The sequence below is a fragment of the Cyprinodon tularosa genome, unplaced genomic scaffold (assembly GCF_016077235.1).
Source record: "Cyprinodon tularosa strain WSP-4 unplaced genomic scaffold, ASM1607723v1 ctg187, whole genome shotgun sequence".
NCBI classification, from domain to species: domain Eukaryota; kingdom Metazoa; phylum Chordata; class Actinopteri; order Cyprinodontiformes; family Cyprinodontidae; genus Cyprinodon; species Cyprinodon tularosa.
Window position 1 is genome coordinate 207,271 of NW_024038657.1, and position 143,450 is coordinate 350,720.

The 143,450-nt window shown below is 40.6% G+C and overlaps 6 protein-coding genes across 9 annotated transcripts in view; 2 read left to right on the forward strand and 4 right to left on the reverse strand.

Annotated features, from left to right (window-relative positions):
* The window catches only part of acvr1ba (activin A receptor type 1Ba), a 21,689-nt gene extending 1,099 nt beyond the window's left edge, over window positions 1-20,590 (forward strand). Inside the window, exons 2-9 of the mRNA XM_038282736.1 lie at window positions 17,199-17,423; window positions 17,506-17,766; window positions 17,845-18,075; window positions 18,211-18,378; window positions 18,464-18,620; window positions 18,889-19,013; window positions 19,091-19,221; window positions 20,342-20,590. Coding sequence (XP_038138664.1) covers window positions 17,199-17,423; window positions 17,506-17,766; window positions 17,845-18,075; window positions 18,211-18,378; window positions 18,464-18,620; window positions 18,889-19,013; window positions 19,091-19,221; window positions 20,342-20,467 — 1,424 coding nt within the window. The 3' untranslated portion in view covers window positions 20,468-20,590. The remainder of the gene's footprint in view (window positions 1-17,198; window positions 17,424-17,505; window positions 17,767-17,844; window positions 18,076-18,210; window positions 18,379-18,463; window positions 18,621-18,888; window positions 19,014-19,090; window positions 19,222-20,341) is intronic.
* A 5,756-nt stretch (window positions 20,591-26,346) lies between these two features.
* On the reverse strand, window positions 26,347-65,952 carry kmt2d (lysine (K)-specific methyltransferase 2D). 3 transcript variants are annotated; one of them, XM_038282658.1, is made up of 55 exons: window positions 65,201-65,950; window positions 63,060-63,139; window positions 62,438-62,549; window positions 62,127-62,329; window positions 61,884-61,993; window positions 61,609-61,771; window positions 60,348-60,519; window positions 60,095-60,209; window positions 59,545-59,723; window positions 58,795-59,060; window positions 58,607-58,708; window positions 57,440-58,158; window positions 57,226-57,339; window positions 55,509-55,622; window positions 55,311-55,415; window positions 55,056-55,237; window positions 54,611-54,775; window positions 54,308-54,417; window positions 54,142-54,183; window positions 52,293-52,466; window positions 52,022-52,195; window positions 50,897-51,019; window positions 50,309-50,430; window positions 50,079-50,214; window positions 49,908-49,994; window positions 49,741-49,815; window positions 46,982-47,140; window positions 46,276-46,345; window positions 45,914-46,149; window positions 45,730-45,803; window positions 44,507-44,557; window positions 42,810-44,411; window positions 42,539-42,718; window positions 42,198-42,340; window positions 39,164-40,899; window positions 38,961-39,087; window positions 38,595-38,676; window positions 38,448-38,511; window positions 38,134-38,366; window positions 35,231-38,029; window positions 35,004-35,153; window positions 34,761-34,925; window positions 34,525-34,672; window positions 34,370-34,451; window positions 34,117-34,289; window positions 33,875-33,999; window positions 33,643-33,778; window positions 32,521-32,642; window positions 31,079-32,435; window positions 30,827-30,963; window positions 30,603-30,733; window positions 30,070-30,355; window positions 29,463-29,536; window positions 29,259-29,367; window positions 26,347-29,169 (listed from the first exon to the last, which is right to left on the reverse strand). In XM_038282658.1, the coding sequence occupies exons 2-55, from the start codon at window positions 63,106-63,108 to the stop codon at window positions 29,077-29,079; spliced, it is 14,757 nt and encodes a 4,918-aa protein (XP_038138586.1). In that variant the 5' UTR covers window positions 63,109-63,139; window positions 65,201-65,950; the 3' UTR covers window positions 26,347-29,076. The 3 variants fall into 3 exon arrangements, with proteins under 3 accessions (XP_038138586.1, XP_038138588.1, XP_038138587.1); XM_038282660.1 differs by having other exon boundaries at window positions 29,077-29,169; window positions 54,142-54,180; window positions 65,201-65,952; XM_038282659.1 differs by lacking the exon at window positions 65,201-65,950 and adding an exon at window positions 63,575-63,726 and having other exon boundaries at window positions 29,077-29,169.
* A 7,796-nt stretch (window positions 65,953-73,748) lies between these two features.
* Window positions 73,749-81,726, reverse strand: dhh (desert hedgehog signaling molecule). The gene is made up of 3 exons (XM_038282661.1): window positions 80,867-81,726; window positions 77,159-77,420; window positions 73,749-76,182 (listed from the first exon to the last, which is right to left on the reverse strand). Exons 1-3 carry the CDS (start codon window positions 81,173-81,175, stop codon window positions 75,410-75,412), a joined length of 1,344 nt encoding a protein of 447 aa, XP_038138589.1. The 5' UTR covers window positions 81,176-81,726; the 3' UTR covers window positions 73,749-75,409.
* Window positions 81,727-93,516: 11,790 nt separating this feature from the next.
* On the reverse strand, window positions 93,517-118,237 carry lmbr1l (limb development membrane protein 1-like). Its single transcript, XM_038282756.1, has 17 exons — window positions 118,049-118,237; window positions 106,277-106,361; window positions 101,832-101,865; window positions 101,394-101,533; window positions 100,449-100,552; window positions 99,544-99,667; window positions 99,393-99,461; window positions 99,245-99,309; window positions 97,962-98,034; window positions 97,783-97,869; window positions 97,612-97,688; window positions 97,450-97,527; window positions 97,290-97,363; window positions 96,890-96,980; window positions 96,744-96,810; window positions 95,896-96,057; window positions 93,517-94,973 (listed from the first exon to the last, which is right to left on the reverse strand). The coding sequence occupies exons 1-17, from the start codon at window positions 118,109-118,111 to the stop codon at window positions 94,888-94,890; spliced, it is 1,479 nt and encodes a 492-aa protein (XP_038138684.1). The 5' UTR covers window positions 118,112-118,237; the 3' UTR covers window positions 93,517-94,887.
* Window positions 118,238-123,595: 5,358 nt separating this feature from the next.
* Window positions 123,596-131,972, forward strand: wdr13 (WD repeat domain 13). The gene is made up of 10 exons (XM_038282775.1): window positions 123,596-123,739; window positions 125,862-125,949; window positions 126,061-126,292; window positions 126,600-126,709; window positions 126,873-127,003; window positions 127,089-127,396; window positions 129,816-129,996; window positions 130,137-130,278; window positions 130,400-130,518; window positions 131,201-131,972. Exons 2-10 carry the CDS (start codon window positions 125,909-125,911, stop codon window positions 131,383-131,385), a joined length of 1,449 nt encoding a protein of 482 aa, XP_038138703.1. The 5' UTR covers window positions 123,596-123,739; window positions 125,862-125,908; the 3' UTR covers window positions 131,386-131,972.
* Window positions 131,973-140,368: 8,396 nt separating this feature from the next.
* The window catches only part of gpr173 (G protein-coupled receptor 173), a 5,436-nt gene continuing 2,354 nt past the window's right edge, over window positions 140,369-143,450 (reverse strand). For both annotated transcript variants that reach the window (XM_038282816.1, XM_038282817.1), the window contains exon 2: window positions 140,369-143,450. This exon is cut by the window's right edge and continues 91 nt beyond it. In XM_038282816.1, the coding sequence (XP_038138744.1) occupies window positions 142,168-143,376 (1,209 nt within the window). In that variant the 5' untranslated portion in view covers window positions 143,377-143,450 and the 3' untranslated portion in view covers window positions 140,369-142,167.

A 143,450-nucleotide genomic window follows, 5' to 3' on the forward strand; every position in this document is an offset into this window, starting at 1 on the left:
TGCCTTGTTTGTTGGCCTATGCTGCAAAAAAGGCATATGTTTTTTATTTTTATTTTGTTAAGCTGATAAGGACAACAATTCAGCCATTTGGATTTTCATAACTACTTTATCTAATTCTGAAATAAACTGTGTTTTGCATTGGGTTTAAAGTAAGCAGGTTTATTGGCTGAATCTGGTGTATGTTTTTGCCATTTTTATGAGGATAGAAATTATTTAACAATGACAAAAACATTGATGTGAAAAATAGCCAATTTTTCACAAGATTACATTAGGCTTAAAAAATAACTATTACTTCGTCATTATTATTATCATTATATATATTATCTTTCAGCTAAAATTTAATTCTTGACTCAAAAATGGGGATTTGATCTTTTATAAATTTGGATATAAACCTTCTCTTTGCACCAAGCTGAGCTTCAGCTTGAAACCTTTTTCAGTGTTAAAACTGTTGCTTAGTTTTGAAAGCGAGATAAGAAAGCTATTTAAGTTTTTATATGGAAACTGACGTTTTCTCTGGCTATTTCAGCAATTGTGCACACCAAAAAAATTTAAGAGCATTTGTTTATGTGTTAATATAATATTAGAAATTCTCAACACTAACTTGGAAAAGCAAATAGCGACCTGGTAGGTGGTGCACACAGTAGCAATTGTAGCACTGTCTAGTTAGAAAGCATGCTACTTTTATACAAGTCTGGCTTAATTACTGCCTTACGAAAGTTTTGCTCTGTTAGTTTATGCTGCTTTAGTATGCTTTTAGCTCAGAGAAGGATATTTTTAGCGGTATTTGTGGTTATGTTTCTTGTATTGGTTAATATGTGCATGTGTTAGCAGGTACAGCAGTGATGTATTGAGAACTCATACATTGCCGCTCCCTCCATGTGCTATCTATTGTTAATGTTTTCTTTAATTGGTTAATAAATGTTTATTTTATGATGCTTGTGTAACACTTATTTCTGGGACTTTTTTAAATCATGTAAATGGAAGAAGAGGAAGGCAATATCAGCAACACAAATTGGGAATCAATTAAATGAGCATAAATTTAATCAGTACCTGCTTTTGCCTCAACAACTCTGTAATGGTAGATCTCTACTTTAGTCGGTCGAAATTCATCTTTCATAGATTGGAAAAGTCTAGGAGCCTTTTTAAAGGCAACCGACCAGGAGTGTGCAGCAATTAGCAGAGAAGGGTTGGGGATGCTTTGCTATTCTGAATATTTGAACTTTAAATGATTTATCTCCCATGTAAGCACTTTAAAAATGAAGTATACCTAAACAGATGCCTATGAAGTGCGGGTGTGGTAGCAGCCTTTTCTAGCCGTGGTATGTCTTGACCAGCACATGCTTCGTTTCAGCTTGTCATTGAGTAGATTCATTTGGCAACAACACCAAAGAAAAAAAAACAACCTGTCAAAATCAGCCACGCTATGTTGTCACCTTTCAAAGCTAATGTTGGTTGAGTCATCCCAGCAAGAATCATAAAACTATTCCTCCCCCGCTCAGGTAGATAAGGGTGCAGCACAGGACGGTTTTGACTTAAAGGAAATTATCACACCTACGTGGCCTGCTTGGCCAGCCTCCCCCAGCCTTTCACAATACTGAGTGAGGGTAATTGTGTTGAGGTGAGTTAAAGAGAGAAAATCAGTCTGGTTGATGGTTAGGTTCTTCTTTGAAGGGATCTGCAAATTGCAATTTTCATACCTTGTAATGGATTCTTTCATGAAAAGGCTCCCAAAAAAATGTTATCACCGTAGAAGTTAATATTTTAGTCCTGGTAAAGTGATTCTACCCAACACATTTGGTTTCTCTCACAGGTTAGGTAAATTTGTTAAGTGTTGTTGACTTCGTACGGATTAGCAACCTCTGGTGTTGTGTGAATACGCGTCTGCGTGACACAGTCAAGTCTGTGTGAACTGAACACAGAGGCAATGTGATATGTGCCGTCAGCTGCAGTGCTGTGAGGCAGGGTGGGTCCCTCCTTTTCTCTCTGTTTTCTGGCTCATACAAAAAAAGGAGGTCCTGTCCTTTGTCTGGTTTTCATATGCACTTTAACTTGAAGATTTCTGTTTCCTTCAGTGTGCTGGGTAACACAAACCCTCCATGTCGAAAGGTTCTCTGCTATCTGTTGAACTCTGCACTCATAGTTAGCCCTACTATTCCAGAGTCGTGTAATTCATTAGTGCGTTTCTCTGTAAATCATTGTGGGTTAGCTCACAAACAGGTGCTATTTCAGGCTGAATGTAATGTTTAGGAGCCTGTGTTGGATTAGTTGTAAAATATAACGTGTGCATGCCTGCCCATGAGGTCACTGCTAAGAGAATTAGTTTTTGGTTTTATAGGTGAGCATCTGTTTAGAAAACAAAGAAAAAGAAAGCTAAGATTGGTCTCCTCTCGCTCAAACATCTTACCCATAATGTTCTGTGTTTACCAACATTTCTTTAGAATGTGGCCCAGAGCCAGTCAGGGTCAGTTCCAGTATTGGGGTGGTTTGGTTTTCACTTGATAATCACCAGTATTGTTAATGACCTTGACCGGCCTGGAGGCAGAGAGGCCTAATTGCTAAAGCAGACAGCATAGCCTCTTTCTGACCCAGCTCTGCCATTATTGATGTTCAACCACAAGGGATTTACCACCAATCTGAGAACACCCACTTTGGACCTTTAGTTTTTACATGCAAAGGACGTAAAACAGAGGGATCCAACATATAAAAGTGATATTTGGCTGTCGGTTCAGGTTCTTATGGATTTGCTAGCTGTTAATGTTGGTGTTGGTGCAGTTGGTATGCCAAACCTAAAACCTGTTTTTTGTAATGTGTCTGCTTGTTGAGGTGTTTGATCTGTTTTTCCTACATGCTGTTGGCATTAAGATTAGATGTGCCTTTGCTGTATAATTTTTTTCTCGGAATGTGTGCAGTCTGGTCTTTAAAGTCTTTTTTTTTTTTTTCCCAACACTTTCCTGTGAAGGACCCCCTGTTTATTGCTGTGACTGAAGCTATCAGAAAAGTTATGCTCAAGATTTAGGTATATTTGATAGTTTATACAGTTTATATAGTTGAGCATTTTTTTTGTCTTTATAAAGTATTTCCTTTTTTTATTAATGTTGAATTTATTTCAATCATCTTCCATTGCCAATGTTTTGGAACATTTATGTAAGTGAAACGGAAATTAATTTTAGCCATGAAGACCTGATGGGTGTGTCTCAGTTTATTGTGAGTCTCTGTTTGTTGCTTAGACTATAAAACTATCTAGGGGTCTAAAGTTCATGCTAAACCTCCTAGTTAAATGTAGGTGTGGTTAGTGATGAACTGATAAATTGAGCAGAGATAGAAATTTGACCAATATTTTGATTGATCGGGTTGGTGAATTTGGGGTCCAGAGATGTAACTGTCAACTAATTTAGTTATAGATTCCTCGTTAACTGGAGTGTCGAGACTCTAAAAGGTGCCCTTAGCTTTCAAAGCAACCCACCTTGAGCAGCAGTTATTTCAAAACAGAAATAGAAAAAAAAAGGGTGAGCACTTTGCATTTCAGATAAAAATCTTTTTCATCTGTCAAATATGTTATATCCAGCACTTCTCAAGTGGAAAAGCTTTATTTTCACTTGGTTTAATTTCACAAAAGTCTTCTTTAAGAACCATCAGCATTTACCATCCGCGTTGTACCGTATTTTGTTTGATTAAAAATCAGGTAGAGCATCAAATACATAAATTGGGATATCTATTGGGATATTTAATTCTTTCACTTTCTGTGTGATTACATGGCTCCTACATACATGCAAGAACCTGCCATCTGTTCTTGCTCCTATCCATTATTGTGCCCCAAAGAAAAATCTGTTTGGTCCGTTTCTGATTTATTAGTTCCAATCTCTTTGAATCTCATAAAGTATCTGGAGTTGGTTTCCATGCAACTATAATCATGTTACTTTTGAGCAATATTTTTTTATGATGTAACGAAGCAGCTTCAAGTTAGATTTTTTCTTTTCGTTAAATGCATTGATTCAATGTGCTGTGGCATTATAAATGTAACTTTGATCAATGTAAGTGCCTCCAGACGGTCCAGAAGCACTCTTTGATCCCATCCAGGAGGACAGACACACAGGATGGGACGTAGCCTGCAGGGTGTGGGTTGGTAGGGAGGGTAGGAGCAGCTTCAGCCCTAGAGAATTCACTTTAGAATCAGATCGGTAATCTGACCCTGAGATGCAGACAAAGGTAATGACTTTCCTCCTTCCCCTTGCATTGATTAGGGCACAGTTGCGGTGTGCGAGGCTGTGTGTTTTACTGTGTGTATGTTGCACTCACACTGTCTGGTGGCGTCTGCATGTCTTGATCAGCTCTCAGTCTGGTATCTGTATGGATCTAATTTCAGCCAGTGCATTTTGGTAATGGTGCTCTCCTCCCCGTACACAAGCACGTGCTTTCTGCCTCAGACTGTGTGTTTGTGTAACCTGCTGCCAGTCGCCGAGGGAAGTTCTGTGCATCCTCACCAGAGTCTGATGTTCCCTTTCTCCCAAAACCTCTGGTGTTTTGTCAGGAATGTTCTGCGTGAGTAAACTCTGGACAGCAGAGAAACGCCATCCCTGAGGTGAATGAGTGAAACTGCTCAGAACGGGTCTCTGCTCTGGATTTATTTTCTCTGTGTCAGAAACAAGAATGATGTTTATGTAATGTTTTATTAATCCTTTTCTTGTCACGTCTGCCGTTTCCTGCCTCAACACGAACGGAATGATAGGAACTCCACACTAGCAGCTCAAAGGAATGGGGGTTGTGCTCTGATCTCCTTGTTTTCCTCCATGGTCCCCTTTTCCTGCTCTCTCCTGTAAGTCAAAGTCTAGACTGGGTTTTAATGACAGTCGCAGCTGGTCATTTGGGCAGACCTCAATAGTAGCTGGAGGGGGGGTCCAGACCGTTCCCCCTTTTCTCCCTCCTACTATGTATTATCCTGCCCAAATGGAGACCAGCCCCCCCATCCTGTCTGTCTGGCTCAGAGCAACCCCCAAACAGCAGGGTTTGTTGCTGGTAACCCCAGTCTGTCCGCTGCGTCCCCCCTCAGCGTTACACCACCCTCCCACTCTTGGTTTTTGTTCCTGCCGGGCCAGTCCAATCCCTCCTCTTGTCGCCTTAATCTCCACACAAAGGACCAGTGTAAAAGACCACCAGTTATGTGAATATGAGAGCAGGGTTCACCGAAGCCACACGTACCTGATGTCTGCTCAGATCTAAGTTTTAGTCCAAAGAAAGGGGGCTTTCCACTGAAAGTTCGTAACACTCCTGTGCTCAATCTGGTGAAATATGCAGAGCATTGTGCAAACAGTGTGCCACAGTCATGGATGCTGGAGCTCCACCAGTTCTTTTTATGATTTGTTTATGACACACAGTCTTAACTATTTTGACATTTCAAATTGACCCAAATATGATCCATTGGTTTTAAAAAAACATGTTTATATCTTAATATTTGATAAGAGAAGCTTTTAACTTCCTGCTCTGTGCTAAATATTTAATTCATTATTTAATTGTAGCTTAATGCAGAGACTTTTAGAAGCTTCTCTCCAAGTGTCATTGTTTTATTATGACCAGAGGCAACGGCACACGGTGTGGGTCTGAGAGAGCGCTCTGTTTCACATCTCTGTAGTTAATTATGATTTCAGGATCGTTTTAAAATGGATAATGGCAAACCCGTAAAAGAATAAACATTCATTAGCATCCTTTTTTAGACATAAATCGATGTGCAGGCCCTGTAGAGCAGGCCCCTATTATAAACCTAGATTTCCAAATCAAGGCTCGGAGCAGTTTGACATGCATTTAGTTCGCGCCTGACAAAAAAATAAAGAAAACTCACTGAACCTGAGAGCATTTTTGGAACTAAAGAGACACCTTTACTGTAGACAATTTCTGCTCTTTTCGTGTTTATTATTGCTGGACTTGATCAACTTCGATATGGCCTGCCATTTCAGTTGAAGAAAAATAGCACAAAAAAGTTGTCTGCTAAAAATATATCATCTCCATTGCAAACAATGGAATTGGTGATGTTCGTTTTTGTGTGTCCTCTCTCGACATTTCAGGCATACCGTGTGGAGAACCTGACTGGGCAGTTTAGTTTTTTACAAAGATGCCTCGAGACTAGAGATAGACACATACAATAGCAGATGTTCACCCTTTTGCTTTGTATGAGGCTGATATGTGTTTAACTTGGTTAAATCTGGAATGTGTCTTGAGGGAGATGGGCCACAGCAAGGAAATTTATGGCAACAGCCTTATACTTGTTCCTTTTTTAGTGCTTCCTCATAGTTAATTTTATAAGAATCCTCTCATATGGAAAATGTCTGACATTGACTCATCTTCCTGCAGTAACAGCTTCCACACTGAAGGAAGTTCTTACCTGTGTAGGGTGGCCATTTAGTAGGATGGAGAGAAATGGAAATTATCACATTTTTAGTTTCTGGCCAGCTGATCCATCAGATTTGTTCACTCTGTCCAGCTTGTGAAACTTTTTTATTTTTTTTAAGTTAGTTCAATTTGTCAGAAACCTAACAGTATTTCCATCCCCAAACAGACATCAGGTGTTTTTTTTTTTTTTTTTTTTTTTTTTTTTTTTGTTTCCAGAAAGGCCAACTATGGTATTGCCGGTGTGATTTTTAGTTTGGATGTAGACTACTATGGTTTAATCACACCAAAGGTCTTATAGGAAGAGAGAAGGGGAAGAGAAAAAAACGGTTTTCCACAAACCCAAATCTTGGTAAACCACAAGCCATCCATGGTCTGTTCAGGAAGTAAATGTGCATGTTTTAGCCACTTTTGGTTTTCTTTCTGAGCTTCTGTCTACATGCCTGGGAACAATTTGTCTCACCACAATGTCTCTGCGTGATAGACGTGCGGACCGTTTGGATTAGAGCTTGTTGCTCCCCTGAGATCCATGCAGATAATTTATAGCTGTATATGGGTGCCATGTGTTTCAGATGAGCTGCATGCAGTGAAACTGACAGCTGTTTGCTTTAATGAGTCTTTTAAAGAGAAATGTTTACTCACAAAGCCAAGTTTCTTTTTCTTTTTAATATAATGCTCTGGGGGATTGATTGATCAAATGCTTTGTATGTGAATGCAGTTGTAAATGATTAATGTATCGCACAGAAAACCAGTGAAAGAGAAAGAAGACTGCCAAGTCCTTTTATAATAAACATGCACTGCTGTGATAGGTTCTGTTTAAACGGTTTTGGGAATTACAGTGACATGACTTGTTTTTCAGCTATTATCAGCTGCAGCCTGCCCTCCTACGTAATCTGCAGGAAATTCCATCCACATGCAAACTTCACCTACTCTGGTCCCACTAAGGTGGGAGCTACTGCACGTTTCCCACTTAACTGCCTAAATAATAAGATTCACTCTCATAAACACAAACTATTGCTCAGCACAGGAGAAATATTACGAAACCTTTCTCCCATGGTTCACGTTTCCAGGCACTATCAGCGAACAAGCATGGGCACATCAGCAAACGCACTGCATCAGACGGGTCACATTCTCCTCTGAGAGGTTACCATAGAGGAAACCACTCCTCTGCCGGTTTAGTTATTGGATGATGACACAATCGGGTTTGGTTAAAAAAATGTTCAACCTCAGGAATATGTGCAAGTTTTTGCCAGAGGCTAAAAGCTACAAGGCTTCATGCTTTTCGTTAAGTTCCTCAAAATCTAAGCTAAGGGTGTGTGATGGTATTTAAGGTATCAATCACTCCTTCTGCAGCTACAATCATACAACATGTTAGATTTAGTTGTAGTTCAAGGCCTTAATTGGGAGAATTTTGCTCCTTATAGAGCGAGGCATTTCTAGTAAATAGATATTAGCTGGTTTACTAGTCAGTCTATCTGCAGTCAGCTACTGAAATGCCACTCATTGTTTGCTAAATTCATGTTTTAAAGACACTTAATGGGAGGCTTAAGGCTACATTGTGACTGGAAATACTTTAGGTTGTGAAAAACCCAAACAGGTGGCCTGCATTGGCAGCAACGGGTGGGGAAGGGGCAGTGCTGTGTTGTTCTATGGTCCAATAATGAATTTCTGGATTTCAGATACAATTGATCAAAACCATATATTTTAAGCCCCATTTACACTAGCCTTTTTGAATCTGTGCCGAAAAGCAGTCTGAGCACGCTAACCGTTATGACTGTTGAGTGTAAATGGAAAGCAATTGAACTGGACCGTGCCAGACACAACCGAACCGCTCCTAATTACAACAGTAGACTCAGCATATTTCAGTTGTAGCTCGGATCTCTGATAACAAAGAGCGCATGAGCAAACCGCATCATCTTTTGTTTACAATCAGCTGAATAATTTCTCAGGTTTTCTGGGGTGTCCAGCTTTGCAATTCACAGATCTCTTCATCTGTTCACAAAACGTATTTCTTCTCAGCCCATTAACAATAAATGGCATCAAAAGAGCGTGGTGCGACCTGGGATGATCCAGAGACCAAGGCTGTCATTGAAATTTGGGTGGAGGATGCTTTCCAAGCACATAAGTTCCTGAATGTTGTGGGCTCCGCCATTTTCTTTTGCGTTATTCATGCCTTGAGAGCTACAGTAGGAGGCGAGGAACCATGCTAGATTGATGTATAAATGGTCGTAAGAACCAAGTTCGGCATGGTTACCTGATCCAAGCTTGGTCCGAACTCTGCACGAATCGGTTTCAGAGGGGTAGTGTAAGTGAGGCATATTTTAGTGTAATCTCAGATGGAACAGTTAAACTTCGTATGGTATTTTTTTGGAGCTATAATTTTAAAACCATACTACATCTTGATACTAGAAACCAGTCCATACCTGCCTAATTATGTTCCTAAAGGCTAATAACATCTACCAACACCTTTTTGTACAGACAAAGTTGGTTCAAAGGGAACATCAATGAGCTCATCTAGCCAAAGATATAAACACAGGATTAGTGGTGTCTTGCTGCTCTTGAACCCTGGTTCTATTTCATCCCTACTGACCGCCAGAGGCGGTGCTTCAAGCACTGAATGATCATTCTTGCGCATGCGCAGGTCGAGTATTAATGACAACAAAGTCAGCTGTGACCTGCCGGGGACCCACGTGACTCTATATAGTCACGTGGCACCCGGCAATCAATCCCTTTTGTTCTTCTCGCGCGCAGGTGTGTTGAGTACCGGAGTGTGGTCGTGTGAAGCTGGTTGCTTCTGTGTATACCACTAGTTTCCTGGCTGCTTGTTGCTGGTAGCCCCGTGACCGGGTTTGGTCGGAGCTGCGGGTAAGTCTCGCCCTCCAGGGGCTGCACAAGCTGCTTTCACCTTACCAGATCTGCGGTGACTGGTAAGTTTTCGTTCTTTTCTCAGCAGTAGTTTACTGTTCGCTTTGATTTGCCACGTTAATTTTGTGGCTCTTTTGACTCACGGTAGCGTTTCTGCTCGCGCTGAGTTGTTTTCAGTTTGTTTGCCTAAGCCCACCAGTAGCGTTTCTGCTCGCGTTGGGTTCTTCTATAGTTTGTTTATCTACACTCACCAGTGGCGTTTCTGCTCGCGCTGAGTTGTTTTCAGTTTGTTTGCCTGAGCCCACCAGTAGCGTTTCTGCCCGCGTTGGGTTCTTCTATAGTTTGTTTATCTACACTCACCAGTGGCGTTTCTGCTCGCGCTGAGTTGTTTTCAGTTTGTTTGCCTAAGCCCACCAGTAGCGTTTCTGCTCGCGTTGGGTTCTTCTATAGTTTGTTTGCCTAAACTCACCAGTGGCGTCTCTGCTCGTGCTGAGTTCATCTTTAGTTAATAATCGATTTGCTAGTGGCGTTTCTGCTCACGCTGAGTTTGGAATCTCTGCGGGGGTTTTCCTACAACGAGTCGCCAGTAGCGTTTCCTGCTCGTGTTGACTTGTCCTTGGTAGCAGGCTGATCACGCCTTTCAGCAGTATGATGCTGGATAATTTATGTTGCTCGACCTGTCTGGCTCCACTTCAGCCGGATGACGGGCATGACTTGTGTCCCTCCTGCCTCGGTGTGGAACATCTCCGGGAGGCGCTGTCAGATGACGCTTGCCCCAACTGTCGCGTCATGCCCCGGTCGGTCAGACTGGATCGGTTGGCTGCACTGGAGCAGCCTACCGACTGGGCGAGCGCTTCGCCGCGTGCTCGTTTGCCGATGGAGAAAGCGGTGTGCAAACGATCTACTGTGGCTGCACCTTCGGTACCAACGAAGCGTGCTAGACGGACCGATGCAGGGAGGTTGTCCACCAGAGTGGATCATCTCACTACTGAGCTGGCCCAAATGAAAGCCCTCCTCCAGTCCTTTCAGACTGCTGGTGATCGCGGCACGGCTCTCCCTACCGAGCAGGATGAAACGTCAGTCAATGACGACGATGCTGTTTCTGTGGCGGCCTCTGGCACCCATTTCTGTGAGGACCTTCCGGAGCTGGGCTCCGGGGCCTCTGGGTCGGACTCCATTGCCTCCCAGGAGGATACGGGGGAGTCTGTGACATCCGCTATTCGAACGGCTCTTGCCCGTTTACAGATTAGTGTTCCTCAGGCCCAGCCTGCGGCTTCCAGCGCCTTCTTTAGGCGCAGTAGGTCAGAGACTGCCTTTGTGGTTCCTCCCTCGGCGGAGTATGTGCGGGAACTGCATGCTTGCTGGTCAGACACCAAGGCGTTTTCACGTCTGACGACGGATGGCAGGGTCCTGGCAGCTATGCAGGAGGCACCCAAGGTTGGCTTGGGGCAGATGCCAGCGGTGGAACCGGGCATTGCCTCTCTTATAATCCCGCCTGATGAGGCCTTGCGGCCCAATGCCCGTTGTCCGCGTCCTCAGTGCCGTATTACCGACGACCTTCTCTGTAAGGCCTATGACTCTGGGGCCCGCATGGGCCGGATTGGGAACTCTCTCTCCCATCTTATGCTGGCCCTGTCTTCCTCCTTGGAATCTGTTCCGCTGGATCATGCCACGCAAGGCCTGGTTGATGCATCTCTGCAGGCCTTTGCTCTTATGACGAGGGAACTTGGACGCACACTCTCCACACTGGTTCATGCTCGCCGCCAGGTCTGGTTGGCGCAGTCACCACTAACTGAGCCTTGTAGGAGGACCCTCCGGGCCCTGCCTGTGGTCCCGGGGGAGCTTTTTGGTTCAGCGGCACTGGACGCCTTGGACCGTACGGCTCAGGCCTCTAGAACGAGGCAACAGCTGGCAGGGCTTCACAGACGTGATCGCCAGCCAGTAAGCACCTGGGCAGCTGCGGGTCCTTCACGGAGGTCCTTAGTGCCTTCTCCTTCTCCCACTGAGCCCCAGGGTCTGTTACCAGGTCAGAGATCGGTCCGGGGACCTGCTCTAGATCGGAGGAACAGAGCTCGAGACCAGGCTGGGACGAGGTCCTTTCATCCCTTTCGAGCCGCGCAGTCTGGCCGGCGTCCTCCCGGGCCTTCGAAGGGCCGGGGGACCCGCAGATGATGCCTTAGGGCCGGCGGTCGGTTATTTTTCCCCGGGACAGCTCAGCTTCTGGGCTGCCCACACCCCGGACTTGTGGGTGTTGTCCACCCTGTCCCGGGGGTACCGTTTTCAATTCCGCCGCCGGCCACCTATCCCTGGCCGGGTCAGGATGACTGTGATCCACGACCCGGTGAAGGCACAGGCACTGAACCAAGAAATCTGCACCTTGCTGGCCAAGGGTGCTATAGTGCCTGTGGACCCCCTGCTGGATCCAGGGGGCTTTTATTCCACGTATTTTCTGGTTCCGAAGAAGACCGGGGGCCTGCGTCCAGTCTTGGACCTCAGAGGCCTGAATGTGTACTTGAAGGCCATGCCCTTTCATATGCTGACCACCAAGGAAGTGTTGCAGGCGATTTCCCCGGGCGATTGGTTCACTTCCATAGATCTCAGGGATGCTTATTTTCACGTTCCGATCGCTCCGCCCCATTGGCGGTTTCTTCGTTTTGCTTTTCAAGGGAGGCATTTCCAGTTCAGGGTCCTCCCGTTCGGACTTTCACTGTCCCCCAGGGTGTTCACCCGATGTGTTGCAGCGGCCCTCTCTCCTCTGCAGGCACAGGGATTGAGGATCCTCCCATATCTGGACGACTGGCTCATTTGTGCCGCGACGTGGGACCAGGCGGTTCGAGATACTCGGTTAGTGCTCCATCATGTGGGATGCTTGGGCTTGCAGGTGAACATGGAGAAAAGCAGTCTGACCCCCTCACAGGAGACTGTCTTCCTGGGCATTGCCATGGATTCCATCTCAATGACTGCTTGCCCGTCACCCCAGCGGGTGGACAGTATATTGAGCGTGCTCCCGGAATTCAGGCGCGGCATGGCGCTGCCTCTTGTGCGGTATCTTCGACTCTTGGGCATGCTTACAGCTGCGTCCGCCGTAGTGCCCTTGGGGCTGCTGTCATTGCGGCCCCTCCAGATGTGGTTGAACAGCTTGAATCTGGATCCCACACGGAACACTCATCGTCTCCGAAGACTTCGGGTGGGGCCTCAGTGTCTTCAGTCTCTGTCCCAATGGAGGGTGAGGTTGTTTATGACCACGGGGGTCCCGCTCGGTTCCCTCCCGTGTCGTCGGGAAGTTGTGTTTACAGATGCATCCTCCACGGGCTGGGGTGCAACCTGGCGGGGTCAAATGGCACAGGGGACATGGTCCCAGCGGCAGGGCAGGGAACACATCAATGTCCTGGAGTTACAGGCTGTGCTTCTGGCTCTTCAGAGCTTTCTTCCAGGCTTGTGGGGGAAGCACGTGCTGGTGAGGTCAGACAACACCACAGTGGTCTTTCACATCAACCACCAGGGGGGCACGAGGTCAAGGAAACTGTTGTGCTTGACTCAACGGCTTCTGACCTGGGCAGCTCCACGCATAGCCAGCCTCAGAGCAGCCTACATCCCAGGGCCGGAGAACGTGCCAGCAGATTTTCTATCCCGTCAGAAGCCGCTTCCAGGGGAGTGGAAGCTTCACCAAGAGGTGGTGGAGTGCATCTGGAAGGTCTTTGGCAGGGCGGACGTGGACCTCTTTGCCTCAAGGGACGCATTTCACTGTCCCCTTTGGTTCTCGTTGGACAACAGCAGCCCTCTGGGCCACGATGCTCTGGCACACGACTGGCCCAGGACCCTCCTTTATGCCTTTCCGCCATTCAGCCTACTTTTTCAGACTCTCCTCAGGGTACGTCAGGAGGGGCACAGGGTCCTGCTGGTGGCCCCCTACTGGCCAGCGAGGACTTGGTTTCCTCTACTGTGCGAGCTCAGCTCCGGCTCGCCAATGCGTCTCCCCTCCAGGAGAGACCTTCTTTCCCAGATGGGGGGTCAGATCTTGCACCCCGAACCGGACCGGCTCCAGCTCTGGATTTGGCCCCTGCAAGGCCGGGGTCCACCTTCTCAAGATACACTGGGTCCATAGGGCATACAATGGCTAATGCATGGGCGCCGTCCACGCGAGCTGTCTATGCTAACAAGTGGACGGTCTTTGCGACCTGGTGCCGTGATAGAGGGCAGGACCCGGTGCAGTGCTCAGTTTCTGACATACTGACCTTCCTGCAGGCATTGCTGGATCAAGGACGGTCCCCATCTACCTTAAAGGTGTATGTGGCTGCCATTTCCTGTTGGCATGTTGGGCTGAATGGTTGTTCTGTGGGCCGAGACAAGGATGTTGTACTGTTTTTAGGAGGTGCTCGGCGTTTGCACCCACCCAACCGCCCTGTGGCACCGGCGTGGGACCTTTCTCTTGTGCTTGAGGCTCTTCGGTCCCTCCCATTTGAGCCCCTGGCGTCGGCGGACCTCAAATGGCTCTCACTGAAGACTGCGTTCCTTTTAGCTATGGTTTCCGCAAAACGTGTAGGGGAGTTACAGGCTCTCTCGATAGCCGAACCCTGCTGCCGGTGGAATCCTGATGGCTCAGGCGTTACACTGTGGGCTGATGTAGCATTTATTCCTAAGGTATCACTGCCAGCAGGCAGCACCCAGCCTCTCCATCTTGCCCGGTTTGACTCCGGAAGTCCCTCTGAACCACTGTGTCCTGTCCGTGCCCTTGAGACATACATCAATGCCACGGCATCCTTCCGAAAGACAAATAGCCTTTTTGTTTGCTACGCTGGCTCACGGAAAGGTCAGGCACTTTCTAAGCAGCGACTTGCACACTGGGTTGTGGATTTGATCTCCAAGGCTTATGCCTTGCAGGACCGGCCACTGCCGGCGGGAGTGAAATGCCACTCTACAAGGGGCATGTCGACATCGTTTGCTGCTATGACTGGGGTGCCATTGGATGTTATATGTCGTGCGGCCTCCTGGAAGTCACCTAGTACCTTTACTCGGTTCTACAGGGTGAATGTGGCTGCGCCCCATCCGCTTCAGGGAATCCTCGAGCAGCATGCCTCTACATCACATTAGGTGGGTGGTGTAGTCGTTGTTCCTTGAATGTTGCTGATTCCTCGTGACCTTGTTGATATGAGTCATCCAGTGCTTGAAGCACCGCCTCTGGCGGTCAGTAGGGATGAAATAGAACGAAAGTTACTACCGTAACTACGGTTCTATGAATCCCGGATGACCGCCAGAGTGCTTGGTCCCTCGGAATCTCTGCTTTCGCAAGAAGATTGAGGGATTGATTGCCGGGTGCCACGTGACTATATAGAGTCACGTGGGTCCCCGGCAGGTCACAGCTGACTTTGTTGTCATTAATACTCGACCTGCGCATGCGCAAGAATGATCATTCAGTGCTTGAAGCACCGCCTCTGGCGGCATCCGGGATTCATAGAACCGTAGTTACGGTAGTAACTTTCGTTATTCCCTCTAGGCCAGATATTGTGAGCCATCACACCAACTGAGTCCTGTTTTTGTTGGAGAATAAAGATTGAAATTCCTCTCCTCTTTTTGGATTGTCCTGTGTTGTTTTGGGGATTGTTTAAAATGCAGTGACTTAAGGCATGCCTTTACTTCTACCAAGTATCTCTCTGGGCCTGTAATTGTGTTTTACCATGTTTTAAGAGAAAAGGTTACTCATACCTTCCCGTTAGTGGGCTTTTCTTTGCAGTGAAGTAGCAAATTTATTTGGAGGAAGCCCTTTGTGTTGACCTTACAGAAATGAGAAGCATGTGTGCCATGATTCAGAATCACATTGCTCTCCAAATCTAATCAGTTTGTGGCTGTTAGCCGCCTGGGAACCTCAGAAAACAGTTTTTCTGCCTTAGATGTTGCAGACTCTCTAGCAGTGATTTCACAGTGTGTGCATGGACCACCTTAGGTTTACCGTGGCAATAGATCCACTGTGTCCCTGTTCACTGGTACCTCTGCAGGGGAATTTTGCATTTACCTGAACTCTTCTGTTCAGTTTCAACAGTCGGCTTTATGTTCCACAGTAAAGACCTTCTGCTGCGTCTGGGATTTGGCCGAGGTGCTCTCTCTCCCCTTGTTGGGTTTCACTTTGTGTCCCTCTGGGCGGGTGTGTCTCCACTCTGTGTGTTTGGGTTCATCTGCAGTGAGAGATCTGATTTCAGGGCCGCTGGGGCCGTCTGGCTGCTGCTGCTGCTGATGATGATGATGATGATGATGATGATTATGATCTACACATCATAAAATGCCCACAAGTGAACATCCCCACTAGGTAACATGTATTCTCATGGTGGGGTGACTTGGCCCCCTGCTGGTAAAAGTGTGTACATATACTTGATAAATGATTATACCTCCTACCTTTTTCACATTTTATGCTTCAAACTCTAATAATTCATATTTATTGTAATTAATTTTGTGAGATGTTATGTCTCGAATAAAGAATAATTGTAAAGTGATACATGGTTTTCATTTTTTCATCCCTTGTATTGTAACGCTCCTAAATAAATAAATAAAATCAGGAATTAAATTGTCTTGAGCTGCAAAACCTGCATTACATTTTAGGCTTAAGGACCACTTCCTTATTTTTTTTTTTTTGCGGTTTAAATATCTATAACTTCTTAGTTGCTTACTAAACTTGCTAAAGATGTAATTACAGTTTATAATTATTTTCTTCATTACACAAAAAGTGAGAAGTTTTCTATGAAAACATCTGTTTTTAGGCAATTTTTATCTAACATATTCAGACACAGCATAGTTTAGTTTCCATTTTTTTCCCCATCCATTTCATCCTGCATGACTTTTATGTTGGTTGATCTCAATATGAGCAGTTTAGGCATTATGAAAGTTGAGAAAGGTCTTAAGAAGTATGAGTATGCCTTTTGTTTGGAAAATAGCCCAGTGAGCTTTAGAAGTCAAGTAGCAGTCAAGATATGAAACCTACTATCAGTCATCATGCCGGGACATCGTTTGTGGTGTTCCACAGGGGTCTGTATTGGGACCTACACTGTTTCTCTACGTGGATGGCATATTTAAAGTTTGAAAAGTATTTAAGTTTGTTTTGTTTGAGGATCATACAAGTATTTTCTGGATCTTAGAGCAGCTTCTCAGTGATAATATAGCAGAAGTGAACCAGCTAAAAATAAAAAAAAGTTTTACCGAAACATAATTTATTTGTTGCTGTTAGTGATTTATAAACATGTATTTTAAAATATCCTTTTTGATATACAAGGAGCAAATGTCAGGGCTTAAAAACTGGGGTTGAGGTGCTGCATTAGATTTAGTGAGGACAGGTGCAGCAGCATTCAGGATCAACCACAGCCATCTAATACACCTGGGAAGACACTGTTGAAGTAATTAATTCGGTTGAAGTTGAACTCAGCGATGAGTTAAAAAAAAAAAATTATGATTCTGCTGAGATAGTAGTCTTTTACTGTTCTTCCGGTTTATAGAAGCCCAGCTTAAGAATTGTCTTTATGTGCATTTGAAGGTTCAGGTCTGAGTCCACCACTACACTCACTTTTAGGCCTCATCAGGGGTTTCTAGCTGCATAAAGTCATGGCTCATCCATGCAGTGATTCCTTCCATTTATCCAGAGCTTGAATGGATTCATATTGATCTTGTGACATTCTAATACGTCTGTTTTCTGCAGAGTTATGGTAACTTCTGTTGTTTAAATCTAAGCTAGATTTGCCAAGCTGGCAGAGACTTTCTCAAATGCAATGCAGCTTCTGCTGCAGCTAATCAATGTCTTACAGTGTCGACCGCTAGAAGATCAACACAAGAGCTCTCCACAAGTTTCAGATTTTCCATCTGAAAATTTTTGTTAGCTGCAGAATGACAGAATTATATCATGCTTACCGGTTAGAAATCTAGAATGTTGTTACTCTATCTAAAAAAATTTATGTATGTTTCTGCCTTTTCTGCAGCTGTACGTTGTAACTGCACAAACTGTGATGGTGGAGAGTGTGAGACAGATGGCGCCTGCGCTGTTTCAACGTTCAAAGATAAGATGGGGGTGGAAGGGCCCATGCGGCACTGCATCAACTCTGACCGAATGGCTCCCCCCATCTACTGTAAGAGTGCGGAAGGTCACCTCAACGTTCTCTGCTGCTATGAAGATTACTGCAACAGTGTTGACCTGAAAGCTCCAGGTGAGACCATATCCCAGTATAGATGACAGCTTTCCAGTTGGTGGGTTTTGATTAAAACATTCTCCTTTTCTGATCAATATAGCAACGACAAAGCCTGCGAACTGGTCGGCCTCGGGGAACTCCTGGGGGCCAGTGGAGCTGGTTGCTGTCATAGCGGGGCCCGTGTTCCTCCTCTGTGTGCTGCTGATGGTTGGGGTGTTCCTCTTCCAGTATCATCAGAGAGCCTACAGCCACAGACAGAGGCTGGAGGTGGAGGACCCCTCCTGTGACCACCTGTACTTGGCCAAGGACAAAACGCTGCAAGATCTCATCTATGATATGTCCACCTCAGGATCCGGTTCCGGTCAGTACACCCAGGACACACTGCCTTGTAGTTGCTTTCTACAATGTGTCTGATGTGTGTCTATGCTGCCCCCTGTAGGGCTGCCCCTGTTTGTGCAGCGGACAGTGGCCAGAACTATCGTGCTGCAGGAAATAATAGGAAAGGGGCGTTTTGGAGAGGTGTGGAGGGGGAAGTGGAGAGGAGGAGATGTTGCAGTGAAGATCTTCTCTTCCAGAGAGGAGCGCTCCTGGTTCAGAGAGGCTGAAATCTACCAGACAATCATGCTTCGGCACGAAAACATCCTGGGATTCATTGCAGCAGACAATAAAGGTGCTTTCATTTAAACTGTAATACAGTCTTGAGTAAAGTCTGAAAAAACAAAAGGACAATAGCTACTGTTTAAGGTTTGTTTTGCTCAGTTAATTTATCCGTTAATCTAATTTGTCCTGTTTTGGTTCATCTTAGACAACGGCACATGGACACAGCTGTGGCTGGTGTCGGACTATCACGAGCATGGCTCTCTTTTTGACTACTTGAACCGTTACTCTGTCACCATCGAGGGCATGATCAAGCTGGCCCTTTCAGCTGCAAGCGGCCTGGCACACCTTCACATGGAGATCCTCGGCACTCAGGGTGAGAATAACGTCCGCCTCAGCCCCTTTCAGATTAGTCCAAACAGAACAGCCTGAAGTTGACCTTTGCTATATTTCTACTGCAGGTAAGCCAGGCATTGCTCACCGGGACCTCAAGTCTAAAAATATCCTTGTTAAGAAGAACGGCACTTGTGCTATAGCTGACCTCGGGCTGGCAGTTCGCCACGAGTCCATCACAGACACAATCGATATAGCACCGAACCAGCGCGTGGGCACTAAGAGGTAACGCCTTCACTTTCAATGACTCACTGTTGATCTTTCAGGTTTTTCCCGAGTCTCTGTTCTATTCTTTATAGACTTGGATCAAAATAAGTTGGTGTATTTATACAACCTTCCATAAGTCCCACCACAGTAAAAGAAAAAGGTTGCCATCATTCATAATGGATGTATATATAATCTACTTATCTGATTCTTTGAAGGTTTTTAATTTTGAAAGAAAAACTGTGTAGGAACTATAATCATCCAAAATATTTCCCTTGGATCCATCCAGGTATATGGCTCCAGAGGTCTTGGATGAAACCATCAACATGAAACATTTTGATTCCTTTAAGTGTGCTGACATTTATGCGCTGGGCCTGGTGTACTGGGAGATCGCACGCCGCTGCAACACAGGAGGTAAGCCCTTTAACGGAGACATTAACAGAGCCTGAGCAGAAATAGAAAACAGCAGAACTCTTCACTCTGTGGTACAGGTATACATGAGGACTACCAGCTACCCTACTATGACCTGGTGCCCTCCGACCCGTCCATAGAGGAGATGAGGAAGGTGGTTTGTGACCAGAAACTGAGGCCCAACGTTCCCAACTGGTGGCAGAGCTACGAGGTATTTCAGTTTGCATCCTGACAGCTGAATGAAGGCTGTCTACATAGATAGAGGCTGTAAAGGAGAATAGTTGGTCTATGTTTTAATTAGTCTGTACGTAAGAGGGGTTAAGTTGTCTGATCTCCTTTAGATGAAAGCTCTTTGATCTATTAGTTACTAATGCTTATCACAGTAATGTTCACAGTGGCAAATATCTTATGATTACAATTAATTTGGCAAAACATCTGTATGTACTTTCATCTCAATATAAATACAGCACATAAGTAGTATGTTAATTTAGTTACCAGATTAGTTGACAATTCTTTCAATAACGGAATAGTTTAATAAGATTAATGAAACAGACCAAGGAACCGTATACAGGTCAGGGGTAAGGGGGGTTAGAAGTTTAAGCAGCAGTGTGTTGCTTTTAAATTTCTTTTTGGATGTGTGGCATGAAGAAAAGCTACAAAAAGTCCTGCTTATAGTTTTCTCTAAGACATTTGGAGCAGAGAGCAAACCTAAAAGAATGTCCTCCAGTCAGAAGAGACCAAAATATAACTTGCAAAAGGCTGTGCGATAAAACTCTTTATCTGTTTGAAAATAGGTGATGGCTCTGCTTCTTCTTAGCAACATGGGAAACTGATCATAGTCGATGAGAGAATGGATTTACCAAAACGCAGGAAAATTCCTGGAAGAAGCCGTTTAACTGCTGCTAAAGACTTCAGACTGGCAGAGTTTATGGGAAAAAAATGACTGGAAAATATTTACTTCTTAACATTTGACCATAAGTCCTGTGTCAGTGTGGCCTAGTCAAAGTCCAGAGCTACTTTAGACCTTGACTTTTTGGTCAGAGATAAAATTTAGAAATAATTTTTCTACATTTGTTTGAAGGTGAATTAAGAAATTAGCTAGAAAAGTGCAGACTGAGTGGCTTTCGATTAAAATGTTGAAGTAATTGGGTGCACAGGTGGAGCAGTGGTGCGCACGACCCGTTTATGGAGGCCTTAGTCCTGTGGTCCTTTGCCGCATGTTTTGCTGTTTTGTTGCGACCCCTAGAAGTAAATTAAAATGTTATTCCTAAATATGAAAAGTCAGATTAGGGATGAGATGTAAAGTGACCTGTGTGTCCTCTGCTGTGCAGTCGCTGCGTGTGATGGGGAAGATCATGCGGGAGTGCTGGTACGCCAACGGAGCGGCCCGACTGACAGCTCTGCGCATAAAGAAGACTCTGTCTCAGCTCAGTGTGGAGGAGGACGTCAAGATGTGAGCAAGAAATAAACGAGGCGCTAGAGACGCACAACCTGACCACACTCCCATAGGAAACAAACACTACAGACAGACAAATGCAAATGGAGAAAAAACAAGAAAACAACCCTGCCAGTTTTAATGCCACAATGTGACAAGGCCTACCTCACCTTTTTAGCCAGAACTACTGAAAGTCGCCCGTCCCTCTCCTTTCCCCACTCGTGTGTCTCTTCCCTGCTCCCCTCGACCTTCTAACCCACAGGCCACACTACAACACTATCACTGTTAATAACATCCACTCATCCTCCTTTCATTTACCCCGGCAGGAATCACTGTACAGTGACTTTTTTTTGTTTGTTTTATTTTTATTTTTTACCTCTGATCGGTTCAGCAGTCGACTGAAAGTTTTCCCAGAGGGGTTTCTGTTGTGGGTTTTTCAGAAATAACACTTTGGTTGTTTTGCAATATCTTACCGTCGTCGTGTGAGGGAGAGAACAGGGGCTGAAGTACTGTTTCTATTTATGCATTTGTGTGTAAAAATATGACTGGACTACAAGCATGTGTCTAAGGCGGTGTCTTCTAAAATACAACTTGGTTAAAAAAAAATCTGTCCTTTTGAAATGAAGCATGAACAGCATCAAAATTTCTTCATTTAACCCACTTGAATATGGTGAAAAAACAAAATTACAGATGAATCCAGGTGTTTGCATCTACTGTATGAAAAGACAGTTTGTTTTTTTTAATTCCAACTAAACTTTTTCCGTTTAAGGTTAGTTAACATTATTCAAAGTGTTTTAACTGGAATAATGAGGGATTAGTTGATGATAATGTTACGTTCCCCCAAGTTACATGGATGGAGTTTAACGCACCTTAAAAGCTCTGCTTCCTTGTGTGACATCATGAAACAACTAAGAGAAATCATGAACAGGACTGCTGTTCTCAAAAACTGTGTTTCATCCTTAGGTAGAATTTCTAGATGTCTGAAAGTGCCCCTTTTATCTGCTCCGACACTAGAAGAAAGTGATCAGGTAACGGTTCAGGAAGGAGACAGTTCAGTTTCTCAGAAATTTAAAGTTTAAAATGTGTAATTCAACCTCAGAACAATAATAAAATAGCACGTATAGATGCTGGTTGAAGATGAAAGCGTTTAATTCTGTTCTCTGCTACCTGTACCATGCTCAGAGGAAGAATCCATTGTTTCAGAATAAAGGAGAAGAGCTACTAGCACTCAGGTACAAAGTCCTTCCTGCAGGGTTTACTGCAGGAGGGGCTGGTGCACTTAACGAAACAAAGTCTTCCAGACAGACAACCACCCTATTATACCTCCCAATTAGAAACAGCCGTGTGTTTAGCATTAGACATCAGGAACCCCGTGATTTCAGTCCCATTTGTGAGAGAGAGTTTTAGTTCCAAAAGCAGGAATGAACCAAAGTCTCAGCAACTGAGAAACCTAAAAAAAAAAAAGAAATGTTTGATGGTTATTTTACCAAATACTGAAGAAATGTGTACATTTCATTATTCAGTGTTGCTAATAAGGTATGATTTTGCTAATGCTAACTAACCTAAATCAGAAAAACAAGGTTGTGTCTTCACACAGTGGACGTAAATATCTAGATGAAGCTGTAGTTACACTCCGCTGTAGCTTCCTGACGCCTGCAGGGTTTTCAGGATGTGGTCCAGTCCTGGATTTAGTTTGAAAAGAGGCAGGGATTGTGGTTGGGAGGGTTTTACTGTTTTTATTTATTTGTTAATAGTTTTGTTTTTCAAATTAATGAACACTGTGAGATGAGATGCGACAAATCAGAGTGGAAATGTAAACGTCGAGATGAAAGGGTTATTTCATTCATTTAGCGTGACGCTCAGTCTGAGTTTGAATGTAGCCATTAACCCAGTCGGTGACGGGCGCTGACTTTGTGCACTCTGAGCAAATGAGTCGTATGAAATGACAATGAAAAGAACTTTGAGTTTTGTTTTTTTTTTATTGCTTTTGTGTAAAGAGGTCATAATGGCTTTTGTTCTTTGACGCTAGACACTACTGATTATGGGTACATGTGATTTTATTTGTATATAAATCATGTTTTGTTTCTCCTTTATTTTGCCTCAGCTCCAGTGTCGCAGAAAGACGCTGAATTCTGATTGGACGGTACTTTCAGATATTTTGTTTTAGGCCTGCAGGGTTTATAACTGTGCTAACTGATGTTAATAATTGCTGGAGTTTGATTTTTTTTTTTTTTTCCCACTTCTCTCATTGGTGGTACTACTGATCTTTTAATCCTTGCATTTACCCATTTTGTACCCGGGGTGACATCTCAATCTCCCTCTCATTTCGACACTGGAATACATTCAGACATTGTGTTAGCCTCTGATACTGCCACTGGCTCTTTTACCAGGAAACTGCGGATGGATGAAATGCGTCCAACATGCTGGTAGATGTGGATCGTAGTAGGGCTGAAACGATTCATCGAGTAACTCGAGTAACTCGATTACAAAAAATCCTCGAGGAAATTTATCTGCCTCGAAGCTTCGCTAAATTTATTGTATTGTAATAAGCAATGCTGTTAAATACGCAGCACACTGGTCTAGCCGGAGGGTTTTTGTGTTGCACAACGCTACCACTTCCGTTAGCGCCTGGAGCGCTTGTGCTAAGTTTGTAGCTATGGAGGGAACCGGAGAATGCTCAGAAGGAGAACCCCGAAAGCGACAAAAAATGTCAAAAGTTTGGGAACATTTTAGGCTAAACAGAAAGGACAACACAGCGCAATGCATCCACTGCAAAGCAGAATTGGCGTAGCTACCACAACAGCACGACATCAATGTTGCAGCATCTGAAGAGAAAACACCCGCTACATGCATCCAACTCGTACACGGTTGCCAACAGGTAACGTTTATGTTCTCTTTGCTAACTACGTTGTGTGATAATCTGCCATGTTACAGATGTAAATTGAGGCACATTATTTTGCTAACGTTACATCTAAACATAGCGGTTACTTAACCGGGTGTAGTGTAAATTGTATGTGAGGGTGGAACTGAAAGAAATTATGCAGGACTTAATGTAAGTTTGTTAATAAAAATACGCAGCAACAGATTACAGGCATAAGCTGAAAAGCATTTATTTATTGGTGTCTTTCCATCCTGAAAAGTTGCAGTATTTTCTTCTCGCTACTGTTATGTATGAATTAGACATTTTTGATTAATATTTTTTGTAGTAATTCTATATTTGTTTATACCTAAGCAATCAAGAATAAATAATAACATCGTTTTAATAAAAATAGCAACATTTTTGCATTTTATCATGACTAGTTAAGGCTGCAGAACTCTGTACAAATTTGTGAGCCCGCCACTTTATTATTTGAATATAATTTAATATCTTATAACTTTTCTTCAGGTTAAAGCAAACTACTGTTACAAGTAAACTTTCTAAACTACAAAAATTTAACTGTTAGGGATGCTCAAAAAGGAGATATTGGACTGATCTGGACTAACTGGTGTTTTGCAGATTTGCCAATAGCTTATTTTGTAAATTTTTTTTATCCGATTACTCGATTAATCGTAAGAATAATCGATAGATTACTCGATTACTAAAATATTCGTTTACAACAGCCCTAGATCGTAGTGAAGAACCTCAGACTGACGTGCCGCAGCGTGAAACTGCATGTTTTCCTTCTACTTCTGCAGAAAAGACTATGAAAGTATTACACTGATGTTTGTCACCTATGGGCTCTGCACTGTTATGTCCACAAGGGCGTTAAGTTTGTTTGTCAAAGCCATCACCTGAACCACGTGTCATGTTCCATACCTGTTTTGCATGCCATCTCAAACACTGGGCCCTCTGCACTGAGGTAGAAGGTTTCCTCTCCTCCTGCAGGTTCATTTTCTTTGTTTTTTGTTTTTTTTTGTCTCTTCATTTTCATTGGCTCTGCACCCCAAAAATGTTGCTGCTACTGTTTAACATGGATAGAGGTGTAGCGGAAAATAGAAATGGGAGCTGAAGTGGGAGAAAAATGCCGATTATGTTGATGATGATGTCAAGTTGAACCAAAATTGTCTAAACACTCCTGTCCATGTTTGGTGTGTTGCCATGGATATCCGATCTTCATGTTCATAGGTGAAACTTCAAATTTCAGTGATGATGTTGTGCTGATATTTTCTGATTTAGTTCAAAAGTGTATATAGACAGTAAACAATAAATTCCTCCTTTTCTTACATGGTGTCAAGTGCTGCTTTTTTGTAGATGCTCTGGTTTTAGTGTGTGCATTTATTTTTATCTTGTTTTTTTTTTCATCCATCTATTGTCTGTTCTCAAAGTATGTTTTGATTTGCCAAAATGGGGATTAGGAGCAGGTGCTTGTTTTTGTTTTTTTCTCCACACGCTATATCAAGCAGTCCAGGTTTTAAATATCTGGGAAAGAATTTGATTTTGCTTTTATCATTTTCCAAAACTGTAAGAGGTATTAAGTATTCAACATTTTTTTATTTTGTGTCCAATACTTTTTAAGGACTAATTTACATTTCTTTAAAGCTTTAAGTTAATGATTAAGTATGGCAGCACCCTCCATTGTTGCCTAAATACTTTCCCCTTCTTCCTTTTTTAGATTTAAAGTTTTTAATGACCAAACGGTAAAAATATTCAAGTTCAGTTACATAACTTTTTTTTTTTTTTTTTTTTTAGCAGATACTTCCGGTCTTAAGGCCAACATTTATCTAGTTTTCCTAAATGGAATGTTTCCTTTCTTATCTTGGAACGATTAGGATCATCTTTTCTCATAATTACGCCTCATGTCAGGGATTTTTTTTTACACTGACAAAAGGGTCAAATATAACTACAGGTTTTAATATAACTAACGGTTGTTTCTTATCACAAGTAAAAAAATTTTTCATATTGTATTAATTTTACTAGGTTAAAGGGGGGAAAAAAACTAATTTAACAGGATGCCTGCAAAGGTTTTTAACGTACCCAAAATTTTCAACCCATGACCGCTAACATAATGCAACTGAATGGTGACCCCTTTAAAATACTTAAGTTAACTTAATTACTTTAAGCTATATTTAAATATATAGAAAGAAATGATCATATTTTTAACTACATTTTTTTTATTCTTTAATTCATCCTTTTTTTTATTATTTAATGGGAACTCTTATGAGACATTTTGGGATATAATGCTATATCTGAGTCACATATTAGAGCAATAGTGATTCTCTGGTGCATTTAGATCTGCAGAGGATGTGGGACATGATTCTTCCCACAGCCACATTCTATCTGCAGCACCATTACTTAGATGCTGTTTACATGACTTCATCTTCCTCACCAATCCGATTCTGTAGCTCCTGATTGTTTTCCTGGATAAGAGACTTTCTAACGCGCATTTAGTGGTGAAAATGGAGAAGCACACATCTTTTCAGGCTCTGCACACTGAGACACCCCATGCTTCTGCTCTGCAGCGCATTCCCTTACTACAGCAGTTGGTATCCTTTCCTCCCAGTTCTACAGAACATGGAATAACAGACGCTAAGACCGATTCTTGGAACTACTAAAGCAATCTTTGACTCTTTAGATTGCACTTTTAGCTCTACTTTATTGCACCAATTTTAACAAAACCGAAGTTTTCTGCTCTTACATGCTGTAAAATGAATGGCAACCCAAACTTTATGGTGTTGCATTGGATAAAGAATCTTTAGTCTTAGAACACTTTAAAAACTGCTCCATTTGGTTATTTATATCTTTCCAGTCTTCCAAATATTTGACAGTTGTAGGTATAAAGTCATCTTTTTATTTTTCTTAACTGGAGAACCATTTGCTTTAGAACAAAACATGAATTATAAAGGACGATGAACCTGAGCAGGGCTTCCTTATATAGATTCAATATATTAAATTGGACATATAGTTAGGAAAAAAAACAGGCACATATTTAAAATGCATTTTATTTTCCTTTCCAAGAAACAAAAGCAGACAAAGAAATAAAGATGAAGGGAAAAGGGAGAGTGGGGAAACCAGTATATAAAGAGATGCAACCTCTGGCGTCCTGAAAAAAATATGTACATTTCCAAAGAATATCCATACAAAACATGCCACATACAATAAAAATGATCATATTTATTCATATTCCCTTAAAGTATCTCTGCTGTACAGATGCATTATCTTTTTATTTCAAAAAGGTGAGGTTAAAGTAACCTTCGATTTGAGCAAACTTTAAATTAAAAGATCTGCAGAGAACTTAAATTAACTCAAAAGTTAAAAATCGTCTAAAATCCAGTGAGCATGTGTTGTCTCATCATGGTCTTCCCTTGAACTAGAAACATACCAAAAAATATATCCATATATATATATTTATATATATATCGCTGTTTGGGATACTTGATTAATATCTACCACTTTAGAGAAGTTCTGTTATACAATGAGAGTGCAATTCATTACCAGGTTAACTACGGGGTTAACTTTGAGTATTACAATAAACATACATGAGGCCAAGAAACCATTTCACAAGGTTTACCAACACATTCACTTCTATAGGGAAGATATTCAAAAAAGCAAACCACAAACAAGATTCTAGGGAGTTCAAGATTTTTCCATTCAAGACTATATAGATCCAATTCTGACCGTTTACTGGAAAGGTTTTGGTAGTCAACAAGCAGTAGCATAAATAAACACAAACCAGAAGGGGAAAAAAATACATAAATACAAATGCTATGCACCATTGTACTGCTTTATGTGGAAAAAAAAAAAAATCTTTTAGCACAGCTCAGTAATCGCCTAGTGAGCAGTTCTCTTTTTCCTCACTGCTCTCAGCAAACTCGTCTCCGGGGAGCTTATAGCAAAAAACCACTAATAGAAAATACAGGTAAATGCAAAAAAAAACAAAAAAAAAACACTCTGGTTCATATACATAAAGATATTAAGTTTGCAAATTTTACATATATTTATATTTATGTACAGTTCTGTTAAAATGATATCCAGTGGTTGATTTTTTTAATGTATTTTTTTTAAATCATTTTCAGCACTTTCGCTTTTATTGATTACAAAGGGGCTGGATAAAGAGTCACTCTACCCCCTAATGCATATACGATATATACAGTTTGTACAACTTTTGCATTTTATTTTTTTAAGATCATGAGGTCTTAGGTTGGGGGAGAAAAGAGGGATCAAAGTCATATAGGAAGGTGGAGTTTTAGTAAAGCTCCCTTTAAAGACTTTTTTAAAAATCTTATTTTAAGAAAAAGAAATGAAAGCAAATGCCCTTTTTCCCAATAAGTCTTTCCCTGCCACCAGTTCAGCCTTATAAGACAGTACCAGCACTGGGAGGAGGTTAGAAGTATTCACACTATAGCAAGGGGAACACTGCAGGCTGTACTCGGGCAGAGGAAGACTTACTTACAGTAAATTAAAAAAAAAAGACAACAGTCCATTAAACACCAAAGAGAGGAAGAGACATGATTCAAAGGTTCGTTTTCATTAAGGTTGAGGTGCAAAACGATTGTTATTGTAGGGGATTAAAAGCACTGAAATGGGACAGTAGTCATGCATCCACCAGCTTCCTTTAAAACAACCGGAGCTTCAACATGAAAACAAACAAATCTGAAAAGTTCTACTTGGTTAATATGGATCCAGTATGTATTTAACAGTTCATTTACATCATTTAACAAGTCAAAAAGGTGGATGTTATTGTGCTTGACGAAGCTAACAACATGATTTTGAGATGCATTTAGAAAAAAAAAGAAAAACAAAGATGGGTTGGTGGCGACGATGACACCTTTTAAGCTTTCGATGTAATCTCTTATCAAAACTGATAAACTCCTCTGTATAAATAATCCATGTTTAAAACAGCGTCGGCTCCTTATTGTAAATCAACATCAGCATAGAGTAGATAGAGCAAACCTGCTGCTTTTAGATTCCCTGCTTGTCCGAGAGGGCTAAGCCCCGTTAAAAACACCCCCCTCCCCCCACAGTAAATCCACAGTAGCCGCTAACAGTTATTTTTTTCTGTTTTTCTTTTTTTTTTTTTTACACAAAGCAGTCATTTCCCGCTAAATCAGTGAGGTAGACTGTGTCGAACCAACCCACCTTGGGCCACTTGGAGCCGCAGATAAACAGCATCTTTTTTATTTTCTTCTTCTAGCGATCGTGTACAGTTCTTACTTCAAGATTGTCTTGCGAGCCAATATCTGTGTTTTTAGGGGGAAAGTGCTGTTTCCTGGGAAAGGTGTGGAGATAGGTCCGACTACGAACATGAAAATGCATCCTTTAGTTAACGCTTAGTATTTGAACATGGCTTCTTGTCGAAGCTCGGCTTGAGCTCCAGTCTAAAGATGTCGGTGGGGGTCAGGATTGTTTTCCAGCCGCTGCGAGCTTATTGAGGGTAGAAGGGTGAAGGAAAAGGTGGGTCAGCAGTCCAGACATCAGAGTTAGACCCCCCCTTTCCATCAAACTGTTTGTTTGTAAAGTGATTGGTTGTTTGTTTTTTTAATGATTAATGCTCTTCAGACCTTTGGCTACAAGATGTCAACACTTATATCGTTTAATAGCGGAGGATAGACTTCCTCCGTGTCTTTCAGGACAGCTTATGCACTGGCGATGTAGGATTCAAAGCTTTGGCGCAGGAGTGTTGTGGTAGCAGTCTCCGTTTCGCTTTCTCCTGGCTAGTTCATCCACTTTCGGCAATTCCAGGCTCCACAATGGCAGGGGATCTTATGCTGATCGTCCTCGAAATCAAACTGGTAATCGTAGGTCAGCTGAAATGAAGATAAGGAGACCAGTTAAATGCTGCTGTTTATACACAAAGGACTGGCTAAGAGGGTTCAGCGAATGAATGGTCGTTCACCTCCTCTCCTTTTGGGATCCTGCGGCTGGAAATGATGATGATTTTATCTTCTTTGTCAAATGTCACAACCTCAGCAACACAGTTTGGGGCACAGGAATGGTTCACATAGCTAGGAGGCACCAAAACACAACATGGTTAGAAAACATTTAAGAAAGAAAATAAAAAAGGGGTCTGCCATGCAGGGGCCAGATGCGAAATACTCACCGAGCCGGGCCGCCTGTAAGAGTAGCATCGATCACCTGCTCGTTGTTGATCCGGAACATGTAAATCCCCCGGTTCTAAAGAAAAAACAAAAAAACAAAGCTTTACGGATCCAGTAGTCGGATAATTCAACACTCTCTCTCGCTCTTTCAAACACTTTCTAAAAATAAAACTTCATAAAAAAAGTAAATATGAATATATGAGATGCAACAAAGCATCGGTTGGTTTTCCTCTGGAGCATGCTGCATTTAGGATTACTGCAAACCTTTGGAAACGTCAGAGTTCAGGTCATAATAGAAATTCACATCAAGGCTTTTATTTCTTAATATTAAGTCTAACAATCGATTTCCACTCCAGGCTGCAAACGACAAGCTGTAGATCAGTTTGGCCCCATTTAAACAGCTATTGACCAAATGCTTCCTCAGCCACAGCGGCTGGGGCCTCCAAATATATCCGCTGGATGTGTAGCAATAAATATAAACTGCCTATTGATGCAGATTTTAGCAGTTTTTGCCATAATCAACAAAGATTTACAAAAGAAAAAAAAAAAGGCACATATTTGTCCAAGTATAACATTTTCATTCCATGAAGTAAAGAAACATCCAAGTACCTGAGACTCGTAGATCTTCTCTCGGCGGTTGGCCACCTCGTTGCGAATTACCGTCCCGATGTACTCGATGACCATGGTGTGCTTCTCCAGATCCTTCGCCGCATACAGCCCCAATCCCTGGATGCGAGATCTCGCCAGATACACGTTGTTCTTCCACTCCGTCTTCAGGCGCCGATACTGGGAGGACTTGGAGTGAACAAACTGCTTGCTGTAGGGTGTGTTGAGCTCCCCAGTGAAGGTGCTCTGATAGGCCTTGGAAACGCTGGTGCTATTGAGAGTATGAGGCCTTCAGACAGAAAAAACAATCAGTTATTAGTGAGATATATATATATGTATATATATGTGTGTGTGTCGCTTCACATAGCTGAAGTTCATCTTAAATCATAAATGTTCTGCAGCACCGACTGAAGGACCAACTTAATCGTACATACATTCATAAGTACATTTAAACCAGTGACGCTGGTAAGAAATGCAGCTGAAGCCTCATATCTGACTCAGATCTGTAATAAAAGGGCAGCTTGCGAAACTTTTACCTTTTGCACTGTGTGGAAACTTTGGGCTCAGAGCGAGCGCAGCCTGTGGGATTTATCATGAGTGGGAGCTCCATTAGAGGGTGCCGGCCGTATCGGAACTGGTAGTTCTGGCAGCTTTCAACTCCAGGCAGCTAAAACATGAACAAAGCAGCTCTTAGTGATGATCGGCTCACTGAAACATGGCTGCCTGCCAGTGGCTGTCACCCCATGGAGCAGATCCTTACCGACTCAGTGATTCGCATGACGGCGTGGACAGTGAGTCCGTACATCTCCTCCCCCTTCACATGTTCGGTGAACAGCTTCAACATGGACGAATCATCTCGGAGTTTAGCGACCTGCTGGACGATGCGTTCCCAGATTCCTGCAGAAAGAGGCAAGGGGATGTTTTTCTTAAAGGTTGTTACATGATAAAATGTGATGAAAAATCCGAGGGGTATGAATACTTTGGCTGAACACTAGAAGAATATGGTCCTTACCCTCTGCAGTAGTGTCACGATAGTGCAAATCCTCCAAGCCGTGCTCCAGAACCCGCACCTCAAACAGCGGCCGGCCGTCGTCCTCGCTGATGCGACAGCGGTAGCGGCATCGCTTGTTAGGCACACGAGTGCTCCAGTAGATGCGCGTGGCCTCATACCCGACGGGAAAGATGGCAGTGGGGGAGTGGAAGTTTGCCATTTGTGAGGGCAGCAGCTGGCCAATCGCGTGGAAGATAAGCCCACCAACACGAAACAGGTGGATGCGGTCGCTTCGCTGAAGTATGCTGGCGATCTGCTTCACCTCGTCTCTCTCGATGTAAACACGCCGCAGAACGGCAAAGGTGCTGAGTTCGTCCTCACTGGGGCCCTTCAGCTTGTGCTGGGTGCACAGCATGGTCTTGTCCTTGAAGAACATGCAGCGCGCTCTGATGGCGCAGGCAAAATGGTAGACGTTAGGGCAACGCAGTCTGTTGCAGCTGTTGGTGGCACCAGTCTTCTGGCAGTACGCACAAAGAGTCCGCAGCCCACGACGCAGGGCTACCTCCACGTTGATCAGGGCGCCCCCCTGGGTCTCGTACACCTCCGTGGACCACAGGGCACAGTTGAGGTGCACCCACAGGTCTACATCTATGTTGAGCAACCGCCCAGGCCCATCTGTGGCGCCGTCGCCTTCCTCATGGCAGAAGCAGCATTTGCGTTTGTCCCGAGGCAGCTTTTCAGGGCGAAGGGTGATGCGCAGGCGGTCCATCAGCTCCGACACCTCCCGGCTGGTCTCCTTCTTGGAGCCGCCCTTTCGTATAGTGATGACAATCTGAAGACGCTTCCAGCGAATGCCCTTCCATTTTTTCACTTTGGAGTGCGCCACCTCCTCATCGGGAGAGAGAGGCCTGCGTTGCTTCATAGCTTTAGGAGAAGAACCTATGAGGCTGGGAGAATCTTTAGACTCCATCACACAGTTCTCCTCCTCCTTGACAGCAGGACTTTTATGAACTTCAGCCGACTCCATGGGATCAGACGGCTCTGAGGTTGGTTCACTATTCAACACCGAAGCAGGAACTTCAGCTTCTGCAACATTAGCTGATTGTGGAACATCGGGCGTTGAACCTACATCCTGATCAGACTCTGTCTTGGTAGGAACATCCACAGGACTGCTGGAAGGAGGAGTTGGAGATGCAGATTTTTTAGGGGATTCAGCCTCATTAGTAGGGACTGGCAAAGCTGGAGGAGGCTGAGGAGGAGATGGTGAAAGAGGTGGGGATTCCTCCAACGGTATAACAGGGAGATGGCGTACGTCTAGATCACTGACATTGGTTGTATAACAGTGCTGTGGAGGTTTGTCCTCCGTCTCTTGGAATTCCTACAAGAAAAACACAAGGATTAAACCATGTTTTTGGAAAAATAATATCCAGCGGAAAGGTTAGAAGAGAACAAAGGTGGCAAACCTGCTTAATAAGGGACAAAATGTCCACTTGTTTCTTCAGGGTGCAGCCAGGGAGAGAAACATCAAACTGCCTCAGCCAATCTTCCTGACTGAGGGAGGTGCCGTCCTTTGTGCACAGCGCCCCTGGAAAACAGGACCACTTCAACATTAACGCCAAATATTGACCTCATAAACCAAAACGATTAAATGTGGAGAACTAAAGATCTAGAGTATGAGAACTGCAATCTACCATTATAAGTTGTGTCAGAGTCTATAAATCAGCCAGCTTCATCTTTAACTGAATCAATCTATCCATCTGAATGTAAACTGATAAAAAGAGAGAACATCAGACTGCTCCACTAACAATTATCAATCTAAAAGTTTGCCTCAAAGTCCCAGAAAGTCTTAAACTTGAAGCTCATTTAGCATTTTACTGAGCATTTTAGTCTCAGATTAAACCAGTTCTTAAAATGCAACAGGAGGCTGTCTCTGTTCACAACCTACCTAAGTTTTAGCAAATGCCCTCATTACTTTGCCTTGCAAGCAAAATCCATTGTTGCGAGACTTTTGAATTCACAAACTCCCAAAATACATCTTGCCAGGAGCAAGCAGATAACACAACTAACAGTACAGCTGATCTAAGAACAAGCACTGATCACTAAACCAGGAGCTACAAGACTTATTTTGCACCATAAAAGCACCATCTTGTTTAAAGTTTCTAAACCAAGATTTATTTGTGTATATTTACATAAACAGAATATGTTCATTCAAGTCCTCCAGTCCTCCAAATATAAAGAGAATTTTCCAAACTGATTGTAAATTGTTTGTTATTCTGGTCATGAAGATGGTCAAATGGATCCATGGTTTAATCCACATTTTCATCACTCTTATCTTTATCTCTGTTTCTAGCATCTTCAATACTAGATCCCTTTCATAAAGGCACTAAAAGATAATCCAACTGGTCAGATTTATTACCGGCAAGCAGATTTTCAATATAATGCTGTACTCCATCAGAGCTGTGCCAAATGTAGACTGTGATTCAATAAATGATGCAGCTCTGTTTGAAACTATGCTTTTATTTTCAATGTCATTGTCAAGCATGTTTAAACCTGGAAACAAAGACATAAATAAAAACAGTGCTCACCTGAGTGACCAGGTCCTTTCTCAGGCCCGTCCACTCCAGGCAGCTCAGGGTTTTGGGGAGAGTACGTGACCTCGTAGGTTCCTGGCATTTTAATGTGCAGCAGCTGAGCCATCGCCATCATTACATGATTTAGCTTCTGAAAATATAAAAAAGTCACACGTTTCAATTTAATTAAATTAGTTGGAATAAATCTAATAAGAATAAATCTTTATTTGTTCAGGTGTATTGTTACCTTGGCTGCAGCAGAAGACATCGTCAAGGTAACAGACACCTCATTGCTTTTGGTCTTGTCCCAGTGGTTGGGCATGCAAACAGTCTTCCCATCAGACGCCTCGAATGGTTTGTTTTCCGGGAATGCTGCAAAGTTAACGAGAATACAATTATTTTTTTTAAAAAAAGAAACAAAAAAGCCTGTAACAGAGAAGCTTACTTGAGCCCTCGTGAATAAATTCTGTTAATCTGAGGGCAGAATACCTGGAATGGCGGTGCGAGGTATGAGGGGTATGATGGGGGATATTGCCCTCTCCGTCTCCTCCTCCTTGGGCTCCAGCAAGTGAGGAAAACGAGGATTTACGTCTCCTAGGTTACTCTCGGGTGATGATGCAGGGATGATGGTTTCTGGAGTATCTTCATCATCACTTTCCATCCTGCCAGGAAGATAAACTCCACTTCATCAGCTCTTCTTGTTCGGGCTGAAGTAGAGCTCACAGCTAATGAATAATCATACCTGATATCCTCGTTCTGATTATGTGGTGGCGTGGGCAGGGCGGCAAGGATGTCTACACTCTTCACCTCCTGGGCTACAGAATCTGAGGATGATATTGTTGCACGTTTAGAATCCAGCATCATGACCACCTTGCTATGATGTGAACAAACTCTTACCCAATGGCTGTTCTGCTGCTTCGGAGTCCTTCTGGTTCTCAGGGAGCTCGTCGCCAGGAGTCACGCCATTCAGCAGCTTGTGCTGCACCGATGGAGGTGGAGTGGGTGGTAGCGAGGAAGGGGGTGTTGGGGGATTGCTGAGGTTACTCTGTAGGCATACAGACAGTTAGCTTCAAGGCTTCCTTCTTCACTCTGTAATTGTCACCACATGAACATGCTGTGCAGCTCTGTTATACCTTAGTAAGTAGCTGAGAATAGTAGTCTGGGATATTGTCCAGCACTGCATTTCCAAACGATCCTTTCAGCTGGGCCTTTCCATTGGCTGGACTACTTCCAAAGGGAGCAAAGAGATCCAAGCTGGCGCTGATCGAGGGCTCCATCAATGGAAGCAAAGATAAACCCTGGAAATGAAAAGTTCACTTAGCTTTTCCATATATTAGATTGAATTATTTAGGAAATACATTTGACGAAAAGTTTACCTGTTTGAGTTGTTTTATTAGGGTCTCTGTGCTTTTGCCAACTTCCTCCTTTTTGTTCTTCTTCCGTGAGTTGGGCCCCCTGTCTCCAGGTGGCTTATTGATGCGCTTTGGCTTCTGTACAGGAGGCCTTTTAGTGATGGACTGCAAATCCTGTGAAGTTCGACATTAGTTTATTTTTCTCCCTTTGAATTAAAAAATAAAACAAGTTGAAAAAAACTCAGTAATACCTCCATATTCCGTGGTGTCCCCTGGAGCTTCTGCTCCAGCATTGCCAGTTTGTCATTGATGTGACCGTTGATCTCGTTGTGAATGCCTTCAGAGGGCCTCTGAGCATTAAGCTGAAGGTTCTTGGTTTTCAGCAGCTTCTGCAGCAGCTGCTGTCCGGTCTCAGACCTCGGGCCTTGGCCCTCAAGATCTCTTGGCATGTTACCAGCATTAATAAAGCCTGTGTTGTTCCCGGACGTTACCGTTTCACCTGATGTTTCTCTCTTTATAGCTCCTGGATTCGCCTCTGAGGATCCGTCACACTGAACCTCCCTCGGTTCCTGTTTAATGTTTTGTATTGGGATCCGGCACTGCTCCCCTGGTTGCGTGCATGTTTCTGTAACTTGCTTCAACTCTTGCTGAACGTTCATGCATTTCTGAGGCCCATTAGGAGTCACCGGAGTTGTCTGTGTTGGTTCACTGCTCGATGTCTGAGTCTCTACTTTCAATCCAGGACAATCAAGCGGACTCCTGGCTCCAGGTGACCTGAGCGGAGATGACTTGACTTGGCTGAAAGGGCTGCCTCTGCCCGCTCTGTTATCAACCACAGAAGGAGAAGAGGCATGGGAGGAGTAGGGCGAGCCTGGGTGGGCTGGGCTCATCCCAAAGGGACCTCTAGGAGAATATGCATGCGATGGGGAGCCAGGGACTCTTCCTGCTGCAGCTGCCATTAATGCCTGCTGTTGGGTCTGATTGGGAGTGGGCGGGCGCAGGGGCTGATTGAAGACATGCCGCTGTGGATCTCCAGGGGAGCTGACGAGGGGCTGGCGTGGAGAGTTTGGCCTCAGCATACGGTTCTGCTCCATCGGGGAACGTGGCATCTGTAAATGTCCTCTCATCATATGCTGCTGTTGCTGCTGCATCATTTCTCCTGTTTGTGGCGGCTGCTGCTGACCAGGGATCATCATCCCTTGCTGCACCTGAGAGGCAATCGCAGGTTGCTGGCCAAACATGCCTGGTTGTTGCTGATTGGCTAGGGTGCCTGCTTTGCCGCCATAAGGCATCTGATGGCTTTCCATCCCCATCATTTGCTGCCCAACCTGTGGCCCCGGGGCCCTCATTTGACCTTGCTGACCCTGGCCTACGGACATCCTCAACAGCTGCCCCTGATGGAGCTGCCTCTGCGCGATCATAGCATGGATGTGTTGGATCTGCTGATTTTGGGGTAGATTGCGGAGCTGAGGATTCTGGGCGATAATGGCTTGGATGTTAATGGGGGTGCGGATCTGTCCAGGTGGAACACCGGGCCTCTGTGCCATCATTCCTTGATGTTGGGCTCTCATCATGCCCATCATGGCTTGCTGCTTCTGCTGCTGGGCCATGAGGGCTTGCTGTTGTGGATTCAGAGCCCCTGCAGCGGGCTGAGCCTGCCCAGGATTGTTCTGACCCATCATTTGCTGCATGCTGGGTTCCTGTGATTTCTGCGGGGTGTTTTGAATGACCTGTTGCTGCTGTTGAAGAAACTCAACAGATTTGCCCTCCTCTTTAACAGGCATCAAACTGGGTTTATCAGCACTAAGGGAGCCTTGTCTCTGAAGACCCACTGGATGCTGCTGCTGGGCGACACTGGTCGGCTGATTTACAGTCCCAGGTTGTTGTTCGTGGACAGCCTGAGAATTCAAATGGTGATGCTGAGTTAAGTAAATCTGCTGCTGCTGCCGCCCCTGGTCCAAGGGATTATTAAGCTGTGAGCTCTGATTGGGAGTAGAAGATCCACTCTGCTGTGGTGGAGTTCTGGATTCGGGGCTTAAGATTCCACCGTCTTTGACTCCTGCATTTTGGCTGTCAGTAGATCCCTGCGGCTGAGGTGTGTTACTTCCTGCTGAAGGCGAGGAGCCCATCTGCGGGGTGGACGGCTGAGAAGGCGCCCCCTGGTCTTGGCTGGGCTGATTGATCATTGGTGTCGCTTGCCTCATCTGTGCCATCTGCTGAGGAGATGCAAGCATACGCTGGGCCACAATGGTTTGCTGCTGCTGGGTCATCTGAGCCGTAGGTCCCCGGAGACCAGGGTGACCGGGGGATCCGACCACGCCCTGCTGGCCGATCATCAGCGGAGGCCTTGGCTGCTGTGATGCCTGATTCGCCATTAATCCCGGCTGAGCCGCCATCATGCCCTGAGGCTGGTTCATAGGCTGACCCGTTACCAGGTTCTGCTGTGGTGGAGCTGCCAACTGACCTCCAACCATTCCTTGTGGGACTTGCACCATGTTCTGTTGATTAGCCTGAGTGGCCATTATTCCCTGTTGACTTCCTGCTTGATGCTGAGCCATACGCTGACCTCCCATCAGGCCTTGCTGTGACTGAGGGATCAAAGCGGGCTGTTGATTTGCGTGCGGCATCGGCTGCTGACACATCATGGCTTGCTGTTGCTGCTGGAGCTTTGCCATCTGCATTCTGTGCTGAAGCTGCCTTTCTTGAATAAGCCTGGGGTCTGCGCTTTGGACTGGGGGGCCCTGGGGGAAAAATCCAGCTGGTGCACCAGAAGGACCCGGAACCCTTGGACCAGGTGGAAGCTGCTGCTGCTGCTGCCCCATAAAGGGCTGCCCTTGGGGCATCCGTAGGGGCATCATGCCAGGGCGCTGTCCCATTACTGTTGCCCCCTGCTGGCCAATCATCATCTGCCCAGGGATCTTTGGAAACATGGCGCCCCCTTGTGTGGGATGGCCTGGGTTAAGAAGACCCGAGCCCTGCTGCTGATGTTGCTGCTGTTTGCTTCTGTACTCAGCAATAAGGTTGGTGTGCTCTTTCTGCTGCTTGCGTACCTACAACAGATTATTTATGACATATTTATACACACTCCCAACAGTCTAGTCCAACAGTCAGTCTAGTCTGATGTGAAATCTAAAGGGTTAATAATTCTGCAAACCTGGTCCAACTGCTTCTGGATTTTGCTTTGCTCTTCAGTGACCAGCTTCAGTTTCTCAGCATCAGCCTCTGCAAACTCCCTGCCGGCTTTCTTCGCCGTGCGTTGCTTAGCGCAAAGGGCTTTGCGGGACTTTCGATGAACTCCGATCTGTTCCTCCAAAATCTTTAGCTGCATCTGGAGAAGTTGCTGGGTATGTAGAAGCCACTCCTCATACTGGTGCTGGTCTGCATCATCTGTTAGATACAAGGAAATGGCAATTCATCCTCAAGATAACTTCAAAATTCATAAAAACACATTTCTACGGGAAAACATACTAATGATTCCTTGCGCAAATTGTGGAGGATTAGGTCTTGATTGAGCAGGATTTGCTTCTCCTTCCTGAGAAGAAAAAAAAAATCATTAATAAGGATCTGGATGCAGGTGGATTAAGTTTAAATATACATCTCTGGAAAAACACGTACCTTGGGTGGTCCAGGTGCAACCTGAGCAGGATCTGCGCCGGGTACCGAGACCAACCGCTGGGCAAGCAGAGAAACCTGTTGCCTAAAATAAAATAAAATAAAAATAAGGTTGACCGGCTGTGTACATCACTGCTACCTCTGACCACAGGTGTCTTCAGAAAATAATGGACATATTTAAAATAAAATCATTGAGAGGTATTTTAGTGTCCCTCAGCAATAACTTCCAATGGATGGTTCCAGATCCTCAGCATACAACAACAAAAGCATTTTAAAAGAACTGTTAATCAAAAAGAAATAAAATCCACTAAAGTTGGAGCAGCTTCCATGTATTGACATTTCATAAAAACGTTTATTTAACAGAAGTACCTGTTGATCCCAGGAGGAGCAACCATTGTCGGATCTTGTGCCAACACTCGTTTAATCCCCTTCAGAGCCACCATCTTTGCTTTGGCAATAGGATCAATGATGTCATCAGGAGCAAATTTATCCAAATCTGCAACGACAGATTTCATGATCAACAAAAACACAAGGATGCACAAAGCGCAATCAATAACCTGCCATCTGCTTACCTTTATCTGGGAAGAAATTGTTAGCCATCTGTGATTGTTTAACAACCGGCTGTGGTTGATGAGCGAGGCCCGGGTGGATCCCCGGCTGCCCTGCCCTCATCAGGGCTTGCTGCTGAGCCATTGCCATGTGAGGCTGAGGCACCATGCCTGGTCCCATCATCCTCTGCTGTTGCTGCATCATGTGTGGAGCCCGTGGCACCATCCCCGACTGTCCCATCATGCCCTGGACCGGAGGACGTGGCTGATGTTGCAGAATCAGCTGGTCAGGTCCCTGGGGGTTAGGATGTTGACTGGGGAGACCAGGGAAATGAGGAGGGATGCCTCCCTGTTGAAGGGAACTCAACTGCTGCTGTTTCTGTTGCTCCTTCTTTTCATGCTCCAGGAGATCCTGTATGAGAAGAGGCAATTCGCCTTCTAAACGGCTCTCTACTTTTGCCAAATCTACCGCAGGTGAGTCCTGGCCCCCTACGTCAGGAAGCCCCAGTGGGTCATCACCCATGTCTCCATGTGGGGCGCCTGGAGAGAAAGGATCTCCCTGGCCAGACAGGGAGAACTGAAGTCTGCTGATCTGTAGGGAACTGAGTTGGTTTTCTTTTTGCTCCACCTTGACGGTTGATGTGCCCCCCCCTAAAAGCATCGACACAGCCTCTCTCATTTCATCTTTGACCACGGATTGTCCCGACTGCAGCTGAGGGGTCAGAACTTTGTCCTCTGCTTTGACTTTGGAGGGATCGGCATTTTCTGCAGCAGCTGGAAGTGAGGGAGCAGAATCCTTCTGAGAAACCGTCGCCGAAGACTTCTGTCCCGACTCATCTTTATTTTCAACTTTACAGTGAGCAGATCCAGCACCAGATGGAGTCTCGCTTTCTGCTTCTACTAGCCGCAGTTGGTCTGAGAAGACGTCTTTGGGATCACCCTGGTCCAGTTCAGGGTCGGTGTAAGCCAGGAGGTCAAACTCATCCCCGTTTAACAAGTCGTCCAGATGTGGATCGTTGGTCTCCAGGTTGTCCAGGTTACCCAAGTCGTCGTCTCCTTTATCTGGATCCAAGTCAAGAGCCAGATCGTTTTCATCATCCACACCACCATCCCCAGAAGCATCACCTAGACCCTCCAGGTCAGGCTCTGGCAGTTCCTCACAGGTCCCGACACCTGCTGCCTGGGGCTCCGTCACCAATCCTTGATGAGCAGCTCGATGCTGCTCAGTATTTTGTACATTCGGGTTGGAAGGTGCTTGAGGCTGTAAGCGGGGCTGTTGGGACACTGGTCCAGCGGACTGTGTGGGCATTAAACCCGGTACTGCCATGCCCTGCGGGAGCCCCAGCTGTGAGGTGCCACCTCCCTCTGCTTGAATACCTCCAGGTTGAGCTATGGGATGCTGCTGGAAGTAGGATCCAGCCATAACTGGCTGTTGAACAAAAAGACGTGGTCTCGGCTGCGGTCCTCTAGGCATAAACGGTGACCGTAGGGTCGCCCTTTGAGAGTTGTGCCTCAGTTCAATGAACTGGGGTGGGGGCCCTTGGCCCATCGCTTGCATGTTTTCCCCTCCATGTCCTGGCATCATGGTGTGGGGGCTTTCCACGCCTTGCATGTTAACACCAGGGTTAAGGTTCTGTCTAATGCCCATCGCTTCAAGGCCTGGCTGAGGTAATCTTCTCTGACCTGGACCTTGAGGTTGCCACTGAGGAGGGAACGGTGGACGGCCAAACATACCATGAGGTCTGATGGGCCCTGGGAGCCTGGGAGAAAAACAACAACAACTCAATTTAGGGGAAATGAAAAAAAAAAGTTATAAAAAGATCTGAAACGGTAAAATGTGGGACTGAAATTAATCAGCTAATTGACAGTTTATGAATATGGATAAGGGGCTGATTGCTGTTTTGCCTTTTTAGATGAGAGACAAAATTAAGAGCAAATAAAAATAAGGACCGGAGGGGGTCTGGTTTGGGGAACAGCGGATCTCGTCCCTGCTTTTTGCGGATGACGTAGTTCTGCTGGCTCCCTCCTGCCAAGACCTACAGCGTGCGCTGGGGCGGTTCGCAGCCGAGTGTGAAGCGGCCGGGATGAGAATCAGCTCCTCCAAGTCCGAGGCCATGGTTCTCGACCGGAAAAAGGTGGCATGTCCCCTTCGGGTTGGAGGGGAGTCCTTGCCTCAAGTGGAGGAGTTCAAGTATCTTGGGGTCCTGTTCACGAGTGAGGGAAGAATGGAGCGGGAGATCGATAGACGGATCGGTGCGGCTGCTGCAATAATGCGGACGCTGCACCGGTCTGTCCTGGTGAAGAGAGAGCTGAGCGAAAAGGCAAAGCTCTCAATTTACCGGTCGGTCTACGTTCCTACCCTCACCTATGGTCATGAAATTTGGATCATGACCGAAAGAACGAGATCCCGGATACAAGCGGCTGAAATGAGCTTTCTCCGCAGGGTGGCTGGGCTCTCCCTTAGAGATAGGGTGAGGAGCTCGGTCATTCGGGAGAGGCTCAGAGTAGAGCCGGTTCTCCTCCACATCGAGAGGAGTCAGTTGAGGTGGCTCGGACATCTTCTTCGGATGCCCCCTGGACGCCTCCCTCGGGAGGTGTTCCAGGCATGTCCCACCGGGAGGAGGCCCAGGGGACGACCCAGGACACGCTGGAGAGACTATGTCTCTCGGCTGGCCTGGGAGCGCCTAGGGCTTCCCCCAACAGAGCTGGAGGAGGTGTCTGCGGAGAGGGAAGTCTGGGAGTCTCTGCTTAGTCTGCTGCCCCCGCGACCCGGTTCCGGATAAAGCGGGAGACGACGAGTACGAGTACGAGTAAAAATAAGAAAAAAAACAAGTAATTGTTTTTAAAAATTCTCATCTATACAATAAAAATATAAAAAGCAGCACTTTGTGTAACAGGAATGTTTGTTTCAACTAATTTAATATTAACATTCACAGCTCTCTTCAGCCCACCTGTCAGATCAATACTCACCATTTGAAAGGTTACTTTTCAACTTCTCACAAATGTATACTCAATACCACTAACATTGCAGAGTACTCTACTTTCTAACAGTGCTTGCCTTATTCCACTTGTATCCATAACAGTAGCTGTCCCTGTAGGCGGTGGGCGAATAAGCTTATCTTCCATGCCTCCTCCGACCACAGGCATCTTCCCAGCCACAGAACCCTGAGCTTCTGTGGGAGCAGCAGCAGCAACACGGTCCTAAACAAAGCAGCAGTTAAATCAACCCAACATGTTCTTCTTTTATTCATTTGTACCATCAATTTTTACTTTTTAATAGGCCAACGTTTCATGTCATAACACTTTTTTTTCAAACGAAAGCAATCAGTTCCCGTTTCTATCCCAGCATTTAATATAGTAACCATCTGATAGTATCCAGCCTCACTGCTGCAGGTGTACCTGTGGATAAGGGGGCGGGGCTCTGAGAGTCTTGTCCTGTTGAAAAGCTCCCATTTCCCCCGCAGACCAGCCTGGGGATTCGTTTCCAGCAGCAGCTGCAGCAGCGGCGGCCTCCTTCTCTTGTTTGATTGTATTCTTCTGCCTCTGCTGCCTCATGATGAAGTCCCTTAGTTTTTGTCGCTGTTAAAGCAAAGTAAAAAGGAGACCAGCAGCAATGGTTAACAATAGAACAAAAGAAGTGCAACGTCTGAGCTTAAGGTCATCTAGATACCTGTTTGAATTTCTCCAGTTCAGATGGGCTAAGACCAACTAGTGAAGCTTCCTGTGCTGCGGAGATGTCGGGCATTTCTTGTGTGCTTTGTGCAGCCGGTGGATGAGGGAGCTCAGAAGACAGCTCTTGGGATTCAGAAGGAGGAGGCACCCTGGGACCCTGGTTGTCTGCCCCTTGACCCAACTGAGCCTGTGGCTGTTGAGGCTGACCTGCTACCACCTGACCCTGGTAAGATCCAGTGCTGGGACTGCGGCTAAAGGGGGGTTTACCACAGAGGGGATCCACTGCAGAACCACTGTTAGTGGGGCCTGGAGGGGTTTGGCTGGGATGGGGGGATGTTTTATAATTTCCAGTTCCATCTGAGGAATGAGAGGGAGGGCGAGGAGGTTTGTGGATAGCAGCAAAGGGGTCTCTGGACTGAGGTCGTGAAGGTGGCCTGGAAGAAGGATCAGGGGACTGGAAACGAGGAGTCGCTGGAGACTGGGCAGCGTAAGGATCGGAGGACATGCCCCCTGGAGTGTGGGGAGACTGGGCGCTACCCTGGGACTGGGGACTAGAGGGAACTCTGTGACCCTGCTCCTGCTGTGCAACAGCATGTCTCTGAGGTCCACAGTTGTCACCTAACTGTGGTCTGGGAGGAATCTGTGGGTGAGAATGAGGATCAGAGAAACTGTGGGAGGGAGACTGGCGGTAGCTCTCAGACGGGTGGTTAGGGGAAGCTCCAGGATGAGGTGGCCCGCTCTCTCCCTGATGCATTCGAGGTGTCATTGGTGCCTTGAATAAACCATCCCCAGCCTCCAGCATCCCAGATGGAGACCCAGAGGAAAGCTCCAGTCTTCCTGCAGAGGGACGTGGAGAAGGTGCACTGATGTCAGCCCTGTGCTGTCCTGTATTCACAGGTGAGGAAGCCACAGCAGACGGTGATGAGGATGAACCAAAATCTGGCCGTCCCATCCCTTGCTGGGCTCTGAAAGGGTCCCCATGCTGAGAATTGTGGAGTGGGGAGAAACACGGTGAATCTCCGAGGCCAGGACCTCTGGAATGGGGACTTCCAGAAGGTCCTAAGGCCTCCTGAGGTCCCTGATGTGAATGTAGAGGATGACCCTGTTGTTGCTGTTGTTGTTGCTGCTGCTGTAGCAGCTGCGATCTGAAGTAAGGGTCAACGTGTTGAGCTCGTCTAGGGGTTCCAGGAGTTCCTGGTTGCATGTCAAAAAGGCTGAGGCTGTCTGGCCGTCCCTGAGGAGGACCCTGTGGGCCGGAAGTGGGGTAACCTGAGGAAGAGGCCTGTAAAGGGCTGGTCACGCTGTGAGCAAAGGGTGTGCTTGAATGTGAGTGAGGAAGGGGTGACTGAGAAGGAAGTTTGGACAGAGGATCAGTCCGGCTCTCGGCTGATAGCGGGGTTTTCAGTGCACCGTCCGAGAAAAATACAGAGGATGAACCCGAGTCAGGAGGAAAAGAAAAGGGGCTGTCTGCAGAGCTTGGATGGGAAGAAACGGACGCTGAGCCTGAGGGGGGAGGGATCTGGAGGTGGAGAGTCGGTCGCTCGCTTTTAGGATGCACCGCCTCAGTCTTGACAGGCCGACACACCTGACTCTCTGCCTGCTATAAGACAAAAAGAGGAAACGGCACCAACACAAGGTTAAAGAACGCATACACACATCATCTTCATAAAAAGGGATAAAAGAGATGTTCCTCACCTTCTGTGCCTTGTTAATCCTCTGAGCTGCTCGGTTGTCTTTGGCCTTTTGCTACAATAGGATACAAGTACTCCAGTCATTTTCACAAATAGACTAAAACAGTAATAATCACAGTAATAATCACATTCATTCTTAGTGTGTAGCGAGAAAAAAAAAAGCTAAAAAGGATTTTCCTCCACTATTCTGACTTCATAATTCAACAGGAGCAAAATACCATCAATATATCATCATATATTTGGACGGATTGTTTGCTATGAGCTCTATGAACATGTTAATATATTTAGCCAGTTGGTCCCAACAACAGATGATCACAAACAACTCCTAAAATGCTTAAGGTGACTCAGATGTGAACAAGAGCATCATAAACAATACTGCAAAATGATCTAATAACATGCAGGCAGGGTCTGTTTACTACACCTGCAGTGAAACATGTTGGTACTTGTGATGATTTTTGATCCAATGAAAAGATTTAAACTTTCTCCCACAAAGTTATAAACAATTTGCATAAGTAATTGTGTTTATCTTTGATTAAAGAACTAAATCTTTTGGTTGTTTGTAATGACCTAGTATTGTCATGGACTTTACCAGAAACTACGGGCTGCACAATTATCTAAATAATATTCTACCCCAGTACATATTCTGGAAGATATTGTTCATATTTGAGACAGACTCTTTTCTCCATCAGAATATCCTCATCAATGTCTGGTTCAGGATCTAAGCCACGCCAAGAACACATCTAGTGTGAGCCCAAACAGACTACATTACTGGCATGAAGGATTTGCATATAAGCTGTTCTTTTATGGCAGTATGGTTTAAAAGTGTCTGTTTCAGTGAATACAGAGGTGGGATATATCATGCAGAAAATAATTAATCTTTGAGACCAATATCTCACAGCTGACGGAGAGGAAATCTATCATTGGGAGCAAAAAAAAAGAAAACTGGTCCCTTCCTACATTAAACGGAAATGTAATAATTATAACCAGCATGTTCTTTTTTCATGTCCCATTCTGAATGAGGAGCTAAATAAAAAGTCACTGTTTTATTCTAGATGTAAAACATTTAGCATTATTTTCTCTTTATCATTAAACCAAGGACCAGTGTCCTTAAAAAAAAATCTCTTTTTACTGGTTTGTACCCATCAGCACAAATAAGCCAATAGATAAAGGCAATATATAATTTTTTTTCTAATAAATTCAGCCCACTTTACACCACAGTGAACTCACCAAGTATGGAACCTTGTCAGCAGCAGAAACCTTCCTCCAGATCTTCATAATCTGCTTACAGCGACTTGCCCAGTCTGAAAAAACACAAAACATTTAGCAGCTGCACCACAAAAAGGAACAAAGTCTCACTTTGAGATGGGGCGGTAAAAAGGGGCCTATCTGAAGCATTTCTCTCTTTGCTAACCTGGGTAGTCCTGTTTAAGCGAAGGGAAATTGGTGTTGGCATAAAGAACTGGTGAAATGGTTGAGTTCTCTCCCAGCTCCTCGTCTTTCTCCCAGCGCTGGAGGCTGCGCTGGTTGTAGGACAGCCCGTCACCTTCTGCTTCTGTGGGAGTGGGTGGGGAGGACGGTGTCACAGGGGTGGAGGGTGTGGCCCACGGGCTCTCCTCACCCCCTTCTGGACTGAACAGCCCTCTCTCTCTGCAATTGACAAAGAAAAATCAACTTATGGGTCAACGTAATGACATTTAATGAGTTAAATACACATAAATAAACTTTTGATAAATTGCTGTTTATGAATAATAGACAAATTAGTGTTGGTCATACCTCATGTCAAAGAAGGGAGACTGAGAGAGGCCAGGAAAAGCTTCCATCATTTCAGCAGAGGGAAGGGGCCCTTCAAGAGAAACCACCTTTTAAGTCTTAATCACTAACTTAGACATTACATTAAAGAAATAACAGCTATAATATTGACAAAAACCACCAACAATAACATCCTGGTTTTTCAAGCAGTCATCAGTTTGAGAACAGAAATAAAGCTGCGCTTTTATGAGGTTGGTTTTATTACTCTTTTGTTCTTAAAATCAGAAATGAATACAGAGTTTTGCCCCTGATCAAACATTTTGGGAAACACACCAAGCCCCATTATTATGCTGGTTTTGAATGCACTTAAAAATTTAACACATTTTTCTCAAATCTGTACAGAATATTTTCCCAGTTTGTCAATGTCTGATAACCTTCTGCTTACTTTCTAATATTTTTGATTTTCTAATAGTTTATGATTTACGTCATGCCTAAACCAGATCTATCGGATCTAAAGCTGATATAAGAAGTAAAATAAGGCCCCTTTGTTTTGTTAACATTAGTACTTAACTTGTAGTTCTTTGATTTATTAGCTTTACAAATTGACTGTTACTCGTATTTTTTTGTCTCTCAGATAAATGTGGTGACATCCTTAAGCATAAACCAAACCTTTCAGTGCAGGAACCCTGGTGAGTTTCTGCTCTAATCTATGGGCGGCCACTTTACCCACCTGAGGGAAGAGCTCTCTGTGCTACAGCACCGCGATTAGGTTCTCCCTTAGCACCCTCTAAGATGGGCTTCATCCCTCCTAAAGAGGAACCGTCTGAGACTCCCAGAACCTTCCTGAAGAACTGTTCAGAGTCCTGATTCTCCACTCCTTGTGGAAGACCTGTCAACCAAAGAAAATGCACAAAAAACATTAGGTTTTCAACATTAAAACCTTTCATTTTGTTAAGTATATAAATATATAAGCTTCTCTAATGTATTCTGGGACACATTGTACTTTACTTACCAATGTAAAATTAAATATCAGGGAAGGTTGTATTTCATCCCTACTGACCGCCAGAGCGCGGTGCAGAAAACACTGAATGTTCGAGTAATTATACCAACACACGTGACGCCAGATGACCACTCAGAAGCTACATAGCCTGATGTGTGACGCCCCTGTCTCTTACTGACTGGAGTCGTGGCTTTCTTTAATTGGTGACGGCTGCGCTTTTCGCCCCTTCTCCCAATATCAACCCATCTTTTGAAAACTTTTTCATTAGTCTGCTCTGTTGTAATTGGTGACAGCAGCGGGTTTTTTTTCCTACTCCCAACTTGAATTACCGAAGTTTGGATACAGCTAACGTTGTTAGCCTTTTTAGTTTATTGATTTTTATACCTGGTGACGGTGGGATTTTCATCCCCTCTACCAGTATCAGCCTCCCTCTGCTTGCAACCTCTTTCACTGCTCTGCTATAATTGGTGACGGCTGCGTTCGCGCCCCCTCTCCCGATTTTAGCCCATTTTGTGTTTGTTAATTGGGCCTTGTCGACCTTTTACATGGATGGCTGCTGTGCAGGCAGAGAATGGCCACGACCTGTGCCCTACCTGCCTTGGACGTTAGAACCTTACCCCTGCATGAGTTTTAGGCCCCATTGCAGTGAGGGTGGCTCAGTTGGCCCGGTCATGCCCCCAGGAGGGCTCAAATCTTCTCATCCACTGGGTCAGGTCCTTTTACAAGGTTCTGCTGGGCCCTCTCAGTGAGGTATGCACTCAGGATTCCTTGTGACATCGTTGACTTTAGTCATTCAGTGCTTTCAGCACCGTCCTCTGGCGGTCAATAGGGATTAAATAGAACGAAAGTTACATATGCAACTATGGTTCTATGGATCTCAGATGACCGCCAGAGTTTCTCTGTGACTCCGAATCCTTGCTTTTGCAAGAAGATTCTGTAGGAACAGAGGCCAAGAATGACACCAGGCTATGTAGCTTCTGAGTGGTCATCCGGGGTCACAGGTGTGACTCTGTTGGTACAATTACTCAAACTGCGCATGTCCAAAGGGAACATTCAGTGCTTTCAGCACCGCCCTCTGGCGGTCATCCGGGATTCATAGAACCCTAGTTACATACGTAACTTCCGTTTTAAGTCCTTATTCATTAACAGGGAAATTTTGAATGGAGATTCATGAAGAAAGCTTTCTAAGCATTTACTTAGACTGTAATAAATTAAAATGAATAGACCTGTTTAGTGTCATCTGTGACAAATTGGTAAAGTAACCTTTTAATTCTGTCTGCTTAATGCTCCTTTGTTTCTCTAAATGTTACTTCCTCTGACAGTACACTTTCAGACTGCCAAAACTAAACTCAGCAAAAATCAGTGATTAGAAGAGTGACCAGGGTCGACACTCCTCTGGTCAATGAAAAAGCAAGTGAACAAAAAGAACCGGCATTGGAGAAATTGTTTAACCTTTAGTGGAGTCTAGCCATGGGTCGGTTAGAGATTTACAGCTGTAACAGGGTATGAACAAGTCATTGTTCTAAACCTGCAGAAGTTTTATTGTTCCTGTTGTATGAGTATTTTTTATATATATATATATATAAATCTCAACAGAGGAAGTTCTCAGGTTGTAAGCAGCTGCACCCCCACCCACACTCTGTAGAGGAAGTAGGGGAGCAGCTAAACTTTCCCCCCATCTTTCAGAGAGGACGTGACACATGTAAACTTTAAAGTCAGCCATATTGAAATACTTAAGCTACTGTGAGAAGATATCCCAAAGGATGAGGAACAAGGCCACCCCACAGCGGCAGCAAGAGGAAGCAACACAGCTAATTTGATAGAGCATCTGCAGCAGCATCACCCAGCCCTATTTGCCAACCTAAAGGTAAAGTTCTTCATGTGAACTGGCTGCCTTTAGCGCCAAGCATTAGTGAAACAAATAGCACCATGTTACTGAGGAAGATAGCCTGATGTTTGTGCTGGTCACACCCATAAGTGAAAGGGGAAAGTACCCAAATCATTTGTAGCTGTACTTATTCTGCTGGCTCTTTGTGAGTGTAACCATTTAAAGGGGTTTAAAAACAACTTCCACTGAATTAAAGTTAACTATGATTATAAGTAAGAACATCTTTCACAGACATGGGAGGGTCACAAACTGATCTACAGAAAGTAGACAATAATACAATACAAATACAGACACCCTCCTATTGAAATAAACAAATACTTAAAAGTATATACCATAAACTGTATATTATGCTGAAGATCAACCAACAATTTAGCAAGCACTTCATTTTTTTCTTTATTTTATTTCAGAAATAAAGCCATAATCATAATACTGTGTGACCGTGGCATTTTGCTTGAGGTCATCATAAAGTCAGAATTCCAATTCCTCTTAACACCACTGGGCTCCTGCTTTGCACTTGGCAATAAAAATCACTCCTGAATTAACAGGCAGAGTAAATTAAAGTTCCAGAAACACATTAATTAATTCAAACTAAGGTAATTACCTTCACTTTTTTCTGGCTCAGAGTCATGGGGATGAGTAGGCTGGTCCTTCACCAATGAGGAGGGAGCGGCAGTCCCTAAAGGTGTGAAATATTTGTAAGTATAATGAAGAGCTTTAAAACGATAGTGATATATACGTGTGGTTGCCTCAACATCCAGACAGTTTTACCTGTATTGTCTCCCTGAGCCTGGGGTGCTTCACCCGCCTCCCGCTTGAGAGGAAAATTTCCATCCAGCATCCGATCCTTGGCTTCAGCTGGAGAGAGAAGCACAGACATCAGCGGGAACCTTCCACACACCCAGTAATACACTGAAGATTGCTAGTATTAAGTGTTCCTACCCTCTGGGTTCGAGATTTTCACTCCTGCTGGTTTTTGCAACATAGGCTGGACAAGGCATGCACCTGGCCTCTGGCCTGGAGCAACCATCACAGCTTTCTTACTCAAGTCTATTAGTGTCTTCCCAAAGAAGGCCTCCTGCAAATCAGTCGATATCACACATGAACGTTAGATCGATTGATAATTAAGAGTTCTGATTTTTTAATAAAGGAGCAACAGTGAGTCTGTAAACCTGGAGATAAGCTGGAAACATGTCCTCCAATTTGCTCTTTTTTCTGCTCCGCCGTTTCTTGGCCTGTTCTTCACCTTCCGCTGGTCTGGGATCCATGATGTTGTCGGTGTCCGGGTGAGGTCCTACATACATATACAGCACTCACTTTAACCCTGTTTACATCAAATGCTAAGAGCCAGCCAGCACTAGATGTCCTAAAAGGATGCTAGCATTTGGAAAAAAGTAGAGTTCATGCACAGATCATTTATTTTAAAGGATAAGTTTTGAATTTTAGAATCAATTCAGTGCCCGGCACTCAGTAATTCAAGTAAATTAAGACCCATGCCTTTATTTCAGTTTTTCATAACACTAATATGATTTGTTAGCTTTTTTTTAATAAATTGATAATAAAATCAAATATTACTGTTCAAATATAGTAGGGTGACAAAGATTTTGCATTCTTCTTACACAAAGAACATTTTGATTTCAAAACAATCATCAAAACATGTTTGTCTACAACATCCTTTTTTAACGTGTCATAACTCTACTGAACTTTAAAGCCTTCAATGATATGCAAAATAAAAGTATGGGCAATCTGTTGAGTCCAACCTTCTTCAATAGTTCGCTCGATAGGCTGTCCATCTAATGTCGTCTCTCCAGCCAGCTGGGCAAAGAACTCCTTCTTTAAACGTGTGTGACATTTCCTTTGCCGCACCATGAAGCCCCCAATCCCTAAAGGAAAAACATGAAAGATGAGGGCTGGGCAATAAAATTGTATTTGCAATACGGTTGCAATTTAACATAATGCAATTGTTAAATATCAGACGCACCCAGCTTTGGTCACATTACATTTAACAAGAGTAAGACTGACTTTCTCACTCCAGCCCTTTAGGTGGCAATGTTGCGCTTAAAGTGGGTTTGCCATAAACCAGAAAGGAACTGAGAGTTGCAGTTAATGAGCAGTTTGAATTTTGGCAAAAATCGTTCTGTTATTGTGAAAAAGGACTTGCAAAAAAGTCAGAAGGACCTAGACTCTTTTAACTTTTGTCACATTTTATCTTGCCGATGTATTTTATACTTTTGCTTCTGATAGACCAACTAAACGGACAGGTGGGGGCAGAGGGCTATTAACGAGAGAAGTGGAGTACTCAGGTAGGAGAAGAGTTTCGAAGAGAAAACCCTAAAAAGACCAAATGTTCTGCTCAGCTCAGATCTACATTGAGGCAGAACACCAACTCTGTAGCTCTGCTGAAACAAGGTAGTGGCAGCATCATGGTGCGAGGGGATGCTTTTCTTCCACATGGACAGAGGCCAGACCAATGGGGAAATTAGGGCTACATGATCCTGAATATGTAAAAAAAAAAAAAAAAAAAAAAAAAAAAAAAAAAGGGGGGGGGGGGGGGGGTGATTGTAAAGCTAAAACTGGCTGAAGTCAGGAGTTAAAAGCGTCATATTAGCACTGTAATGCTAATACAAAATAAAGAAGGTAGAAGAAGGCAGGATATAAAAAATGAATGCAGAAGAGAGAAACAGAATCAATTCAATAGCCTTTCAAATGTAGATTATAAAACAGAAATTACCAATCAAAAAATAACTACCATGTGTCATTTTTTCCTTCACAATCATCTAAATTTCAAATAATTCCATATAAAAAAAAAAAAGGTTTTCTCATTGTAGCATGACAAAATATATTTTTTTCAGGTCTAGTAACTGATAAGAGTAATGTAGCTCTACCTGGTCTGTAGGGCTTCCTCTTCCTCTTCTTACTGTCCTCTGTCTCGTCTGCTCCGCCTTTGAGACCCTCACAGTCCCCCATGCCTTCAGCACCAGCATCCCTGTCTCCACCTTCTCTGTCAGGACTACCAGGAGGCTCCATTTTTGAGTCACAATCCATTGGCTCCCCGCAACCTAATATTTGGAAGTAATATTTAAAGAACAAATTTGTGCTGACGATTGTACAATAACCTTCATGGTGTGACACTGGGCTAAACTTTTCCATCCTTACCATCTCCTTCAACCTCCCTTATATCCATCCCATCTGGCCCTCCATCGCAGCACAGGGTGCCAAGACGAGAGCGACGCTGCCGCCTCTTGTGCAAAGGAGACATGGAGATGCTCCGGAGCAGGGACATACCGCACTCAGTCAGCCACACTCCCTCCAGTCGGTAGAACTGAGGTTCTGTAAATAACAAATTCAAATTAGTCATGCAGAACCCACTGCAAAACAAATGAGAAACTACTAGATGGTAAGGTGCATTTCAATGAATAAGAATATCATGAAAGGTTCATTGCAGTAATTGAAATACAATATATAGATTTATTAGAGAGAAAAAAAATCTTTTCTAGCTGTGCTTTACAGCTACTGGAAACCTATTTTTCCAAGAAGAGTCAAATAATTTTTTAATAATAACAACGATCATACTTTTTCTTTTTTTTTTTTATTCCAACAAGATCTGGTGTCTGCATCTAACCCGACCCTTAGGGATGAGTGGGATACTGCTGTGTAGCATCCAGGGTGAATTCTGGATCGGTGCTAAACTAAACAACATTTAAAAACAGAAATGCCATCTGACTGCGGGTAGGTCCATGTAAAGCATGTTGCATGCACCCATCATTTAGCGGGGGCTCCTTTTGCATGAATTACTGCTTGAATTCAGCACATCATGGAGGTTATCAGTCTGTCGGGCTGATGAAGCCCAGGTTGCTTTAATCCAGAATAAAAGTTGCTGAATTTTGGTGGCATCACTTGCACAACGTTAAACTTTATTTCCCATGGTCAGCTCCTGTTGCTTCCCAGCATCATCAGGCAGGGGCGGCTTGTCTCTGCTGCTTGTCTGTTTAAACTCATGGATGCAGCCCTGGGTTTGACTGAGCGAGTCACTGTGATCTATTCTTTAATGAAAGCCCAACAGTGGTACTGTCGTCCCTCGATCCACCACATCCTCCAGATATCTTTTAGGGTCTTCCTTCATCCTATATTAACATTTTTCTTTCTCCAATTTTGATTGAAAAAAGGTTTGTCTCCACCTCTCTCCTTTACCCTGATTGGTTGTATTGGCAGGACACAAAGGTACACACTTTCTAACTCCATCGACCGTCATTTCGCATCAATCATAGGAGCGGCCTTGTATTTTATCACAATCATCATACCCGACGCGTGGATAGAAATGCGTCCATCGCAGCAAAGCACATCTAATCGAACCTCATCATAAGGATAACATGTAAATCAAATGCTTCTGGAATCGCTCTAGCTTTGAATGCACCTTTATGCACCGTTGGCTCTGCGATCTCTCTCTCGTCTTCCTCATAGCAACACTCCATAGATTCTGTGTTTAAAAAAACTGACCTAGGCTGAAGCGCACTGATACAATCGGCAATAAAGGAGGTACTGGTCATTTCTGGCAGTTCGACAATGTGCCAAGTTGTGCTGCAAAAGTGAAATCTCTGCACCGGTTTAAGCTGTAGACAAGCCTGTAGCTCTGGAGAGTTACTTTACAGTCATTTAAAGACAGCAGTTATCCCTGTTGATTGGGAACATTTTTTTCCTACAATTTCTCCCCTCTAATCAATTTTAAATTAACATTCTTGCAAACAGCCAGCCTCCTTAGAAAGGTTTTTTGTGGGTTAACCTCCTTATGTAGGACCTGATTACTTTTTAGACCATAATGCAACTTTTATAGCTTGTGTCCTTTCAGGTTACTATAGTTTGAAGAGATAAGCTAAAAATTTAAAAATGAATATTTACTCTGTGTTTCTTCCAAAAAAACATAAAAAAGAATTATATTAGTAGGATAAATTAACCTTTTATTATTCTAATTAATTGGAATGCACCTGTAGGTAATAAACCCACTGACCTGGCTCTTTCATCTTTAAAGAAGCCATAATAGTCGACTCTACTAGAAACAACAGGAGGAATAAGAAGAAAGCAAAAGTAAATCATGACATCAGAACATTGAGAAAAAAATCTTAAAGCCATAAACTTTGCTTTCAGTTTGTCGGCTGAGTCATTCTGCGACTCACCCACAGGTTTTGGAACATATGGCGTGCAGGATGTGCATGCAAAGCCCTCGTCAGAAGCTTGCTCCACCTCATCCTCTGTGTAAAGGCTCTCACAAACAGCATGGACCCATCTGCAGAGGCACACATGAAAACAAGGCGACACGCGCTTCTTAATAAATGTCAACAAATCTAAGATGTTATAGAATAATTTATGATGAGGGAACTCCATAAATAATCCATTCCCCGCTTGTTGTCATTAGCTGCAGCTCTGTGAATTCCTAAGTTAGTCTCTGCCTGTGTAGCTCCATGAAACCCAGCACGCACCGGTCGCAGTATTGACACTGCAGCAGAAGCTCCTCTTCCATGAAGTTTTCTCTGCATACCGGACAGGTGACGAGGCTGGCACAAGGCCCGCAGTGTGTGTAGTTGTTCTGCCACTCGCAGTGGAAACCTGGAGAGCTGGAACCACACTGGACACAGCAAACACACCTGCATGGAAGAAGGAGAAGGATATTCTTCCATCAGTCCAGCTAAAGAGCATGATTATTAGAAAAATGTTAAAATAAAAGTCAGAGCTCAATTCTTTTGTTATTGCCACTAGATAACTAGAGAAAGGAGACTTTGAACTGCTTCTGCAGAGCTGAGATACTGTGTTTCAGTGTTTTACATAATATGCAAATTTGCATGTTCTCATTTCCATTTGACCTAGTTCAAATAAACAGGCCTGAAAAAAGGCTACTGCACACCAGGTCGCTTTGCTTTTTTTTACCATTTGCACTTCCAACCTCCCTTCGGCACAGTGTGCAGAGGAGGGTCCAAGCAGTAGGTATGATAGCTGACGTCGCAGTCGTCACAGAGCAGCAGGCGCGACGGGTCCGAGGCCTTTCCACACACCTCACACACGATGCACTCCAAACACCGCCAGCCCTTTCGAAGCTTTGTCTTGGTGATCTGAAGGAGATATAGGATTCAATCTCTGTTTTAGCTAAATAAATATTACAGGTGAAAAAAAAGCAGCGCCTACTTTGCTGTTTACGCAGAAAGGGTGGTAACACTGCGCACACTGAGCGCAAGCTAGCAACTGTCCCTCCATTCCTTTTCCAAAACTGCCACAAACGACACACATGTCCTGAAACAGACCAGAGCACAGAGAGTAAAATAAAGATGTGCAGCGTGAGAGGTAATGGGGACATACATTAGCAAATGAAAATAAACGGTGTACCTGGAGCAGGACAAATTTGTCCGTGTTGGAGAAGAGGACTACGGTGTTCTGCATGGTGTCGTCTTCCTCTTCGTCGTCCTCCTTACTCAGTCCAGTGTCTGAGGTCATGCTTAGCTGAGAGGCGGGAAACCAAACATGTGGAACATGCTGTAATATGTAAAAACCTCTAACAAGCACTTAAGTTTTTATCACTGACTTGGTTACTTAAGTTAAGATTTTACAGAAAAATAACACAAAATGCACAGTTTCCATTTTTGTGTTTTCCATTTGAAAGATCCATAATTTTCCAGACTTCAAAGTCCATTTTTTATTTGTCTCAATTCTTTTTATGTAATTAAATCTATTATTCTATTCATCCATTAATCTCTCAACAAAACAAATATTTTTCAGTGATGAAGTCTTTTTCACAGCTAATCCTAAGCCTTAATAATAAAAGGAATAAACTTTTTTTAAATGAAAGGTCTAAATGCTGTAGCTCTCCAGACTAAAGTCCTATCCAAACTAACAGATGTTTAGCAAAAACCACAATCATTATCTAGATGCGTAAAGGGGTTTTCTCACTTTGTCCCACCTATGTTCAGATAAAAACTCAAAACAGAAATAATAGCAGAAATTAACTGCAAAATCTGATGTCGCTAATTTAGATTCACCTGCTTTAGTGACAGAGGTGTACTCCGGTTAATTGGATTATAAAGATTTTTGTAAGATAGATTAACATAAATTAACATAACATAGATTTCAAAGTCAAAGTTGTAATTTTCTGCCTAAATGTTTTTACAGTTATTGTGTTTTAAAAACATTGAAAACTATTTCTTTAAGCTGGACAGAAGTAGAAGTGGTCCGTATACATGCCAGCTTTTTTTTTTTTTTTTTTTTTTTTTTTTCAGTTTTGTGATGGGAAATCCAAAAATGGGACCTTTTCCTGATTGCCATATAAAATACATATACCGGTATATATAAAACCAAAAACAAGCCCATTTTTATTGTTCTGAAATCTCAAATTGGAAAACAAAAACTAGACCTATTCTCCATTCTTTATTTTTTATTCTAAATACACGGACCAGTAATTTGACCAGGCTTAACCAGACTGATATCAGATTTCTGAGCTGCCATCCTAATTTTAAACAATCTAGATTTTCTTTTTTACTAACGACTATAATATAAGTCTTAGAAGAGCGAAAAAAGTATCCATGTTGAACTGACTGATTCCTTTCTAGTTTTTAGTCAATTTGTTATATTTCATAACAGTCCAACAGCTCAGTAATCATACCCATCATCAAATTAAATGAGGTGCTTGAAGAAATCCTAAAAATGTATACAAAGTTCAGTTAGCCTAATTGCAATTTAAGATTTGTATGCCAGTTTATTCCTATAACTTAATCAAAGCTTTACTAAAGAGAAGTACATATAAATGGAAATAAACCACCATGCGACAGCTTCATATATTGGTTTTGATACCGAAATGAAACCTCTAGCATCTATTGCAACACAACTGATGCACAATTAACTAAACATGAGGTTTATATAAAAACAACATCAGAAACATTTCTTTTATGTAACCAATATGAAGGGTCACTCTGGTTGTTTAAGAAATGTGAATTCAGAAATGTTTATCTTTAAGGAAATAAGATTTTAGAGAAGTGGAGAAACATTCTTTAGTAGTTTCGGACCTTTCTTCACTTTGCAGGAACTGTGTAGAGGGCATTGTAAAGCTCACCAAGAAAGCATCGATGCAGGAAGCCATGGCTTTGAGACGGGACCTCCCACCACGCCCTCTTCCTCCGCCTCCACCTCGAGGTCTCCGCTTACCAGGAAAGCTACTGCTTCGCCCCTACAAGTAAAAAAATAAAAATAAAAAAAGGAAAAGGTATGTTGTCATAAAGGCACCTTAATTCCACAAGAAACTGAGACCAATGTGAAGAGGGCCTCACCTGTTTGACCCGAGAGCGGCCTGGGGACCCTCTACGTTTCGCCTTCTCTCTGTCGCTCCGAAGGGCTTCGAAAGGAAGCGAGTCATCAGTCTCTGTAAGGTTATCACCATGGGAGCGGCGAGCGGGAACCAGTCCGAGCTCCATGGACAGCTGAGGATCTGGTTCTCCAGGAGAGCCCAGGAAGCCACTGCTGCTGGACATCTCATCCAGCAGCAGCTCTGGCTTTGTCCCTTGCAGCTCCTGCTTTATGTCCAGATGATGTCCTTTCATTTGCTCGTCCTCCTCTTCTTCATCTTCCTCCTCAGACTGAGGAAGCAACCTTGTTTCTATGTCCATGGCAGAAAGCGTCTCTTGTGTGTCGGTTGATAGGGAGATGGTGGAAGGAGACTGGGGATCTTGGAATACACTTCTCTCTGGTTTATCATCCATAGATGACAGCTCAGGTTTTTCTGCTGGTTTCTGATTTTCCTTTCCAAAGGACTCCATAACGCAGCCGCTGTTTAGCAACGCCTTGTTTTCAGGGAGCATAGACTCTTGCATTTCTTTTACGTTCCCCAACTCCATGTTTTCAGCTGTAGGATCTGCTGCAGGGTTCATGTTATTCTGAGTTTCTGCTGTGAAGACCTGGGAGGGGGGGCTTTGTGTCTCCAAAACGAATGCTTCTTCTGATTTCCTTTCACCAGCAGAAAGAAAAGAGTCTCCTTGTGTTGTGGGACGCACTAGAGTATAGAATGAAAACATGGGATGATTGGTTTCATAAATCTATTGCATTTTCATAGAAATCTAAGACAAAAAAAAATCAAATAATACCCCTTTCCCACGGGCCAAAAACTCTTGTTTAAACCCAGGAAAGGGTAGCATCATCAATGCTAACCCAGAGAGATTGTGTCACCAGACAAGCAGTGGCAGGGGGGCAGAGGCCATGCAGCGGGGGGTTAGACCCAGCTTTTTTCCCTCAAAGGGAGGGGAGTGCTGGGGAATGCTGATTATTAACGGGTCGACCCATGCTTGAAAATCGTGCACTAACCCGCTTTTTTCAGTGGGAAAGACGCTTAAGATATATCACTTATTCTGATTTATTGAGATGGACCTATATTATTTTTATTTAGAGAACAAAACAAACTCTAATTTTTTCATAATTAAAATATTTCAGCATTTATAACTCACCAGTAGACTCCTCGGAGATGGGTCCTTCTGCTGCTAGCTGCGACTCTGGCATCATTTCACTCCCCTTAACGGCTGTAGAGTGAACTACTGCAGACTCTGCATCTAAACCAAATAAAGATAAGCTTGATAAAAAAGCGGAATCTTAAGCTTAGCTTTTTTTTTTTTTTTTCAATCAAATCCTGACATACCTGAACCCATGGGAGTCTCTTTCTGATGTCCATCTTTCCCCGTATCCATCTCAGATGCACCAATCTCTCCAGGAGTCCCGTCTGATGCCTCCGTCGGTTTTTCTGCAACCGTGTTAGTTTCTGCTCGGATCGCCATCTCCTCTGTCAACTGCATTCCCTCCAAGCAGGGCTGACCAGCAGGATTCTGCTGATCCTCCTTACAAAGAAGGCAGATATCCTTGGCTTCTGAGATCTCCCCCAATGCAGCACACTCACTATGCATCCATCTTAAAGAATACAGAGAAAGCAAAAACATTGTATTAACAGGGATTAACATTAAAAGATGCATTGGTTGATGGAAAATAGACTGAAATGAACCAAGTGACTCTTAATTAGCAACTTAAGTATTAAATCAATTTTTCTTCCTTTTTTTCTTTTAAATGCATCAAAACTATGAACTTCCTGAATGGTCTATAAAAGGTAACAATCATAAGCTAGCATGTACTTTTATACACTCTTAATGAGTTAAATAACAGCAGATAAAGTTAAAAGACAAGTTTTAATGCAAAAGAAGACATTAGTACAAAAACAGTTTGAAAAAAAAAAAAACTTGCAGCATGTTTTTATTTTGCATTAAATTCTCTGGAGAATAACTTGATATATCTGGATAGAAACTCTGACTTTAAAGGAAACTGAACATCGGTCAGGAGAGGCCTAATTAGTGCATCTCTAATAAATACAATACTACGATCTTTCATATGTGGAACTGACCTGCGGCAGATGCCACAACACTGAAGCCCGACAGATGGGTTAGCAGCTTTGCTGCAAACACAACACACTGAGCTGCGATGTTGCTGGCACTCTTCGCACATGTTGTAGTTTTCGAACCACTGGGCCGAACCTGGCAGCATCAACCCACGGACACCACACTCCATACACACACGGCATCTCTGTAAAAGGATTACATGATGACAGTGATCATTGCTTTAAAACAGAACATTGTATAATTCGGGTAACAACTGCGATCAGATTTTACTGTTAAGTGCAGCATGTCTTCTCTACCAAATCTACCCAATTTTAGTCTTCCAGAAGTAGATATTCATTCTTACAAAATTCCCTTTTAAAGGGCGTTTAGAAACTTTGCAATTTTAGAGTTGCTTTTGCTTACTTTCTAAACTGACTGCACAACTAGGGATCAGTTGTGCTTCCTGCTGAGAAACAGTTTTACTTAGGTTGACAGATAAGGTTTTTTTTTCCTCCAGCAAAAGGTGATACACAGTTTACAATGGTGTTTGTATAAAGAAAAAAAAAAGGGACTAACTCTGCATTTCCAAGGGTCAGAAGGGAGAGAATCCATAGCTGGTTGGAGACAGAAGGTATGATATCCCTTATCGCAGGCATCACACACCAACATTTTGGAGTCTTCTCCTGGTTGTCTAGAAGAAAAATAAACACAATTTTTTTATTCATGAATTAAATACAATTTCTTAAGAATAATGACATCATTCCAAACATAAAAAGATAAGGGTCCAGATCTTGAGAATGCATGCATTTTGTTTGTAGGTTGTACTTACCTGCAAGTCTGGCACACTTTACACTCTGGACATTGCCATCCGGCCCGCTGAATGGGCGTGGCACCAATTTCCAGACAGGATGCATGGTAATGGAGACCACAACCCGTACAGAAAAGTAGTTCTGTGAGCTCCCCAACCGAATCACACACTGCACACCAAGCCTCCTCCCCAGCTGCAGACAAAATATAGAAAAACGGGGATCCCAAAAGGAGAATCAAAACCATAGTATTATCAATATTTTTGTCTCCTGATAAAAACTGGGTTGAATGATGCCCCATAAAAACCCAATGTACATAGATGAAATGAAGTAAAAACTAAATAAAACATTACTTGATTAAACGGACCATGGGCTCAAACTAAAGAAGAGGAAACGCATGATTATCCGTTTACTATGGTGGAGACTGAAACTAATATGGCATTTATAAAAACCTAGATACAAAATTATAGTCAGATCTGTAAACGCATTTTTTTGTCCAAAGTAAAATAAAGGAATTAAGTAAGACTCCTAAAAGGTGAAGCAATATTCAAGCAGCTCTCAACAACAAACGCAGTGAGCTTTTATGACACTGATAAAAAAAAAGAATGATGTTCACTTTGAATATTTAATTTCCATTCAGATTAATAAAGTATTTGAGTTTAAAATAATTTCTCATCGCAGGTCTCATAACTTCGAAATCAGACAAAAACTTTTTTTAAAGTGTCATGGCAAACAAACCCTTTTTTTTTTTTTAAGAACTTTCAAAAGACACTAAAGTTTTACATCTAGGATAAATCCCATTTAAATCCAGCTGCAGTGGTTCAAAAGCCAAGATACTGTGATCTTTTATTTTCATGAAGTTAAATTAAAAGTAAGGTTTACCATACGATTCTAAGATTTTGTAATGAATACACCTTGAACATCTGAATGTTAAAAAATATTTCTTAGTGATTAGAATAAATGCCAGTTAGTAGATCTGTACTGTTTTCTTATGCGACCATAAGGAAACGTTTGTTACTATAAACAGTTTATTTTCTACCGTGTCAGAGAACATTCTGGATTTAATTAGGAGGTCACCAACTTTTTTTCTTTTGTTGTTTTTTTAAGTTAAAGCTTTGTAAAATCCTCAAATTAAGCTATAAATTGTTCCATTTAATATTACATTTTTAATCTGCCATGTGCTTCTCGAGCTCAGATATCAAACAGCTGATCGTAACATACCTACTTATACTAAAAACTATAAGGACATCAGGATTATGGTAAATGCGCTAATGATTCTCTTACCCAACTCCTCAGCTTTGTCTATATGCTCCGGACAGAGGAGGACCAACTGCTTCATGGACTGGAAGGATCCACTGGCCGCAGAGCACGGGAAGTGGTAAAATCGCGAACAGCCCTCTACATGGCATTGTATGCTTGCACCCAGTCTTTTGCAATATTCACAAAGCTGAAACGAACCAATGGTAGAAAGCAGAAGTAAATTTCCTGAAGAAACTGCTTATTTATTTATTGCTCTTGCGTTATAATATCCAGATCAAGTCATTGGAAAGTAAATGTACCCGTTGAGTCCCTGAGATAACAGCTTTATCCACATCCTCCAGCTCCTCGTCTTCTGTCTGCTTCACCCCGTCTGACCACACCGCACACCAGTGGTGAACCCAACAGCCCCCTGTTTATTATAAGGATAAACAGAGATCATCTCACAGATGTCAATAAATGTATTTGCATTATTTAGTTAATAGAAAAAATCTGAAACACAAAAACATGATGTAGAAATTATTTTGTAACACATTGATATTGACCTGAGTCATCAAAGAGTGCTGTCAGACAAGAAGAGTCAGAAAAACCAATGGAAGACAGATCATCATTTCCAGGCTGTGGCAGTGGGAAAGCTGATGGCTTATTAGTAGGTCGCTCCGACGACGACCTGAAGTGTCGCAGTTCCCGCTGTCCAAGCAAGCTCCGATCAACACAATTACAGAGGGCACAGGCACGAATGCATTCTCTGTTCAAACATGAACGACAAAAATAAGTCAAAACGTGAATAAAAAAAGGGGAGAATCATCATTAAAGCAAATGCATTTAGCTTTACTGAGGCGATTGGGGAACTTACACAGGTGTACTGGAAGAGGCTGTATTAGAACCAGATTTGTCTGCAGCTGCAGGGGAGACTCTAGGCGACCCTTGGAGGGAGATGGACTGGTGTGCTGAGGCGCTATCATCAGCTGGCAAACAAAAACATAAATAAACAAACCATTGAAGAAAAAGGAAAAAAAAAAGGTTTTGACGATCCCCGAAACTTTTATTTCCAGTGCAATGTCAATATTAAGTTAGATATCTAGTTTCACTCACACACACTAAAAAAACATTATTGATCAGCAGGTCCAACACACACAAAACAATGTGTTTTCTTTCTATTCTTTCAATGCATCTAACTAAAGAAGTCCACATCGCTTTTATTATATAAAGATATCAACCACCTGCAACAAGTGACTTTTCTGTTTTTTTTATTCATACAATTGTTCGGACCCGTTTTGATGCATTGACAAACAAAACTATTAATGGAATTCCATTTCATTTTCCATTTGATGCGAAGCCTGCGCATGTGTTTGAGAGCATGACATGCAGTTTACTCTTATTTGTTTTAATTAGAAGGAAAAGGGAATTGATAGAAAGAAAGCATCATCTGACTTGCTGTAAAACAAAAAAGTAAAAAAAAAAAGTGTAACCTTTACCTGTTGGTTCAGAGTCATTCTCTTCGCAGTTCGATTTCTGCTCATCCATTCCACATACGAGGCTTGACCTTATCAGAGATCTACGAATATATAAAAATGTAGATCAAACTTAGAAGACTGGTTAGTAATTCAGATTAGGTCTGTTATCACCATTATTTGACTGTCAAAAATGTTACCACATAACACTAAAGGTGAAGTGTTCCTAACATCTAAAACAACACAAGGCATTAAATACAAAAAAATGTAAATAACTGTAAAAAATAGCATAAAAATAAACAACATAGCATAAACAGTCCACCTATCTACGCACAAAGTGCTTTTAACACAAGGAAAGCGAATCAACAAGATCAGATTAATAATACAGTCACATCTGGACTTTCAATTGAGTTCCTACCGTTAATTTTCATGTTTTATCATTAATGTAACCGAGATTTAACACCAACTCATGAAAATACCGCGAAGGTTACGTGTGGAGCGATCAATCAGAAATAGCTTTAAGGACACAACTTATTTACCATACAATGCATAATCCGCGTCGATAATCTACCTGTGGGCAAAAAGCGCCCAATCTAACAACTAAACTGTGTTTTATCAAATTTAAGAACCACAAAACGGGATACACAAAGAAAATACAATTTCCTTATATAGAGCTTCCTGTTGCAGCGGAGCTCTTTTCGTGTAGAACCGAGTCACCGAAGAAAAGTTCCGCCTTGGGATGGAAGCGCTCGACAAAACGCCATAAAAAAATACAAAAAAAGCGAAGGATATTCGGTTTTATCCGCCTAAGAAATCAGAAATAAGAGAACTGAATTGGGCTTTCCTAATCTAAAACTCTTGTTAATGAGTTTTCTAAAGCCCTGAACCAAGTCGGTGTAGTGTGTTTTTTTTTTTACGAATTACAAAACATTCATTGTGACATTAGCTTTGAGTACATGCATTTCCCCATGTTTCCTGTTTATCATAAAATAAGGAAAATTCACCAGTGAATATTAACAGCCATCTTGTTCTGTTTCTGCTTTATTTTGTTCTTTCATCTTTAGGGAGTTTGAAAGAAAAAATAAACAAAAAAGATCACAATTAAATTAAAACTTATACTTAAAGCGAAAAAAATAACAGAATTAACAGCGAATACGAGGTGAAGATCTGATCAGATCGATTTAAAAGGGATCCTGCATACATCACTAACATGTCTTCATTTCATGGAGGAAATATGAATAGAGGGGGAAGTGATGTGTGGGGTCAAAATATTGTAGTATGGCGAGGAAAGATATGCTTCTGTAAAAAGAACACTTTTAATGAAAAAAATAAAGTATTTCTAAGTGGTGTTTTTAATGTAAAACAATAACAACAATTGTATCGAAATGAGTGTAAAGCAGCAGAGCTAATGTACTCTAAATCTTTCGCAGCAGTTAACATCGCATCCCTGTTATTAAACGGAGCCAGAAACACTCGAAACGCACCGGGAAACAAAACAGAAATGTCAAAATCCGGTGCACTGACCCTTTAGGAATTTTTTAAAACTGCACCTTAACTATGACAAATCATACACTTTGATTTAAAGTAAAACGGAGTTGATAGAAGCAAAAGTAACAACACGATGTCAAAGTCTTCATAATATCATTTCTCTCACACAACTAACTACGAATGTTACTAATTCTGGATATGTACCGTTAATAATCAGAAAGTGATGTATGTCGCTGCACTAAAGTGAACGGTATAAAGCTGAACAACAGCAAATAAAAGCACTTTCTCAATGTAAACACCGACTTCAAAGGGTTGGTTCTAACCAGCAATTAGACGCATCCGCAGCAGTGTCGAGAATTCTACAAAGCTAACATTTAACTATTGTGGCGCAGCGACAAACTTTCCCGGAGAAATCCCATGTGTTGAAACTAGAATACCCTCAAGAAGGTGCAGTTTAAGAATGTTGGGTCGATTATATGTGGATCTCAACGTGAATACAAACAGTCTAAAAAAGCCAAAAGAGAGAGCACATAGCTAGCTTTCCAGTAATTAGATAGATTCATATGGCAGCTAAATGCTACAGGCAGCGTCGCTAACACCGGTCTAAGGTCAGGGTTAGTGTGCTTAGATGTGTTTGTTGCAAGAAAATAAAGCATGCAACACCAGCTTCAACCTACCTTAGAATATGAACGTCCTCTTCTTATGCATCAGCGAGATCTAAAGAGTCTCAAAGCTTCCAGAAATGCTGATGCTCGCTTCATTTTATGTACCCGGACTAACGCTGCGGCTAGCCCCGGCTGCTCTGAGAGTGGGGGAAGTGCAAGTCGGTGGAAGGCAATACAGTCAGCAGGCAGGCTTTGCTAGCTGTTTAACTACAGTGGTAATAGAGTGGTTACCCAGCTAACCAGCGGCCAGTCAATTCGGACAACTTTTGTACTCTTCGGCCACTCCAGACAAATGTTTTCTGACTCCACGCAGCGATGGTGGACGTTGGTTGAGGGCTAACATTAGCAAGCTTCACTTATGTTCTGGAATCTCACTCGAAAAGAGGTCGTACGTTGCAGAAACTTTGCATAAATTTTCTATATCCGGGGAAAGTGCTGGGCTGAACTTTGATGACCCGCCAGAAAAACAAGGTTTTCCTTTAGGTTTTTTTTGGTGCAGACTTTTATCCAACTAAATTTACAGTACAACTTTGCGTATTGGGTCACTAGCATCTTTTTTTTTTCCTCCCTTCCCCTCGCTGAAACTGCGTCGCGTCTCCTAACGGCTGTTCCGCTGAGGCGGCTAGCCGATGCTAGCTGTGCTAGGTTATAAACAACTACGTCAAAAATGATTTCGTCCAAACAAACCGCTCGTAAATAATCATGTTTTCGACAGATCGTAACAGAAACTCCGTTGCGACTTGATGGTGATGATTAAGAAATAAATCCTGGTCGATCATTTAGCATATCGGAGAACTGGGCCAACTGAAATATGGTGGATAATAGATATTAGGTCATTAGATTTTCTACTCGGGAAGCCATTTTTCATTAGACTGTTATGATTGTAACAGCAAAGCTACGTGGACTTCCCTGTCGTTAAGCAGCTTGCTTGGGTAAAAAAAATAATAAAAATACGATCTAAACTGTTTAAGAGTTATTGTCCATTCCTTTGTTATGCAAATTTAACTTTTTTTGTGAAGTGATTATGTCATCTGTGTGTTCTCCTTTTTATAATGTCGATTTTTGGTTCTCTTTTTACTTGCTATGGTCTGAAAGAACTAGATTTTTAAAGTTAGATTCTGATCAAAATACTTTGGAAAACTCCCCTAAGTAAAAAAATGTTGCTGCTAATATCTATTCTTGCAATCAATTAAGTAATCAGATTATTCACACACATGCTTTTAACTCGTTGCAGCTCTGTTTACAGTCTTCTATTATTTGTAAAAATGATCAGAGTACTCCAAAGCACCACATGAGTTACTCTCAAGTCTTTATCTAAAACAAAAAAACTCACCAGTGAGTAGTATTTAAAAAAATAATTTTACTGTTGGTTTTATTTTTCAATCACACTTTATACAGATTTGTAAATGTGAATATGTAAAAGAAACAGCAAATTATACAAGAAATTTAGGTGAGCATTGATTGTTCCAGTTTATCTGTATTACTAAAAAATGTTAGTGAGCTCTGATCTGGTGTTAGTAAAAGCAATACAATTCACTAGTATGCCATTTATTTACTCTTAAAAGTCTCCTTCTGGTTCCACAACAAGATGCAAAAATAAAGTACAGTGCAAGAACAACAACAGATGAATACAACATTTCTTCATTTATTCAAGATTTCTTTGTCACCCAGCCACTGCAGGAGGGTGAAATGTCAGTTTTGGTGCAGGCCATCCAAGAAAAGACAAAATACACAGACAATATAGAGACACGGGGTGTCCCAGGCATGGCAGCCATAAATAGGCGCTGCCCCTTTATAGTAGGAAAAATGCAAAGAAAGGGATCACAATAGGTTTTGGGAGGAAAAATATATATATATTTTATAATTTATCCTTAACAGGATACAGTTTGAGATTGCAAAAAAAAAAAAAAAAAAAAAGCCCAAACACATAGCAAAAGCCAAGACAGGTAACATGTTCAAATACTGTATCTGTATATAAATAACAAAATATTTATAAATTAAATTTTACAAATAAAATAAAATCAAGTGAGAACATATCAGGTGTGTTCTTAAATAATGGAAATAAAAAGTTCCATGGAACCAGGTAAAAAAAAAAGTTAGGAAATGCGAAGAATAATTTGCTCTAAAAACTAGAATTTTCTTTAACTATATCTAAAGTCTCTGTTTGAAAGCATAAACTACTTTTACCCACACATGACTTTTATGTTACATTTTGATTGATTGACTTTATTGATCTCACAGTGGAGAAATGTGCTTGTTACTTGTGTCCTTTATACAAGTCTCCCTAATTAAATATGCTTCCCAGCTTTTTTGTTTACAAAACTATTGATGGAATCCAGATAACTTAGCTGTTGACATGGATGATCTTGGGTAGTTCTTTATTGGTTTGAGTTCAGTGAAGTTCCTCCCTGCAGATGCAACAGTTACAGGGAGAGTGCAGGCCACACTCAGAGCTACAGAAGGTTTGTGTTGAATTCAGATCTCATTTTGAGAGGGTTGAGTAAACAAGGTTAGGATTTCTGGAAGTTTTGTTTCCATCCAAACAGACATTTTTCTTGGAAAATATTACATGGATCCTTCTTCAACGTTGTGTCAATCTGACCCCAAGCCTTTTTTGGGGGGTATAAGTAAGGATTTCTACATGATCAAAAGATAAATTAATAAATATACAAATTTTTTTCTTTTATTATATGTATATAAGAACTTCTTATTCATGGAAAAGAAAAAAACAATCAACTGATCATAGGGATCCCTAAGCATTTGCCTTTGTTAAATTTTTCCTTGGACCAGCCCTAGAAAACATCAGTCACATCTCTAGTAATTGTAATAAAGCTCAGTGAAACAGATTGATAATAACATAGCACCAAGATTTTGCTTCGTTATTATAATGATTTAAAGAAAATCTGTGCAATAGGATCTCATTGCTTTTATTTAATACAGAGAAACAACAATGATCTCAGTTATTGTTAAAAAATGGGTTATATTGAGAACATGATAGTAGAAGTTGCTTCATTTTAGAAACAGTTATGAGTGAAAAAGAAAATAGAGATCTAAAAACAAATGATAATCCATCTTTTGTCTATATCTTGGGTGGGATATGGGTCTGGTGTGCATTTTGAGCTTTGGAAAGTCCAACATAGAGACAGACGGGATAAACTAGCATGCACGCACGCATTTATATCCGGGCAATTTAGAGCAACCTCTTTTAGAGTGTTGGAGGGACCTGGAGAACCTGAGGGAGAGAACAATTCCAAACAGAAAAAAACAAAGCCAGGATTTAAAACCTCATATGAAGCAATAGTAATATCAACTTGGCAGTCCAGCTGTTCCAGTATGGCAGTGTCTAAGAGAATAGTTTCCAGGATGTTGCATGCATTATGTCAAAGATAATGTGTGCAGTAGAGTTAATGTTTTTCCTTAGTTCAGGTAAAGAAGTACTTGAAATGCCTCCAATGATGGTCCCTCTCCGTTCCAGTGTAACGACACACCAGGTTACAAAGCATTGTCCATACGATGTGGATGAGCAGATGATCTTTACAGATGTTTAGAGAGGGCTGACCTGACTCGGATGCAACACCAGTAGAGTCTACAAACCAGACCATCATGGCTAATATCAGTGTCAGACCCAACAAATACCCATGTGGAAGAATAGTCAAAACACTTTATGAAATATTTCCAAATCAGATGGAGAATTTTACAAGCAGAGTTGAAGCTTTTTATGTCTATAAAGGGTGGGCAGACATCAGATTTAACTGTATGGATTACAAATCAGATATCACTCAACTTCATATCCAAGTGAGGGAGGTTGAGTGATTATTTTAGTAATATAGTGCATATTAATCAGTTTAAGCCACATTTTTCATTAGTCTTCAACTGAGTGCTATACTTATGAGCACTCTCTTCTGGGCAGATTAACTGTGAAACTATAATACTAACATCAACTGGTTACTTTGACAGGGTACCTGCTTAGGCACAGCCTGCAGCTGGTTGATTAACAGATATACTGCTTAGGATAGTGTCAATAATAGGGATGGGTGGGCTTCATTTGGGTTCCACACCATCAATCTCCATGTTTACCACAACTGGAGCTGTTTTTAAACAGCCAAATTTATTTTTCTTATGTGAGGAAAAAATGCATTGTCCTTCTTTTTATTTTTTACAGCCAGTTAATCAGCTGTGCACAGTATCAGGTGAGCGAAGGACAGCGATGTTCTTCTCCATACAGGCATGGAGAAAATTACAGTCACTTTGTCACTCTCTCGCTGTCTCAATAAAAGGATTTTAAATTGCGAGAAAGGTAATAGTGTGTGAAAATGGTAGTTTTCAAAAACCTGGTTGTACTTTGATGCCAATAACCAGACCACATTTATTAAGATTTAACACGGCCCCTTTATTTTCAGTATCAAACCCTTTAATAATTGTGATGGTTATGTGTAGAATCTATTTTATGTTTTCAAAGGATGAATGTTTTTTAGCCATGTTATCAAAGTGTTAAGCTGGGTTTTAGAGGCATTGGGTCACAAAAAGTGTGATGGAATTAGGCCTGAGTTTCTCCTTTTCTTTATCTATAAACTGACTTATCACTGTGAGAAAATGAGAGAAGCAAATGCCCTGGGAAAAAAAAAGAAGTTGAAGAAAACAGCTCATAGAATTGCCCTCCCTCTGAACTCTGAATGAAAGCGTGTTGAAACCCTACAAAACTTGCATTTTTTAACAGGATATAGCATCTTTTCCCTATCCTTCTTTAATCTGAGTCTGTACACTGATTTAGTGTACAGGTTAGTTCTTGGATTTGCAGTTAACCTTTCACCAACCTCTTCCCAGCCCTACTTCCTTGATACCATAGTGAAAAGGCCCGGGGCAGTATGACCTTCTGAACTTACAGAAAATAGAGCCTGGGTAACAGCCTGGCCCACTGTGAGAAGGTCACAGGTTTATTTCACATTGGCTCCCAATGTGTCTCAGAGCAGAAAACACAGAGTATCTGGAGGTAACTGACAATAAAGAGCCTGGCAGTTTATTTATAGAATGCTTAAGATTCATTCGCTGTGCATGATACTGAATTAGATTTTGTCCTTGGAAGTTTCTCTGTTAGAGGAGAATAATCTGGAGGTGTCCTTGTATGTTAGATACCGTATGTTTGCAATTCTCACAGAGTTATCTGAACTCTGAGGGTTAGGGGGTTGTAGCCCCAGTTGTGACCCAATTTTTGAAAAACGCTAAAATGCCCTTTTGGAAGCCAAAATGCATGCTTAAGTGCCCTCTCTTGAGCCAGGGTGTGTGTGCTAAAGTACCTCCATTAGAGCCAAAACGTGCTAAACTGTCCTCTCGGGAGGCAAAATGCATGCTAAAGTATCCATATGGGAGACAAAATGTGTGCTAAAGTGGCCCATTGGGATCCAAAACATGTGAAATTATGTTTTTTAAAACACTGTACCGTACCGTACAGTACAGTATTTTAGTTTGTTTTTTTTTTTTACTCCCACTTATTTTGGTATTTATTTTTTAAATATACTTTTAAGGTCCACATTTGCTTGACCACTTTTGCTGTAATGTTGCTGTAACAACACAATTCACAATTTCTATTCTACTCTAGAGTATCCCCTTGGACACCAAAGTGCATGCAAAAGTGGTAGCCGTAGCGCATGCTAAACTTCTCTCGGGAGGCAAAGTTAATGCTAAATTGACACCTTGGGAGCCAAAATCTGTGCTAAAATGCTCCTCAGGGAGCCAAAATGTATGCTAATCTGCTAATTCTAAAATAGTTTATTAATCCCAAAGTGAAATTAAATGTTGCACCTACTCATATTTTTTTTTTAAACAGGTGTTACAGGTGTTGATAGCTGTAAGCAGGAAGTATCTTCTGTGTCCCCTTGGGAGCCAAAATGTGTGTTAACATGCCCTCTACAGTGATGAGGACACGCTATAAAACAAGCAATTGAAAGGTTTGACTCGTTTTAAATAGACTAACAAAATTAGCTAAAAACAAGAACGAATTTCATAAAAGGATTTCTCTTTTTGTCTTAACAGAGACTTAAATTGTCTCAAGCGAATCAAGGTGGAAATTTTCAGATCCTGTTGCAGAGTAACCTACGGTATGTTGATGGGGCTGAGTAGGAGAACGTCTTTTCTCCAAGTTCTGACTGCACTGAGAGAATAGTGAGGGAGATGAGAACAAGTAGGGCGGAAAAAGTCCAAGGACAGTTTAATAGATAAAGATATATCAATGCAGGAGCCTATGAATTGATAATAATGGCCAGCTCACCTGAGAATATAAATGACAGCGGTGAGTGAAAGATTTACATCCTGTTATAAACCTCAGTGCACCATGCTAGATTGCGTCGTACATATGGAGACAGATGTATTGGAATTAAAAGCAGCAGAATAATCTTACAAGGGCATGGAGGCCACTAAAACAAGATGCTTTATAGTACTGAAAGGAAATAAAAATATAAATGTCCTAAGAGAAAGCCTAGTTTTACCTTCAACTGCTTTACTAAATTTTCAATATGAAACTTAACAAAAATACACCTTCCTTACTATAATGACAGGTTTTCTGGTACTTCTCATCTTTAAGTCTGACTCAGATTAATCTAAATCTGTTGGAGTGTACAGACCTTTTGTAGAATAGGGGCAGAAAAAAAGGGCACTTATTGCAGTTTGTGATTTTTATTTACTTATTTTTATCATAAATTGCCTTTTCTTGAAGATGAGATCGTACAGTAAATCTCAATGAGATGAGCAATATATGTTGCTTATATGACCTGGAGACTGGTCGGGTCCACGGGACCTGCTGCATAAAGGTGCTTAATCATCCTATGTAACTTTTTATTTTTATTTTACAAAGCCTTGGTCAAATGGAGGCAAAAAGGTAAAATATTTTTTTAAAACTAAAGTTGCAAAATAATTGCACATGTAAAACCTCTAAAAAAATAGAGCATTCATAGAGTAATAGAGCTAAAAAAAAAAAAAAAAAAAAAAAAAAAAGTACAAACTATTAAGCTGCCCTTAATACAGATTTGGTTATTGTCAGTAGATCTGCAACAGCTGCTATAACTGGTTCTGTTTGCTAATGTTTGTCTTTGGTGAACATGAGGTGAGCATGTTTTCATTTTAAAAATAAGGTGTTACTGGTTCCAGTGACAGGATTACTGGACTCCCCATTCAGCTTTAAGACAATTAAGTCAGATTTTGAAGGGGGCTGAGAGTGGTTAGAGTCTTGCAACTGATTGGCCCACAGATCTAAACAGAGGGTGGTATTAGAATGACAAGCCGCTCCTATTGGCTGGGGAGTGAAGCCAATGCTTTCTCATCTGGCTCCTGTTCTTCAGGGATAATCCTCTCAAATACCTTCACAGATGTTTACAACACAATATAGACTGGAAGAGCAGAATTTAATTTTGGCTCCTGTTGGACTTTATCATTGTATCTATTTTTTAATATTAACATTTTAAAGATCACAAATTATATATAAAAAAGAAAATCTAAAAATAAGTCATCCAAATGGCTACATTTTTGTTTATCTTTGGTTTATCCTCTTAAAATTGTATTATTTAGGTCATTGGGTTCTGGTTTTAATGCATACATCTGATTTATTGCCAGGGGGTCAAAAAAGGCACAACCTACCTAATGAACTAAATTAAGATCTGTGCACTGAAATAAGAAGAGAATCCCATCTTTTAAAGGCTGGAGAACAACACTGACTCATACGCAGCAGAGGGAAAGGATTTGTTACACCCTGAATGACAGACTAAAGGATTTTAAAGGCATTCTGAAAATTGGTGATCTCATTTATGGGAGAGAAGGACAGAACATACAATACCCTGGGATCAGTTATTAATCATAGCACCTACAAAGATAGGATAGTTAGTGGGGAGAGGGGAGAATGGTGGCATGCCTCTGTCAAATGTCCTTGCCTCATTTTTATTTTTTTTAATCAATGTTTATAGAATTTTAAAGCCAGTAATACTACTACAGAGTTATATTTATCATGTTACTTTAATGTCTTATGACAACAATATTAGAAGCAAAATTAAACAGTTGATTGTAGACTAATGAAACACTGAATGAATGCATTTCAGGTGAAGGTTTAAAATCCTTCCACAAGGGGGTGTATAACTCCATAATTTTAACACGGGTCCATTATAAATTTATTATGTTCACATTCTGTAGGGTTTAAGATTTTTTTTTTTTATCTGTTTATGTGAGACATTTTATATAAAAAACAACAAACAAATGTGTTATATATATATATATACACACACACACACACACATATATATATATATATATATATGTGTGTATATATGTATATATATATATACACACAAGCTGACTGATGGGGTAAACCAATTACAGTATTCAACACAGAATTGAACTTTTGTTCCTTGTGTGTGAGGGTAACAATTAGCAAAACTAGATACAGATTAGTTTAGTCCATAGTGCACTTTAACAAAGGAACTATCTTTATATATATATATATATATATATATATATATATATATATATATATATATATATATATATATGAAAATTATGACAGCAAAAGAAGTATGTCGATATATTTTATTTCCATCATTTGATAATGTTTTCCTCTATTCATGGGAAAATATAAAATATATAATTCATCATTCAAATAAACAGAATCAATTATGACTGAAATGTAATTTTTCCATAGTTCAAGGTGGACTTCACAGTGGAGCAGTTGTCTTGTAGAAAGGTGGTCTTTAGTTGAATCCCTTCTGCATGCAGTGTGCAGGTTCTCTCCTCCTGGACTCCAGATTTATGACCACTTGGTTAATTAGTTTCTCAGTGGAAGACCTGTGCAGGTTGTGAACCAGCCTTTTCCTTAACGACTACTATAGATAGGAAACTGCAAATGCAAGTTGGTGAGTACAGTGAACGGATGAATAATTCATTTTTTAAAGTGCACTATCAATAAATTAAGCTGTAGCTCTGGTTTTACTAATCATTACCCTCAACCACAAAGACCAAAAGTGCTACTTGTTAATGTATTATTTGAAAGTTTAATTCTGCAGTGAATGCTGCAATTAGTTTACCTGATCTATCATCCTTACTCAAAGTACTTATAAACACACACACGTTTGGTTTTTTTGTATATAAAATGTTGAGCATTTACTTCCTGGTTAAGATGCAGCATTGTTTTTCTATAGACATCAAAAAACAAAACCACATTCATAGTTACAGTATAGCCATGCTCAATTAAAATATTGATAAAACATGAAAAATAAATAAGTAAAAACAGGCTGAAAACTACGGATTACCATTCTTCTATCTTGTAGTTGTGCAGCTCTCTGTGCCGGTCCATCAAATTCAACCAATCACAAGGCCTAGAAGCTGGAAATTCAACCCCTATGCTTAAAAAAATATAGAGATTTGCCACATTAAAGTACATTAAAATTGTTTCGTTTTAGTCAACTTTTTGTTACATTTGGAAACATACTGTGACATGAATTTTGCAATGTTTGTCCGCCAAACAAAATTAGTACATAGATTCAAAAAAACAGAAGTTAAACTGAACATCATAAAACAGATGCATATTTAGACGCAGACTGTTCCAGTTCATACACACTAAACCCGTTTCTAAATTATTTTGGGGAACCTCAGGGCAATAAACCCACAGAGTGACACAGCTGGGGGAATATTAAGTGTATCTGGGCTTTTCATTAACTTCTTAAACTTCCGGAAACTTAACAGGCTCTGCACTTAACAAGTAAAAGAGGAATCAGGTAAAGCAGTTAATCAAAACCCAAATGTTGCTTTCCAGAATTAAATTTTTATTTGTTTGTTGATATGATACCAAGTCAGTGCTTACAATAAAAGTTGTGAAATTATTACAACAATAAATTGAAAACTCTATATATTATGATTCATAAAGTATAAAAATAAAGATTCTGTTTTATATTCATTCCCATCCCATTAGATTTTTTTACACTTTTTGTAGAAAAAGGAAAAAAAAAAAACAGCTGCACAAATACTGGTTGATATACAGTAATATATGGCATTGATCCTTTGTAATCAATAATTGTATTATTCAACATATTTAACAGAGCGCTTATGTTAGGCATTGACAGTACATTAGGATACAAACAGTAGTGGAAAAAGCCAATTAGCTTTACCAGTGGCTTACTTTTTTTTCTTATTTGAAATAATGGCAGGTTTAATTGAGGTATGACCTGTGGTCTATGTAAGTTTTAACCTTTAATGGTGGAAGACGTTGGAGTCTAAAAAGATGCATGCAAATTTGTAGAGTAATCTAGCATACCAGTGTACATCTGATATCTCCAAGAAGCACTGCTCCTGATCTTTCACAGCGAGAGGTTCACTGCCATTGTCATGTTTGTTTATACTTGCTTTGTCCGATGCAGTCAAAGCGCCAAACTGTTTTTCAGTCTTAGTGCAAGCTGATTGCTCTTCTTTTGCAGTTTTCCTCCAAAATAACTGGTCCAGTGAGTGGAGAAGTCGCAAAGGTCCAAATGCCCAGTGTGCAAGGTTGTGGTCCTCCAGCAGTGCGTAGCTGGAAACCAGCACCCCATCAACAAAAAAAGTTCCAGCTTCAGTCAAGGGTGCAAACACACCCACGCTTTCAGTGAGAGAAATGGACACGATCCGAGATTTTTCAGTTTGGCCTCCTGCCGTGCTGATGAGGACACAGTCCCCAACTTTGGCCCTGCTGGCAAACTGAGCCTGATGCTCCCTGTGTCCGCAGTCAGGGTCTAAAAACATTAAATGATGTGTAGTCAGGACCAGTCGGTGTCCACCAGCTGTCTCCAGAGACAGAAAGAGAGACTGTTTTTCCTGATCCCGGTGCAGAAACAGAAGTACTTGGCTATAAATGACTTGGCCCGTCCCAGACAGAGCCAGGACCCTGTCGCCAGGGGCCAATGATGACAGAGTCTTCTGCTTCCCTCCAGCAACGGTCACCCGGGCCCAGCCTGGGAAACAGCCACCCCTTTCCACTGCTTCAGATTTATCTGCAGAGATGATCGAAGAGAAAGCATTCCATATCATTTCAAGAAACTGAAAAAGCTAAAAAGATGACATTTAAACCTCACATACCTTAATACATGAGAATAAGTAGATGTTAGTTTTAGCATTTTATGTAGATTCTTTTATAAAATTATATACATTTCATCATTCAACAAATGAAAAACCCACAGAAATCCAAATGTTAATAGCAGAAATGTTACACTTGACCTAGGCAATTATAGGGAAGACTGCTGACTTGGACAGTAGTCCAACACAGTCATTGACATCTTCTGCAGGGAGGGGAGGTACAAAAGATCAAGATGCTGCCTTTTCATTGCATGATGTATCCAAGCATATCAATGGAAAATTAAGTCGAAGGAGTGAAAAAATGTTTAAAATAGATACAAATGGAATCCTGATCAGTTTAAGAAGTTAGATTTACAAGGCGATTACAGCCACTGGAGTCACAGCTTCAAGCTTTTCTGCTTACAGACATATCCTGTTCTCTGTGATAGATTGTTCTTAAACCAAATGTGGCTTCATAAAGATTTCCCAGTATGACTTGGTTTTTTCCTCTTAATATTCATTATCTGCTAATGGACCCTGGTGTTTTTACATTTTATTGGCCAGAAAACCAGGCCAAGCGACATCCCATAGACCAACAGTTCAAACAAGCTGAAAGCCACTACTGGGCATCGTGGGATACCCATCAAGCTGAACATATTCAGTAATTCATGCAAAGTTGATGTACAGTACATGGATATACTTTTCAAGAGGCTTATATCTCTGTGCCAAATTTCCCCTTTTCAAATTGTTATAGTCAGATATTTTAACTTCCTAAGCAATAACTGTTGGTTCTTTATTAACTTAATGTAATAATAATCAAATTTACGGAAATAGACATTAACAGAAAATGTGATAAAAAAAAAAATTAATATTTTACTCTACTGAAACATAGTTGTGGTTGCAAATAATCCTCACCTGCTTTTACTGAACAGTGGATGTGATATCTGGACTCATAATGGACCCAGTCAAAGCCGGCCTCTACAGCCAGCTGAGCCAGGATGCCGTACTTCTTTGTTTCTCTGTCATCCGTAGTTATATCCACGGCCCGGCCTTCGTAGTGCAGAGAGCCTGGAGGGTGGTGGCCGTCTTCATCCCAGGCTTCTGTCACTCGCAGGTGCACCCCTGGCCACTGGTTCATCACAGCAATGGCAAGCCTGTTCAAACAGTCCTTACATCGCTGCAAGAGAACAAAACAGAGTGGAGTTTTAGGATTGGAAGAAATCAGTTTACAGGCAAGTGCAGATCCTCAAGCCTGGTTTTTAGCTCCAAGGGTGCTTCATGTTTTAAACATCTCATTTGAACATTTTGATTAAAAAACTGGCATGCAAAAGAGATTATCATTTTATATGGCATACTGGAGCAGCAACATAACTAAAACAAAGGTTAGTAGGTAGGACCACTGGGGTAGGAGGACAATATGAGCTTTTCACAATTAAACATCACCATTAATACCCTTTTCTTGACTATGATATCTCACTAAAAAGAATATAAAAATATAAGAATATAAAAAGAGACAAAAGAAGAGTGGAGCATCACTGTCAACACCATGAAATTTCTACCAAAGACACAGAACATCATTTGGGTTCTAGTTTTTTTTTAAATCACAATTTCATTAAGAAAATTTGCTAAAGCTGCTGTAATCAGTCCTATACAAAATTATTTTTTTTAAATTATTATTAAATATGCTATTTGTTCAATAAGACATGATTAAATCAGATCTTTTCACTTTCCATTCTGTGAATGATAGCTGAATTAGAGAAGCATCTGTCAGGATTTTCCTTATTGAGGCCAATTTCTTTTAGGTCTGATTCAAAAAGGCAAATAATGAATACATTTTTTTAAAAGTCAAGGTTTTTCCAGCTCATATGCATATTTTTGACTTGCTTAATTTCACTAATAGTGATTAAAAGTACAAGCAGTTGGTTGACTTTCTTTAATTTTTTAATTAAAAGAAACAGGTGGGAGCTATTAGCCTGTAGGCAGTTTCAAAGGAAAGAAGAAAATTGTCAATTCCAATCAATGCAAAATCTTTAAATCTAAATTAGTAATTTTTTCTTCAAATAAGTGCATTTGTTTATTCATTGGGGAGATAAGTTAGACACTTTGCAAAAAAAAAAAACAACAAAACAAGACAATTTACATTTAAAATAAGAAAAAATAAATTGTTTTATTTCAACTGCATATTATCTAATTATCTTATTTTAAGTGTAAAAAATACTCATCCCATTGGCACATCATCCTATTTACCTACTCAAATTAGGGGTAAATACACTTAATTTAAGAAATACTGACTTATTTCTAGATCGTTTTTACAGTTGGCTGCTTAATATTTACCTTTATGTGAGACACTGAATCTAATTACCATCCAAATAGTCCTTTACAGGTTTCGTTTCTTTACCTATGAAAGTTTTCTTTGAAAGAAACACTTCTCCATTCCCTCCTCAGACATGCTCGGTACGGTGCCTAAGCTGAACTCGTTCCAACATCATATGTGAACAGCAAAGGCAGTGCTAATTACTGTAGCCACATATCCCAGTCAACACCTAAGTATAGAGACCGATAAAACACAGATCCTCCCTCACACTGCTAAAGGCCATCTGAGCTTTGTGCAAACAAACTGTCTGCAACCTACTGTAGCCAGTTTAGCAAATTCTTTGGCCTTTTCATCAGGGTTACAGAATAATCAAGGCCATTCTCTGCCTTTCCAGATTGTTCCAGGCTCTAGTAAGACACTTTCACCCCCCAAGACATTTGATCAAATGTGTGCACAGTGACTCTTAACACCCCCATGGCTATAATGTTGCAGACTGTGTCAGCATTGTCGCAAAATAGAGTTGGGGGAACCAAAAAGATGATGAGAGCAGCAGCTTCTGAGATGCAGTCGTTATTTCTTCAGAGCATGATCAGTTGAGTCATTTTATTGCCTCTACAAGGTTTTATGTTTTTTTTTTTTTTCCAAGAATAAATTTATGCAAGAAAATAAGAGAAAAGGCAATAAAATACGGATGACAGCAAGATCAAGAGCTCGGTGAGAAAAAAGCAATGCAGAGGAGGGTAGAGGTTGAGGCGAACAAGGAGGCCAGAGGGGAAGAATGTATGGGCTTGGACTTGGGAATGTGACAGAAAGAGTGAGAAAGAGTGAGGGGCAGAAAACAAACTGGGTACATTTCTCTGGCAATGCCATTGAAGAGAGGCGTTTCATTGTCACAACTACAATAGTCGCTTTTCCAACGGTGCAATTACTTCAACAGGCGGGAATTTTAGTATAGGCGACCTTTTCGGAGTTCTCGAAGTGACGCACAAAGAGCGTCTTTCACGTGTACAGGGGGTCACATGCACACATACACACGTTCTGATTGGGAACACAGAGGGTATGCATATACAATTAAAGATTTCCATCACATAAAATCACTCCAGAAGTGGGAAGGAATACAGATCTGCATCCTAAACATTCCCTGCGGTGCAAACACAAATGAATAATTCTTCTGGTAAGGAAACAAAGTCTGCAACTCAAATCGTTTTGTTTTGTTTCACAAAGTCTTTGGTTAAAGATTAAAAAGGAACAGTTTCTCTGAGGAGCATGTGTGCAGAATTACATCCTGATCTTCTCATCTATAAAAGCTGCAGCAGGTGGAACAAAGGTTTCAGAAAACAATGACTAAGGTGCCTTGATTTGATATTAAGGTAACATATTAGCATCGCAAAAACTATATGAGCCATTAATGCCAGTCAGCATCTGTCTGCAAAAATTAGATGGACAGTAATACAACAAACAAACAAACACATAAGCACAGATTTAATCAACCAACCTGTCTTTAATCACTGAGCAGCTGATCAAATACCTGAAATGTATTATCCGCTCATTCAGAAATTGCATTAAAATGAAAACCTCCTGACCATTTAGGTTTGCAAAAAAGTTTTTTTTTGCATTCATAAAGGGACAAATGCTTTAATGAATAATCTTATATTTCCATTTATTTTCTCCTTTTATTAACCAATTTTTTCAGCTAATTTATGCATTTAACAAGAAAGATTCACAAAATGCATCTCTTTAAAACAAAATACAGCAAGTTTTCTCTTCTATGCATTATATTCAATTAAATAAATAGAGGTAAAACTATCAGAGACAAGGAGAGTTAAATCAGATGCCAGACAATGCCTTTTTGGTGGACCTCTCAAAATGACCTTTAAATCAAAAGCACAGTTTTTCACTAATGGGTTGTATTCTTTCTTTAGAATACAGACTTCTAAAATCATGGGGGCAGAGCATGGTTTAAAGGAGGGACAGGGACTCCATAGGGAAGAAGGAGATTATCTGGGATTTGATTACGGACATTAAGACTTTCTCTGAATGTTTTCTCTCAGTTTCTCTGCCCATTTTCTGTCTGATAATTCTTGATGATGTCCACAGACTTTATCAGCAAAAATCACGATCGGAAGTAAAACCCCTAAGAAAATCAAATATTGGTGTCATCCAGGAAAAACCTGATCAGTGCATCTTTCCCATTTGATTGTAAAGATGAACAAATCTTTATTGTTTGTTCTGACAATTAACCCCTTTAAGATGAGTTTTCCAACTGAAATCAAATGAGAAATGTATAACCACACCATTATAGGCCTTACCTTGGTCATGACCCGGTCTGCGCTGGTGTTCTCCTCATCCTTGAAGATAATGTCTGGGTTGTAGTTGCACACCAGCTGATTGAAGCGCTCCGAGTTGCGTGAGATCTTGCCCTCAGCCCTGCCACTGGCCCCAAGGGTGTTCTCTGAGAAGTTTGGGAAGAACTGCTTGTAACGCATCGGTGTGAGCTTCCTGGGCCTGGAACGCGTGCCGTACCCAGGACCCGGTCCACATCCCTGGACCACGCCTAACCAGGTACAAGCAGCAAGCAGGCCGAGCGGTGCCAGGCTGGCCCACCACGACTGCTTCATTGGGGAGGGTTGGAGCTCAGAGGCTCAGGGTGACAGCCCAGTTCAAGGTGTGTGACAGCAACTGAAGGAGGGTAGGATCTTGGTCCATACTAAATCATGGACTGCTGGTGCTGATGGACTAAAAAGAACAAACCTACAATGCACAAATCTGGGGGTTTTAGATTGTTTTGTATAAAATAGGCATTGATCAAGAGTAAGTTTAAATCTATAAAGTGAATGCTGCAGCTTGTAGGACAAAAAAAAAAGCAGTTCAAAAAAGTGATCTGATTGGTTAAAGTATTGCTAAAGTTAAAGCAGCATGAGGTCTGTGATGATGGATCTCCTGGATTCCTCCGCAGGTGTTTTGGAGGGTTTCTCCTCACTTACCGCTTCCCTCTCCTCTCTAACTCCTCTAAAGGAGACGCACACCTAAAGTCCGACGCTTTTCCTGACTTTCAAACCTTCCTCTGGCGCTGACATCCTCTCTGTGCGTCTTAATTTCTCGCCTCTTTTTTAGATCTGCTTTCTGTTTCGTCCACCGTCTCCGGTCGCGTCCCTGCGCTCCTGGCCACCTTGCGCCAGCTTTTGGGTCTTATTAGCATCCGGACAGATTGCCCTCCCTTCCTCTGCGCGCACAGCACACGCCTCCAATTCAGCCATACAAAGAACATATGATGTTAACACAATGACCATCAATTACCCACTCCGGATGATTAACCCTTTCATCATATATGGATATATTTGTGTTTTGCTACAAAAGAGCTTTTACACTTGAAAAGGTGTAAAGATACAAATTTAAATAGCATTGAAAAGTTTTTAACTTTAACAGATTCATATTTAAAATAAAGAAATAGAATTGCTGCATATAGAGTAATATTTTAAACATTTATTTTTGTTAAACTTCATTAACTAAGCTCAAAAATGAAATTCAGGCTCTCTGAAATTGTGAGAATCACATAAGTGCAATAAAAACTGATCTAAAAAAAAAACAAAAAAAAAAACAAAAACAAAACAGAAGCTGACAGTTATCCATACATTGGATCCTCTAGGACAGTTTTTCCTAACCTTTTTTGGATTGTGTTTCCCTTTGGGCATTTTGTCTCACCATGAGTACCCCTAGGCAGTTGCCTAAGACCCTAAGTTCCTGGGGGCCCCATAAAACTCTTTAACTTTTCCTTATTTGTGCACATTAATTATGTTTTTGATCAGAGGCGTAGCCAGAAATCTTTTATAAGTGTGGCCAGGCAATAACCAATGCACACTGAGGGATGGCCAAAAGCGGATAGGCGCCAGAACCTCAGGGTCAATCTACAACAGGAAAATTAACAAGCATAACATCCCTATTTCTAAATAAAGATAAACTATAATTTTCTACAGCCTTTGCTAACAAATAGATGCATCTACAGTAAAACTCTTTTAGTTTTGAGTTCTGGGTTGTAAATCTTTACCATTGTCATTGCTTACCTACTTGTATCAATAAACATTCTGCATAAAATTTATATTTACAAGCACTAATATCAACATAAATTGATTATTTGATAAGTTTTTATTAAAATTGTTATTTATCTATGATTTCACTGTAGACTCCTGGATGACTTTCAGGGACACATAATTTTCTCTTTTCCCCATATAACAGAACATCTAGTTCTGAAAAGAGCATGAATTCTGTACTTATCATATTGGATGTTAGTATATTGATGTGTTTAATTAACCACAAGAAATGAAAATGTTTTGACCACCCCTGGCCCCCTATCTGGCTATGCCACTGTTTTTGATAAAAATCCTTTTAAAATCCATTCCTGCAGCTATTATTTCATACAAATAAAAAATGGAGAACAGATAAGCTTGTCTACAGTGAAAAGAAGGGCTGAGTTATTTACTTTTGCTGTCGCCTTTTTGAAAAACACAGGACGAGCAATCAGCTAAGTGAGCTTAGAGCTTCCATTCCTTTTCCATTTTTGAGACAGCACGAAAAGTCAGCTGAGTACAAAACATAGAGAGGAAAACAAGAAGAAAAGAGACAAAATGTTAAACAAATAATGTATGTATATTCTATTAAAATATGTGTATGATGGTTCTGTTTTATGTGTTGTCATCTCAATTCAGAGGGCCCCCTGCCTGTCTTTGCCTAGGGCCCCAGATTTCCTAAATCAACCCCTGCCTTTCAGTCAAAAGGATTGATGATTGTCCAAAAATGAAATGTACAATAAATGATTATAAAATAAAAACTATTTTACTTACTATTTTTACTTTACTTAAATCTTTTAATCTGAGCATTTAATTCTTATCAATGTATGCTTTCCATCTCATATAAAAAATAAATTAAAACTGGAGCTCTATCAGACTCCACAACCACCACTGTTCCCAACGACCTCAATAAGATGTTTTATTCATGCTGAGTTTGCAGTTTCTACCTTAGTCAGTTAAATAATATGCTGCTGTCATTTTGCACATCTATGATGTTGTTGCTATTTGTAAATATCCATTACTGTAAAAATGTCCATAGCTGGATATTGGATATTTATTCTTCAGGTGCACAGTTTTTATATTGTTAAAACAGAGTACAGTATTTTATTGTTTATCTTTTAACTCTTCACTTTTGTGTTATTCTCATACATTTTTCTAAGGTCAACATTTGTGTGACCATTTTTTCGATATTTTTTGCTGCTGTAACACCAGAGTTTCCCCATTGTGGGACAATAAAGGAATATTCTATTCTATTCTCCTCTGAGTAAATCCATTATAAATACATTTAAAGCTGATAAATTGGGAACAAAATGCAGAACAAAAATGATAGTCAGACTGACTTAATTAGTTTTATTTTATTTTCATCAAGACAAAACAGCTGATCCTATAGGCTCTTCTTTACTTATATGTGTGTCAGTGCGTTTCTTTGAGTTCACCTTTATCTGTGACACTGTGTCACAGATGTGGGGGACATCAAAGAAAAAAAGCTTGTGTAATTTTTTTTATTTGGTCCAAAGCAGAGAAGATCCCAGCCCTATTTTATTGTACTACCTAAGAAAATATCTTTTTGTACCCCTTACAAAACCCTTGCGGACCACTAGTGGTCCTTCCTTTGTTAAGGCAGCTGTATGTTAGGTGAGTGCTGTATCCAAGCACATTTCCTTGGAAAGTTGGGTGGAAGGACAAAATCTGGTGGAAAAATGGGTACACAAGAAATACACCAGCTTAGCTAAAGGTCACCTTCCTTGTATTAAGCTGCTCCTGAACCAAAGACAACACCTGGCTGAGAGCAAACAGTTTTCTGGTGGTCAAAAGTCCCCTTTATATATAAAACTAAATGAAGCATTTCATTGGAAAATCAAGGTGTCTTATTATTGAGGGAAATATTGAAAAGCACTGAATCTCAGTTGATTGAAGTTTCCAGTAAAGCCAGTAAAGATTTGGGTACATTTGGTTTTTAAAGTAAGCACTGCTGTCCACTAGGAAAGCTCAGGCCACTTGATGCTGCTTTAAAGCCTTATGTGGACATATATTTTATTTTCTATCAGGGCATAATACCTGCCTGTCAAAAAGATGCCAAAACCTGCTTTAATTATCATCATGTCATTTGGTTTGTTTGGCAAGCAAACCGACCTGAAATCTTTAGAGAATCTATGTAGTATTGCAAAAAAGAACACATGACACAAACAACCCTTTAACAATGCAGTTACTCTTTAAAAAGAAGAAAGTGTGTATTCTGTACTCTACATAGACACTGCATTTAGAAATCATTTTTTTATTAAGGTTACACAAACATTTTTAATAAGTTTAAGGTATAATTAGCAAAATAAAGAAAAATAAATGAGTAAAATTATCACTTTGTGAATACAAAAGTTCAACCAAATTGACTCTGTTTATGGAAATTTTAAATCATATTCTAATTAGGTGTGCTGGAATATTCATCCATGTACCAACATATGTTAATCCTTCCAACATATTGCTCTTCATTTAGACAAATTTCTACAAAAACAACCCAAAAACATCCACGGCTGTGGAAGAAGGGAAACTCAGATTCTGTGCATCCTTTCCTACACCGTCCCCATATCTCATACTGTATATCCCAAGTTTCCTCTTTCTAAGAAACATAATTAGGATCTACCTTTATCATCCTCAAACTTAGAATTTATCTCCACTAAAAACAGCCACACAACAACATAATAGAACATACATATCTTCACATTAGGTTTATTCTATAACAGACTGACGTTGAAATATGACTTTATGTGTTTTGAATGCATGCAAGGACAATATAATAAAATGCAGCCAGTGATGCATGATGTCCAGTTTTGCAGTCAGATGATTATTGAGAACATAGAATTAGTTTTCTAGAATGTAAATGACTAATTGTTAATGTGCATCCTTGTATGGTTTCGGCGTTATCTTTGCCCATCCCACCCCCTCAAATAACTTATTATTAGACTGAGTTGAAGGTGGGACGACCTAAGAAGAAGCACAAGTGTCCTGCCTTGATACCCCTGACCATGACTTACAGTGTTGCCTTCCTGTGTTCGGGGAGCTGACCTGACCCCATCCGATTCCCTGTAACCCCTCAGGATCTCGTCGCTGCAACGCCCCATGGCCAGATCGCTAACTTATTATTTTTATCCACCTAAAGACAATAGGTTGGAGCCTCATAAAATATCTCCGATAATGGCAGACGAGAGAGAGAGAGCAAACATTGTGTCCCAAGGGTGAGACATCTGCAATCACCCAAGGAAGCTGAAATTAATGGCAGATTAAAGGTCAGAATTTCTCACAGCACTATCTCTAGTTTTCCTGACACACACAAGGCCCTGATTTTTAAGTAAAGCTCTTTAGCGCATTAACTTTCAGTATTATCCATACTCCTTGAACGTTTGTCACTTTTTGTCACATTAGAGCCAAATTCATTGTGTTGTGTTTTATGAGTAAAAACCCTTCATAGATTTCAATAACATTTTGATCAAAAGCCCAGACATCTCTCCATTTAAGGACCAATCTGTTTTTACATCTGTCCATCTTATTATCTAAACAGTTTTGATTTATTTGCTGAAGACAAACTATAAGTACAACATATTAGAAAATGGTCAAATGACCTAAGAAATCTATTTGCTGGCTGTCAATAGATGATCAATAGACCTGAGCTTCAAATCTCTGCAGCTCCTCTGGAGTGATAACGGGACTTTTTTAAAGAAAAAAAATAAATGGCAAGTCTACATTTGGGCACTTTTTGGTGTTGTTTTTTTTTACTAACATCAGCATTCATACTGAGATTAAACAAGATAATGTGTTACTAAAAATGCTTTTTTTCTGGATTTTATTCGAAGGGTCTAATAGTAAAGGAGAATTGGGTGCAAATGCATTTTCATTGCATTTCAGGTTGATCAGAGGGATAAAACCCAGATGGAGTAGATATACTTTAATTTAAACACAACTTGAGAAATGGTTTAAACTTTCGTAAGGCTTTGTATCTCCTAACAATTTATTATGACTTAAAATGAAGGACAGATATTTAAACAAAGCCTTAAAATAACATATTGATAGGATTTCTTTTTTTTTTTTATTTCTACTTATGCGGTCATTGAGTTCCAGAGGGATCAGGGTAAGGCATCCTCATTGGGAGAAGTTTCCAGAAGATCCCAGGATGTTTTAGGGAGGGGTGCCAAATGGCAAAGCTGCATCTTCCTGTCCATCCAGTAAACATGTAGGAAGGCTCAAGTCTGGCCTGAGTGTCACAGATGAGAGATATCAGCCTGTGTAACAAATGAAGAGAATGACTCAATCAATAAAAGCAACAAACACTTTCATATCTTCAATTGGCCACGGCAACGTTTCTCTTCAAAGCCATAAGATGGGGGAGGGCATGAAAGGGAAAGGAAGGAAGAAAACATCTGTGGGCTGGAGATGGAAATAAAGTCATTATTATTATGAGTTTTTATTTTGGTGCCCCCACCCCCCCGTCCTCCTGCCTCTCTTTGGCTCTAAGCTTTTCACTCCCAGATTTCAGGATGGGAGTGCATGGCTGGGTGAATAGATTTGTTTCCTGTTAAGCCGCTGCTCAGAAAACGAGATCTTTCCTGCTTGGGTTAGCTTTCCTTGCTTTGTTCTTTCCAAAATGCGTTCACCTGAACTGCTCGCTTTGGGTTTTTTAGTGGCTTGCAGGAAATCAAACCAGTTAACGACAGCTTCCATTAGACATTTCCGTCTCAAGTTTCCTTTCATTACGTATTTAACAAAAAAATAGAACTTATATTTGAAAAATTTGCTGCCTTTGACATTTCAAGTGTTTGGCTTTCTCTCGGAGCTGAATAGACACTCTGCAGGAGCAGCTTCCTCTGATGGAGGCCGTTTTAAAGGTTGTAGAGGAAGAAAGTCAAGGGGGCTACCATATTCTATATGCACCCCACCCCCCGACTCTCTCCCTCTTTCACACACAGTTGTGTTTTATTATACTTGTGGGACCTCACATTGACTTCAATTCCATGCTTTTACTTTAACCTGAAGATGAAAATTCAGCTGTATGGAAAAATCTGGCATATTTACACGATAAACCTTGTTTTCAGCATGTCAACTAATATACATTGTCCCATTTCAGATAAAGGAATGGAATTTAATTCCTTTCTATGGGCTAACCCAGACCCTTACCCTAAGCTTAACCATTACCAACATATCACTTACCCTAAAAAAAACTTGATTCACACCGTTCCCTCAAATCCAACCCCCAACCCTCCTCTGGACCAGATGGTTTGCCCCACAAATACCTGCAGTTCCCACAAGGTAGCATATTTCTGTGAAATTATCCACACAAGGTAACATATACTTGACCACACACAAATCCCTGCTCTCAGCTCATGGACACACCACCCTCTCCACTGTCTCTCCATGTTATCAGTGCAGGAATAGGCAGGGTGGCGCTTTCTGATGTGGCAGCACATGCTGCACGAATCATTGCCTCTGTTCCGTGGTTTAGGTGATGTAAAAAGTGCAAATGGTGTCTGCCTGGCTGAATTTCTGTTAAGTGTTTTTTTGTTGCTTTTAAGTGTAAAGTAGCACCTGTGAGCTGGAGCTAAGATGATGCTGGTGCTCCACTGTCACAGAGAATGAAGTATAAGGGTTGGAACTTCCTGGCTGTGAACACGCAGGTCAAGGTTTGGATAAGACATACAATTATCTGAACTGTTCCCATAAATCAGTTGATGTTGCTCAAAAAACAAACTATTTGCTCTGCAAAGGTGATATGCAGTCAATTGTGATATTGCCTGTAGTGTCACAGCAGATTTTTTTCCAAAAAAACAAAGGCGCTGCTGCACAGTCTGATTGTGTGAAGCGAGTGTGCCGTGAGCGTGCACACAGGATGGCAGCCGGCTGTGGCAAATGGACAGTGAGGCCCATTATCTGTTGATTAGCAAGCAAGTCTCGCCTTTTCCTGACCAAATTTTGCGTTAGCAAGTGCAGAAAGGAGGGAATAACAGCCCCTAATGCACTCTGGCACAAACTTCAAAAGGGCGACTGTCAGGAAAGCTAATCTGTGCTGCTTTTCCCCCTTCATTCCCATGTTTTGACAATAAAGATAGCCTATCTCATCCCATTACAAGCTGCCAGTTTCCCGCCTTGTTCCCGATATGCCTGACATCTCGTCCTGTGGAGTGTGTTACCCAGCTGAGACACTTCATCTGAACTGTCTGTAACCTTTGCATTGAATGGAGCAGTGCCCTAGTGGGCTACGTACCTCCAAGGTAAAGTATTAGGTTCCCCATGCTGGGCCCACCAGAATCCAGGATTTCAATCATCTCTGTCTGTAAGAGTTAGTCCCGTTCAGTAGATATTTATTCACCTTTTTTTATTTTTATTAAAGAGATCAAAACACATCCGCTTACTTTTAATGTCATGTTTTGTTTTTCCAAGAGAAAGAGACTAGCTAAGAGCCCATTTTACATGCAGCAGTTGAACTAATTTCCTTTTAAAGGACTGTAGATTATGCTAATAGTTTAATTTTAGCTCTAAGTATCAGAGTAAACAACTCTATTATGATTCCAGTTTCTTAGGACTTTAAAGGACTGGTACCATATTTAATGCAAAACATTTTCCACTCTTTATGCATCTTCTATTCATTAGGTTGAAAAAGATGAATGGGGAAATATATATATATATATATATATATATATATATATATATATATATATATATATATATATATATATATATATATATATATATATTATATATAGACAGCATTACATGCGTCACACATCTTCAGACAATTAAACACTTCATGATTCAGTTTCATTATTTTATATATACCGGTATATACCGGTATATATATATATATATATATATATATATATATTTATTTATTTTTTTTTAAGCCCTTGTGACCTCTTTTTTATTCATAGCTGGTAGACAGGAAATGGGATAGGTTGAGATGGGGGTGAAGGGGGCTCAACCAGCCAGGACTTAAAACCTGTCACCGTTGCAATGAAGACTACGGCCTTTGCACTTGGTCTGTTCACCTAAACTCTGCGTTATCACTGTGGTTGAAGTTCTGTTATCCAAAAAGGGTTTGATAGTTTGTATCCTTTAGCTAGAGCTATAGTTTGATGAGAGGTCAGCACTGCTAAAAGAAGAACTAAGGAAGATTTTGAAAAGACACTGGAACAAAAAAAAAAAAGTACATATGTGTTGGGATCACAAAAACACCACATCATTTGATAAAAATCAGAATCATCCACCCACGGACAGCCTAATCTCAGGGACAGGGAACTGAAACACTGATGTGGCAGCTTTTCCAATGTGCTGAAATGTCATTGCAGTAACTGAAAATGATACTCAGTAATATCATATAGCCCTACATGCTCCTTATGAAATAATGGTGTCCTGGGGCATCTCCTCCTGGATCTTGACAAGGCTGTCGCTAAGTTCCTGAACAGTCTGAGTTGCAATGGTATCAATTGTTATCCTTGTTTCCTCCAAGAGGGTATTCTCTTGGAGGAAACAAGGACCCACTGCACCAGTGAAGGGTCTAAAAGTGGATCTACAGGTTTTACCCGGATACCCTGTCTGTGTTGTACAGGTGTGTGAATATGGACAATTCAGGAGTTCTCTGGTATCTCCAGTTGAGCTAAATGGTCGGAGGCCGTGAACGCATGGCCAAGTAGAGGACGGCAGGTTCTCAGGCTACCCTAATGAAGTTGGCTTCTAGAGATTTGGTCGGAGTCATTTGCACCACTGACCTGCTGGAGGTCACACTGTAGGACTCTGGTAGTAGGCCTACTTATCCTGTGCCTCCTTTGCACAAAGGAGAAGACACCAGTCCTGCAGATGAGTAAAGGAACTTTAACGTCTCCACCATGTTGGAAAATGCAGCAAACCTTTTGGAAATGGTATCCTGGGCCATATTGGTGGTGTAGGAATGCTTGTGCAATATCTGTAGGGTCCACTACTGATCGCCTAATGCTACCTGTGATAACCCTGGTCAGATGTGAAACTGCTGAGAAGCAGTCTAAAAATAATTTAGGAAAAAATATCAGTGGCCCCCACTTGGAAAACTTGCAATCACAAGTTAGGATGACTCAGGTCACAGACAATACGGACACCAGCTTGCAATTTTGTAGACTGGTGTCAGCAGAACTACAAATCATAAGTTCAAGGAAAGTAATAGAAATGATGGTGGACCTTCAGAGGCACAAATGCACCAGAATGACACAGGTGAGCATCCAGGTAACTTATGCTGAGATATTGGACTCCTATCTGGGTGTTCACCTTTACATTAAACTGAACTGGGATAACAACACTAATACCCTTTATACAAAGGATCAGAACATTATCTTTTGTAGTTCAAGTTGCTGTCATTAATCCACCCAAGAAGTTTACAAAACCACAGTGCAATACACACTGAAACTGGGAAAAGTCCAGCACTTAAAGTTAAAGCTGTAAACTACTGCTGAATGTTCCTAATTATTGTAGCAACCATGACTGCAATGCTGCAGCTATAAGTTCCCAAAGTCAGGATTGGGACCATCCTGGGGTTGCGAGAATCATTGTGATGTGATCTCTAAGGTTTATTGAGTGTCAAATTCATTAAATAAGAAGACATACACTCACCGGCCACTTTATTAGGTACACCTGTCCAACTGCTCGTTAACACTTAATTTCTAAGCAGCCAATCACATGGCGGCAACTCAGTGCATTTAGGCATGTAGACATTGTCAAGACAATCTCCTGCAGTTCAAACCGAGCATCAGTATGGGGAAGAAAGGTGATTTGAGTGACTTTGAACGTGGCATGATTGTTGGTGCCAGAAGGGCTGGTCTGAGTATTTCAGAAACTGCTGATCTACTGGGATTTTCACGCACAACCATCTCTAGGGTTTACAGAGAATGGTCCGAAAAAGAAAAAACATCCAGTGAGCGGCAGTTCTGTGGGCGGAAATGCCTTGTTGATGCCAGAGGTCAGAGGGGAATGGCCAGACTGGTTCGAGCTGATAGAAGGGCAACAGTGACTCAAATAACCACCCGTTACAACCAAGGTGGGCAGAAGAGCATCTCTGAACGCACAGTACGTCGAACTTTGAGGCAGATGGGCTACAGCAGCAGAAGACCACACCGGGTGCCACTCCTTTCAGCTAAGAACAGGAAACTGAGGCTACAATTTGCACAAGCTCATCGAAATTGGACAATAGAAGATTGGAAAAACGTTGCTTGGTCTGATGAGTCTCGATTTCTGCTGCGACATTCGGATGGTAGGGTCAGAATTTGGCGTCTACAACATAAAAGCATGGATCCATCCTGCCTTGTATCAACGGTTCAGGCTGGTGGTGGTGGTGTCATGGTGTGGGGAATATTTTCTTGGCACTCTTTGGGCCCCTTGGTACCAATTGAGCATCATTGCAACGCCACAGCCTACCTGAGTATTGTTGCTGACCATGTCCATCCCTTTATGACCACAATGTACCCAACTTCTGATGGCTACTTTCAGCAGGATAATGCGCCATGTCATAAAGCTGGAATCATCTCAGACTGGTTTCTTAAACATGACAATGAGTTCACTGTAGTCAAATGGCCTCCACAGTCACCAGATCTCAATCCAATAGAGCATCTTTGGGATGTGGTGGAACGGGAGATTCGCATCATGGATGTGCAGCCGACAAATCTGCGGCAACTGCGTGATGCCATCATGTCAATATGGACCAAACTCTCTGAGGAATGCTTCCAGCACCTTGTTGAATCTATGCCACCAAGAATTGAGGCAGTTCTGAAGGCAAATGGGGGTCCAACCCATTACTAGCATGGGGTACCTAATAAAGTGGCCGGTGAGTGTACATTTTATGTCCAATACATGATTTAAATATTATACCACCAAACTGTAAAATTAGATAATCAAATGTCCTCTTAAATATCTAAAAATATAGAGTGAAGTAACTAAACTTTTTTTTTGGTGTCTGCTGCATTGTTATTTTTCTGAAATGTTGGGAAAAGGGTGGTTGCATGAAATCTCTGATTGTTCAGAAATTATAAAGTTAAGAGGAAAACTGACTTTCCCTTTGTTGATAGTAATCTAGGAAGGCTTTAAAACCTATTTTCCCATTATACAAGCGCTATTGGGAACACTGAATTTGAAATGTATCACCATATATTGTGAAATACATAGATTCATGTAATAAATCTATATATTTCACAAAATTAAATGTAACTTTTCCATTAATTTCATTAGTTTAGACCAAAAATCAGCATCTTCTGTTACAGACAACATCTGTCTCCTTTCCCTTCTAGACGTCAGACAAAGCTCATGCCTTTGATCCAACGTACGTGTCACTTACCCACATGGTTACCAGCCTCCAGATGTGATGTTAACATTTCAGACCATTTCCTTCCAATCGAAAGGAAACAAGTGTGCAAAACAATAGCTTAGCCAAATAAGCATAATTAAAACATGCAAGAAAAAAAATGAATGCAAACAAAAAGAGGGAGAAATTAATCAGACCTAGGGTATGCTTGGATAGACTTCAAGAGAAATGGACAGGAAATGAACAAAAGGCAAGGAAGAGGAAAAGACGAAAGGAGGAGGACGACAAGGAGTCAATGTAAGTGAATGTCCCCTCTCTTGATTTGTAGGGTTTTTATCTGGCACTTGCATCAGAGCTGGGAAAGCGTGGGCCACGGTCACAGTGGCGTCGTGGGTGGACGTCGCTGACAGACGGGCCAAAATATGGCTTTCTGCTGCTGATTAAAGAAGTGCAACAAAAGGGTGGACGACACACACACCCACACACTCAGTGCCAGCTCACACCGTCGATACACTTCATGAAAGGTAACAGCATCAAAGACATGGCTTACAACAAGAAGACCTTCTGATGAGATCGCAAAAGGACACAAAAAGGCTAAAAAGTCAAACATTTATTGCTTTATGCACAAAACAATGTAAAACATGACACTTCAAAAAGTTTAGAACACATGACAGAGAATTTTTATAAAATAAACAAACTTTCTTTTACTTGCAGTACCACTTTAAATATCGACTGACGCCACACTCATGGAGTAATAAACAAAACACACTGTAGGACAAAAATACCCATAAGTAGAAAACATTACACACTTCCTGTTTCAAAAGCAAGAATGAACATTCCCTGAACAACATCAGTGGGTAAAGTTAGTGGTTTATGTGCATAAAACTGAGATTACAATCAACCAGTAGATGATAGTCTTCTGTACATACATATATATAAAAAGTTTGTTATAGCATCTGAAATGCACTGCCACCTGCTGGTCAAACCAACAGCAAAAAAACGACTGATTTAGAAAGAAAAAGAAGTCACAGGATTATGGCCACATAGTGGATGACAACAGAATTCTTCAGATTATGGGACTTTACACCATTTAGGAAACCACTGAAAGCCCTGAGAGACACATACATTTTTTTCATCATTAAAAAAAGTGGAAAAAAAAAAAAAAAACAAGGTTAAAATGTAAAGCAGGTTTTCGTTACTGACTTTTGGCAAAGTTTCAAAGTCTGATTTGATGTATAAAATATTGCACAATCCCATGGAGATTCTTAATGATTCACAGTATGATTGGTCAAGGCAGCAGTTCCTCACATGAATGGTTTACATTAAAGGCATAAAGGTTAAGACTTTTTTTTTCCCTCTCCCAAAAAGGTACAATCCTTGTCAGACTCAGTATTCTTACAGACTTTTTAAATTTCTCATGAAATGCTCCTATTTGCCTGGAAAAGTGGCAATAACTTTACAAATTCCCCATGTAACCTCTAGATCGACATGCAGCAAACTGCATATTTACCTCCTACAAAGAAACGTACACTTATTTACAGTAAAACCCTGTTAAAACTGGCCCTATAAACACATGGAAGCAGTAGATAGTCAATCTTAGAACAGTTGTGCAACTTGCAAGGAATTCACTTGAGTACAACACTGATGGAGGAAGATGGATTAACAACACAGCGTTAAGATGATAAGTTTCATAATAATACTGGTGAGTTTTATTGTTTAGAAGAGCAGGACTCTAAATATGGCTTCCATCATTTTGTTCGACCCTTTGCAGTTTTGTCCACGATGACCTTAACTTGCATTCATATAGCAGCAGTTATGGATACGTTCATGAAACGCACCAATATGCTGCATTTCTGCTCCATCCACAGCAGACGGTCTTGTGCTCTTCTATCATTTTAATGCCGGAAGGCCCCACTGTCTTCACCCTCTAAGGGGTAGAATAGCCAGTGCTAAGGTGTGAAAAAGGTCACTGGATTTTAGACAGCCCACTGACCAGGAGGAGCTTTAATGGAATGGTAGACCGTGACACAGTTAAAGGCAACCTGTCGAGTCCTGCAAAAGAAAAGAAAAAAAGGCAACGTATAGTTAAGAAACACAATGAAATCAGAATGAGGATGAAACAGAATGAAATCTATTAATCTCAGAACAAAAGTAATTTGGGAGGCAATGGAAAACTGCAGCAGAACTGCTGTGCTGCAGAGATGCTATCTTCACTGTGAGGAAGGGGATGCAAGTGCGTGTGTGTATTTGACATGCCCATGTGTGTGAGCATGTTTGTGTTGGGTGGAGGTTTCTAGGGTGTGTGTACGCATAATACAAGGGTTCCAGGGCGTTGTGCCTGAAGGTCCCCAGCGGACTACACTCCTCTTGTCCCTTTACAATTTCCTGAAAGAATTGTGTTCTTTCTATCTGAGGAAGAGAGCACAGCCCGTCAGGAAATGGGGCCAAAAGGTGGGGAGCATATGTTGCAGCCATTAGTGCAGTAAGTAGTCTACAGAATTTTTTGCAGAGCCTTCTTCAATACATTGACCAGAAAGTGTGAACCCTACAAAGAAGCCCATAACGACCTCAGAGAGGCTGCAGAGCTCTAGAGCTTAGGCGGGGGAAATCTTGCAGCAGGAAAACTTCTAATCTTGCGCTCTAAAAATCTGGCCTATTCCATGTAGAGGAAAGAAGCAAATTCTAACAAAGCAAATTATTGTCAGATGAGATAAAATTATGCAAAACAGATTTTGTTTTGTCACCCACAACAGAGCCTCCCTAGTGTGAGAGATAGAGGTGTGAAAAAGTGGACAGAGAAGCTGATGGTCGAGGCTAAACTGCAACGTCCATTATTTTTAAACCATTACAAACTACATAATTACAATGTCACTAAACTAAAAAGTTTAGGCCCTGAAAATATTCTTTCCGGGCGGTTTAATAAAAAAAAAAATAAAAAAAGCATACTTTAAATGAGGATTAAATGCAGACTAACCAAAGGCACGGATCAGCTCTCTCTGTACCGCCCAGGTGACGGTCTTTGTAAGGGAGGCTGAGGTGAGACCTGCAAACAGCATGTTGTACAGGAACACAACATAGAAGTTCCCAAGCCAGTTATACCGCCCAAAGTCTCCCAGCAAATCAAAGCGTGTGATCCCTGCAAGAAAAGAGGCAAAACAAAACCAAAAAGATGTAAACCAAGCAGGTAGGACTCCTGCAATACACTGCCATCATGTGGTCATTTTTAAAACTGAAGGTAAATTCTCTCCCAATATTCACGCATTTAGCAACTAAAAGAACATTTGATAACCACAAAGCACCTAAAACAAGAAACATCTGGCTCAGCTGTAGATGTATATAGGATTTCTAATTTCCTCTGTAACATTACAGGCATCCAAAACAGAATAATAATGAGCAAGGACTACCCATCAGTGCTAACTTTAAGGCTCCCAGAAGCTCAACAAAAAAATAAAATCAAGATTTTTTTAAAGCTTGCAGAGATTCCTCCCTAAGGACGTTTACCACAGGAAGACATGCAGGAAGTCAAGATAGCGGTAACTCTAATACACACCTATAACAAATTCTATGTATTTATGCTGCTACCGTACATTTCAATTCACTTCAGTTATTCTTAAAGAGGGAAGAGAGAACCATCCTGATTCAGATTAAAAATATATTTATATTTTTGAATGAAAAACTAATGTAGCAACCATCAAATGTAGCCTCTTTTTTCCCTTGTTGAGTGGAAGGAATACTGGATGCCTCAGCCCAAACATTAAAAAGAAACATTAAGCAAACGTTGAAACATTAAGCATCTCATTGATAATAAACAGATATTCTTACCAAGTGTGCGTGAAAACACAGGCAGTGCAGAGCTCAGTATAAGCAGCGAAACACAGTTTGCAATGATCTAAAAGAAGAAGAAATTCAGAAGTAACATCCAGCAAACATTTCTTGTTTCTCACTGAAACCTCAATGAAGCAGTTTACCTGTGTGAGGTTTGTGTCTTTTACACGAGGCAAGAGGCCACAGAAGAGGGGAGAACTGTAAAAGCCCACTACTGAGGACACCATTAGGTAGCTGTAATTTACTTTAAGGACAACAGTAAAAAGATGAGAAACACAGACATTAAACAGCATTGCAGGTGTGCATCTACAAGCGTCCATCGACCAAAACTCAATTTCAGTTGCAGAGTAACAATCAGAGCGACAATTCTCTACCATCAGTATATTTACCTATTGGCCTGTTTGTATTCTGCTGATTTGTAAACAATATTAAGCCAAAACTGTCAGGATCGAGGTCTTAAACCTTCAGGGGAAAGCAGAGCCCTGTAGGTCCCCTGTTGTGTTGAAAGACTGAACGGATATAACTCAATGGTTTAAAGGATACAGGATGAGGACTACTTGAACTGCAGCACCCAGTGAGCCAAACATGGAGAAGGAGGCCATTCCCAGGTGAGGGTCCTACAACATGACAACCCTCACTATAATCTACTATCATCAACATAGAGCAAGGAATGTTCACAGTAGAGATGTGTGAGGATTCCCACCTCCATTCCTCGGGGCATGGCCGTCTCATCCAGCAGCAGCTCCAACACGTTAAAGCAGACCATCAGCACACACATCACCTGGAGACATTCCAAAACAAGGCGTCACCAAAACAGAGAAGTTCCTATCCAAGGCATTGTTTTTCTGGCTGTTTTTTGTTGTACCGTCAGAGCAAGAAGCATAAGCATTGCCAAAGGATAGCCCAAGTTGCGCTGCCATGGCGACGCCATTCTCCGCATCTCTTTGGGAGGGGAAAATGAATACATAAATAAAAACTATGCAGTTTTGATTCTATTGGAGATATGCTGAAAAAAATGAAGCTTCCTTTGTCTTACCCAGAGCAACACGCCTGCTTTGAACTGTTTGGTACTCTTTCTTCATGGCCTCCATGTTCAGCTTGACCCAACACGATGGACTGCCACCTCCGATCACACATGCAAGGAGAGAAGGGCATTAAAAAGGCAGCTCATTAATAAAAATGATCAAGGACAGAGATCTTAGTCAAGGCACTTACAGTTCAGCTTTCTGTGGAGCGAATCTTCTTCAAACACAGTGCAGCTCAAAGTATCTTCTACGTCCTCCAGCAGCTAAAACACAGCAGCAGCAATAGACAGTAGAGAGCATGATTAGAAAACAGGAAATTAGCAAATTTCAAACTTTTCCTGAACTAGATTCAGAAATATGTCCAGCTAGCAGTGCTTCCTGTCATCGGCTATCATTAAACTAATGATGGCTGATGATAACCGGAAAAAAAAAAAAATCAATAACTCAGCAAATTAGAATATCAAATAGAAACAAATTAAAAGATTTGTTTAATCTTAAAAGGAAGAAATGCCACTACATAGTATATCAATGTAGTATACAGTCCCTGAGCAAGATCCTTAACCCCAAACTGCTCCCTGGGCATCGCACAGTGACAGCCTGCTGCTCCCCAAGAGGATGGGTAAATGCAGAAAGAGAATTTCCCCATTGTGGGACAATAAAGGGATTCACATTTACATGTAAATGCTTGATTGGGGCTCCTTCTGCACGAATTACAGAATCAATGCAGCATGCCATGGAGGAGACCCCCTGTGCCTGTGCTGATCGTTAAGGAATGTAAGGTAAAACACTTTGTCTGAAAAGAAGATTTGACCACCAAGCTATGATCCATTCCTTTCTTTCTTTTGGTTGGTGTAAGATTCTCCTGATGTTGTCTCTGGATAAGGACTGGAAAGTGTCCAGACTGTCTCTAGTTGCTCTCGTAGCTCTGACTACAGCCAAAGTCAAAACTCCTGAATGGGTTTTGTGGCTGAGGTCATCATTGTCTCTTGTGAAGCTTTTCTGCCATGCTTTTTTTTCCTTCCACACAACTTTCTATTAACATGTTTGTAAACATTAAAAGTCGGCTTCTTTAGCAATTACCTTTCCTGCTTACCCTGTTGGTCAGAGACTGTCAGACAACTATCAAGTTAACTGTCTTTTACTAGAAATATTTCCATTTTGTTCTTGGTTACGCCCCCTTTTAAGAAATACAATTTTTGCACTTGTGCATCAATTTCTAAATAAGACTTTAAAAAGAGCAGAGCATCAGAATACGACTTAAATGATGCATGCTGTAGCGCAGGGTTCTTCAATTCCAGAGTCCTGTACCTTTAACATGTGACCCCACCTCAACACACCCAAGTCAAACAATCAGGTCCTTAGCAGGAATCTGAAGAACTTGCCTTCCTTTATACTCATGCATGCCTTTAAAAAGCTTGAACCCACTAATGTCATTTAGATTTTGATGGTTGTAGAGAGTGAAGTTAGCCTTACCCGCGGTTTGACAAGCAGGCTGCCGGTAACACTGAACATTCGAGACAATCCAAACGGGGTACACACTAAAAAGAAAAAAGAAAAGAATGCAATTAGTGATACCGCTCAGTCTCTACAAGTCCCATGTTTGTGATCAATGTTTACTAACGCAAAAGCAGCAGCACTCCAAACAGAGAAATCCCAGAGTACAGATATGGCAGGTAATACTCCCACAGGTCTGCCATTTAAAGAGAATAATAATCAGTAACATTGCGAATACAGCCCATTCAGACTATAGGAGCATGATGGGAGTGACTCACCGTAGAGGCTCTTTCGGGCAATGTTGTCATGTAGGAGGGCTGATGCCACCCACACAATACCAAGCACAAGGAGAGCAAGCAGGATAAGCAGGACAACAGCTTCATACACTCGTGCCATCACTCCCTGCAAAGAAAAACAATTTAGAAGTAATCAGTAGATTGAGAATTTTTTATCACGTGTTTCTAACACATTTAACATCTGCAAACATAGAGTTCCAGATTCAACTCTCTAGAACTGCCAGACAGGATGGAACGAGGGGCAGTGCGAGTTGGGGGGCCGGGGGTGACCATAGCCAGCCTTAGCCAATCACTGGCTGCCACTACCAGCTGATCCCATTTGGACATAATTCACCAGCAGTTTCCTTCAAACAGAAGGTGGCAGCAGTTTTAATCGCAAGTTGAAAGTTCAAACTAACTTTACACTTTAATTGCTTGCACTTTAATACAGTAGTTAATCAATCCAATATACATGTCAACATTAAACCGGATAAATACAGAATTCATAATCTTCAGAACAATTTTTTCTGTGTTATGGGAGAAAAGAGAAAGTTATGTGTATCTGAGGTCATCCAACAGTCTTCAGTGTAAATTTAGATCAACAACTATATCCATGTAATATATGTATTAGCATATGTAAACATTAATATTATTCAGAACAAGTATTGATTAAAGTACAGTGAATAATTTTTCCAGATATTTAAATAACAAATAACTAAAAACTGACAGAAACAGATACCATACATGTAATATATGTTTACTTATTAGTGAAGGCTTTAGGAAAATGTAGTTCATCTTTATTTGTAAAATACTGATGTGCTCATTCATTTTACTGTTGGAAAAGTGTAGTTTGACCCCGAGAGTCTGGCGTCTACAGAGGGAATCAAAAGGTAAACAAGCCCTTGTACCTTTTTGGATCCAGCAAATCCCTCTGATTCGGTGAAGAAATATGCAAAGGGCATGAGGAAGACAAGGGACAGGTTGGAGAACAAAAACACCAGGTTCCACAACCCTGAAAAGAGAGAATTAGACCATTTTAAACATGTTCGTGTTTGTGTTCACATTAATTAGTGATTAAATGTAGAAACAAACAACATTTTGAGGAATTCCCCAAAGGCTATAGCCTATATAACAAAATACTCTGTAAAGTCACTTTCACTCTGTTTAGAAAAGAATTTAATGAAAACAAATTTCTCAATAAAACAAATGGATTCTGATAAAGGAAGGGGGAAAAAACACTGTAGTAGTACCCACCATCCACCACTGTGTGGCACTATACTGTCAAACTGTGCCTTGGAACAGAGACCACCACTTTCACTTATGTGCAACAGAGCTGTCCTGTCCTGCTAATTATCAGTTTGGATATAGGCCAGTTCAGTATTGATTTGCATGTCATCACCCATGCTGTAACACACTGTGATGCTTGACGTTTGTTTATAGAAACCTCTTAGCATTAGACTTAGACTTAGAGACTTAGACTTCTTTATTTGTCATTTTGTATGCACAGGGTGCATACAGAACGAAATTGCGTTACATACAGCTTATGAACGTTGCATTGATATTTCACAATGGCACGAGTTATAGAAAAATACAAAAAGTGCAGCAGTGGTCAAAGTGTGAACAGTGCAGAGGATAAGAGACAGTGTGCAAGTTGCAGTGGTTCAGTGCAAAATGGCATTTGTGCAAAAAATGCGTTATTGAAAAATACAATGAGATGAACAATTTAAAGGGCTAAAAGTTAAAAGTTCAGCAGCATTTGATGCCCGATAATGTGCAATAGGTGCAGAGTTCGGATTGTGGATTAATTGTATTGATTGATTAATTGTATAGAGACAAATAACAATGAGCTGTACCGTGGATAAGGGATCCATTGAGCCACTGCATGTAGTAGCTGTGCGGGAAGGTGAGCAGAACCTCATTTGACAGGATGGAGATGGGGAGAAGCAGCACAGCGCACACTGCGACAGACAAGGTGAATGTGCACAACCAGAGCCTGGGAGGAGGAATAATAAGACAAGTCCTGTGCATTTGTGTTTAGACTCAGCCTGACAACTCGGTCTCTCTGTAAAGGCAAGCTGAACACTAATAAAAGCATCCAGCATGGAGGTGCAAAGTACAGAGAGAGGGTGAAGCAGCACAATAAGCATACAAACAACTACATAACAGGCCAATAAATCAAAAGGAAGACCTCTGGTCACTAATCATGTCGTATTGATTTGTATCTGTGCAATTATCCATAGTGACAATCAAAGCAGCAGTGGACCAGTTAACCATTAAGAATTTGCACTTACGAAATTTTATTGACGGTAGCATCTTCAATGTCATCTGAAAGGAGGAAGAAAAACAGGACATTTATTTTTTTTTCCTTTTTAGAACAAGACATATTTTTGTACAGCTCTCAACTTTTAAAGTATTGCAAGTATTTTATGGTTAAAACAAATGCCTGAAGCAGCACATGAGTGTGCTGCATACAAAACTCTGAAGAAAGCAAAGCTCTCCCTGAGCTCATAGAGGGGCGTGAGCAGGGGTCAGGCAAGTTTGGAACATTTTGTTCATTCTGGACCAAGACTCCTGGTAGACCAAGGTATGTGAGAGGATGTAGCTACAGCAGAGGCCTTCTAGTTTCAAACTAAAGCAAAGTAAAATACAGTGAACAGCAAAAATAATAAAACCTATTCAGTTTTAAGCCTTCTACAAAATGTCGTTTTTAATTGTTTTATCGTAGCTCTATGGTCTTTCAATGAGAACAGCATGCAAGTACTTCTAGGTGAGACATTTGGATATTAGGAAACTATCAGTGCAGCTTTTAAACTGGAATGACAGCAGAAAGGTATGAGTGCTTCTTCTCACACAATGAGGCAGACACTTTGATTGTAGTGGAGTGGCAAGAAGCGCAGCAAAGAAGCCCATTTGAAAAACCATAAGGGACAGACAGATTGGACAGGAAGTATCACAGCGGGGGAAGTTATTTCCTGAAGAAGTCACCATCGGATTGTTTGGGACATCTGGAGAAAGGAATGTCCAGAGGAAAAAAAGGAAGTGGAGATGAAAACACTGTCAACTCAACAGTGAAGCAACCAGGTTGCTGCTCCTCCATCAAAGAGACTCCCTGACAGTTTAACCTGAAAAGACCGCCGTGAATAAACAGCTAGATCATAACACCCACCAGGAGCAACAAATCAGTTCAAAGTTTCAGACTTTTGGCAGTAAAGCACCTGATCTTACTCCCATTAAGGCCCTAAATTCAGTCCCTGAATTAAAATTGCAAAGTGTAAATCTTTGACACTTTACAAACTTGATTCAAACCTAGTTCACTTCTATAGAGTCTACCGGTGCCAGACAGAATGTTGTATTTCAAAAACTGCTGATTTGCTGTTTTTTTTTTTTTTTATTTGCCAAAAATCGAAATTGAGATTCTTTTCAACCACTTGTTGCAGTTTTATTTTTATCGTCCTTTGCACAAACCACAAATAATTTTACTGTTGTGTGAAAAAGTGCCAACTTCTACTTGCAAGCATGGATGTGCAGACTGGTTTCAACTCTTTCCTTCTGAGCAGTGGGATCAGAATCAGAATCAGGTGTATTGCCAAGTAGGTTTGCACTTACAAGGAATTTATATTGGTATTGATGGTGCAGACAAATTAGAAATATGTACAAATTACAGGATTTATATAACATACAATATACTACATATCATATATAGTAAATTGCTATATACTATATACACAGTAGGCTGTGCATTAATATGATGCATAAGGTCTGGAGCACCTTAACCGAGATAACTATTGAGTTTAAATGGCAAGCACAACTGAACCAGACCGCGCCAGACACAACCTAACTGCACTAAACTGGTACTAGTTCATCAGTAGGGCTTCGCGTGGTTCAGTTCTGGCCCTGTTCTCAGATAACAAAGAGCGCACCAGCAGACCGCGTAACCTCCTTACAGTCAGCCTCCGTAATCATGAAATTTCAGACAGACATTAGCTTCCCCACTATGCCACACGATTTCGAGTGAAGATTCTGCTTAGCAGCGAGATGAACCTCATAGTCTGTCATCATTTCCTGCATTCATAAGCCCTTATTAGACTATTGTTTGGCGTATCCACTCCCCAGAAGTCGACTGTGTCAAGTAAATTCTCCAAAGGCTGCCTTCTTTGCCTGACTCTCTGCAATCAACGAAATATCACAATTATAACCAAACGTCCTGAATGTTATGGGCGCCGCCATGTTGATTTGCTTGTTTACCTCTAGAGAGCAGTAGTACTGTAGATGGTCACTAGGAGGCGAGGAACCATGCTAGCTTGGTGTGTAAACGGTTGTAAGGAACCAAGCTCGACACGATTAACTGATCCTAGCTTGGTCCGAAATCGGCACGATTCAGTTTACAGAGGGTAGTGTAAATGGGGTAAGTGTCTCTGGGCCTTGTTGATACGGCTGGTACCGGATGGGAAGAAACTTTTTTTGTGCCGTGAGGTTTTGGTCCAAATGGACCACAGCCTCCTGCCAGAGGGAGTGTCTGAAATAGTGTGTGGCTCAGGTGCGAGGGATCAGCCACAATCTTCCCTGCACGCTTCAGAGTCCTGAAGGCGTACAGCTCCTGGAGATAGGGAAGATTGCAGCCAATCGCCTTCTCTGCAGACCAGATGACACGCTCCGTACCCACTTTTAGCTCATGACTGCTACCAAAAGGCCTGAAGGAAGAAACTGTCAGACTTTTGTTAAAAGTAATGTGATCAAAAATTGAGTGCTTTTAGGATTTGAATATTGTGCTTTGTTAAACTGTAATTTTATTGCAAATGAAATGAAATGCCATACAACCATCTCATGCATTAACTGATGTCCAGAACTAACACAATTTAAAAAACCCTGTTATTGTAAGAAGACAATGGACAGACAGGTAGAAGGGCCAGGGCTTGGACCCGTGATGATGTGTGGATGACTAAGGCCTCTATATGCTGGCTTTGTGCTTTACCCATATGCTACAGCCTCACTCCTCACGTCTACATTTTACTGCCAAGGTATAAGAAGGCATCTCTGGAGAGCCCATCACGGTGAACGGCAAAGCATATGAGCAAAAGCAGCAGAAAGCTACGGGTTCCGAATATCAGGCATCGTCCCCAGATTTGAACACCAACAGAGTGGTGGCTGATGGCTTCTTCCAGCAGGGTAATGTACCACGTTACAAAATCTCAACTCATTTCGAAAAGACTTTTTTTAAAAATGACTGAGCTCACTATTCTCTAGTGACCTCCAACGGGTCCAAGTCTTAGAGTTCACCTAGGGATGTGGTGGAGCAGAGACTTTGGAAAAAAACAAAAACAGGCATCTGTGTAGCACAATTATAACCTTGGAGGAATGTTTCTAAAGTTTTGTTTTCTAGATATTCCAGGGGCAAAACGAGTAGAGCCTGGTATTAGACCAGAATATCTAATTAGGAGGCCAATGACTGGAAAGGTTTCAAAACAAATCTGATCTGTCAAAAAGAGATATTAAATTTGACAACATTTGTTTTGATTAAAGGAAACTTTTGCTCTGCACCATCCTCAACAGAGGAACAGATCTCTTTGGGTTTTCCAGAGCTATATTATTATAATAAAAATCGTAATATATTATCTTGTATCAGTGTATCAAGATATATTGCATCAGGACATACATATCTCCATACACATCTTAACATCAAATTCTTGCCAATTCATATTCCAAATAGAGACTCTGACACCTGGGAAAAAGATGTTTAAGTAAGTGAAGAAGAAAATTATATTCACCTTAAAATTTAGGCTACAACTTCAGAAATCAAGCAGTGTAAAAACAACCCAAAACAAAACAGCTTTTAACTGTACTATGCACCTGGAATGGATAAAGTACTATTCTTAGTTAGGTATGTGATAATATAACATCATTTTTGGCACTGCTGTGACAGCTGTTACATTGTAATGTAAAGCTTAAGGAGCAAGAACCAGTTTTAGACAATCATCTCCATGCACTGGGATTGCATAATTGTCATATAGCTGCAGGGTACAACTGTGCTTCTGTTATGTGTGCACAACTATGGCAGAAGGAAGTAAATACACTGCATCAGCATAAAAACATGTTGAAAAAAATTGACCATCTACTTTTTTTACTTGCAAAAGTTAAAAAGCAACATCTGCATCCAATAAGACTCACATTTTATTGGATACAGCTCATTTTAATCAGCTGAGTCACACGGGAGGGCTGTCAGTGGGTCTGAGCAACACAATAGCCGTCCCTAAATGTCAATACATTAAAATACACCATTCCAGTCCTTATCAAAAAGTTTTTCACAAAAGCCCAAACAGTTTTTTTAATCTTGTCGCATTTTTCATTACTTTGTCATTTTAAGAACTTGTCGCGCAGTAAGCAAGATTTTCACTTTTTGTCGAGGATTTCTGAATCAAAGTAGAGTCTGATGTTTGAAAGAGATCAATCCCATCAAATGAATAGAACCATAAATACAAAGAAAATCAGAACAAGAGAGAAAATATACTCTCTTCTTAAACCGAACCGCAAATCTCTAAGTAGGAGTTATGTGAGCCTGAAACGTGCTGCCAGCAAACTCAGAGGAAAGCAATTCGAAAACTTCACTGTAATCAGTACGCTTGTCAACATTGTTGGTTTCCCTGAAGGCAGTTCTCAGTCAGTTGCTGACGGAGAGCTTTCTGACACTGCATTCTTATAAATAAGAGAATATTCAAATGAAAGAACTGAAGGAACTTACCTGTGATGAAGTCGGCAGTCTTTTTGAAGTGTGTGAGGATGAGGTAGCACACCATGTAAAGGCATGTAAACAGGAGGACACATATCTGCAAAGGGGAAAGAAAAGGAATTCTGTGATTTCTGGATGCAATTAAGGAGTTTAGATATAGACCGTATTCTGTCAATGCTGCTGCTGTTGATCACATTTACCAGGTTTTAACTAATTTAGGTTGGCTCAGAAATTAGAGCAGTCCTAAAACACAACATAAGGTAAACAAGCAATATACAGCAACAACAAAAGATTAACAAGGAACGGTTTTAAGACAGATGGTGTCCAAAGATTACAGCCACAAAAACAAAGGGAGTGGGGTCCCAGTGTTCAAGGGGGACAGTTGTCCTTTATCTAGATGGATTAGAGGAAATCAGGAATGGACAGTGAAATAAGTAAGGGTCACTGCACCCCACCCTATCCCCCAGACATAATCAGCTGATATTACATTGTTCAAATTTAGGCTAAACCAGCATCCTGCTGTGTCATCTGGCAAAACTCTAAAGATGCCAGACACCAAGGTCTGCCCATCTACTGAAATTTGCATGTTGTTTCAATAATTAGAGCTTATAACAAAAAACAGATGCAGTAGTTTTTTTTCACCGAATTGTTTATCCTTTAGAGTTACAAAGAATAAAATATTGAAGAGGCTTATGATCCACAACCATAAACTGATCAGTCTTCAAAAATTGAACTAAAGGAAATAACATGTTCTAGTGTAGTGGCACGTGATTTAAGTAAAATGATCTGCAAATTGGAATATTTTCTGAACAGTGGACACAATAACTCTATCGACAACCTTTATATTGTCTTTATGCATTTTGAAATATGTGCCATAAATATACTTCAATTAAGATCTCTAAATCTTTTATTCCTGACCTTAGAACTATCAGTCTAATCTATGCATCAAAATGCTGGACAAATTTAAAAAGTGAGGAAATGTTGCAAAATCATAACATTTTAGAGAAGGTGCCAATGGGAGTCCAACATGCAGAGCAGAGAATACATGTTGGTCCCTCTGGTAACAGCAGCAACAAACAGAAACACACACCTCTTAAACAAAACAAAGAACGCAAGAGCACCGTCATCATCTTACATTGCTGGCACATCTGAGGAAGAAGAATTTCCTCAAAACAAAACACTCCTGTCCACTTTAGACCCAACCAACTCCTCATACCAAGGAGAAAAAACCTATACACAAAATGGGCGGTGTGTGGTAAGCAGCTAAGTGCAGCGAGGAGTGCCCAGTACTCTGCACTAGGGAAACTAAAGAGTCCACAGCAGAACCAGCTCCTCAGACCATGACTTAGATAAAGGTCTGCACTTAAAACTCATGGACCAAAGGACCAAAATGTTCAAAATGAAAGCTTTTTCGGACATTTTGAATTGAAAACGTTTCCTGGAAGGGAAGCGAAACATCTTCAAACTTGGAAACAAAGTCCAGTTGTTTGTTCTTTACTTTTTTGGAATGATTATGACCTGGATGACTGAGAATCTTCGCCCAGCAGACCAAAATATTTGGATTTTGGACAAAAAATATGGATGGTTTGGATAGGCCTAGGATTTAAACTTTCAAAAACATGCACTCCATACCTGAGCTCTTGGCTCATCCACAGAGCAAAATACTGTATCTGCTCAGAAAAGCTTGAGCCAAAAGATAAAAGTACATGAAGCCACAGGAGCAGTAATAGACATTTTAATACTAATGCCGCGACAGTAGTAACACAGCAGGACGAAAGACGAGACAGCAGAGACTTGTGTGGACCGATGACGAGGTGTTTGACACAAACGCGGGAATCAAAAGTGTTGGTGTAAAAGCCACGAAAACAATGGCCATTTAAATTTGCGCCCGTTGCTCGTGTTTGCACACGTTAGAGGAGAAGTGGCGCTTCTGTTGGCTTTCATGCTCACACCTTCCAGTTTGTTGCCACAAAGGTGTGCCTGGACAAAGCCACCACAGGGGGTGACTTCAGACTCTCTCACACCAGGAGGATTTTTTTAATGTACCTGATTTAACCCCCGGCTTCGTCTGGATGTGGCCTTTGTGCCCATTCAATTTCAAACCAATTCATACCTCCCTTGCAAGTGGCTAAAACATCCTGTGTGTCTCGGACTAATAATAGAGGTAATGATCTATTGAGGGGGGTCTAGTCTGACTGATTTCCAGTTGCAGAAGGGCTCTTTCCAAGCTGAATCATTTCCCACACTACTTATAAACTACTGAAGCTCTTCAGACACAGAGCGTTGTCTTCATCAACAAGAGAATTCCAGTTGTGTGCTTTTTACACCTTTTCTGGATTTTGAGGACAGATATATTCTCTCCTGCGTTCAACTCCAGGTTGTGCATCAACTAATAGAGGGCCAGCTGTGACATGCAAAATACAGAGGCGATCAAAGGAGATTGAGGTAATAGAGGGGAGCTCTCTGCTCCACATGGGTAGAATGCAGACTGCATTGACAAGCTCTGGATCAACCCTGAAATAAAAGCTATGAAAGATAGAGAAATAGGACCAGGGATTAGAGGGAAAAAAAAGATACAACAGGAAGATGGGGGACTAGCTGAAGCAGGAAATTCTCGGCAGGCTTTGGAAGAGCCTGGAAACATGTTAGGTCATAAATCCAACAGCTTTGTGTTGATATAGCCTCTGTTGTCCAACAGGTTTGATCAGATTGTCAGCCCTCCTCTGTCACCCCAGCTGCAACCACACATCAATTCAACCACAGCGTTATTTTCTTTCACTAGACTGACACCTCATAGCCATCACCCGTACCAAACGAACATCAAGGGAATCTAATAAGCATCTGGGTCACTTGGAGAATATACTGGACATGAGTTACAACCAGAGGCGATTCTAGAGTCTGTGGGGGTCCCAAGCAACAAATCCTAGGGGGCCCTACTGACCAGTGTTCATCACCATTATGTTAGGCTATAAATAATCTGACACCAAAGAAAAATGTATTAAATAAAACTTTTTTTATTCCAAATGTTCTAAACATGAAAAACCTTGTTATTTTTGAAAATATAAAATAATAAAAGTAAAGAATAAACTAATAAATTAAAATAAATGTATATTAAAATAAAATAAAAACAGTAAATTACTTTAAAAACCCAATATAAACTTTGTACAAAATATAAAGTATAGTAAGTGTAGTGAAATTATTGGGGTCCTATACTGCTTCCAGAATTGTTGCTTACGGGCCTTGGCTTGTGCAAATGCAGACACTGAGGCCCCGTCCACACGAAGCCAAACCCTGGCCTAAACGCACAAATTTTTCACCAAACCAGCCTCTCATCCATACGAAGCCGGCGTTTCGGGGGTCTGTAAACGATCTTTTTTTTATTCAGCCTTCAGAGTGGGAAGATTTTGAAACGCCGTTTTCGCGTTTCCATCTTTAAGCTCTAACCGCATTTTTTTTTACACGCATGCGTCATAGCGTCGCCTCTAAACACGCATGCGCGACACAGTATCACAACAACAATGGCGCTGTACTGTGTTGAATGGTTGCTGCTCATGCTACTCACCCTGCTGTCGGGCTTACAACAGAATCTTCTTCTTCTGGAATATCCCCAGGAAGAACAGAGCAATATAGACGACATAGTTCATCACCTCAATTTGACTGAACCACGAAAATGGACCCGCAGGGCAACCATGTATAAATATTACTACGCATGCCCAACATTTCGTTGCCTATTTTTGCTTTGGCACCACAGCGCCACTTACAGGCCTGGAATACATTTGGCAGCGTTTTCATGCATTCGTGTGGACGATCACATTTATTTTACGTCTCCGTCTTTACGACAAACGTTCTGGAAAATATTAGCATTTCGTGTTCGTTTTGACTTCGTGTGGACGGGGCCTAAGTCCCCCAGATCCAAAGACTTTTGCACGCTATACTCTATAGAAATAAGCACCAGTCCTGAAAGTCTTTCTTGAGACATGGAAAATGAATCATTTTCCTTCAGCTTAGTTACATAATTGCTTTAGAATTTACTGAACGATAGGCCTACAACGTCACCCATTCGCTAGGCTACGTTCATTTTCATTAGGGGAAGTTATCCACCTGGGCTGGGCTGGGCTGGATTTTGACTGGGCAAAGCCAATGTCAATCAACATTCCATCCAATAGGAATTTTTAAATGCAGTTGTGCATCTCCTCAGTCACTATAGCGTTGCCACTTCATGCTCGCCTGTTGCTGTATCTACCGGGTGTACAGTAGCTGGCTCTTGGGGGCCCCCTAGCGGCTCGGGGCTCCAAGCAGTTGCTTGGTTTGCCTGTTGACAAGGTGCGCCTCTGGTTACAACACAGGAGGCTCTTTAAAGTTCAAATAGAAAACCCATACTTATAGATTCTCATTTGATAATATGTACAAAATGAAATAAATCACAAGTGGAAAAAAGAAATCAGTATTTTGTTGTTTATAGCACAAAATGATTCACCAAGATAGCAGATGATGCTAAGTTCCTCATTTGGTCACGAGACCCACTGAAACGCTGTAGGATACTGGACGTCAGTTTAGTCAGGAAGTAGTTATTTTATATATCGAGTCATCGAGAGTTTTTATGCCTTAACAAGGACGAATACAAAGCAATGTGAATCTTAGCGGTTTTATTAATGCTTGCTGGTTTAATCACCGTTGCTAAATGTTATTTGATCTTACGCAGATCCGGTGGAAGTTCATTATCTTTCAGAACATTTTCCAGATGGTGCTGTGATTTAATTAGTTTAAACCAGAGTCTAACCTTTTGTTTGAGGAGAGGATCATGGGTTGGGATTGGTTCTATGGTGGCTGGGTTTAGTTTGGTTGGCAGGGTGCTGCCTCTGCTGGGCGTGAAGGCTGGCGGTCAGTGTTGGAGCCCTGTGTGTGGTGCTGGTAATTCTGGATAGCAGGCTGTGCTGTGCTGCTGTGCCTGGATGGGGAAGGTGGTCCCTCGGTAATCCGATCGCAGCGAGCGGCCAAGCACCGGGTCTGCTGTACAGGTGGGAAACATTGCCCTTTTGAGGTGGTCATTACCCGGTTCAGCTCATGGCTCCGGGTCGGTGGGGTTCGAGCTGTGGGTCTCTACCTGCGGTAACTGACTGTTATCCATTGCGGTTCTTGTTGTTCTGGAGCCCTGACCATAATAATATGGAAATCCGTCTGGAGCTGCGGCTATACTAAACTGTACAACTAGCTAGGGTTTGTTGTTTAGTGAAATTAAAATATTTCATTAAAAAATAAATCATGCTTTGAATCAGCTTTATTGCCATCAGGCACTTTATTAAAGCTATACAACAAAGAAACAAGCCATTGCAACTTTGGTATATTGAATCAAACTGATGCAGTGAGAGCAGGATCGTTGATAAAAGAATCTGCCGTGAAGTGATCTGGACAAAGTTTGCTGTATTGGCTTGGACGCCAAAGATTGTCCAATCTATTTACTTTCTGGATCGAAATTTGACGCTAAACGGGGCCCTTCGGAAAATTAAACATTCCTTTTCCCGATCCAAAACCATTGCTACAGTTGGCAGCAGTACAACAGACCATTGTAATTATGTTTAAACTATTCTTTCAGATTGCTTAATGTGTGAAGTAGTGGTTCTATACACCCGCCAGAGGACTTTTGACTACACCGATATCACAGCTGGGTTTTGTCACGTGACGGCTCTAACAGGACTCGCAGATCGCTAGAGGCACCCAGCATAATGTAAAATCTGATTTAGACCAGCCACATAGAAAAAATAAAGGATAATCTACCATCACACAATAAAACTGAACTAAAGGAAAGGTCAGAGCAGACTCCACCTGCTAAGGAGACTGAGAAAGTTAAGGTTTCAGGAAGTGCTCCTGAAAACCTTGTTCTTTTGTTTGTTTGTTTTTACTCTGTGGTGGCCACAGCCATCTGATATAAAGCAGTTTTTGGAGCAGCGACTTAAGTAAGCTTGTGTGTGTTCAAGGTTTGCATTAGGTTTAAAATTTATTGCAACAAAAAGTTATTTGAGACACTTAAACCAGCATGCAACCCCCCACCCCCACAGGTAACAACTATAATGCCAATGCAGAGCAACAACAAGTAGAATAGACAACCTTGTGAAAATCTATTCAGCAATTTATCACACAGGGACACATGATCCCCTTCTTTTGGTTTTCCTGCTTTGGCCAACAAATATCTGCCAAGTTTAAATAAGCTTCATCTTTACTGCTCTTGAAAACAGAAAGGCTTTCAGTAAGATGGCTTCAAAGAAAAATGAAGTAATCAAATTTTAGTTAAGGAATCAAAAGGTTCTTCTTTTATAAAACATTTGGAATTTCTCTCAATAGACAGGCAACAGCTGTGGTGGAAAAAAAACTAAACGGCACTAACCAAAATACTGCATGCATGCCAACAACAAAGCACCTACACAACAGCTAATCTGCTCCAACAGTTTAATAATGCAGCTGTAATTGTGTAATTTCACAAAAGGAAAAGCAGGGAACAAAGGATGGGTATTGGGTAAGAAATAAGACCAGAGGTAGAATAACAGCCTTTCTGGTCTGTGTTGGTCAGAGCGCAGCATTTTCTGCTGTGTAAAGTGGCACAAGCTGTGAAGAGTTATGAGGTTTTCCGAATAAGATGAGGAGGGTACATGTGTTTTATACGCAAAGTCACCAAGTAGAGGACTCTACAGATCAACTTGTGTGTGTTCTGATGCATATGAGGAGGAAGAAAACACATTTCTTAGATAACCTAACCGAATATAGCTTTTTGGTTATTGGATCACACAGGTAGAAACATCCCTCTAAAGTACAATACTTTGTCTTTTATTTCCATTTGAAGGAAAAGAGGTGTACAGCAAGAAAACAAAACATTGAACCTCACATTTAAGAGAAATCCTCAAAGACTTAAAAAAAAAAAAAAACGGTCAGATGAAAATGTGTAAACATAGATATTCAACTATAGCCAGGAGATAAAAAGAAATTCTCTTTTAACACTAGCAAGAAACACGTTATTGTAGAAGTTGATGGACTTTTTACATCTCCAGTAGAAGAAAAAAAAAAAAATCAGGATAATCAGACTGACTGACCGCCCTAAACAGTGATCTGTCCGTAAAAAAACAAAACACAACAAAGGAATACTTTTCAAAGCTCGATCATGTCACCCTAGCAAAAAAACACTTTTCTCTGGGGAAGAAGTAAAAGAGGCAAGACAGTTGGATTTTTAGTACAAGTGATCTCTTTTAAAAAACTAGGTAAGCTAAGAGCAAAAGATGTAGGGAGCCACTTCAGAGGAAACAGGATTTCCAACGTGGGATGATGGTTCCTACAACAGCACTACTTTGCTAGGTAGTGTTTATTTTACCTCCTAAACTGTTGCGGAGTCTCTAGATGAAAGAAAAGCTGAACATATTATAGCTAAGTTGGTTAGTTTTATTCTTTAGATCTCTAAATCCCATGTCCATTTAGTACAAGGGTTAGGATCTAAAATGTCTTTAGGAAATGTCAAACTTAAGGTAAGGATTTTTATACACAGGTGCATAGTAAGTAATATTAATTGGTCTAAATGCAATAACAGATGCTAAAGATACCTTATTATGTTTTGGTTTGCTGTTCTATGGTGCTATGGCATCCTGTGCAACCTGACTTACTCACTGTTCTAGGGTGTTCCAACAGGATCCTACTTTGACCCTACCTGATTCCTCTAGTGCAAACTATGCATCCCTGTATAGTTTCTACTTTTTTTTTTTCCTTTCACCATGTCAGTTATGCATAAATTTGCCAGATGTTGTCAGCCTGGATTTACAATGACACAGTGAAGACAGATATTTGGCAGCAACAACGTTTTCCCATGGATCTTTTTATTAACATTTTATCCTGAACATTAGTATGCAGCATAAATCATAGTCAGGTTATTGAAAGGTAACAGGACGTAACAATCAAAGCCGTGTTAAAAATATTTGTAATTTAGAACAAACAATCAGCTACTAATTAGTTAATTTTCCAAAATTAAAATGTAGAAAAAAGATAAAAATAATAACGAGCTGTAAGTGAGATTGTTGTTTAGTTAATCTGTTGCAGTTTAAAGGATATTTGGTGTTCTTTTAAAACACCAAATATCCTTGTTCTTGTATAGAACATCTCACAAACAAAACCCATTAAGTGCTTTACACAGAGGATATCACGACTTGAAGTTGTATTGTAAAATCCCCAAAAAGCAATGGAAAGTTAACAACGTGCTGCATAACTTACTGTTCTAAATATAAGTAATTTGGCATTTATAATGTGTCCTCAAAAATATTTCCTTCTCACATGCACAAATCCACCCACATAACTTTACAATTACTGACTTAAGAGTTAGTCTTTGCAACAAAGGCCGGCTTGTGCCTCTCCTCCTAACCTTATGTTTGCAGAATGCATAATCTCCACAGAAAGCATCTTGTTGTAAATTGTCAGACGTGAAACCAGTTTCCAGGCCCTCCTCAGTTCATCTAAAAATAAAAAACCCTATCATTACAGGAGGTTTTCTCGCTCTAAAGATTGACCACATTGTGAAACTACAACAGTAACATTCGACTTTCGCACTGTTTACCGTTTCCCACTTTACTTGTAAAGCACAAATGGTGGCCGTGAACGAGACAAGTGTGACACATCTATATTATGGTGAGTGAGTGTTTTTAAATCAGCTTGTCACTCATTGATATGGCTTTAGGTGGCCATTTAGGTGCTGGAGCAGCTGACCATCATGAGAGGGAGCAAAGTCAGGAGGTGGTGAGCTAGACACTCAAGGCTCGCCAGCAGCTAATAGCATTAGGACCTGAGGCGAAAGGGTCACTGACAAGCAAGGACATAAGAATAGACTAATGTGAAGCCGAGGCAGCAAACAAAGAGTTGATTAAATTCTACTAACAAATGTCCCAAACTCCTTTTTAATGTAAACATGTGGAGCAAACCCCACCCATACAGAAAAAAAAAAAAAAAGTTTTACTGTTCTGATTTCACAATCTGAGTTGGAAAAAGATAAAAAAAATTAAGGCCTACTTGTCTGAACTCATCTTGCTTGCGGTTTATTATGATCAGATTTTCACTTGTTGAAACAAGAAAACTAGATAGCCCCCAATAAGGGTTTTGTTGACCAGTAACAATTAAATATTTTTTGGGGGGGCTGTGTGATATTTGCTGGAACAATTTCCTTTCCAAGGCCAACAAATTAGTTACCATTTTGTTTTGTTTTTTACTGATAAAAAGGCTTTTACAGTGCATCCCATTATATGTTTTAATTAATGCATTTAGAGGCTAAAAAGGGAAGCCTTAAGATTTGATTTATTCCAACAGTGTTTGAAATGTCATTTTTGCAAATGGAATTAATGCATTAAAGTAAATAAAGTTAGATATATGACTAAATGTGATGAAAAATAAAATATTCTAGCAATAGAATGGATGAAAATTGGAAGAAAAGAATCAACTAAATTACATAAAATCTTCAAACACTTATTTCGATATAGTGAAATTTAACTATGATTCGACATATTGTTCAAATTTAATGCAATACCAGGCAAAAAAAAAAGATGGAAAAAAATATATAAACAGATACATTTGTTGGCGATTATAAGGGCTACCAATGGGTCTGAAAACACACCCAAGCTATAGATTAGTGAATGCAATACAGGCAAGTGCTGCCAAGTTTAATAACAGTCTTCTGTAATTAGGGTTTTTCTACAGGAAGAAAATTCAGAACTGACCGTTTCCATGTTGATACAACATTTAAAACTAAAGTTTCAGAGGAATTTTTTTTTATTTTAAACTAATGTCAGCTAATTGTTCAGACGGATACAACACAACAAAACTTACAAGACTGCAGCTCATTTTGCTAATCCAACATTTTGTTCAGTTTAAGAAAGTAAACAAATCAAGTTACGATTACCTGTCAATTAATGGTTTATTAGATTAAAATTTATTCCATCTGAACAAATGTTAACGATTCAGGAATTTCTTTTAGTGTTGTAATGCAACCATCGTCCACTAGAGGGCACCAATATTAATTCTTAACCTAACCTCACTGATATGTGTTAAGAAGAGCAGAAATGTGAATTTATCGAGAGTCTGGTCCTTGATAAATTACACTGTTAAATGGAGATAAATATGCCTAATGCACTTCATAAAGATTTGAAGTAATTGCCTAAATAACACCCATTTATTCGCGCTGCATGGCGGAGCAGCATCAACTTCTCTGTTGGCTTTAAAATTATGAGAAATTGAGGGCATTATGAATAACATATGAAACATGTAAGAAATGCAAGCACAAAGGATAGTAAATGGGGAAAGCATTTGTGTGTAAATGCCTTTTATTTTATAAATATCTCAAAGTATAATAACATGCAACAAAGCATGCTAGCACAATACATTTTATAATATATACTCTATTTATCTCTGCATATTGCTAAGAAATATTTTACCCTCGGGTTTCACAAGAGCAAACTCAGGTTTTTAGGGAACTGCTTATTAATTAATACTTCGTAAATCCATAAGATAAATCCACTTTTGATAAATTCCGTAAATCGATAATTTGCATCCCTAGTTCATTTATAGTTTGGATCAACTTGTACTGAGCTTTCTCCGGTATGACAACCATAGGACGTCGATTTATATTCATCATGGGGAAATTTCATTCATTTTGTATGAAGACATCTAAGCATATTGCTGCAAAGATTTATTCAAACCCGTTACTTTGTTAACTTTTGTGATAGTGCTCATAAAATGCTTAAGAGAAAATAAAATATCAAGTCCACATTATTTATTTTCAGCTTTGAATGGAGATAACTGTTTAACAATAACTTCTAAAATACCTCTAATAAGAATGAGAAATGATCCTCTAGAATAGGAAAGAGAGAAATCAGCAATTGAAACTCTGATCATCAAAACTTTGGTTATCTCCTAGGAGGAATAATATTAAACACAATGAAACCAGTGAGTTTTTTTTTATCCTTTAACTCTTCACTAATATGTTATTCTTATAAATTTTTTCTACATTTGTGTGACATTTTTTCTGTTATCTTTTTTCTGCTTTAAACACCAGAATTTCCCCATTGTGGGACAATAAAGGAATTTTCTATTCTATTCTTTTTTCTGCTACAAATGAAGAAAACCTGCTGATTATAAGCATCCAGCTATAAACATAATTAATCTGTTAATATATGCTAAACAATTTATGTTTTTTGTTTAAATAAATATAGAATTGGTTAGAACTTGAACTATCCCTACTTGCCTGCTGTAAATCTATAAAAAGGGTTTCAAGGGTTTTTACAGAAATGAGAAAAGAAGAAAATTTGTTTTGTTTATACACAAAACATCATCATCATCCTTATGGATAAACTGGTGATTCCAAACCCTCTTAGCTTTCAGTGCTGCCTGAGAGCTGACTGTTCTATTTAGGGTTAAAGTTCTCAGCCTTGCTGTGACTGAACAGATCGGGCTGCAAAGTCTGAAGTTCAAACTGAGCTGAAGTTCTTAAAACAACCCAACAAGACACAATGGGAAAAAATAAAGCATAGTTCAATTAAAACCATACACCCAACTAAATAAGTTTGACATTACTGTTGTGCCTGCTTCTGCGATTTAATAATTCTGAGAGCAAATTAAAGTACACAAAAACCCAATAAACTTAAATAAATACAATTTAGAAAGAAGCTAGCAGCAAACTTTAAATGATGTATTGTGTGTGTTTAGCCCCCCCACCCTCCTTTAAACTCATCAACGAACGGTCGCTTCTCTTTAGCTCAGCTTTTGACTTACTATCGTCTCGCGGACGCGGTTGTGGAAAAGTTGCTCTCTAACCGACACTTCATCCGTTTCCATCCTTTAAAAACATGCCAGTAATCCCGGGCCCTGGAGGCGCTGAGAGGGTTTTATTATGAGCTTTCTACTCGGAGCATCTTCACATGTCTGCTGCAGACGGCGAGCCGAAAGGAGTTTAAAAAGGGCTGCAGCCACTGAGATCAAAACCAGGCGGGGCGGGGCTAGTAGGGGCTGAGACCAATATGAGAACAGAGCCAATCGATTAGTCCACCTGGCTGTCAATCAAACATACCTTAAATTGTTCTTCCTCGGTTGTTTTATTACTCGGGGGGATTTAACCTGTGACCCCCGTACAAAATGTTGTTATGATAAAATTGCACCCAAAATGCACATGTAAGTACAAAGACATACATTAAAAGCACTTATTGAAAAATGAAGAATGAGCTTCTTTAGATGAGAAAGAACTTAAAAATATGGAAAGAAGAAAATAAATATACATAAAGTGTGACATGTAGTATTAATATAAAGTTCAGTGGGTTGTTTGATTTAAAAAGTGGATATTAGCCTCTGCCTGCAGGCTGGGATATTATTGTATTCACAGCTTTGAGGGAGAAAAAAAAAAGGTTATAAATCTTTTTGTGTTTTATGTTATGTCCCTGAATCTATTTCCTGATGGAAGTGGGAAAACACAGCAGTATCCGGGTGGGTGGTGTCTGTGAGCATCTTTTCTGGACTCCTGCAGCATAAAACAAGTTCAAATCAAGTAAACGGTCTGCTACAATCCCCAGTCCTGTCTGCACCACCCATGATAGGTCCTTCCTCTCTCCTGCCATGCATCTCCCAAACCATACTATGGTCTTATAGAAGTTGCTCACCTGCAGAATTTCTGGACAGAGAAATGGCTCCTCTCTGTCCAGATGCACGGAGAGTGAGGATGCAATGAAAACCGGAAAAAAACTTGGAAAGATACATTGAAAAACAGAGATTACAAAAACCCCCAAAAACTTTTCAGGTCATATTTCAAGAGCTGTGATAACATTCAAATAATATTTAATTCGATTGCAACCTAATCTTTTGTTTTGGCAAAATGTTTGAATTAAATGCTGCTGAAGATTCTCAGTCATCCAGATCATAGTCATACCAAAAAAAGAAAACTATAAACAATCCACTCGACTTTTTTTTCCAAATTTGAAGACGTTCCCATCCAGGAAGCTTTTTTAATTCAAAATGTCAGGAATACTGTTGAGAATAAAACCTCGAACTCAGTGCTATTCATGGCATTTTGAATTGAAAAAGCTTCCTGGATGGGAAGCAAAGCATCTTCAAACCTTGAAACAAAGTCCAGTGGATTGTCTTTAACTTTCTTTTTTTTTTTTTGGCTTAATTAAACAAAAAGTAAGAGCATCCCCTGTCTTTGGTGTTTTCCTAAATTAATTAGATTTATATTTGAAATATCAAAAGTTGTAAAACATGTAAAGATCTTGAAAGCAGTTTGCATATATTTTGTCAAATATACAACAATCCCAAAATATGTAACACCCGGTAAACACTTGGTGGTGTAGTTTTTTTTTTTAAATATATATATATATATATATATATATATATATATATATATATATATATATATATATATATATATATGCTTCACTTACATCCATCATGGACCTTTACAATTATAAAGTTGCCACGCCTGTTTGATCCATGCTTTGTTAAGCTGCCATACATGGTTGGTTCATGCATTGAACAATAAAAGTTTATAAAAGAAAAAGGAGCAACTGGTGTGGTTACTGGATAGATGGATACATTACTGACTGAAATACATTACTTTATACCTAAATCTATCAATTCTCTTTTTCGTGTTCGATTCATGTTAGTGTATATATTTTAATCATTTAAACAATGTTCAGAGAAAAAAGTGTCGAAAATAGTGAAACAGATCGGAAAATGTTATCAAGTGGGAATGCTTATGCATTCCCACTTATTGTTTTTCACTTGTAATTTTTCTAACTCTAACTAGTCCCGCAGTTTTCAACTGATTTCAACAATTTTGGTATCAAAACGTTCAGCTTGTTCAGGAGAATTCTGCTATGTCTTTTGGTAAAGATATTTTTTGTAGTTTTCGCAATATTCAGCTTTTTCTGCGTTTTTTTTGTCCCATTGAAATGCATGTAGAATTCTTAGATTTCAGCAAAATTCAGCTAAACCTTCATCATCTTTGACCTTTAACTACTTCAGCATACTTTCAGCTAGAAACACCATTCAACTTTTAAAATGTTTCCGTATCTTTCTGCTATTACTGTTTAACTCGGCTTTCTGCTAACTTTTACAGTTTTGCTTCAGTGAAGCTTCAAACTTTAAAAGAAAATTTTAAGATTTTCAGATTTATAATGGAAGTCTATGGACGGAATTCTTCAACTGCTAGAGTGCGTGCTCTAGCTTTTGAGCTGTTCTGGTTTTTCCGAACAAATTCTTCTCAGTCCCTCATTTTTAACTCAATTGAAATAAATTATACATTAAAACGTAGGTATTTTTGTCAGGATTCAGGAAATATAACCCTCATTTGTGTGGCTTTTACGGTTTTCCGACAGTTTGGCCCAGACCATGAAGAAGTCCACACTTCCCCAATAGAAATCCAATGAGAGATTTTCCAAAAATCACAGACAAAATCAAAAACGATACATATTTTCGTATCGCTCCCATTTATTAACTATTTGATGTACTAACATGAAACTTGGTATAGAACATCTTCAGACCCTTCTAGCACTCACATTGAAGGAATTTCTTCAATATCATTTATGGTTTAGCTGTTTGCTGACTTGTTCGGGCATACGAAAACGCTGATTCTGAGAAAAATCCTAAAACTCAGAAAATGCAAATTTTTACATCGTCACCTTGGCCAAATAGTTTTTAGTAGAAACATGAAAGTTGGCACAGTCGAAGCCGAAGGATGGCTGACGCCAACGGTAAAATAATTTTTTTAATACCTAATACGGTTTTGGCTCACCGCCCGTTTGTTCGGAGGGAAAGTTTTGCTTTTGAGAGTTCTGCTCTACCATGGAACTCCATGTTATTCAATGAGACCAGCAGGATTTCTCAAACCTTTTTATTCCTCCTTCCCATTAAGGTTATGAATGAGCTACAGCCATGAAAGTTACCCCAATTGGAGACAAAGGATAGCTGTCGCTTAGACTGAAAGAATTTTTTAGATACCATTTACGGTTTGTCTTCAGCACTCGTTTGTTCGGAGCTGCTATTCCCATTCAAAAAAGCCTGAGAGGAAAGGAACGAAAGTGAAGCGCATGTCTCTCTCTCTCACTGACAGGCTCGTTAACGTCGTCAAGGTAACCGTGCTTCAAAGAGATTTTACCTCCACCACTTTAAACAGCACATTTTAATCTAATGGAGGGAGACAACACTGATTTAACATTAGGAAGTGGATACAATATGACTACTGGCCATGACCCTTCCCTTCACACGCAACCCTGATAGACTTTCAAAATAAGACTCCGGGGACCCTTCAAAATAAAAGCCCCTAAAGTAAACTCATATTTTTTTCCCAGCATATGGCTCAACATTATGACCCAAACTCAACCACTTTTTTTAAAAATGAGACTCTAGGGGGTTTTCAAAACACACCCCACAGAAAATTTCAAAATAAAAGCCTCCCATTGCCACTTTATCTACTGCCCTAATAACAAGGGAAAAGAGTGATTTAACGATTGGAAAGTCATCAAGTATCACTGCTGGGTCTGACCCTTTTCTCAACACACAACCCTGCTAGACTTTCAAAATAAGACTCCAGTGACCCTACACAATAAAAGCCTCTATATTATACTCGCCTATTAATTGATGCAAATGGCTCAGCATTATGACCCAAACTCTACCAGCTTGTTTCTATTAGACTCTAGGGACCTTTTCAAAACATACCCCAGAGCAAATTTCACAATAAAAGTCTCCCATTTACGCTCTAATACAGCATCTATTCACCCAATAACATGGAAAACCAGTGATTTCATATTTAGAAATGGATTCTATATCACTGCTGGGCATGACCCTTCCCTTGACACACATCCATGATAGACTTTCAAAATAAGACTAAAGGGACCCTACAAAATAAAAGCCTCTTCCTTACGCACACTCATTCATTGTGCCGTATGGCTCGTAGCTATGACCCAAAGTCAACCAATTTCTTCAAATTACACTACCAAGGCCTGTTGACCACACACCTCAGTGCATATTTCTTAATCAGGTTCTAAGATTTACACTGTAATAAAGCATCTGCTAACCTCGTAACATGCAGCCTAAGCCTGCCAACGGTGCTTTCATCAACACAGCGGCTCGTAACATGCAGGTTCAATTTTTTTATAAATTCAGCTCCTTAAGTGGTATTAGCTCTCTTTCTATAAGCTTCTCTCTCTGTCCTTCCTCTGCTTCTCATGGTCAGTCTTGCACATAGGTTTGTAGATTTTCAATCCTCTAAGGATGACACTGTTTTCTTTATGCTGATCAACCGACACATTTTAAATAATTTTCCAATTGTTTTGCCAAGTCTTGACATTTCCACATATGATTTTAAAATGTTAATACTTATTCAATACCATCGTCCTCAACATTTTACTTCCCATCCTTAAGCTACTAATTTTTTCTTCAACCAGATAAGATTAAAGTTTTTCTTTGTAATTTATTTTCTACTTCAGCTAATTTCATACTTTTCAGCCTATGTTGTGAACTTTGGCTTCATTCTGCTCTGTTTCTGGACAGGAATTAAGCTTTTCTGTTTGCTGCTAATTCATAACACGCCTGACATGTTTCTGGAAAGTAGGTAAACCCCCCTTCAAAATGTCTTTATACATTTTTCTAGAAACTTGGGACACATTACATTTAGACCCTTCTAGTGCCCACATTCAAGACATTTTTTGATATCATGTATGGTTTGGCTGTGCAGCTTTTAAGATGAGTTTGTTTCTGCCATTTTACTGCCAAATGATTCTACCCTACAAAATCTTCAGATGATTCAATTGTTTTCTGCAGTTTGAAGTTTCTGATGACTTCCTATCACATTTTCATATGTTATGCAGGTAATTTCAGCTTTTTTCATTCAGCAAAAGCATTCCCACTTTGATGTTTCTCCGAAACAGCTTTTTCTAGTTATTTTTATAATTTCTTCTGGGGGCGATTCCTGTTTCCTTGTTTTTCTCCTTATCACCTGGTGGCGGTAATGCACTTTTAACTAGTTTGCCAACCGCCATAAACCTTATAAGAAGAAGAGTTCAAAAATGTTACGACCACCCTGCAGTTTCCTCAATGACCCACTAGAGGCCACTGCTTCACCATTCAACACCTATAATTTATGCCGTCATAATTAGGGGAAAAGTATTCAATACCATTTTATATTCTTCGCATTTTAAACACCCAATACGGTACGAGACGACAATCTTGGAATTTTTTTTTTTTTTTTAAGTATTTCCTAAACCATGATGCAAATATCAGAATCCTTTTAATGGACTTGTCCTTGTAGATACACTGGTTTTAAAAGTAGTATTTACAAACTTTAATCAAACTGTCGACGGTAAATCATCAAAAAATAAACCAGGATACAGAAGGATCCGCATGAAGTTGGTGAGTCGGCTGGTCAGAGCAGTCACGTGACCTGACAGGAACCGCAGCGATGGAGAAAAGCTAAGGAAGGTGAGACGTTAATTATTATATTTTATCCCATATCTTTAGTATTTCGCTGTAGTATAGCACTAATTTGTTGCACATCGTTCTTGAATAGTGTAATTTATCATTTGGTGTCAAGAACCTCCCAATAAGTCATTTTTACTAGTGTGGCAGTGCTAAAGTTGGTGTAGCTTCTTTGCTAGATGCTAACTGATGCTAGTTAGCATTTAGCTAACTAGCATTAGCTTTGCTGCTGTCAAGATGCTCTGCTGTTGTGGTTGTTTCTGGAAAAATAGCAAAGTCATATTATTTACTTTACTTCGACTTTTTAAATGATGGTTTTGTTATTTTTTTTTTACGTCAGATGAACAGTAAAACATAAAGTCCAATATAATCGTTCTTTCTTGCAGCTGCATTATCGCCTGATTCAACTATTATTAGCTGTATTAGCACTTTTCCTTTTTTTCAGAGAAGTTGAACGTCAATATAACAGTATTATTTTCATCAAAATGGAAGAAAAAAAAACTTAGAATGATTCAGTATCCATGTTTATAAATTAAAGAAACAGGACGATAGGAGTTGAAATTTTGGGTTAGTCTAATTTGTTTTTAGAAATCGTACATTGTTTTTGAATTGATCAAATTGTTAGAAGTTGTGACCTAAAATCACATTGCCATGAGAATATTAATAACAGTTTTTTGATTGCTTGTGACAGTTTCTCAGTTTAACAATAAAGACACATCAGGAAAAAAATCCACTTAACATTTGTTGTTGGATAAAAGTATTTAGCTGTTTACTCCAGTTCAAGAAAAAGAGACCAATGGATTTCACTCAGCTTGCACTTTATTTTTATCTTTGCAAAGAGAGAACAGTTCATCATACGGCCATTATTGCACAGTAATCAGCCCTGTTCTGCCTGGGTGGTATTTGTTCCCCCACAATAATGGAAAGTTGTCAGAGTCAAAACAAATTACAGACACTTTGATTAAAAGGTAAAATTTTATGAATAAACCTTGAGAAAGAATCTGGTTTGTTATGGGAAGGTCGTAGGTCTTGTCTGCAAACACAGTCACGCAGGGGAATTGTGTGGCCTCTCAGGTGAAACAGGCTGGGTGAAAACGTTTATAGTGAATAAATAGCAAAAATAATATATGAAATAAGATAAACTAAATTTTCTGACCACATGTTATATTAATAATGAATAAATATTAAAGGTAATTCTGAAAAGCTGGTTAAAATAGTTTCCTATAGAAAAACATCTGATGGATCTTTAAATCAGTAAGTGTATGTCATTTCAGTGTTTTTCTTGGAGCAAGGGAACTGTGTTTGTTTTACTACACTCTTAAGGAAGGTAATTGAAGGTGCTTTGGTATGGAGTTATTTTGTGCTTTTATTAAATTCTAGAAGAAAAGCAATCTTAAAGGGGAAATTAATTTTGAATGTAAAATAAATCAATTTGAGAGAACATGTTTTCACACTATCAACAAAAACTACTATTATATGAGACCTCAACAATGATTTGAGAGAAAACACTTTGTGAAAGAACAAATAAAATATAAATACACATTTAGAGAGAGAGAGAGAGCTATATCTTGGAGAGAAAAGGTTTTCGGATTGCAAAACAAACAAAAAAACATTTGAGAGTAAAAATTTAGCTTTTTTTCCCCATGGAAATATTTTTCTAAATGTTTTTTTTAATTCTATGACTGGTAAGGGTTTTTGTTTAGTTTAAAATAAAATCTGTTTTTGCTTTTTGTGTATAAAAATTTGTGCTCTCCAAGATATATTTATTTTACTTTCAAAATTATTTTCCCATTTCAGATCTCTTGTTTATTTTGAATTTAATAAAAACTCAAAAATAACTTCTTACTTTAGGGAGAATTTAAGATAATATATTTCAAATTAGATAAATAAATAAATAGCAATGCATTTCAATAATGAATAAATAATCTAAAGAAAATTCCCTTGTGTGTGAATTATATTGATCGCACATTGGAGAAATTTACCTCTGCATTTTACCCACGCTCAAACTCAGAACCTCAGGATACCAAGCTCTGTGCCCTAACCACTAGGCTGCCACTCCCTACTTGTTGCGTCCATGTGTGCTTTGTGCTCTTTATCTGTTTAATGTAAGCTTTTCTTTTTCCAGGACTCTGCCCTGGCAGTGGCTTCATCTCCACCCACCGTGCTTGTGGAATGGCAGCAGTTTGGCAGCAGGTTTTGGCAGTGGATGCAAGGTAAGACCCACTCACCCATGTAATTTTGAGAAAGTTGTTCAGACGACTTCTTGGTGTGTAGATTATTTGTAAGCTGCAATCTGCTCTTGTGTCGCTTCTTTCCCTCCGCAGGTACAATGCTTACCGCACGCCTACCTTCCCACAGTTCCGAACTCAGTACATCCGCCGACGCAGCCAGCTGCTCAGAGAGAACGCCAAGTGTGGCTTTGAGCCAGGGCTGCGCAGGCAGTACCTGAAGCTGCGCAGTCAGCTGTTGGCCCTACGCTACGGGCCCCTGTCTGAGCAAAGCAGCTTCAGGGCCAGCAGCGTGCGTAGCTCCCGTACCACGCTGGACCGCATGGAGGTCAGACTCAAAGAAAGGGGACAGGAGGGAAGACAGCATTGGTGGAAATGTGGTTGGAGATGGGGCTTTTAAAGCGTAGATAAAAGCTAAGCAACAAATTGGTTGCTGTAAATTCAGCTGAGCAGCTTGGTTGGAGATGGTTGGCACTAGTATTTTTTACTTTTTTTTTGCCATTTATTAGATGTATTTGGACAGCTGATATAAGGTTATTTGTTTGACTGTTTCTTTCTTTTTTTTTACGTCATGACATTAACTAATTCCTTTGAGATTTTTTTTCTCTGCTGTTGCTCTTGTTTGTCTCTTGCAGGACTTTGAGGAGGACCCCCGTTCTCAAGGGGCTCGTGGTCATCGCCGCTCTGTCAGCAGAGGCTCCTACCAGCTACAAGCCCAGATGAACAGAGCGGTCTATGATGAGAGGTAGGAAAAACACCAGTAGTCTGTTCCCTTGTCTCATGTCTAGTGTTTGGATTGATCTACTGATTAGTTTTTGTCCGGATCCACTTTGTAATAATTAATCCATGTTTTCTATAAATTATGCTTGTAGAAGAGTTCATTTGTCACTTGTTCTTTGTGAACACAGGCCTCCGGGCAGCTTGGTGCCCACCTCAGTGGCAGAGGCAAGCCGTGCCATGGCCGGGGATACGACCCTGAGTGAAAACTATGCCTTTGCTGGCATGCACCACATATTTGACCAACACGTCGACTCGTCTGGTATGAAAATCTATCTATACATCTGCTAAATAGTTTAATTGAATATAGTTTATAACTTGTGTTTCCCCTCATGCTTTTATTGAAGTTCCAAGGTTACAGTTTGCTAACGACGACAAACACCTCCTCGCCTGCTGCTCATTGGATGGTACCCTGTCCATCATGACACTGTCCCCTCCTCCTCCAAGTGTAAAGCTGACTCTAAAAGGTCACGGTGGACCCGTCACAGACTTTGCCTGGTCTCTAAGCAATGACATCATTGTGTCAACATCATTGGATGGGACTCTGCGGATCTGGAACACGGAGGACGGTCGGTGCATTCGAGAGGTCAGAGACCCAGAATCCAGCGAGCTGCTCTGCTGCACTTTCCAGCCAATGAATAATAATCTCACTGTGGTGAGTCCCTCTCTGTCATGCAGAGATTTTTTTTAAACTCTTATCCAGGCTGTTAAAATGTTTATGTCTAGTTTGGGAATTAAAAAGTCTTATGTGTCCAGGTATTCTTACCTTTAGTTCATCAATATGTATGTTTTTGGTTAGCTTCTTCTATTAGCAGTTTTTCTGCCAATTACTGCTTAAACTGGGTTATTGTATGTTTATAAAATTAAATGGAAAATACTTAATATCCTCTACTTCTTTCATTAAAATTAGGGGTTCTCAATAGTTGGCTAAACCAGTTGCAGGTAACCTTAGTTAAGTTAACAGTAGGACAAAAATACAGTTTGGTGACATTAGTACAAAAAAAGACTGTCATCCCAATGATAAGTAGTAAGCTTTAGTGGGGGCTTGGAATACATTTTGTGTTTAGATCTTTATAATAATGGTATTTTGAATGTTACCTTAAGGTTTTATACTTTGCTTTTTTAACTCTTCCATTATCAACTGCAGGGAAATACATGATCAATTATTCCTTGCTGCTGTTTTTCCATCTCGGTTGAACAAAACTTCTCACTGTGATGCTGCTGCTTTCCGTGTGGGTGCTGCCCACTTTGTCGTGATAACAATTTTTGATTTATTGTCACAATGATGAATTAAGATTAATGATGTTTCATCCCCCCCCCCCAAAAAAAAATACCAGGACTGTCAGAAATGTTATTTTGAACTTTTTTTGTTTATATTTTTGTCTCTAGAACATTGGTCAATTAAAAAAAATAAATTAAATACAGTTGCTGTTTAGAGATAAGAATCACACTTTTTCGATGGAACTGTTTTCCTGAAGAGACCTGTTTTAGATGGATGCTTATTTAAAGAATGTGGCGCTATGACTGCTCTGGCTTAAGTCACAGGTTTACAGTTACCTAAAAAGAACCAGAAAGAAGTAATAAACAGTTTTCTTTATGACAGGTATCATGCTAAAGTTTTCTGTCAATATCGCCCACCCCTTATGAAAGTAGTCATATACACTCCGCTTCGTTTTTTTTTAATACATATAAATATAAAAAATATAACAGCGGACGCTGACGTACCATAAAATGATAAATTATGAACAGTTTAGTTTGTGCCTAATAACGTAAAATCAAGGGCCCAATGTAAAAAAAAATAAAAAAGGCATTTCCCTTCAAGAGTATTTAAAACATGAAACAGATGTACGGTTTCAGAAACCTCATTGAAGTGATTTGCATCATAACATAATTAAACTAAGTGTATCATTGCTAGTAGACAAAAATTGGGTCATCATTGTTTTGCTTTTTATTTTTTTTATTTTCTCGACTAGATAATAATTAGAGATGCACCGCTCCAGTTTTTTTCCACCAACCAATCCGATACCATGGCTGAGCTTATCTGCCAAGATTCGATAATGATCCGATTCAACGGTTGGATGAATTAACCACATATTTTGCCAAAGAAATGGGCAAATTTTATGTCAAGAGACTTAATAAGACAGAAAAATCCAATTTCTGTCTATAAATATATCCTGAATGTCGTGGATTCCTTCATATAATTGATAAACCAGTGCATACAAGTTTAGTTTATTATATAAAGGATTTCCAATGTAAAACCAGACTATTGCATCAAGGCTCTGCAGCAATCCCCCTTTCAGAACAAAGACTCCATTTAACAGAACATATCTGCCTTTGGGACTGGATGTCTACCATCAATCGTGAAATACGTAGATTTAAAAACAGGACATAACTTCTGAGGTCCCTGATTTTGTTTCCTGGACTGTTATTCACAGATCTAAAAACTGACCTGAAAACTGCTTATGTCAGCGATGGGTGGATCAGTCTTGTGAAAGAAGGATCACTGAGTAAACCCGGACATACCAAAACCTGCCCTGTCATGTTTGTTTTTAGTGGAGGAATAAAAAGCTGTTAGTTTTTTTTCTAAACTAATTAAGGTGTCACTGAGAATTCTGCCTCCCAAGTCTTAAAAACAAGCAGCTTTATTTTCTTCCATTTTTATTCCGAATGTTTTCTGTGTGTGAAAAACACAGACAAACCGTTGTATGCAGATGGAGGCGCTTTACCTCCTTGTAAATAATTCATGAATATGTTCACTGTAGACACTGATTAGAATTTCCCAAATGTCAAAACTTGTAACAGGGGTTGAAAATGTATATTATGAATGTTTTTATTATTATTATTTTTTTTACTTTTTTTGATGTGATGATATATTATTTAATTGACAAAGCTGACTATTGTAAAGAATATGAATTTATGCATTTCTCATTAAAGCTATAATGGAAAAATAGATTTGGATTTCAGTGATGGGAATGTCTGTAACAGAAGATCAGATTCAAACCTTGTCTGGGTCGGGGTGTCTGTGCTCCCCCGTGGATACAATGAAGGTCTTAACTCTCTGTGCTGTGTTCCAGGTGGGAAACAGCAAGCACCACCTGCAGGTGGTTAACATCTCCACTGGGAAGAAGGTGAAGGGGGGCTCCAGTAAGCTGACAGGGCGCGTGCTGTCTCTCTCCTTTGATGCTCCGGGGAGGATCCTGTGGGCTGGTGATGACAGGGGAAGCATCTTTTCTTTCCTCTTTGACATGGCAACAGGTACAATTGCAGCATTTCCATTTGAGTCGAGGCCAGAGCATCCACCGACTGCATTACAAATTCTAATCGGCTATATCTCTGTTGCTCCCTGGCAATCCTGTCACCCACCCCCACCAACGCTCCAACCCCTGTCCCTGCAGGGAAGTTGACCAAAGCCAAACGGCTGGTGGTGAGTGAAGGCAGCTCCATCTGCAGCATATCTGCTCGTTCCTGGATCAGCCGTGAAGCCAGAGACCCCTCCCTGCTGGTCAACGCCTGTGTCAATAAGCTGCTGCTCTACAGGTCAGCCCGTTCGGGATAAAGTTGGTTTATTGATGTTTGACTGTTTAGTTGTCGATCTTTAAAATGAATTTAAAGCTATAGAAGAAATTATTCTTTTATTTAAATAATTTCCTAACGGCAGGGTTGTGGACAATGAAGGAACACTACAGCTGAAGAGAAGCTTTCCCATCCAGCACGGATCTCAGCACGTTCATAGCATTTTCTGCCCCCTCATGTCTTTCAGACAAGGGGCGTGTGTGGGTAAGGAGTCTTGCAGTTCCCTCTGTGTTCTTCTTCGTTCTCCTGCTGGGGTCTCTTGGTGTACCTGCTGTGTATCTGAATTGAAAATGAGACCACACTGCATCACTAGCTGCAGGCCTTCCAGTGTGGGGAAGCAAAAAAAAAAAGACCTCATATGCCCAGGCACAAAGACAAAAATAGCATAAGGCTGCTTTTAGATTGAAAAGAAATATCTCGAATTAGCAAATTACAGCAAGGCGGCCTGTTTTCTGCAGCATGTTGCAAACATGAGACTGGTAATCAGTAGCTCCTTGCATCTCTATGCTTTACTGTTGTCCCCTTTTCCTATTTCTCATACCAGTGTCAAAATACCCCCTTGTTTTGCTTATAAGCAGAAAAGTCACACTGAGAGGTAAACATGTTTCTGCCAGAGTTAACCATCTGAGTTGTATTTTTGTTATCACAGAAATTAGTTAGAAAGTTTAAATATTTTCACCGGACAATTTTGACCCGATGATAATTAAAGGGAGTCCATAAGAAACTCAAATGAGAGCCCCTATTTCATGTTTTTAAGATTCACTGCAGGTGTTTGTTTTTCCACCCTAAAAAAAACTATTTAATTGTTATTTAAAGACCCCAAATTAACAGCATTCATACTTTGTGATGTTACATTTCTTGCTCTTTTAACTCCCTTTTGTCTCAGTGACCGGCAGTGAAGATGCTTGTGTCTACTTCTTCGATGTCGAACGAAACACCAAGGCCATTGTCAACAAGCTGCAGGGTCACGGTGGACCGGTTCTGGATGTGAGTTTCAACTGCGATGAGAGTCTGCTGGCGTCTGCCGACTCCACCGGCATGGTTATCATCTGGAGGAGAGAGCAGAAATAATTCCATCCACTACATGTAAAGAAAAAAAAAAAATCTTCCTGCTCTTTAACCGTCCAGTTCCAATGTGTGGGTTTTCACTGGAAAAACAAACAAAAGTGCAATCGAGTAGAACATTTTCCTGTGTCGGTGATGAGGATTTCGTAGAAATTCGTAGGGTGGGGAGGTGGGCAGTGTGTGCATGTCAGCCCTCCCACAGCTGCAAATGGGAGACGGCTTTACTACCATGCATGCGTCATGGCTCACCTCCAGCTCGCCTGGCTGTGGTTGAACTCGTGAACGGGGTGCCATGTAATCTTCCTGAAAAAACAACACTTTGGATCACACTAATGTTCCCTCTGGCATAGCTATAGTTCACTATTTATGTAACTGTTATTTAAGCAGTGTAATCAGCTGTTTTTTTTTTTGTTGTTTTCAGTTGCCTGTATGCCTTTCAGAATATGTGCATGAAGTTAAAATCACAATCTGATCATTAAGATTACGGTGTGTTTATTAATGTGTTTGTACCTATTTGTATGTTTGTGGTCTGTTTACGCTGGTTGCTGATTCAGATAATTTATTTAAACAATAAATGGCTGCATTGCGACTCATCTTTGTGAAATATTTTTGACTGGTTAAAAAATGTGATTGCTGATATCAGAACGGGTGATGTTGAATGTGGTTTATTTAAAGATCTGAAAATATTTCTAATGGTACAGCTCTTACAGTAGAAGCTCTTACAATCAGCTGGTGATTCAAATTAGCCCTAAGCCAGTAGCTAAGATTAAAGATTAAAGGTATTGTGAAGGATTTTTGCACATTTTTGAAAAGACCCACCCTCTCCACTCCACAAAAACAATGCACATGCGCGTCCCTGTAGTCGTTTATTAAATCCGTGCGAGAGCGTGCACAAGCCCATTTGTCCTCGTGCACGCTCTGTGGGGCAAGTTGCTGTTTGCATCGCTCATACAAGCTTACTTTACAAAAGAAGATTTGCAATTTTGCCACTTTGTCAGACTTGCCACTAGTAAGAGAAAATGGGGACGAGCACGTAAGACGGCCTTACATAAACATATCACCGGAATGATTGAAGATTAGGAGGGCCTCTTATTTGATCCACCCGAAAAAAGAACATCCTACACTATACCTTTACGTCTCAGGACCTTCATAGTGCAGAGCAACAATAAAACAAACTTACCACTCTCCAGACCTGGGGTAGTGACTTGGATACACAGAATAAAGATGCAGCTAATTGATTATTTGCATCTGTGACGAGTCAAAAGAGCAACGACTTGGATGTGTATTTTTTTAACCTTAATAAAATTTAGCTGTCAGTCAAAACAAAAAGATTTTAACTTCCCTAAAAGAATCTGAAACATCTTGATTATGTGATCACTGGAATATTCAACTACTTTATTTGGACTATAAAGACTTAAAACCTACTATAAATAGAAGACCCAACAGAGCTGTAGAAAAGGAAAACATTTTGCTTTTAAAATGTCAAACCTTTTTCCTTTTTAAATAATTTCTGTCTAGAGGTGCTCCAGTGTAATCTCTGGGCATCAAATTGAGTTTTATTTTAAACGTGTTACACTTATTTACGATGCGTTCACAATATGCAATACATGTTTTCTTCAAGTTCAAACTCTTGGTTATTCTCACTTAAACATTTATTGTATTTTATTATTCAGATATGTTAACTTTTTCAGGTATGTTACTTACTGAGGCGACTATTGATTTCTAAAAAATAATTATTGCTAGCCATGGTTGTTCTGCATTAAATTTGCCAGGGCACTGCTGGAGCCTGTGTTTTTTGCATGGGGGTACAGAAGAAAATTAATAACAAGCACAAACAAACACAAAAAGGCCAAAAGTGCATTGTTTGATATATTAAGTGAACCACAAAGGATTGAACACTATTGCCATAACATACACTATATTGCCAAAAGTATTTGCTCACCCATCCAAATTATTGGAATCAGGTGTTCCAATCACTTCCATGGCCACAGGTGTATAAATTCAAGCACCTAGGCATGCAGACTGTTTTTACAAACATTTGTGAAAGAATGGGTCGCTCTCAGGAGCTCAGTGAATTCCAGCGTGGAACTGTGATAGGATGCCACCTGTGCAACAAATCCAGTCGTGAAATTTCCTCGCTCCTAAATATTCCACAGTCAACTGTCAGCTGTATTATAAGAAAATGGAAGTGTTTGGGAACGACAGCAACTCAGCCACGAAGTGGTAGGCCACGTAAACTGACGGAGCGGGGTCAGCGGATGCTGACGCGCATAGTGCGAAGAGGTCGCCAACTTTCTGCAGAGTCAATCACTACAGACCTCCAAACTTCATGTAGCTCAAGAACAGTGCGCAGAGAGCTTCATGGAATGGGTTTCCATGGTCGAGCAGCTGCATCCAAGCCATACATCACCAAGTGCAATGCAAAGCGTCGGATGCGGTGGTGTAAAGCACGCCGCCACTGGACTCTAGAGCAGTGGAGACGCGTTCTCTGGAGTGACGAATCGCGCTTCTCCATCTGGCAATCTGATGGACGGGTCTGGGTTTGGCGGTTGCCAGGAGAACGGTACTTGTCTGACTGCATTGTGCCAAGTGTAAAGTTTGTTTGAGGGGGGATTATGGTGTGGGGTTGTTTTTCAGGAGCTGGGCTTGGCCCCTTAGTTCCAGTGAAAGGAACTCTGAATGCTTCAGCATACCAAGACATTTTGGACAATTCCATGCTCCCAACTTTGTGGGAACAGTTTGGAGCTGGCCCCTTCCTCTTCCAACATGACTGTGCACCAGTGCACAAAGCAAGGTCCATAAAGACATGGATGACAGAGTCTGGTGTGGATGAACTTGACTGGCCTGCACAGAGTCCTGACCTCAACCCGATAGAACACCTTTGGGATGAATTAGAGCGGAGACTGAGAGCCAGGCCTTCTCGTCCAACATCAGTGTGCGACCTCACAAATGCGCTTCTGGAAGAATGGTCAAAAATTCCCATAAACACACTCCTAAACCTTGTGGACAGCCTTCCCAGAAGAGTTGAAGCTGTTCTAGCTGCAAAGGGTGGACCGACGTCATATTGAACCCTATGGATTAGGAACGGGATGTCACTTAAGCTCATATGTGAGTCAAGGCAGGTGAGCAAATACTTTTGGCAATATAGTGTACTTTGATCCTATTATGGTATGACTGAAGCTTAAAGCTGACTGTAATTTTGTAAATAATGGTTAAATTGTCTAGGCAAAATATTGGTCTAAAGGAAAAATCAGTAACAGTCTCTTCTGTCATTGCATATCATGGGAAATTGATGTAAAATGTAAAAATATTCTTAAAATAAGAGCCTTTGCACTTAATTTCAGAAGGTAAATAAGATAATCTGCCAAAGGAATTAGTATTTCTGTTCTAAAGATCAGATAATTAGGTATTATGCACTTGAAATAATAAAGTAGAGATATTTTTTGTAATTTTTAACTTAAATCTTATTCCATCTGCAAATTGGCTTACCTCCTTAAATCAAGGGAAAATACATTTTTGCCGTGTCTTTAAGGACCAGGCACTAGGACCAGGCACTAGGACCAGGTCTACAGGGGCACTGGCCCCTGTGGGCCCCTGTCTAGAACTGCTCATGATTGCTTGATCAGTTAATTACTGGTATTAAAACAATGGATAGCTGCAGCAATAGCTTTAACTATCTTCAGTTTCCAAGACACCTCACTCATCTTAAATCGATTAAATTCCGTTTATTTATATAGCGCCAATTCACAACATGTCATCTTAAGGTGCTTTACAGAGACGAACCCCATAAGGATTGCCAATTAATAATGTATCCCACATTGTTTTCAGGACACCACATAAACAACCAGCGGTTGAATGACGACATGCGGCTAAACATGTCATCACTGGTCAGATCAGGGAGGGGACCAGAGAAAAATACAGAGTCCAAAATTGTTTAGGCAAACTTACACACTAAAGCAAGACTAATTTTAGTGAACTCTGATCGGTGTAACCGGGAGTCATTACCACTAGCGTGAATAACAATCTTACTGTACTGAGCACAGGTGTCAGCAAACTGCAGCTTTATGTTTCACACAATTTACTTTTGATAACTTTGTCCAATAATGGGATAGCAACAAGCAATTACTACACAAAAAAATCATATCCCATGTGCTGTTCACATATATATATTTATATATATATATATATATATATATATATATATATATATATATATATATATATATATATATATATATATATATATATATAAATACCTTACAATGCTTTAGGTCTTTTTTATTTAATGTTTGTTTTTATTATCTTGTTGATATAATTATTCCCTCCCTGTCTTTGTTACAGAGTAGTGATAAGGTATGTATCAGTGAAACCCCAGCATGATGCTGCCACCATCATATTTAACAGTTTCCACACTTGCCTTGACCTTTTGGTCATTTTCTTGTCATTGTTATGAAATTATTCATTGTTTTCTCTCTCTCTGTCTACAATATAACCCCAGAAGTTATTTGGATAATGTAGCAGCTGTAAATATATCTTTCCTGCTGTGCATTCATGTGATCAGTCTGTTTATATTAAATTTATTTCAGTGAGGGATGAGGATGTTTTAAACTTAAACATCCTCCAGTTAATAACAGGCTTGGGCCTTAGTGGTTCCTGGATTACTTCTGAATATTCTTACTATTTTTTTTTTCTTCTGAGGGTAATGGTTTGAGTAAATAGCAGACATTTTTACATGTTTCTGACATTCCAACAGAAAATTGCTTCCAAACACACATCAGAAAAGATTTTCTATTTGTCTCTATTTTGGCTCTTAAAATTGTATCGTATATTATATTCTATTCAACCAGGCAGGATATGTTTACAACCACGGCCTGGCAAAACTCAAAGCCTCTGTAGAGAAAGGAGAAAATAGACTTGGAGAGGCATTCAACCATAGATAAAGGAAAAAAAAGTTTGCAGGCATTTTTGTCCGTTTCCTAAGAAAATGGATCTGAAAGTTTGCCAGTTACTTTACCATTAACAATCAGTGTCTTCTTCTGACAAACAATAACAATGTTATTGAGTATGTTTTTTTTTTCCTTCTTCCTAATTCTCTAAAAACATTTACATTTGTTATTACAAATCACATATACGTCCCACTAATGATGGAGCTCTCAACCTTCCCAGAACTTACAGAAATCACTTCTTCAACTTTCCTAGAACTTAATGGATCCTACTGAAAACCTACACATTGTGCTTTGATGAATTGTGCCAAAATGAGATGCGTCTTAGGTACAGGTAGTTGCGTAATAGGTATAAGTGTTTAAAATTGTGTTCACTCAGGTAACAAGTACATTATGGTAAAGTAACTAATGTTCAGAAAAGTACCTCAGCAAAATACCATTGACAATACCTGCTGAGTTCCTAAAAGGAACCATCTAATAATCACATTTTAGATTTTAGGGTCTGTGTCTTTGAAGCATATTGGGATTTTCTGAAAAATGCTGTGCTTGTAACCTATTTATAATCCCTCTCATAGTACAGACAGGTTCTGGAAAGTTGATTGTAAGCTCCCTAAAAGTGCCATGTAATTTAAAAAACAGTAACATGTCAAAGATTCAACTAATAATACAGCCTGTTATATGTGCAAGGAAAGTAACCTGTAAATATTTCATGAAAATATCATGTAGGTTCTAGCAAATTTCAGGGTAGGTAGCCTCTAAATTAAGGGAATGTGTGCATAATTAGCTGTGCATCAAGATGGATTAAAAAACATAATTTTGCAGAAATAAGGAATATGCAAACAATGCAATATTTTCTGAAGGCGGTTTGACAGTCGGAAATACTAGAGATGGGGCTAATTTTGTGTCTGTGGTCTAATTTGGGGAGAGAATGATGTTGCTCTCCAGAATAACGTGTTAGTGACATTCCAGAGAATATGCTTGCATTTTAGTTTCCTTACTGTTTTAACGACAAAAAAAAAAAAAGCGGGAAGTACACTAATAACATTTGAAAAAACTTATTTTATAAATAGCTCTTTGAATACTTTATATCTATTAATGCTGAAAAACTGTAACCTTTAATGATTTATTATTACAGCCTAACAAAAAAGTTCATTACTATTTAATATTCTATATGTTAGTGTTTCTGAGTCCTTGCTACAAGCTGTCAAGGCCAATTAAATTTTTTTATCTTATGAAGGAACAGACATTACTTTCTTAAAAAAAAAAAAAGAAGAAATAGCTACCAGCACAATACAAGCAAAACACCATATTCAAGTCACCCAAAAGGTTTATGTTTAAGATTCAACACTGAAGAGTTTTTAGCCATCTCCAAAAACCTGAATGAGAGTTTTTTGACATGCAGGTCTGTGGAAAGGAAAAGCAGGGTGAATGACCGCTTCCTGGGAAGATCTGTTTTCAAAAAGGCAGGGATGAAGACAGGAAAGTCATATAGGTTTACCCCTAATGCACTCACTCCTACTGTGTAGGATAACCTCTGATTGTGATGAACATCCAAGGGGAAGTAAACTAAAAATAAGCCTCGGAGATGAGGCTTTTACATCAATTCTGAGGAAACAGAGGCTATGCAACCTGTCAAACTAATCCCCCTCCCAATGGAAACATCTCTGACATACACAGACCAACAGCTCCAAAGCAGACAATGGGAAATTAGCTCGCATTCATATTTGAAATATAAGATTATCGTTCTGTGGTGTAATTACACAGCCATCCAGTGTCTGGGTTTGAAACAGGCCTTAATTAAGACAAAAACATATAATAGTCTTCCATCATATCCATTTCAACTTAACATAGAACAATTACTCAGCAAAGCTTTTTACCTAAGATATCTGAAATTCACTGAATTGTTTTATAAATGCTTTTATCTGGTGTGAAAGCGACATTCAGAATATTTAGTGTCATGTAGATTTTTTTTTTTTGTTGCACACAATAATGCACCCTTTTATCAGCAGCGGTAATAAACCTGAAAGGCTGCTTTTAATCAAACAAAACATTTAAGAGGTACTAAAAGGAAAACTGCTTTCAGATGCACATCTAATTAAGGACAGGGGTTTAGATCTGCACAATTTTTGTGTAATATGTCTTCAGAGCAGATACAATGGGGTTTTTGACCATTTTGTTTCCATTTGAGCCGTTGCAGAAGCAAAGAACCAGATTTTAGTCTGCATTGATAGACTAACCTCTGTCTCAATAAAAACCCAGAGCATCAACTGATACCTCACATCATACTTCTATCTCCTCGTGGTAAGCTGAGTCATGCAATGACGTATCAGATTTCAGCTTTTAGGCATGAATATCAAAATAAAGTGTTAAAATAAAAATATTTAAAAACTTAACACCTCCTCTTCTATCCTTTCATGCACAGTTTTCATGGTATTGAGTTTATCTTGTTGATTTTAGTTTCCGTAATCCATTTTCCTGTCCCATGTGGATTTTTTTTACCCACATTAGATGACAAGCATGCCTAAACACTTAATGAACTTTTCTAATTGTCTTATCCTCCTGTAATCCAGCAAAAACATCATAATCTGACACTTTTTGAACAGCCTGAACGCTTACTTTAAACAGATCAATGCCTAAAGAAGACGGTTTGCTCACATTTTTTATATAAAATACAATTCAAAGGAAGCACTATGGGTAATGGCATTTGCATATTTGTAAATCTCCCTTCACAGGTTTGAAACCAACTGTGTCTTTTAGAAGTATTTACCGCTTTTTATGTTACAACTACAACCTTTAGTGTGCTTTATTCAGATTATATGTTAGATTAACCCAAAGAAAATCGTCAATTTGAAAGGGAAGGGAAATAATGTTTTTTTTTTTTTTTACAAATACAAATCTGAAATTGGTGACATGCATTTCATTAGTCTGGTGGAACCATATGTTTCAGAAGACACCTTAAGAGTAAAAGAAACTTGTAATCCATTCTCAATATGAATCCAGCTGCTCTGTAAGGGTCTCTGAGCTTTGATTGAGAACAAAACAAATAACTTTGTGGAAATCAATGAATTCAGCAAACAGCTTAGGGGTAGAGTTCAGTAGATGTAGACTTATGTTATATAACAATATTCAAAGATTTAAACATCTCTGTTAGAAAAGCAGACAAGAGGCCGATGGGAGCAATGGTGGGGCAATAGATATCCACATGTTCTCACTATGGAGAAACACCATAATAGAAAAATTCATCTCCAGTTTTTTGCAGAAATGGAAACATGTGGAGCAAAGTGTTCTGGTTGGATGAGAGCAAAACTGATTATTTTTGGTCAACCTGGAAAATTCTGAGTCGGGGAAACTAAGACTGCACATCATTCTAAACACGGCAGTGGCAGAGTCGTTCTATGGGGGTAATGCTCTTCAGCAGGGAAAATAAAGCTGCATGGATGGAGCAAAATACAGGTTGAACCTGAAAAGGCCTGATAGAAGCTCCAGAAGATATGAGACTAGTGTGTAGGTTTACCTTTTGCATACAGGCAGAGCTACATGGAATTATGGATTAAGGAATATTCATTTGTTAGATTGAAATCATACCTGTCTGTCCATGTATTACAAATAATCTTCAGAGACACAAGTTATACAAACCAACTTTGGACACGTGTTGCTATTCTGCAAATAGGTTGGAAACAAATAACTTCTGATGATGCAGCAATTGGGAATTCTATTGACTCTATAGTAACACATAATAAATAGTTTTGTTTGATTAAAGATTAAAGAACCTAAAACCATGAAAAGTTTCCCCCTTATCTTAAGGCCCTGCACTACTATGTGTACTATGATTTAAAACCCAAAGACTCTACGTTAGTTGGTAGTTGTAACATGACCAGTTGTGAAAAAGTTGAAATCCAATCACAAGTTAAACAGTAGGCGTTGGTTAGACCTCAGTGTCAAAACATTTCTACAAAGCTCACAGGATGTAATTTGTACCAGATGTTCTGCTCCCACTAAAAAAAATCCCCATTCATGTCTCAGTCCAGGCAGGTCATGACTCAGAATGCATCAAAAGTAGAGTCTTTATTGATGAGTGGGCCAAAGAACCACCTCAGTTAAACTTTACAGATACAGGATATCATCTCGCAAAAAGAGTGCCAGACGTAAAAATTATGGACCTCACTTTTCCTTTTTCATATCAACATCTGTACAAGTTGTAATACCAGGTTTGGAATCTATGAAATGCAGTGGAATGCATGCTAGAACAGTAGGCTGTGCAAGTGTCCACATTTAAAAGATTGACTGCATGTTGATATCTCTATGCCTAACGCACTGAAGGTCAGACATTTTGCATTACATGAATCTTAATTTGGAGAAACAATTCAGTGCAGATCCCCGCACCAGCCTGATTTCGCTTTGATTTCTCAAACAAGACACTCAAATGGTGACATTTGAATCGAGTGGAAATATAAGAGGGCCGGGTAACATTCAGCTTCCTTCATGACGTGTCTTCTTTTGTGTTGTATTCTGGTGAAAGCATACAGTAACAGTACAGTACTTTAAAACATTCCCAAGACCATCGTTTGCAAATAAATATACATCTTCTATTATTTTTTAAACAGATGTAATATAAATACATCACTGAAGTCGCCATTAAATCTTACGCCCTGTTTGTAATATACAAGTGTTCAAAATGAAAATCTGCCCCTCCCCCCTTTTTTAAATCTTAACCCCCAGTATGTCACTTTTTTTTGCACATTAGCTTTAAATAAAAAAATCATACCACATTTTCAGTTGCAGAAATCCATTTAAAGGATAAATTTCCATATGATGGCGGCTGAATTTTTGCAGGATTTTGAGTGTGGCTGCTTTCATTTTGACTCAGTATTACTGAAACCTATTCTATCATCATTACTCCTGTCAGTCTCATTCTGCCTCTCTCTCTCCCTTCCAGCCTCTCTACCTTTTTTGCTCTCACACGCACACATACACATACACCCACCCACACACAAATGCTATAGAAAAACACGCAAGCAGGAATCTACATTCCTGTACAGTCTATACAATAAGAAATCAAGTCATATTTCAAAATAGTGTCATCTGCTTCAACATGTATTGTTTACAAATAAAGCAAAACAGGCAATTTTTTTTCTTCATTGTATGATACAAAGAAACCTGACACGCCCTAAGTCCAAAAAAATCAAGCATGTTTGGGGGGCTTCTGCGTTCACAACAGCTATTTAAATGTGTCCAAAGGTATTGGCTCTGCTTAATATTCGGGTGTCTCCTTTGAATAACTTGAAAAGGCGTCCAGAGGGGTCTATCGCTCCATTCAGACCCCTTTGAGTTCTTTGATGTGTTTCAGAGTTTTGCAATTCTCTGATCAACACTTTCTGTTCACAGTCCACGGCACATTTCTTCAAGGTTTTGATTTTTTTTTTATCAATTAAGGGTCTAATGTGACACAAACTAGTTCTCAGTAGAAAGCTCTGGGCTGTGTCCGTCTGAAATAAGGCAACATTATTTTGAAAATGGCATCTGTCACACCTAATTGGAGTAGTGATTGTTGGGATCTTTCCAATCTATCATTTGATACAGTACATCAGAGGTACCCATCGCCAAAGTGTTACCAGGGGTTTTTCTGTGCCACCTGTCCAGACTTTTTTCACCTCACTGGCTTATTCAAACATATACATTCTTCAAACATTGGCATCCTGCCTGAATTTGGTAGCAACATTTGGATTTTGTTGTGCAAAACAACAAATCGGACACCCACATTTAGAGCAAGTGGACTAAAACCCTACTGCTCTCTAAAATTTGCTTTGAAACCTGAAACATTCCTTGAATGAACCCTAATTTGGTCTCACATGATGCAGTAGGCCTCATCCTGGGGCAGGTGTTGTTTAGTCCTCCAGTAAGTGGGCAGATGGGCTCGCAGCACTTTTCTTAGATCCTCGTTGAGCAGGAGACAGAAGATGGGGTTGACGCCAGCCTGGGCGAAGCTCATCCACACTGTGATCGAAAGGTACCTGTGAGGGATGGCGCAAGACTTGACAAACACTCTCCAGAAGCAGGCCACAATGTAGGGTGCCCAGAGGACTAAGAAAAGCAGGGTGATGGTGTAGAACATCCTGCCGAGCCTCCTCTCAGAACGCACCTCCTCCATTCCGAGCAGTCGCCGGTGCTGATTGTGTAAATTCTGCCTGATGCCCAACAGAGTCGGTGGCATTGGACCCCGACCAAAACCTGCAATCCAGTTGGCTGCTGCTTGGCCTGTTGCCCCAGGACCATGAAAGGTCCAGTTCTGGCTGATTGCTGGTACCAGTTGGACTGGTTTCATCTTGCGGTGTCTGTATTCAAACAGCAGGAGTTTGGCATAGAAGCCATGAGTGGCCAAGACCACAACGGCCAGCATCAACATGAAACCCAGGGTGTCGTTGGTCTTCAAGTAGCGGTGTTCAAAAATGCACTGATCTTCATCACGGATGAACTTGTAAGTTCCCACATCAAAGACAGGAGGAAATGCCATAGCGACGGCCAGGGTCCACACCATGCAAATGATGGCGGCACAGGTCCAGATGGTCATGCGTTTGGCATAGAAGCGGTGGTGGGCGATGGCAAGGTACCGGGTGACGGCCACACAAAACAGCATGAAGGCAGCGTGAAAACAAAACAGAACAGCCATAAAAGCAACGACTTTACAACTCAAGGCGCTGTAAGTCCAGGCCGAGCTGTTGTGGACAGACACCAGCACAAAGGGGAAGCAAGCAGCGGAGCGGACTGCATCAGCCAGGCACAGGTCCAGGAGAAAGAAGTAAGGGGCCTTGTGGAGTGTCCTATCCCGCAGCACCAGCATAGAAACCAAGAGGTTGCCTACGAGGCTGACACAGATGATCAACCCCAAGAAGACCAGCTTAAAGTAGGCAGACACATCTGTGGCAGTGATTCCCCCGCTGTTGCTGCTGCCATCATTGCTGCTGCTACTGCTGCCTCCCTTCGCCAGTCCACTCTGGGAAGCTAGCACAGCCAGTAAACTGCCAGGGCCATCAATGGCAAAGCTCTGGTTAGCCATTCTATCGCCCTCCAAGAGAGCCTGCCTGATCTGGGCCCTTAAAAGAACAGCTATTTTCCTCCTGCCGCCTCCGT

Bases quoted from the DNA above. Each gene is read 5' to 3' on its own strand.
- dhh (XM_038282661.1), bottom strand. From the start codon at position 81,175: ATGAAGCAGTCGTGGTGGGCCAGCCTGGCACCGCTCGGCCTGCTTGCT. The intron at 77,421-80,866 runs GTAAGGCCTATA...GTTCTCTTGCAG, and splicing joins CAGACCGGGTCATGACCAAG to CGATGTAAGGACTGTTTGAA. The intron at 76,183-77,158 runs GTGAGGATTATT...TCATCTCTGCAG, and splicing joins CCACTGTTCAGTAAAAGCAG to ATAAATCTGAAGCAGTGGAA.
- wdr13 (XM_038282775.1), top strand. From the start codon at position 125,909: ATGGCAGCAGTTTGGCAGCAGGTTTTGGCAGTGGATGCAAG. The intron at 127,397-129,815 runs GTGAGTCCCTCT...GCTGTGTTCCAG, and splicing joins TGAATAATAATCTCACTGTG to GTGGGAAACAGCAAGCACCA. The intron at 130,279-130,399 runs GTCAGCCCGTTC...TCCTAACGGCAG, and splicing joins AATAAGCTGCTGCTCTACAG to GGTTGTGGACAATGAAGGAA.
- kmt2d (XM_038282658.1), bottom strand. From the start codon at position 63,108: ATGGATGAGCAGAAATCGAACTGCGAAGAGAATGACTCTGAACCAACA. The intron at 57,340-57,439 runs GTGAGGCCCTCT...TTTTACTTGTAG, and splicing joins GCCGCTCTCGGGTCAAACAG to GGGCGAAGCAGTAGCTTTCC. The intron at 44,558-45,729 runs GTGAGTTCACTG...ATCCTATTGTAG, and splicing joins CTGACAAGGTTCCATACTTG to CAAAAGGCCAAAGACAACCG.
- lmbr1l (XM_038282756.1), bottom strand. From the start codon at position 118,111: ATGGAAACGGATGAAGTGTCGGTTAGAGAGCAACTTTTCCACAACCGC. The intron at 99,462-99,543 runs GTGAGTCACTCC...TTTAAATGGCAG, and splicing joins TGCCCGAAAGAGCCTCTACG to ACCTGTGGGAGTATTACCTG. The intron at 97,689-97,782 runs GTAAGACAAAGG...CCCCTCCCAAAG, and splicing joins AAGCAGGCGTGTTGCTCTGG to AGATGCGGAGAATGGCGTCG.